The sequence below is a fragment of the Podarcis bocagei genome, assembly GCF_964188305.1.
Source record: "Podarcis bocagei genome assembly, chromosome: 6".
In the NCBI taxonomy this organism is placed as follows: Eukaryota; Metazoa; Chordata; class Lepidosauria; order Squamata; family Lacertidae; genus Podarcis; species Podarcis bocagei.
In genome coordinates, this window is record NC_138130.1 from 51,081,757 (window position 1) to 51,200,875 (window position 119,119).

General features: G+C 42.8%; 3 protein-coding genes across 10 annotated transcripts; 1 reads left to right on the forward strand and 2 right to left on the reverse strand.

Moving 5' to 3' along the window:
* Window positions 1–2,948: 2,948 nt before the first annotated feature.
* NDUFV3 (NADH:ubiquinone oxidoreductase subunit V3) lies at window positions 2,949–15,902 on the reverse strand. Its single transcript, XM_081197221.1, has 4 exons — window positions 15,746–15,902; window positions 10,253–10,346; window positions 5,883–6,749; window positions 2,949–3,194 (listed from the first exon to the last, which is right to left on the reverse strand). The coding sequence occupies exons 1-4, from the start codon at window positions 15,791–15,793 to the stop codon at window positions 3,028–3,030; spliced, it is 1,176 nt and encodes a 391-aa protein (XP_081053347.1). The 5' UTR covers window positions 15,794–15,902; the 3' UTR covers window positions 2,949–3,027.
* A 101-nt stretch (window positions 15,903–16,003) lies between these two features.
* Window positions 16,004–28,497, forward strand: WDR4 (WDR4 tRNA N7-guanosine methyltransferase non-catalytic subunit). Of its 2 annotated transcripts, none has more exons than XM_081197202.1 (11): window positions 16,004–16,173; window positions 17,594–17,656; window positions 18,896–19,042; window positions 20,430–20,586; window positions 21,481–21,593; window positions 22,414–22,474; window positions 23,217–23,315; window positions 24,751–24,815; window positions 25,671–25,854; window positions 26,446–26,515; window positions 28,131–28,497. In XM_081197202.1, exons 1-11 carry the CDS (start codon window positions 16,055–16,057, stop codon window positions 28,292–28,294), a joined length of 1,242 nt encoding a protein of 413 aa, XP_081053328.1. In that variant the 5' UTR covers window positions 16,004–16,054; the 3' UTR covers window positions 28,295–28,497. The 2 variants fall into 2 exon arrangements, with proteins under 2 accessions (XP_081053328.1, XP_081053329.1); XM_081197203.1 differs by having other exon boundaries at window positions 18,961–19,042.
* Window positions 28,498–38,060: 9,563 nt separating this feature from the next.
* Window positions 38,061–107,583, reverse strand: PDE9A (phosphodiesterase 9A). Of its 7 annotated transcripts, XM_081197191.1 has the most exons (19): window positions 106,930–107,583; window positions 94,281–94,351; window positions 89,018–89,095; window positions 87,910–87,953; window positions 69,606–69,660; window positions 68,561–68,631; window positions 64,172–64,256; window positions 57,547–57,628; window positions 56,269–56,343; window positions 53,050–53,136; window positions 51,685–51,789; window positions 49,625–49,707; window positions 48,812–48,968; window positions 47,078–47,191; window positions 46,635–46,739; window positions 45,388–45,516; window positions 45,098–45,193; window positions 43,318–43,392; window positions 38,061–42,119 (listed from the first exon to the last, which is right to left on the reverse strand). In XM_081197191.1, exons 1-18 carry the CDS (start codon window positions 106,996–106,998, stop codon window positions 43,342–43,344), a joined length of 1,557 nt encoding a protein of 518 aa, XP_081053317.1. In that variant the 5' UTR covers window positions 106,999–107,583; the 3' UTR covers window positions 38,061–42,119; window positions 43,318–43,341. The 7 variants fall into 7 exon arrangements, with proteins under 7 accessions (XP_081053317.1, XP_081053319.1, XP_081053318.1 ...); XM_081197193.1 differs by lacking the exon at window positions 94,281–94,351 and having other exon boundaries at window positions 106,930–107,582; XM_081197192.1 differs by lacking the exon at window positions 89,018–89,095 and having other exon boundaries at window positions 106,930–107,582.
* Window positions 107,584–119,119: the final 11,536 nt, after the last annotated feature.

The following is a 119,119-nucleotide window of genomic DNA, read 5'->3' on the forward strand; positions in this document are numbered from 1 at the left end:
CATAGTAGTGTCTTGTTCAGGCAGTAGTGCAGCAGACAGTAGTTTTGCTGAAACACACAAACGTTTAATATAAATGAATATTAATTCATGTTGGTAAACTGCTCTTACATAAAATAGATGAAGAAGGCTGAAAGCAAGTTTGGCCCAGGAGGATTAACAATCACCAGAGGCTACTTTAAATTTCATACACACATGAACTTAGTGAGGCATGTCAATTGGGGGAAGGTGGCAATGAAGCTGTGTGTGTTTTCCACTCTATTTTCTTCTTTAATAACATTCTGTTGTTTTACTTTTAATTAATTAGAACAACATTCATTTTATGTCAAGTTTTCCCCATCTGGTCAATCCTATTTATTTCCCACTGATTTTGATGGAAGATCCAGACACTTTCTTGCTGCTGGCAAGTTTGGATGGAAAATACCAATCTACACAACTTTTAAAGGTATTCATTCTACTGCCCTCCAAGGGAAAAGACCTGCCAAATTTCAGAGAGAGGAACAAAAAGTGTGCCTGTTTTATAGATAGTTTTAAAAGGCACAAAGATACCCAGCCAAACTTCTATTTAAAATGGCATCTATTTTTAGTATAAGTCCAGAACTCCAACAGGTGCTTACAGAGTGTAAATTAAAAAAACAAAAAACCAAGGGGATTTTTAAGACTTAAGGACCAATGGTCCAGGAACATTCCTGAGCCTTGGAAGGAAGAAGCTGTACAGCCCTCAGTTTGCTTAATCTTGCTCTTGGAAAACTTCTAATATGAGAAACAAAGGCCGTTACAGATCCCCCTTGTTATTAAGCTCCTCTTGTCCCTCTATGTCCTTGACCTCTTTAAGGTACAGTGAGATTTTTTAGGCAAAAGAAGGATAGAAATGTTAATAAATGACTTATTTTTGCCCGCTGTGTTGGAGGTTTTGTGGTTGCTTCATCAGACACAGTATTTTGGGCAATTCCCTCTTGCACTCCTTCTAAATCTGCTCTGGAGAGTCCCTCAACCCTCTTGAGCAGATTTGGGGGAGAGATTGCAAGGGGAAGAAGTCGTCTCTAATTAATTGTTTCAACCCAGTTCCAGTGACAAAAGCCTTAGTGTCATCTGATACAACCCACAGCAATAAAATTTGTTTTTAATTATATTTAACATTGGCATGGCTTGCACATCACACTAAACCATAATTTAATGTGTTGTGAACACGCATTAATGAGCTGCACAGATCTTTCAGTCTGGACTCTACTTCCTTTTTGTTCTTCTGTGTTTCTGGGAGGACTTCAGATGCTTTCATTTCTGCTTTTAATTAATCATAGCTTGCCACGTTATTCGGACAAAGTACTGCGGTTAATCTGAACTATGGGAAATTTAAAACAAACCAACGTAGTAACTATGGTTTGAAGTTGGCTGATTTGAAAAGAACTATTGTTAATGTTAACCACATTTTATTGGTCCAAATGAAGCAATAAACCAGTGTTAGACAAAACTGGAAGCTTCTGAACTCCTTCTCCCAAATGTGCAGAATTGGAGCATGCAAGCTAATTCCAGTTTTAACAATAGTTTGTACAACGTGGAACAATGAGACACAAACAAACATGTCCGTTGTTTAAGTTACCTCAGGCATTGGGGGGGGGCAGGAGAAAGGCAAAGTAGAGATATAAAATTTGAATGCTAAAGGAACACAGCTCTAAAATTATGTTCATCTCTCTCAACACATAATGCATCTTATTCACTTGCTGACACATGAACAGTTGTAGACATATGCAAGTTGGATCCAGAGTTAGCCATGCTTAATGTAGAACTGCTTTTTCATGCAGATGTGGTACATAGCTGTCAACTTTTCCCTTTTCTTGCGAGGAATCCTATTCAGAATAAGGGGATTTCCCTTAAAAAAGGGGGAAAGTTGACAGCTATGATGTGGTATATGTTGTTGCTGTTAACGTTGCTCTCTGGTCTTTGACTGCAATAAAGATTAATTGATTGATTGACCCTCTAAAATCAATTGGACTTCAGTTAGTCACAATCAACTTGTCCCACAAATTTCAACAGGTCTACTCTAAGCTTGAATAAAGCTGCAGTCCTAACCCCACTGAATTCTATGGGATGTATATCAGAGTATGCCTAGTTAGGATTGCAGCCTAAGCCTGGAGTCAGCTCACATATGGCATCTTGTTTGCTTTCAACTAGTAATGAAACACTTCAAATTTGTCCCACTAGGCCAGAGTTATAGCTACCTAAAGCTATATGTGGCTAGCAGAGTCAACTAGCTAACTTCATATTCATCTTGGTCTACATATTTCTAAACACAAGCAAAAGAAGTTTCATTATATTAATTTTTTTAAAAGAAAAAATGAAAGTGCAGTTTTAAAAGAGTTTTTTCAAGAGTTTCCAGAAGTTTAGAGGGTGTTTGCAGGCTTTTTAGATAGTGTTTCAAATATATGCATTTCACATAAATGCACAATTCCTCAGAACACAACTCCCTGCATAAACCGGGAGTTGCCTGTATTGAAAATGCAGTATTTTTTGCAGTGGTACCTCTGGATGCGAACGGGATCTGTTCCGGAGCCCCGTTCGCATCCTGAGCAGAACGCAACCTGCGTCTGCGTGTGCAAGGGTTGCGATTTGCCGCTTCTTCGCATGCGCGGGATGTCATTTTGAGCATCTGCACATGCGCGAGTGGCGAAACCCGGAAGTAACACGTTCTGTTACTTCCGGGTCGCCGCGGAGCGTAACCTGAAAACGCTCAACCTGAAGTGACTTTAACCCGAGGTATGACTGTATTTGAGTTTAGTCTCAATTGATAGGTGATCTGAATGGATTTCATAGGCAGGGATTTTTCCGATAATTTTAGCAATGCAAGTGTGCCACTGAGAATACACAGTGGGAGATTATTGTTAGAACTAGAACCTGATTTTGTAACTTCTCAAAGGGGCTCCATGTGTTTAAAAAACTGACAGCCAGCAAACTCATTTGCAGCACTTTAATTGTAGCATGGATATTCCTTCATTGTCAGAATTAATTTGTTTGTGCATTTCCGCATTTAATTCAATGTCGTGGAGATACTCTCCCAGAGGATGGCTGAGGCAGCCTGAATTTTGCAAGCTGAACGTCATAATCCACAAAGGTGTATGATGTATAATCATGGTGCTGCAGATTCTTGTAGGTAGACATGTCAAATGTTTCTGGAGCAGTTTCAGCTGGCGGCTCGGCCTCTATGAGGAGAAAATATACTTGTGAATTCAGAGATAAAATAAACACCAAGTTATTTCTGGCCGAGTCAGATTTCATGGAGATTTCTCTGTCACTGGAAACAGCAGCTAACCACTGATATTTTATGAGAAATCAAAAATATACTATATTAAACATAACTTGAATTTGAACATATAGCAATCAATGCCTTAAGTTACATAAAATAAAAGGTACACATCTAGCTGCAACTGATTTTGTGAAGGTTAGTTTGTTTCTTTTAATATTCTCAGTCAGGAAAACTAATGTCAAGATTCAAAACAGGAGCATGTGCATGTGAGACTATTCCACACGTGCAATTCAAGCTTTGTTGTTGATTTGTATCACAACCATTCTCACTGTTAGGGGCAAGAAACTGTCTTTCCCTGGCAGCAGAAGTGCTGCTGTGAAAAACAAGAAAGCACAGCTCAGACTAATAATAATAATAATAATAATAATAATAATAATAATACCCTGCCCATCTGGCTGGGTTTCCCCAGCCACTCTGGGCTCATAGCACTGATCTCCCCTGCACATGAATGTTCTGCTTTGGGATCAAGGGCTCAATGGTTGAATTTTTGCAGATTTTGAAACTACTCCACAGCTTTCAATGGAGTATTCAAAATCAAAGAGAGTTTGCTGTTGAATCTAAATCTAATTAAAACTTTATAAAATTTATATTAAAAAGATATTTGCATTTCGCCTCCCTCAGAGTATTTAGCTCCCTACTAAGTTCACAAAATCCAAAAGATGTTCATCCTTCAATAAACTTCTACAAAAACAGTGCAGTGCAATAAGAACCCTGTCAGTGCCATGAAACACAAGACTGGTGCTCCTTTGCCTGTAACATATAAAAATTCCTAAGGAAGCATCTCCCAAATTGAGAAATTGGAGACTATTATGACCACAACTAGTTTATATAACTCAATATTTTACTCAACATTGCATTCTCATTCACCTGCCTTTAACAATGAGCCGTGTATATTTTTAGATCATTATTTTTATTTTAAGATATACAGAGTCCCCTCTATGCTCTGTATTATGCCTTGGTCAGTAGGTGGAGGACATAGAAAATGGAAACAGCAGAAAAGCTTGCACCTAGTGTTAGAGAGGCAAAAGATTTTGTGCATAGCCAAGCACTTGATTGACAATGGGAAAACTCAGCATATGTTGCAGCCTTTTCCTCTGAAATCAATAGGACTTTAAAATGTTTATGCCCTGTACAGAAACCCACACCATATTTGGCTTTTAGTTAGACTGACATCAGCATCAAGTGGTTCCACTAACTTCCACTGAATTACAACTTGATAATTAAATACGGTCTGCTTTAAGGTTTCATGTTTCACCAACCTTCCCTTCCTCCACGCTTAATTGCCATTATCTCAATTTTTCCTGGGCTACAACCAAGTAGAAATGAAAGGCTCAAAGCATTCTCAGTATATAGTCTCAACAATGCTTCTTCTAGTCACCACTGCCCTCTGCTGGATACACAGAAGCCTGAACATTTGGGAAGCTTCATAGTAATGGTGTGTGTAAAATTAGCACTCAATTAAATAGTTTCTTCCAGTAGGCTTCCTTACTTTTCATGCCATGTAGAAGTCACCTTTCAACTGGCTTGAGTATTATTTTCTCTGCCTTACAGAGTGACAAATTATTGGGGAGAGAATGTTTTAGTAAGAAAAAAAAGAACAAGATGAGTGTACTACAAAATACAAGACACAGGAAGAGGAAGGACATAATGAAGAACATGGTTTGAATGGGTGAACTTATCCAGTCTTTGACATATTGGGATGGTGTGAGGGGAGAGAGAGACAAGAATTGATTTCTTGTGAGGTTTTGGTGTGTTTTGAGACCAAAGGACTCCCTCATAGTCTACAAACATTACAAGACCAAATGTGTATGGGAGTTCCAGTATCAGAGATATATTACTAGGGGAGAAGATATGAGAAAGGCATGTGCTGTGAATGTCCCTTGTTGCTAATGCTGGATTCCGAAGCGATATCTTTGCTAGCCTGAAGGCATAGCATCCCCATCATTCCTTTGGTGCCAAAGCTAACTTTGTTCCTTGTGATCGCATCAGCACAGCAGAGCCGGCTTATGCATCTGCAAGAGAACTGTGAAAGGAGGAAAAAGACAAGAGTCGAGAGTACTGGAGGAACAGACAGTCCCAGTAGAAAATCAGCTGTTAAGCCTGAGGGCAAGTGCTGGGCAGGAAGAGAAGGAGACTGCAAAATAGATTGCTCAATAGCCTCATTGTGCTTCTAGCAAAAGTGGAGCAAAATTCCAATTTTGATAAGGCAGCCTATTTGAACTCGGCTCAATTTGGCTTTGAAGGACCTCCCTTCCTTTTATCACCTTTCAGTATTTCAGATGGTTATAATCACTGGTACAGAAGAACGCTGTGAAAACACGTACTGCTTTCTCCCACCAACAGTCTAAAAGCCAAGCAGGAGAATCAAAGAAAAGATGACTGGAAGCGCAAAGAACTAGATAAAGAACTCATCAGCAAAGCAGAAAAGTCTGCAAAAACAACTGCATTAAGCTCTAGAAAAGAGCAGAAGAGATTCCAGAATGTTTTTAGCAATGCCAGTACTCAAGAGTACAAGATATTTGCTCATAAACAGCCCTCAGCCCCCGCAGCACATCAGTGTAGAACAAACAAGATAAAGTGATACCCTGTATAGTGCTTTGTTGTTCAGTCTGAACTCCTGCTTCCAGGGCAATCTCCTCCTTCACTGTGGTTTCTGCCACTGGCACTCTGCCACCCAAAACCTCTCCTTGTGGCACAGCAGCAGTTCTTCCTTGCATGTCAGTCTGTTGTGCCTCCATTGCCACACTTCCCCCCTGTCTTGGCAAAGTCAGATTTTGAGCTGCATTTTGTTGAGGCACTGACTGAGTTCTAGACAATGTACTTGAAGTTGCTCCAAGGGGTGACGCTTCAGGGAGAGATGCCTCCAGCTGCTTAGCTACGTCTGTTGGCCTCTGACTCTCTGCAACTTTTGTTCCAAAGTCGGTGCTCTTTAAACGAGCTTCTTCGTATCTTCGGTTTGTGGCAGACTTTGACAAATCTGACCATAACAATTTGTCACCGGCTGTGGTCTGATGCACCTCCTTTTGTTTCACGGGGCTTTCTGTGAATCCAGGACTAAAAGGGAGCTTCTCGGCTGCTTTGCCTTTGACCTGCTCTTGGGGAACGTGTTTTTCGCTTCTTATCTTTGCTTTCTTCGTTCTATCACCAGAAGAGGGGGGATCTCGACTTGGAAATGACACTTTGGTTTTTATGGTATCTTCGAAGGCAGAATCTTCCTCATCAGAATCAGAGCTAGAATCTGACTCAGAGCTTGAGGAAGAGGATGTCTCTTCATCTCCCTTCTTCTTCCCCAAGCCTGCTGTTGAGGAAACAACAGACTGTCCCTCAAGAGAAGGAAGCTTTGCTCTCTGAGGAAATTTTACCACAGTTTTCTTAGCCAAGTATTTCCTCAGATCTTCATCTTTTAATTTTACAGCAGCATCAGGTTTAGTGTTAATTATCTCACCTTTATCTGTAAATTGTGGAAAAGAGGAGACAGCTTTTAAACGACATTCAACTGTTGTTTTCACACACTCCTTTGGTGCCAATTACATCTACAAAATGGCAAAGAACAATATCATTTTGGAATAAACCGCTTCAAACACACCCATTAATATGGAATTCTACTTAATAGTTGTGAAGTTATCTGGTATAAACACCAGTCTGGAAGCTCAGTTTCCATTACACGCTGCATTTCATACAAAAATGTCAAAAAGTGTCCTTTGCTTGCAGAATTCTCTCACAGGAACATGAAGGTTATTTCCTCCTGTTTGTGCCACGCTGCCTGTGAACATCATTTCATCAGAAACACTCTGTTCCAATCTGTGAAATGTGGATGAAAACACTCTCCTATCTCCTCGAGTGCATTGTGAAGAGCACACTTAGCAGTGTGAAGAGTATATTTAGCACTGCAGTATCTAAGTACCTCAACTACATTCAACACATTTTGTGAGAAATTTATTCAAACAAACTTTCAACAGCAGCAATATAATCTGTTGGGAGTGCGATCCTCCTATGGTTTTACATGGAAAAGAAAACATTTGCCTTTTCCAGTATTTGTTTATCATGCAGAATAAATATTTTGCCTTTCAGTGGTGCTTCCTGGAGTAGGATCTTCCCTTGTATTTAACATTCAGAAGCATTCTGCCTTTATACACAACAAGTTTAGCCACCATTTATAGACCTATCCTACAGCAATTAATCTATTCTTGTTAAAAGCCACTATCAGTATTTCTTGTGGCAGTGAATTGCATACATTGATTATATGACAACCTCTTGTTCAATATTAGAAATACTCATCAATGAAAAAGATGTAGTGCTTATGCAAGACCTTAAGAGACAGAAGGAAGATTTACTGGCCAAGACTCCCCCCATATGTTTTGCAGACTTCATGATCTAGGAAGTGCACCCAATATTCCTTGAAGAAAAGGGGAGGACCACATTTTCTTTTGACTCCTCTGTAATGTGCTGGGTGCATTTCCTTGATTTGTTACCAATTGTCTGAGCACCAATTAATCACAGAAGGTTGTATTTCGGAATCAAGTATGTGAATCAATTAAGTATGTGATCATAATGCAGGGAATCAGTATGTTTGGATCTTAGGAACAATAAAATTAATCCTATTCTAAGTTGTTCTTGCACCAAGAGCACTTAACAGAAACCTTAGCAGAGAGTGCCAAAAGACATTAAATAAGCAAGACAGCATAAAACTAAGCCAGAGTAGTATACATGATATGAAGTTCAGACAGCTAAGAAAGAATGAAATCATCAGCATGGAAATGAGAACTGACCATCATTAAAGACTGGGGAAAAGAGAACAGTATTTGAAGCATGGTAGCAGAATTATTCATTTTCAGATTATTGATAAGTGAAGTTAGCGTTGAGAAAATTAATTAGGGACTGAACAAAACTTGTAACTTAAAAGTCAATGGCCACATTGCAGCTACTTTCTAAGTAGCAACACTGAGAGCACCACAGTTCTCCACACTTAATTCTTGCACCCACACATACTCCTCAAGTGCTACTGAATTTGCTCCAACTGAAGAATGATCATTGTCATTGATAACCAGACTGATATATTGTAAAGCGGTTTTCACAGAGCTTTTAAGGATGCAAAGAACAAGGATGGTATGAATAACAAAGGTGCTTACATTCCTGTCAGAGGAAAATACTAGATATCAAACTAGCATTTTCAATTCCATTAGCATCAGAAAAGCAACATCTGTGTAATCCATTTTTATTTTCCATGAATGACAGTCACAAGAAATTGTTTTCCTTCATCAGTGCAAAAGAACAAGTATACTGCACACTCTTCAATCTCTAGAATATGCAGACTACTCCACCACAGCATGAGGAGCCCCAGGGAAAAACCAGGATGTGTTTTCTTCCTGTGTCAGTTTTTACAGGTCACTCTAACGAATTTGAGGAGCCAGGAATAATAAAACGTATAATAATTCCTTTCAAGGAGGCAAGACAGGGAGTTTACAGCCCAAAGACATGTACATTTAACAGGACAAGAGTAAATTTTTAAGAGTGTTAAAAGAAGAAAGATACATGTCAATGGTTTGTTGCACTTTCCAAACTCTAAATACCCTTTGTATGTTAAGATACCCTAGTAATTACAAGTTAATAGTTATAACAGAGTCTGGAAGAACAGAAAGTTTAGCCAAGCACAGCTACTAAAAAAACCACAAAGATTACACAAACAAGCCTGGATTGTGTGTGGACCCTGCCGTTCGTATGCAATCAGTCTAAATTCAGTGCGCAGTAACATACAACAAGGAAAATGTATTAAAAAGCTTAAATATACTGTGTTAAAGAGAATCAAATTAAGGTATTGAATTTCCCTAAAGTAACATTTAAGAATGACAGATGAGACTACAGGAGTGGTACCAATACCCTTCTCAAACTGCAGACTAGAAAGTGATTTTGTTACTGCTGGTCAATTTGAGTTCACTATGCATGGAGAATTCTATCAGCAACTGCTAATAAACAATCAAGGAACCCAACAGTAGAGATTTTCCAACCAAATGTGTAAGTTTTATATGTATATATTCTGAAACCTATTTTAATGGAGATTGGAAGCTGCATGCAAAGGTTTCACATCTTAACGTGTTTAATAAAACAAGCCCACTCATGTATTTCACAAACAACCATGTATCATTATTCCCATACACTGTCTCTATCTTCCCTAAGAAAAACACTGCTGAGGGACTCCCAACATTCTGACCATAACCTTACATTTATTGGAGCTGGTAATGCTGTTAAATATTCCCCTGAAATGATTTTAGATACAGGCAAGGCATGTGATGTAAATTTACTGCAAATAAAGAAAAATAAAGAAAAACCCAATGAGCTGCTGGGAATGGCATTGATGTAGTGAGAAACGTAAACTTTATTGGGTTGGCTAATTTCCTTGTGCTCTGTTTTCCTGTCATCCATTTGTTAGAAATCATTAAACTCTACAACAGAGATGAACCTGGTCCTCCTGGAGCTGCTGGACTCCCAACTCCCATCAGTCTCAGATAGCATGGCCAATGATAAGGGATGATGGGACTTGTAGTCCAGTATTCCTGTTCTAAAGGCTAATTATAGAGAGCGTTTTCCTAAAATATCTGCCTTCTGTCTATTACACTGAAATTGTTAAATGGAGTTTAATAGGTTGACAGCTGCAAGTATTGATTCTTTGAATGTTTTAATCTCTTAAAAGATGTTAGAATAATCCAATTATTTTAGAAATAAACCTTGATATTTTAGGTGAACAACCTGTGGCATACAATCTTTAAAAGTTGCTATACAAGTCCTCTACAGAATACCTAGAATATGGTAACAACCACTAGATGTAATTTTAAAAGTCTGAATCTTAACATTCTGCAGACCATTAAAACTAACAAACCTTTGATCAATATTGTTACAAAATGTTATGCAAACCATCTTATAACTTGCATAATTAACAAATAAGAAAAGGTACCTTACTTTTTTTGGAGACTTTCTTATCACCCCCTGGTTTGGTGCAGAGAGAAACAGCAGGAGGTACACTTCGAAGGCCCCATGCTTGCAACTTAAAAGTCTGTAAAAGAATTAGAAATAAGTAGAAAATCTGTAATAATTAGAAAGACACTTGATTTAATAATGTCATTTATTACCCAGGCTACAAAAAGTATAAAGCACAATGTAGACAAATATGACTAAAAATCAGGCATATATGTACAGCAGTTGTGATAAAACAGACCACTCACTCCCTGCAATTCCTTCCAGAGCATAAACTGTGCAAATTAAGAAAACTATGAAATCTGAAATGTTGTCTTAGCTAACAAAAGCCTATGTTGCCACATGTATACCCATTTGTATCAACAAGTATTCACATAGAACATGTACAAACTTTTAGAAATATAAAAAGACACCCTTACTCTCAAACAAATATTCTTACTTCAGGTCCTAGGCATATATATCAAATGCTTATGCACCTGTACAACTATACCTAGTTTTTTCCAGCCTCATGTAAAGGGGCATAAGTTTGGTACAAGTAAATGGACTTTACATTCAAATAAGGATTTTGACACAGCTCTGTGCAGATGAAACCGGTACAGTGCATATAAATGCTTTTTTATTATTATATCTGGAAATGGTTACGGATGCCTTGCAATTAAGTGGAATGTTAAAACTTGGTGCTAGCACACTGAAGTGTGCTTCTTTCTCCTGCTCCAAATACAGAACTGATTGACAAGTGAATGTAATGTACAATTTGGGGTACGGGTGGGAGAGAATGAAGACAACAACAACATACACCTTCTGCATCATTGTACAATATTACATTACTGTAGGTTAACATCTAATAAAGTCACCATGTCTTTTACCTAGGCTGTAAGGAACTTTATTATTTTACCAGTGAAGAAATTACTGGTAGTCTAAAAGTGGCAAGAGACACTAAACATACCTGAAGAAATACTCACTGCAGAATTTATAGCCTTATACAACTATAAGGCTTTAAAGCCTGCACCACAACAACCTATAGTTTATAGCACCTGTTAAACAGGAATATGAACACAGACTAACCATGTCAGTACTTGCACTACTACTTCTATTACCGTATTTTGCGCCCCATAAGACGCTCCGGCCCATAAGACGCACCTAGTTTTTTTGGGGGGAAATAAAGAAAAAAATTTTTATTTCTCCCCCAGGTGCGGGGCTGGAAGAACCAGGTCGGGGAACAGTGGGAAGGCACGCTCTGCCTCCCCGCTGTCCCCCGAGCTTGTGGGGCTGGCGATGGGGAGAAGTGCACCAGTCCCGGGAGGGCAGGCAGCTCTGTGCCGCCATCCCGAGCGGGGCGGGACTTAGCGCCCCGCTCGGGATGGCGGCGTAGACCTGCCTGCAGTCCCGCGACGGCAGGCAGCTCTGTGCCACCATCCCGAGCGGGGCGGGACTTAGCGCCCCGCTCGGGATGGCGGCGCAGAGCTGCGGTGCTCCCAGGAGCGCAGGCAGCTCTGCTGGGCCACCGGGAGCGGAGCGGAGCTTCTCCCCCGGCTCCCGGTGGCCGGGCAGAGCTGCGCTGGTCCCAGGAGCGCAGGCAGCTCTGCATGGCCCCCGGGAGCGGGGCGGAGCTTCTCCCCCGGCTCCCGGTGGCCGGGCAGAGCTGCGCTGGTCCCAGGAGCGCAGGCAGCTCTGCAGGGCCACCGGGAGCGCGGCGGAGCTTCTCCCCCGGCTCCCGGTGGCCGGGCAGAGCTGCGCTGGTCCCAGGAGCGCAGGCAGCTCTGCAGGGCCACCGGGAGTGGGGCGGAGCTTCTCCCCCGGCTCCCGGTGGCCGGGCAGAGCTGCGCTGGTTCCAGGAGCGCAGGCAGCTCTGCAGGGCCACCGGGAGTGAGGCGGAGCTTCTCCCCCGGCTCCCGGTGGCCGGGCAGAGCTGCGCTGGTTCCAGGAGCGCAGGCAGCTCTGCAGGGCCACCGGGAGTGGGGCGGAGCTTCTCCCCCGGCTCCCGGTGGCCGGGCAGAGCTGCGCTGGTCCCAGGACCGCAGGCAGCTCTGCAGGGCCACCGGGAGCGGGGCGGAGCTTCTCCCCCGGCTCCCGGTGGCCAGGCAGAGCTGCGCTGGTCCCAGGAGCGCAGGCAGCTCTGCACGGCCCCCGGGAGCGGGGCGGAGCTTCTCCCCCGGCTCCCGGTGGCCGGGCAGAGCTGCGCTGGTGCCAGGACCTCAGGCAGCTCTGCAGGGCCACCGGGAGCGCGGCGGAGCTTCTCCCCCGGCTCCCGGTGGCCGGGCAGAGCTGCGCTGGTCCCAGGAGCGCAGGCAGCTCTGCAGGGCCACCGGGAGTGGGGCGGAGCTTCTCCCCCGGCTCCCGGTGGCCGGGCAGAGCTGCGCTGGTCCCAGGACCGCAGGCAGCTCTGCAGGGCCACCGGGAGCGGGGCGGAGCTTCTCCCCCGGCTCCCGGTGGCCGGGCAGAGCTGCGCTGGTCCCAGGAGCGCAGGCAGCTCTGCAGGGCCACCGGGAGTGGGGCGGAGCTTCTCCCCCGGCTCCCGGTGGCCGGGCAGAGCTGCGCGGGTCCCAGGAGCGCAGGCAGCTCTGCAGGGCCACCGGGAGCGGGGCGGAGCTTCTCCCCCGGCTCCCGGTGGCCAGGCAGCGCTGCGCTGGTGCCAGGACCACAGGCAGCTCTGCAGGGCCACCGGGAGCGCGGCGGAGCTTCTCCCCCGGCTCCCGGTGGCCGGGCAGAGCTGCGCTGGTCCCAGGAGCGCAGGCAGCTCTGCACGGCCCCCGGGAGCGGGGCGGAGCTTCTCCCCCGGCTCCCGGTGGCCGGGCAGAGCTGCGCTGGTCCCAGGAGCGCAGGCAGCTCTGCACGGCCCCCGGGAGCGGGGCGGAGCTTCTCCCCCGGCTCCCGGTGGCCGGGCAGAGCTGCGCTGGTCCCAGGAGCGCAGGCAGCTCTGCATGGCCCCCGGGAGCGGGGCGGAGCTTCTCCCCCGGCTCCCGGTGGCAGGGCAGAGCTGCGCTGGTCCCAGGAGCGCAGGCAGCTCTGCAGGGCCACCGGGAGCGGGGCGGAGCTTCTCCCCCGGCTCCCGGTGGCCGGGCAGAGCTGCGCTGGTCCCAGGAGCGCAGGCAGCTCTGCACGGCCCCCGGGAGCGGGGCGGAGCTTCTCCCCCGGCTCCCGGTGGCCGGGCAGAACTGCGCTGGTCCCAGGAGCGCAGGCAGCTCTGTGCAACCCTCGGAGCCGGTCTCCCGAGGGTTGCGCAGAGCTTCCTGAAGCCTGGAGAGCGAGAGGGGTCGGTACGCACCGACCCCCCTCGCTCTCCAGGCTTCAGCCAAAGCCTGCATTCGCCCCATAAGACGCAGGCACATTTCCCCTTCATTTTTGGAGGGGGAAAAGTGCGTCTTATGGGGCGAAAAATACGATATTTGGTTTGTTGACTGCTTGTTACTCGAAGGACTCCAAGTGACTTACAATTCTGCTAAAATCACAAAATATATTATACCATAAAACAGAGCAACCAACAACCCCATAATAGCCACAGGAAGCTTGGGCAGCATACTAACAACAAGCAATATCGTCTTAGTCTGTCAAAAGCCTGGGACAAAAGCTAAGCCTTTGCCTGGTGCCAAAAAGATGTCAATGAAGGCTTCGGTGGGGAGCAAATTCCACAGATACAAAGCCAAAACTGAAAAGGCCCTCTCCTTTGTCATTAGCCTCCCTCAGAAGGGGGCCAGGAGAAGAGCCTCAAAGAAAGATCTATGGATCTCTCATATAGGGAGAGGCATTCCAGAAGATACTGGAGCCCTGAGCAGGAAAGAGCTTTGTATGTCAAAACCATCACTTTGAATTGGGCTTGGAAGCATGCAGGCAGCTAGCGAAGTTGGAACAGACTAGGTGTTATATTATCTGTTCTTATAGACAAATTCATGGCTATGTTCTCTCTCTACTGTCAGAGGCATTATGCCTCTGAATAACATTTGCTGGGAATCACAGATGGGCAGAATGCTGTTGTGTTCATGTCCAACTTGCAGGCTTCCCTCAGGATGCTGGACTAGCTGCACCACTGGCCACTGGCTTGATCCAGCAGGCATGTCTTATGTTGCCTCAAATCCATCACCAGTTGGCCAGGCACATTCTGAACTAACTCAAGCTCTGAACATTTTCAAAGGCAGCCCCACATAAAACATATTGCAGCAATCCAGACTTGAGGTTACCAGAGCATAGATTGCTGTAGCCAAGTTATCCCTACTGGATAGGTTTGCAAGTAGGCCACTAGCCTAAGCTGATGGAAGGAACTCCATGCGGCGGGTGTGCGTGTGCGTGTCACAGTGTTGAGTTCATAGTTGGGGGTTCCCTTGAATCTACTGCTGAAGCACAGGTAGTGGTGGGTGGTGGTAAAGTGTCTGCATCTGGCATGAGTCCCAAGACAGAATGTAGGAGGAGGTAACAGGCACTCAAATAAGGCTCTTTTGGGTGCAGGTCCCACCAAGCCCCCTTGGGAAGTTTAAGGTTTAAGGTTATAAAAGCAACAGCACATAGTCAGATGATCTATACTAGTTAGGGCTGTTAAACAGCATTAGGTAATGTAGGATGCACTCTCTTACTTTAAAAAGTAAGAAATATATTGATTGGTCAAGTCAGGGTCCAGAAAATCCATCTAGACCTGCATTTATTGCAAAAAATCACAGTAGGCACTATGTGGCCCAGGAGCAATCAGGACTGGTTCATCCAATCCGTGTTCTAGAAATAAAATGCAAGCACTTGTCCCATGAGTGAGGGCTAGGGTGTCAGCAAAGCAGTCCTCAGTGAGGTAGAACAATACAGCAACAGCAATTACTGGTATGTGATTTTTCCATATCTCTCCCTAAATTAATGAAAATGTAATCTGCCAAGCACACTCTAGTCTGATTTACAGTGGTTCTCCTATTCTCCAAGGCCTCGGGAAAAGTTATTTCCCGGCTTTGCTACCAGAGATCCTTTACCTACACATGCCAGACTGAATTTGAGATCTTTTGGATGCAAATGTTGGGCGTTACCTCTGAGTGGCAGCCTCCTCCATTCAATATCAATAAAAATAAATAACAGCATGAGAAGCCAAAATCAAAGAGGCAGCTAAGAGTTTGCCCATTACCCTGCAGGCTTTGAAGTTTCAGGTAAAACCCTACTGCAGGCTTCCTCAACCTCATCCCTCCAGATGTTTTTGGGACTACAATTCCCATCATCCCTGACCACTGGTCCTGCTAGCTAGGGATCATGGGAGTTGTAGGCCAAAAACATCTGGAGGGCCGAGGCTGAGGAAGCCTGCCCTACTGCCATCTTCTAGGGAGTAAGTCCCACTGAAATCAGCAAAACTTATTGCCAAGGAATAATGCACTGACTCAAGCTGCACAACCCGGAAACGTCAGGTCGAATCCTGACGCACACAAGGTCTGTCCACGGGCACAAACATTATAAACAGCACTGTGGCGACGGAGCGGCCAGCCCGAAAGCGCCTCTCGGATCTGCACCCTCGGTTACCTTGAGCACGGCAGTACGGCCGCAGGAGATTAGCAGAGCCGTCGCCATTTCAGCGTCCCACCCAACCTCGTCCCTGCTGCAACCTCCGCCCAGGAGGAAAAGGTCCCTCCTCTGTCAAGGGTCTTGCTCCGCCCACATTCCCTGCAGTATCCAATGAGCAGCGCTCTCTTGCTGCTGAGTGACGGCGAGGGAGAGGTGGGGATTCCCGTTCCTCACCTGGGGAGGAGGGGCCCTTGCCAAGGAGTCCGCAGTGACGTCATTTGCCGGCGACGGCTGTGTGGTTTCCCGCACGCGGCTCTGTTGTCGGGCATGGAGGCGGCTGACCCCGCTGGGGTTGCGGGTTCTTCCCCGGAGCTGGCGGTCTGCGGGGACCTAATGGTGGTCACCGGCGGAGCCAAGCTCTTGGCGGCCCTTTACAAAGAGCCTGGGTGAGTGAAACCGGGCCGAGGAGCTCCTGTTCAGCCTCTTCTAGCCTCGCTCTCCCGTCGTCTTGTCTATATATCTGCTGAGACTGCAGCCCTAACCGCATTTACCATTGAACTTACTCTGAGTAGGCACGGTTAAGATTCCGCTGTAAGGCAGCGGCTGTGTGAGAAGGGTTGTGTGTTTCTTTAACGGAGTGTGTAAAACGGTAACCGGGTGACCCTTTAATTCTGATCAGTTGCTTCAAAGCTGCCCCCCTTTTATACTCACAGTGGAGCAGGATCAATAACCGGTGGCAGTGTGTACACAGTTTATCCAGACAGCTGGTCAGTGTGCATAATGCTGGTCAGCTTAGAAAAGTTGAGTGACAACGCTGATCTATATAATTAGAGGAAATAGGCTGCAGTGCTCTTCCGACAAATGAAATGCTGGTCGGATGGAGGGGGTGGACAGCCTTTCGCCAGCCTTATAGGTTTAGGATGATTGAATTTACATGTTTCTTCCTGCTAAAAAGGTTCCAAAATAGATAATGCTTTCAGGAGTAAAAGTAATCAGAGTACGCACGTCCTCTGTTTCTTATTTTCTGCACATTTTCTGCTTTGGAGAATGTATTACCCACTGCTTTTCTGAAAATATATGATCACTTGGGTTTCAAGATATTATATAATGAGCTGCTTTATTTTGAGTCAGCTACTCTAAGTACACAGTGCTGACAATAGGTCTCCACTCCTATTGTTTTCTAACTTCCCATGGTTACTACCTGATCCCTCTTAATAGAGGGATTCTGTAATTGAACCTTGAAATGGGTAAATCCCATTTAATTCAATGGGATATACTTCTGAGTGGACATGTATAAAACTGTGCTATAAGGAAGCTCTGTATCAGTCTCTGGCCAATAAATAACAGACCATTTAATTACATTTACTGTATAGAGGTGCTGACATCTGTGGTAATAATGCAGAAGTTTGAAAAAAAGAACCATGTAAAAGATACTTTTCATAAAAGATTCTAAAACTTCTCTGCATTTTCTGCCCTAGTATTTTCCACGTCTATACAGTGGTACCTTGGGTTAAGTACTTAATTTGTTCCAGAGGTCCGTTCTTAACCTGAAACTGTTCTTAACCTGAAGCACCAGTTTAGCTAATGGGACCTCCTGCTGCTGCTGCGCCGCCGCCGCATGATTTCTGTTCTCATCCTGAAGCAAAGTTCTTAACCCGAGGTACTATTTCTGGGTTAGCGGAGTCTGTAACCTGAAGCATATGTAACCCGAGGTACCACTGTATGTTCATCTGCAATAAAATGAAACAGAAAACCTCATTAATTTTGAAATTTTACTGTTTAAAAAGGCATGGTAAGTAAGATGAGACACAACTGATACTATGCTTATTGGAAAATACTGACCTGATGTAATTATATAATTTCCAGGAATGAAGATATTTTCATTTATGACTGTTCCACAGCAACAGAGAAACTTCAACAGAGTCAAGGGTAAGACTGTTTAAATTTTCCTTAATCTGAAGTAGGAAATCCACTGCATTCCTATTTATTCAGAAACTCTGTTGAATATGACATTTACATCTCTTAGAGTTGTTGTTTGTAGCTGAGAATAAATGTTGCCGCTATCACCAGTGTCACATAAAATACAAAAACAAATTGAGGAATACAAACTACTTATATGCAGTGATGCAGCTAAGTGATTCTAAACCTTGGACTCAATTGACAGGTATGGGATGGGGTTTTAAATGGTCGTGTGTGTTTTTTTCAGTTGTGAACTACATAATTTAATATTTCTCCCTTCCACCACCATTCCACACTTTACAAGTGCTTCCACATCCCTGATCAGTTAGAGAAATATACCAAGCAAAAAACTATTTGACTACCCTAATAATAAAAAGTGTGCTGGGCATATGCAGTTTGCCATTTTAAAAACTCGCTTAAATCATAGCACCTACACAGATAAAATGGTGCTTGCTTCTGCTGCCCTGATGCTCAGTGCATTTACTTGGGAATGAGTACTGAAGAAGAGGAGTTTGGATTTGATATCCCGCTTTATCACTACCCTAAGCATCTAACAATCTCCTTTCCCCTCCTCTCCCACAACAAACACTCTGTGAGGTGAGTGGGGCTGAGAGACTTCAGAGAAGTGTGACTAGCCCAAGGTCACCCAGCAGCTGCATGTGGAGGAGCGGGGACACGAACCTGGTTCACCAGATTACGAGTCTACCACTCTTAACCACTACACCACACTGGTACTGTTCAGCTGTTTTAAAGTAAAAATAGTACAGTAAATATCTGCAACCATGTATATTCCTGACTGGCTGCCTCCTAACCGTAAAATGTTTTTTTTAAAATAAGAAGGAAGGTCCCTTTGCTGCTACCTCATCACCTGCCACTCTCGTAAGTCGTCATTTGGGGGGTTGGCTATAGACATCTCTATTTCGACCATGAGCGCTGCCTTCACCATTGTTTATAAGAAAGGATTTGGTGTGTAAAGTTTTTTAAAAATCTGATCTTACTGCACACTAGTGGAAGGAAGGGTACCCTCTGAAATAACAGAAAACATAATTCCATAAGTTATCCATTGACTTAGTAGTACAGATACTCTAGTAAATAAATGAATGTTGTATTGATCAAACCTACTAAATAGCAATTCCTGTTCATAGCAGTCAGAGGTAACTGGGTGCAAAACCTCTAGGTCTTGAATATTTTTTTTCTTGTTGTTTTTAGAGATGATGGAAAGTCAGCGAGTGAAGCAAGTAACAATATCCTTGCCTGCACGTTTTCTTCATCAGGAACCTACTTTGCTCTGACTGATGACAACAAACGACTGATCCTTTTTCGTACGAAACCGTCTTGGGAATGTCTGAGTGTAAGGTATGGAAAGGAAGGCAAAATATTTGTACCCAAATATAAATAAGAGCTGTTTTAAGACAAACTTCTTTACATTTCTTGATCATTTTCTGTAACTGATCAGATATGTTTAACTTTACTGATAGAAAAGTTACCCCTTATTGGTGTCCTTCACTTCCTCTAGTGCAGGGATGGGCAACCTATGTTGTTTGGTCAAAGTCACTCAGATCTCCCTCACCCAAGTCTAAAACTCTGTCATTACAGCACACCTAGTTCTTTTTTCAGTTCACAAAAGGCTTAAGCTAAATTGGTGATTAAATTTTGGAATGTTTTGAAGAGATTATATACAGTTTGGTTTTAGCCTGCTGTGCTTTATCTTTATGCTGGTTTTAGCTGCCTGCTATTTGTTTGCTTGGTTGTATTATTTTATTTTATGTGTTTTTTCTAAGCCGCTCTGAGAATTACAGCTGAAGAGCAGGCTCGTAACATGAGTTATTAACTTTATTGCACTACATTGCAAGTTGTTTTTGAAACTCAGATGATTTCATAATCATTTTGTTCTTTGTCATGATAATCCTCACTAAAAAATGCAAGATTTCTCAGGTACCTGATCATGAACTCTCTATATTTTGACTTTATACATTCTAGCCATTCTGTAATTCAGATAAAAGGGCCCCCCACTTCCCAACCCAGTATGAAGAACAGAAATTTAATTGGTGTCATAAGTTTATTTATTTTTTAAAAATGTTTCTATACTTTCCTTTCAGCTCTAAAAAGAGACTACATTGTGTGTGAATGTGTCAAATTATATTCATTTAAAAGTTAGGAAAAATTAGGGACAAAGCAAAGGAGTCCTTTTTTTGCTAGTCCAGTGTGTGGTGATGGGATTAAGAGTAGGGTTAAAGTGGGATTAAGATTAAGGTCAGGTTAAGAGTGGTCATAAATGAATGAATGAATTTTATTCCTAGGATTTAGAACTGTGCTGCATGCATAACCTTTAAACTCCTTTGGTGCTGGATTCTGACTGGGATTATTATGCCCTTCTCTTTTGAGATCTTCTGTTACTACTTCCAGAAACACCAAAGGGCAGGCTTTCTAAAATTCTGTAGCTGCAATGCCTTATTTCCCCTGGCTACCAATAACCCCTTTCAGGTACTTATTAGTAAGGAGTCAATTCATATAGGTTTGTTCTGCTATAAAGTTTCTGACATGATCAAAACACATTGTTCATTTCTTTCAGTTTCTGCAGATCTTCATGCAAATAATGTGGCCATTAACTTCTTTGGGAAAATGCCTTCCTGCCCCCAAATTTAGCAATCAGAATGTGATGTGCAAACATAATTTAGCTATAAAGTCTAATCTTCCAAAGAGGAAGTTTTGGACCCTAATTAGTGTCAATTCTTCATTCCAGGTCTGTCATTAGAAGATGTACTTCCCTGATTATAACAGCGGCAGAAGATAAGATACTAGTTGCTGACAAATCAGGTGATGTCTATTCGTACTCAACAACAGAGCCTGAAAATGCAGGAACAATTGAACTTGGTCACTTGTCTCTTCTGTTGGATGTGGTATGTATGCAATTTCTGGCCCAATACCATCTTTGTTTATTTAAAGAAGAGCCCCAAGCAGAAATATACAGCCCAGTCCTAAGCATGTTCATTTTAAATTAATTTCCCCTGAATTCATTGGGTCTGCACAGTTACAGTGGAAAAAGCTCAGTGAACTCAACAAAACTATTTTCATCATAAACGTGTGTTCTGTGTTTGACTATTCCTTTATATTGTTTTCTGAACAATCTAGAAGACTTGGTTTGAATGGGTTTGAATAGTATAAAAATGTTTAAGATATCTAAAATAAGTTTGGGTTGTAAACCTATTGTTAAATATGAAGTTTCAGCTACCTCCTTTGAAAACAATGGCTGATAGTCAACTAAGTTTTACTCAGAGTAATGCCATTAAAATTAAGGGACCTAAGTTAGTTGTGTTCATTATTTTCAATGTGTCTGTTCTTGAGCAAAACCAGATAGATAGCCAGATTATTATTATCTTTGGTTATCGCTTATTTAAAACTTACCCAGCTTTTGCTTGCATCATAAATTTAACCAACCTTTTTATGTTTTGTGTGGCAGGATTGTCAAGAACCCCTAGTTTTGCTGCCTGCAGTGAGTAAGGGTCATCTCCAGGGGACTCTTACGCACTTCAGGAGAACTTGTAATTTGGAAGAAAATGTAGTTGTTTCTGTGTGTCACAGTGTGTTACAAATAAGCACAGACAAGTGTGACTAAACAGGCCAGCAAAATATTCAAGACTAGTAGCTTTTGTAGACTTTCCCCCCAAGTCTTGTCAATCTGAAACCAAAGAGATCTGAAACCAGACTAGTAGATGTGTACTTATTTCCCATATGTGTCTGCATGCTGCAAAGCCTCCTGGACTGTTTCATGGTGACCTGTGTTGTGTCATTAGGCGCTGAGTCCCGATGACCAGTATATCCTGACCGCTGACCGTGATGAGAAGATACGAGTTAGTTTGACTAGAGCACCACATAACATTGTGTCCTTCTGCCTGGGACACAGAGAGTAAGTGCAGTTGTAGAAAGTCTGCAACATGAGGAAAAGGGAAGAGCGGCCTGTTTATAAGGGGGGGCGGGGAGAGGGGAGGTAGGAAGACATATTTTAAGATCAGTGCTACACAGCAAGCTAGCCAGTGGGGTGCCCTGCCAATGTTGATGGACCGTGACTCCCACAATCCCTGTCTATTGACCATGCGTGCTGGGGTTCATGGAAATGGCTGAAGCTGTAGTCCAGCAACACTGAGAGGGCACCACAATGGCTACCCTTAAGCTGTCTGAGGAGATTGTAGATTCCCCCCAACCCACACTAGAGAGTTTTAAGAAGAGGTTGGATAGGCACCTGTCCAGGCTCTTCAGGAATTGCTCTCTAAGCCCAAAGAGCTGGTCTGGATGAGATGCTGCATCCCTTGTAGCTCCTGGTTCTTGTCAGGTAAGGACAACATTAGGAGTTGAGCTCCCACTTACACAAACTCACGCAGTGGAGCCTTTCCAACTCTCTATTAATCAAAATTCATGTCAGGTGGCTTTCATTATTGAGTACATTTGGATACTGCACTACAATCTTCCCCTGTCCCAGAAAACTCTTTATAATGTGCTGCTCTGGCACTTTTTCATCGTTTGGGTTTTGCTCTTTCTAATCTATTTTCTAAACAGTGATACTGGTAGTAAATTGGTTTGTGTGCCTTTTTCCTGACCTAAAAGATAACAGTGATCTAATCCAGTGTAGAGCCTTCTGTTGCTATGGTGATGTTTCACCTCACACTTTATTACTTTTTGCTTGCATTAGGAATGTACACAACAAACATTGACCTTTTTTTCTCTCCTAGATTTGTCAGCAAAATATTTGTAATACCAAACTATCCAGAACTTCTCTTATCAGCTTCTGGGGTATGTATGTTTTCTGAGGCATTTTATATCTGGAATTTTAGTAGGTTGCTTACACATTTTCCTCCCTTGCTGAGGGTAAAATACTGTAGTTGCTTTATGTTCCATCTCTAAACACTTTTCTCAGGAGCATCCTTTAGGGAGGTGAGGAGGAAGCTACCAACTTTTCTAAGTGCTTTCTTAGGATCATCTAATCCTGATTACCATAATAAGGAAATGTAAAACATAACTACAATGAATGTTCACAGAACACTGCTGCATTTTTGTGTTGGGTGGTTTTGCCATTTAAAGTTGAATGCATTTAAGAATAGGCCTTTTTAACTTCATAGAGTAGGACTGAGGAGCCTGTGATCTGTCACATGTTGCTCAACTACAACTCCCATTCTTTTATTTTTATTTTATTATCACTTGCATTTCTGTCCCATATTTTCCTCTAAGGAGCTCAAAGTGGCATAAATGGTTCTCTTCCAACTTTTATCTTTCCAACAATCCTGTGGCATTGACCTTGGACCAGTCATTGTCTCTCAGTCAGTGAGCTTCATGGCTGTGTGGGGATTTAAAGCTTGGCTCTTTGATCATCCCTGGCCATTGGCCGTGCTGATAGGAGCTGTGGCCCAACAACATCTTGAGGGGCCTCAGGTATCCGATTCTGTTGAGAGTGTGTGCATACATGTATGGCTGTTGTCTTCTTGACAGAAGCGGTGTTAATTAGCCTCTCTCTTTTGAACTGTACCCCCTTCCCCAGGACTGCACATTGAGGCTCTGGGAATACAAAAGTGGGAAGGAAGTGCACTGCTGTCATCTGAATAGTTTGAGTACATCTGAGGCTCCCCCAAATGAGAAGGTAATGCGTTTTTCTGTGAACATGTGAATCTCTCTCTCTCTCTCTCTCTCTCTCTCTCTCTCTCTGTCTGTCTTTCCAGGCAAACTTGCTTTCAGAATGGTATGTGTAGGTGAGGTGAGAGTAAATTTTAAACTACAGAAAATCTAATCCCAGAATGACAAGGAGGGCTTTTTGTAGTTCTGCAACACGATGTGCAAAGCACCACAAACCTTTTGGCCGCCTTTCTCTCCAAGATTACATTGAGAATAAAACCATTGCGCTGCTCTGAAAAGCTGTTGGTCTGGAGTGAAATAGCTTTGGGTGTTTGCAGATTTATTTATTTTTTAAAAAACACTTCAGAATCTATTTCATCCTTCATTTAATTTTCAACTTTTTTTTTTTTTTTTTACTTGAATTGGTGATATGAAGTGGGCGGTTTTTTGTCTACGTGCATACACATTGCAATCTGACATGCTAAAATTGCATACCTCTCTTCCTAAGGGGCATATGGGCTGGTGTTGTAAAGGCAGCAATTGCATCCAGAAGTTGAGTTATAATGTGAGAAGAAGGCAGGCACCCAACCCATTAGATCAAACTGTGGCTTGCTGTGGGTCATCATCCAGCATTAAGTGTCCAAGCAAAGAAGAGAACCAAACATGCAAACAAAAATCACGGGCAAAAATAATCTGAAAACTAAATTTGAGAATATTTCTGTTTTCTTTTTGTTAACCTCACACAAGTATAAAGCTAGATTATCCCAGCATAATAATATCTAGGAAAGCCGGGCCAACCCTGAATACCACCATGAGAGCTTCCAGTCTAGCTAAGGAAGGTAATTAAGGCTTCCCTTATTGGTTGCACTGGTGCTGGGTGTTAGACACAACTTTTTGTTGTGTCCCCCCCCCCACACTTTTGCATACTTGGGATCCACCATTTAAATATGGTCATGGGCACCTTCAGTCTTGCACATTTACTCTTCCCTTTCACCTGCCTGCCTGCCAAGAATGTGGAAGGGGGCTGTGCAGTTTGGCTGTGATGTGTGACTCTCGCTGCGAATAGTGTAAGACTTTAGTCCTCAGGCATTCAGAATAATTTTGGTGGACTCAAAAATTACCCCACTGGGGTGGGGAGCATGAATGCTGGCCTCACCTCCTCCTCTCCCAACCGTTATGCTATAGCAACTGTACATAGTTCCTAGTTGTGGGAAGGATTCTAACCACGTTCAACTAAATCCAGTTAGAATCCCCCCCCTCCGGATCTTCATGCTCAACTTGGAAAGGAGAGGAGAGGGCTGAGATACTCAAAACTCCCTATCCAGTTTGAGTATGGGCCTTTGAACACCTGAAGAGGGCTTTTGAATTTGACATGAAGGCTTTCCCTTTGTTACCATCTCTTCTTCCCCTACAAACTCTCTTGCCTGAGAGGTTTCTAATTGCATCTCCTTTTCCCTCCTCAGAAATATGTAGTCTCCAGGACAGCCTATTGTTGTGAAGGAAATTACATTGGCATTTTATATGACTGGTAAGAGGAAAAGAATATCTAAAATTACTGTGGAAGCAACAGCCAAATTACATAATTTCATTATTAGGCCTGTCAGATATCTGTTGCTTTAAAATTACTGTGGAAGCAGCGTAGTCATGGCCACCTAGAATGTGGATTTTTCTTTGTTCATGATAATGATATTTTGCTTCAGTAATATTAAGCCTGTCTGAGTTAATATAATATAATGAAGGTGATTTTGGTTGATGCTCGTATCGCTACATTAGCTTTGTTGTATCCACGGCATGTTTGGAAATCTCTTAGAACATGGGCAGTTCTCCTGCGTATATCTGAGATGTGTGCTACCATGAACTGGACATTCTTGTTGGTCAGGGAGAACCATAAGGGGACCTTATAAACAATCACTCACAGGGAGTGAGACCCAAAGTTGTTGAGATTTTTTTTGGGAGGAAACCCACAGTTGTTGAGCTTGTTCTGAGGAGGCATCAGCAAAGTTGTTGAGCTTCGACTGGTTGGACATCCCTGACTTACAGCAACCTCTACAACAGGGATGGGAAATTTTTGGCTCTCCAGATGTTGTTGGACTCCAACTCCCATCAGCCCCAGCCCTAGATCAGAGATGAAGGGAACTGTAGTCCAGCCCCACAGGTTCCCCATCCCTGCTCTACGAGGTGATCATATTGCATGCATTGGCCATGACCGGAAGGAATCTGTACATTTAAGCCTTATGTGAAATTCAGGGCAAATCAACCATCATTTTACATAAGGTCTCTAAGAGCTTTGATTGACGTGTTTTAACCTGCTAGGCAATCTTGGCGTGCAAAATTTGCTCTGTAAAAATGATAGCCCTAATCATTACTGATCATTTCTGAAAAGTCTTCCCACAGTTTCCATCTTCCAGCTTGACCCCGAGACTCAGAAACTCATTCACAAACAGAACATCCCCTTGATCTGCAAAGGCTGGGCCATTGCATTTGAGAAAACAGGGGGGCTCTGGATTCTGCAGGAGGACATGCAGACACCTCTTCTGTTCTACCAACTTGTGAAAGGCCAATGGCAGGTGAGAGGGAACCTTCTGGTTGCAGCTGACTGTGTGCTTCCCCTTCTATGGTGTCAGGCAAAGAACTTTGGGATACTCATACAGGAAAAGGGCACTGAACTGGAGCTGGCTTGGGAGTCAATTATTTACTATCTGCACATTAGGCTAGGTAGCACTGGCTGAATCCATTTGGCAACATCCTTTGACAGTGTTACCACTTTTTAATAAACACTCCCAAGCTTGAGAAGAACATGGTGTAGCTATGGTTGCCCAATCAAATAGCATGTTTCATTTTTATTTTTCATGCTGATCAATATACAGCAGCCTAAGGCACAGTGCCAGAGCTCAGGCTGGTGATCAAGATAACAGTGACATAGGGCTACTTTGGTTTCTTTATCTGAAAATATGAGTGGAATGCCTATTCCTTCTTTTGTTGTCAGTTTCTCTTTGTGAAAAGATTGAAACACACACACACACACACACACACACACACGGTTTGGGGCAAATCATGGAAGATTTTGGGAGGGCTGTGCCCAGCACATGGTTCCCTGTATGAGAATCGATGTGCTTAATATGGGGATTTCAAGAGTTGTCCTTCTTTCCTTTTTTCAGTCTTCTACTGAAGAGAGAGGGTTGATTAAAATGTCAAAGTGCATCCGTGACAACTGGACAGCGTTTGAAGGTAAGGCAGTTGAGACACCGTTTAAAGTGGGTGTCAAGGTAGGATTTGAGGAGAGTGCATCTCACAGCATTCATAAAAAGTAACTTTTTAGATTTAGATAAGAGCCTTGTCCCTTTGAGGAGGCTTGGTTCTGAGAGTGGAATTGCATGGAAGTTCACCCATCCCTGCTGTCAGCTGAGATTTGGTTATGTTGGGCAAGCCTTTGGAGTAATTATGTGAGGGAGAATGGGAGTGGAAAGGGTATTATAAAGCCAGGGTATTATTATTATTATTATTATTATTATTATTATTATTATTATTATTATTATTTATTTATTTATTTTCTGCACAAGGTGGTTTACAATATAGAAATACAAAAATACATATAACAGTAAAGAACAAAAAAGAACAAAAACAATAACCCCTCCCACAGTTTAAATGGCCATAGATTGTTTAATTGGCCAAAGGCTAATTGATGTTACATTTAACATAATTTGAAAGCTAATCAGGAATTCCCATGTTGAGAAAATCTGTAATGATGAGCAATCATCCCCCAACTTGTTATCCACTACACAACTTTGCAATTTATAGCCACAAGACTGTGATGGGTACACCTTTGTCTTGGTCCAATAGCCTAAGCACTTGGACTGAGTGTACATTCCCAGAATCCTTTGCAACAGGGTGGGGTCATGTAGCAAAGATGCTAAGGTTCCTCAGCATTGAGGAAAAGATTTCCCTGAAGGTAGAAAGTAATATACTTTGGTAGCTGGCTCTTTTTTGGTTTTTGTTACATGCTGCCTTGAGCTGCTGAGGTCAGGTGAGATCTAAAAAATCCTGCTAATCGATAGTACCCACAAAAGAACCATTGAATAATGTGAGAACACAGCAAAATAGTTTTCCTAGATCTCAAATTATAGTTCCATGCAGAGATCCTAAGTGTATCAGCAGCTGGGGGAAAGGGGCTATTAAGATTACAGTGATTATTGCAGCTAATTAGCACAAGGGAGCTTGATAGTTGAATCCTGTTCCAGATGCTTAATTAGTGTCTTTACCCCTATGGAAAAGGTAGTTATCTTTTTATTGTCAAAATGTTAATAGCTGTCTGCCCCCCTCCAGCTTTGATAGTTGTTCAGCAGACGATCACAATTTCTCTTCTGTTACGAGATGGGAGAGGAATATTTAAACCGTGAATGAATTGTTGCTGAAAAGAAAATCTAGCAAAGCCTTAACGTTGTCCAGTCAAGTGGAAAGGCTAATAGATATGTAGATTATTATTTTTTATTATCTTCTCTGAGCCAGATCAGCTTCTGTTAAAACGCATTCTGTGGGGTAACGGGGCAGCGTACTAATTAATGTCATTTTAAAAACCCAAAATCATGGTCACAGTTCAAGACAGAAAGCCAAGACCATGGTCTAATCTAACAAAGCAATTTTTACTTTCTTAGTATTTGTAGTTGCCTTTTTTCTCCTTCCCAAAGCACCCAGTGCCCCTTTAGTACTCACATTGGCTTATTATTGGTTGTGCAAATTCAGATTTTAAGGTTTTAAGTCTCTTTTCTTGACTTGCACAGAAAACAGACCCTCAGTGCGTGGAAAACACATGCCTATGAGCCTGTTCCAATTCTCTCTTCTACAGGCTCAGTTGGCAAAGAAAGTTGCTATCAAAATCTCTACAAGGCTTCTTTTGATAACATGGCTGTTTACCTCCAAAAGAAAGAAGAGAGACTTCAGCAGCGGAAGAGTAAGAGAAAGGACCCGCAGCATGAATCAAATGGGCAGACAAAGAAGCTCAAAACCTGAGCAGCATCCTTGCGCAGTGCAAAATTTGGTTGTGACTTGCAGTGCATTGGAAGAAGCTGGTTTGAGAACTACTGAATCACTTGGCACACTGAAGAACAAGCTGGCTTGATTTTTTCCACAAAGTGCAAATATTAACACGTCTAGCCTTATTATGGTGACACTTCCTTACCTTGTCAGTGATAAATATGTCCTCTGCAAACTCTTTCTAGCTGCTTGCCTTGACTGTCAGCGTAGATGTCATTGGGTGATGACATCGTGATGCATGGCGGGGAAGAAGAAACACTGCAAAACTTGCTCCTCCAAGCTGAAAGCCTTTCTTGGCTCTGCTTCCGCACATGTGCCACATAAGCCATAGTGAGAACCCTTTGTCAAGTACAGGCCCCTAAAGCTCACCCAACAATTCCTACCATACGTCCTTCAGTCCTCCTCTGTCCAGAAAGAAGGTGGAGAGCAGGAATGGATGGAGGAGGTTTCCAGTCACTTCACAAGTCAATGGTGGTTGCTCCTTGCTGTCCTCTGTCAACAGCAAGGAGGTTCAGGCAGGGAAAAGCCAGGATTTATGAGGCAAAAATCCTGGCAATGTTCCCCAGGGGTGTCTGGGGAGCTCACTGCATCCCGTTGTGCCACACAACCCTGGAGTTTAGCTTCCCCTTCCAGTTGGAAGCGATCCTTTTGACTGTTCTAGTTACTAGCTAAGGATGTACATGACCAAATCCAAAATATCCTTGGATAATTCTCAGAGCTCACCTTTCATAATGTGACTTCATTGTGCAACAAATCATAACTGTGGAGTCCCTGCATAACCACAGATCTCCAGTGCATTTAAACTGGTGGAAACACAATATCTTCACAGTGAAGGTAATGAGTTACTTTGTAGTGTTGGGACGTGGGTGGCGCTGTAGTCTAAACCAATGAGCCTAAACCACTGAGCCTCTTGGGCTTGCTGATCGGAAGGTTGGCGGTTCAAATCCCTGCGACAGGGTGAGCTCCTGTTGTCCCAGCTCCTGCCAACCTAGCAGTTCGAAAGCACGCCAGTGCAAGTAGATAAATAGGTACCATTGCGTCAGGAGGGTAAACGGCATTTCTAGGCACTCTGACACTCGTCACAGTCTTCCATGCACCAGTGGCAGTTTAGTCATGCTAGCCACATGACTCTGAAAACTGTCTGTGGACAAACACTGGCTCCCTTGACCTGAAAGCGAGATGAGCGCCACAACCCCATACTCGCTTTTGGCTGGACTTAATCATCCAGGGCTCCTTTACCTTTTACCCTACTTTGTAGTGTAGGATGAGTCTGGTGACCTACTGGACCAAAAATGGGATTCTGTTGCTGGAGTTGTCCTTTGACAATGGGACAATTTTCTCTAGAAGGAATCTCTGATTGATAGCTGGATGGGTTTTTGAATTAAGGCGACCTTTTTACTATGGGGAAAAGTATCCATACTTTTGAGATGTGATTTAGACTGCAACTTGCCATCTTGAGTGTCTTCTTAAAAAATAATAATACGAAGTTAAAGGATTTTATTTCATAGATTCTGTTTTAGAATGTGAGAGGCGCTGAAGTGTTCTGATACAGTATATACCATACTGGCATACAAGCGGCATATCACTGAATGAATGATATGCTGTAAATAAGCCTTAAAATGTGGTCACAGCATTCTGTCACTTAGAAGACTCTGCCTGTGCATCTCAGCTGTTTCAAGGTATTCAGAATTCCATTTCATAAGATTGAGACAGTTACAGGTAGTGATTGCCCCAGCTGCTTTTGAATGGTATTTCTCATCAGGAGGCCTGTTGAAAACGAACCTGGAAACTGCGCATAGTACAATCAAGGAAAAGACGAGAGAAAAGGCTATAGGTTTGATGAGGCTCCTGCTGGCAATGTCTAATGGACAGGGTTTCCAGACCTGGATCAAAACAATTGCACAAGCGGTTATGTGCATGCGGCATATCATTGCGGTGCCTTTTCTCGAGCAGTAAGTCATTGCCGTCCACACTGCTTCTGAAACCAAAGGGAATTTTGACGTTTGTAATGTTCAAAGTCTAAACCCCCATAGGACATGCGCAGCTCCTAGTTTGGAGCCATCCAAGTCCTTGAGGTAGATTCTGAACTCAACTTGCAATTGTTACACAAAGCTTGTCTACACACAGTGTTGAATCTCAGCCTGTTAAGTTTGCCCTGAGTTTCAAGCAGCATCTTAAGCAGTGGTGAACGTGAGCAGGAGTGGAGAGCTGTGGATTGCCAGCACCATTACTGAGCTGATTAATCATTGACCTCAATAGGATTATTTTCTGGTTTGTGAATATTCCTGGTAATTTAATGCAGTGTTTCTCAACCTGAAAGTTGACAGTGATGGAGACAGATGTGCCTCATAGGGAGGTCATTCTACAAATGGGAAACCATCACTGAAAAGGCCCAGTCATAGGTCACTGCCAGCTGGGTTGTCCTTGGTAACCAGGCCTTACCTGCAGATCATAGGATCTGAGATGGCTTTTGCGGTCTTAAGTTCAGTTCTCCACATTCCCACATCACTTTGTGATTTTCTTTACAAAGCCCTCATGATAGTCCAGCATTTTAGTGAATTTCTCCAAGTATTCACTGTTTGGGATGTGTATGTTTTGCCTAACATACATATTTTTGCAAAGCAATTTCCCCAAATATAGTGCATTTTGGTGTGTTATTTTCACTAATATATGCATGCTCCCTAAATTTGTTCTGTAGTTTTCCCCAACCCTCCGGAGGGTGTGTGGGAAGTGGACAAGTTGCATTACATAAATGGAAACCCGTGAGCTAACAGAACTACTTTGTTGGAGAACAGTGATTTAACCTGTGAACTTTTAAAGCAATAGCTGGGTATTGTCTTTCTGAAAACCATGGAAGATACTGCCAAGTAACCCAGTAGCAATCTGCAATTCCTTTTATTTGCTGTGCTCCTGGCAAAAAGTAGTCCATGTGGTATCACAATTAAATCTTGGAGTGTCCCAGACTCCTTTGTTGTCTTGTAAGAGTTTTCATCAAAACGCCTGGGTGTCCTGCTCCAGATAAAACCCATGCTCAGAACACTCACCCAAACAATTGTCACATTTTGTGCTGTGCAGATTGGTGCCTGTAATCAGAATGTTCAGTTATAAGTAGGTAAATCTTCCCTTTCCTTTGTCCAAACTATTCCAAATGAGATTGTCGTCGTGCGGAAGGCTGTGCTCTAAAGAAACTTCAAATTGCAACTTAAAAGGGTCTATTAAAGAGTCTGTGACCATGTTTTGGTACAGCACACACTCTCATTCTGACGGTTCTGTTTGTGTCAGAGCTGCTGCTTCCTAGTTAAGCACTCACTGCTTAGTTACACACCCGCATTCTGTGAGGCAAATAGGTGGATTCTTTGTTGGGAAGGATAAAGGAGAATATTTGCATGCTGGTGCTCTTTGTTCTTTTCATTGTTAGGTCAGTGCTTTGTGTGCTTAAATGAATATAAAGCACATGAAATATAGTAGATGTTGCATTTGTTATGAGCACATGAGTTGTATTTTTTTTTTTAAAAGATTCCAGAATGTATTCATTCTCTTTAAAAAGAGAGAGAGAGCCCCAGGTGCAATATGTCAGAAATATATTTCAGAAGCAGTACTAAGCCAGTTGCCTGGTTTTTCAGTGCAAGGGCTTGGTTACTGTCCTTTGGACAGAAAAAAGTAACGTGTGTGGAATACTCTGCCATGCAAGTTACAGCTTTTGTCCATGAAATAATAAGTTTTCGAAGCTGCCTGCCTTTTTGAACAGGCTGCACATACTGTAGCCCTAGTCAGGGATTCAGTTCACACTGTTACAATTCCATGGAGTTGGAAAACAAAGCTGCCGTCACAAGCGCCCCTCGTCCCAGTGGCCTTGCTGGCACCCCACCAACATGCCTTGTCTGGAAAGGGGAGTTTTATCTATGTACACAGGTTCTCCTCATTGTGTGAACAACCCTACATGTGTAGGACAGGCTTCCTTCTACAGGTGTGCCCCCACTGCATACCTGGTGGGGGTGAGACAGAAGTTCTACTCCTGCTCCATGGGAGCTGAGTGACCCAAGTAGGACTTATCCCCTCCTGGTGGAGAGAGGAGGAAGGTTGTTGTCCCTCAAGATGTTGCTGTTCACCATTGGGGGGAAAAGGGGAAGAGGTTGAATGAGTTCTCCAGTGCTACATATGCACAGACAGTATAAACACCCCCATACTGAATTTCTTTTTAAATGGAAAGCCAGCAGTACATGGCTGCTTTTAGATCTATGTTTTGAAAAAATACTCCTAGTAGGCAAGCAGTTCTCAATCAAATGTTCTAACCATTCACATAATGACGCAGCTTTGGGAAAGGAAGTTCACAGCCAGTGACGGCATAGGCACTGTCCAATAGGGGCCTGCATTTCTCACTTAACCATGTATGCTCCAACCGTCCCTATTTTTGGCGTCTGTTTCTGTCTGCTTTGTCTTAGGGGAAGATGCTGAGGAAGATGCTTTCTAAAATGCTCTTAGGTGGCTTGGGCCATGTCTTTGAGGAGCTCTGTGAAATGCTGAAGCAACAGGGATTTCTTTTTGCTGTTTTTTCCCCAGCTGTCGGATTTCTTTGAGAAAAACAAAAGGATTTCCTTGGGGAATTAGATTGGCTTGGAAACACTAAATAAATAAGTATTCATCCGGCACTGGAGTAGTGCAGTGCCAGAGTGTTCTACTCAGAGTTGTGCTCACATTTCTTCTAATCAATCCATTATTATTATTTTAAATTTCATCTCTAGGAGAATACAGGTGCTTCCAGACAGGGGCCTCATATCGTAAATGAGCTGTTGGGATCCGATTTTTCTGCATGCACATTTGGCACCTCAGCTTCCACACATTACCATTTTCCCGACCCTAAATATTCACTGGTATTCTGCTGCTTGCCATCAACACCCCTGCCTGGCTCCCTTTCAGCACTGGAAGTAGGCTGGGGAAAAACAGCTGAAAGCACAGTAGTGACTAAGGCAGGTGCGCTCCATTTTATATTAAAAGTTGACCTATCCCACCCTCTCTCTATAGCCCAGCTCATGTTTAACAAACTCGTACACATCTGATTGGGCTCCCAAAAAGACTTTTGAGATCTGGTGTGGCTCTTGCTGATTGTTCAGGTGACAAAGAACCCCTGAGAGTATCCTCAGCTTGAAAGACGGCTGAAGAAGTAGATTTGATATTAATTACCTTATAATAGGTTTGTAAAAGCCTGCGAAGCATAGAATTAAGTCTGATGTAGTTATGTGTGAGGCATATATTAGTCTGATCTTCAGCGGCATCTCAGTTACTGTCTCTGCTTCTGCAGCTGCAATTTAGCCCACAGTTAGAAGGATAAATGCCAGCAATTAATTGCAGGTGCAAAATTGTGCATGCTGTAATTGAACGGAAGGGAGCCGCTATCACAACAATAGCAGCAGTTGAAAAGAAAACTGCAGACCTAGTTTATTTTAACTACTTGTGTTGGTTCCATCACCTCAGTTGCTTTTCGAGCCCGGCGTGTATTTATCTCCCCAAGGGCTTTGGGAGATAAATACATTTCAGGTTAGAAAGGATGTGGAGGGAGAGAGGCAGCGCTGTTCACTTTCACTAGTGCAGGCACAAAACAGATAACAGGAAACAAAAACTATTTTCAAAGTACATACTGTGCAGGGTTCATCTAATACACCACACCAATGGAAGCGTTGCATAAGGACTTCGGCTTGCACAAGGGGGCCCTTGCCCCCCCCCGAAATTGGCTCTGGGGAGGATGAGAGGACCCCCAGAAAGAGCGTGGGGGAAGGAGAGGGGGGAATCATTGCATGTGGCAGATGGAACAGTTGTAATAGCATGATATTGACTTCTACCCAGTGTATTGTATTAAATGGCAATTTAATACGTAAGGGTAAAGGGACCCCTGACCATTAGGTCCAGTCGTGGCCAACTCTGGGGTTTCGGCGCTCATCTCACTTTATGGGCCGAGGGAGCTGGCGTACAGCTTGTGGGTCATGTGGCCAGCATGACTAAACCACTTCTGGCGAACCAGAGCAGCGCATGGAAACGCCGTTTACCTTCCCGCCGGAGTGGTACCTATTTATCTACTTGCACTTTGATATGCTTTCGAACTGCTAGGTAGGCAGGAGCAGGGACTGAGCAACAGGAGCTCACCCCGTCATGGGGATTCGAACCACCAACCTTCTGATCGGCAAGTCCTAGGCTCTGTAGTTTAACATTAAATAAATAATGTATTTAATACATTAATAAAATGTATTAAAGCACTAAAAAGCTTATGTATGTGTTGTGTGTAATGACGTGATTCATAGAAGTGGATCAGTCCCATAAACAAGCTTTGCCAATCTGGTGCCCTCCAGATTGCAACTCCTATCAGCCCAAGCCTTTAGCACATCCATGCTAGTATTATTTATTGATATTTATGATATATGTGGGTCACTTCTCATTAGACATCTCAAGGCAATGTGCATTAGTAAATCTGCACTCCCAAAAAATCTGGAGGGTGCCAAGTTGGAGAAGGCTTCCATGTAAGAACAGAAATGTCAGACCGGGAAGATCTAGAAACATCAGATTTCATAATAATATAGGAAATCCCTGCTGCAGCGTGGGCCAGAGCATCCATTGAATTAAGATGTGATCACAGAATGGAGCTTCCCCAAGCAGCAGCTGAAGTACATATAAAGCTTATTCAATGCACATTTAAAGCACATGGCACTCTGGGAACTGTAGTTTCCCCACCACAGAGCTGCAATTACCAGCACCTTTAACAAACTGCATTTCCCAGGATGCTTTGGGAATGTGCAGTGAATAAGCCTTAAATGCTTAGTGTGGTTCTGCCCTAGTGGGATCATGAATAAAGCTATTATAGCTGTGCCTTATAAGTCGGTTTTTATGTCAGTGTATTTTCATCTACTATTCAAAAATAGGTGAGTGACTTTCTCATTAAAAATCTGGTTCCTTTCCCTGATTACAAGCCCTTCTGCCACCATCAGGTATGGCAGCAGGTCAAATTAGTCCGGACTTTTTTAAATACAAGGACTGCTCATATTTGTTTATTCAATAGTATGAGTTATATCAATTCTCTTCGTCCATTGATTCTCTCTTTGATAGAAAATAAGCAAAGAAGAAGAAAAAAACAAGAAAAAAGAACAAGAAAAATTATATATGCCAAAGGAAAAAATAATCAAAAAAAAATATGGCTGAGCATTATCCTAGATTGCTGCAGTCTGGTGATTTCTAAATAGTCTCCATTTAAAAATGAATAAATTAAGTGCTCATCCTTCTTTGCTTCTTTTCATAATACATTAAGTTTTGTTAACAATTGCCTAGATTTGATTAGACCATCTGATTATTCCATTGTATAATAGTTTAGAAGACTGGTTGTTTTCAGAGCTTTGCAGTGCTTTATTGGCCATGATTCTACTCCAGTCTGAACTTTAATCACACAGGTGTTACTCCTTGCAAACAGTACTGGAAAATCCTCTAAAAAAACAGTCTTGAGGAAGTCCATTTTCACTTTGCTCCATGTGCTTCCTCAGCTGCACATTTCAAAGCTTTGGCTTCAGACTGATTGGGATACTCAGCCTCACAAAAGGAGCCCTTATCAAGAAGAACACATGTTACTGTTAGGTGGCTATCATTATACACCTCGAGCATTTTTCATTTTACAAGGAATCTCCTGTTACGTGTCACTTTCCAATAGCCACTTAAGGGGAAGCACAATGTTTCCATCTGGTTCTCCTTTCCCCCCTCTGCATTGCTTGTTGACGGATGGCTTAGCAGCTTCCTGTGTTATCGGCTTGGCATAGGAATGCAAAATCAGACCTCAGTGGTGTGAATAAAGCAGGGACCTCTCTGTCCATATTGAAAATGGGAATCTTGTACATGGAAATCTGTCATATTGCACAGGCCCCTTGATTGCCATTTTCTGCAGTTCGGATATGTAGGTGCTGGTGATTCCCTGTATGTATGTGAATTGTGGGGCTCGGGTGCATGTAGGATGTACATCAGATCCATTTGAGGAGGAACGGGAGTCTTTTTCATACATTCACTGGGCAGCTGAGAAAAGGACCAGGTCTACTGTTGCTAGTAATATGTTCCACACTTTCAGCAGAGTTCAGTGGTGAGGAACAGGTGGTCCTCCAGATGTTGTTGGACTTCAACTCCCATCAGACTCCCCCTGTATGCCAGTGGCCAGGGATGACTGTAGTTGTAGTTCAGCTGCATCTGCAAGGCCACAGGTTACCAATGCAGGAGAAGGGCCTATAAGGCACCCTGATTTTCCAGCTGTATGCAGCCTGGGGTCCGCCCCCGTCACTTAATGGATCCAAATGGTTTCCACGAGTGGTAGGGGATGCTTTATCCCATGTTGATGGCCTTTCAGCTGATCCCCTGGTGGCCAGCTGGAATGTGGAGTTAACCAGGGCTATTGACTGCTTGGCTCTGAAGTGCCCTCTCTGATTGCATGGAGCCTGGACAGCCCCATGGTTTTCCGTGGATCTGAGGGCAATGAAACAATCACTGAGATAGCTAGAGAGCCTGTGGAGGATAACTCATTCTGAAGCTGACTGGACACGGGTTAGAGCTCAATGTCGAGCCTATCAAGTGGGGATAGCAATGGTGAAGACGACTTTCTTCACCGCCTCTACTGCATCTACAGAAAACAGCAGCAGGAGACAGCTGACAGTAGTGATAGGCAAGAAATTAAATGTTAATAAGAAACTACAAAATTCACGCTTCTCTAATTTGGACCAATATGCAAGCCAAAATGCAACTATCCTTCAATTTTTTTATTTCTCTGAATTTTGTGATGTAATTCTCCTACCCATGTGTACAAAAATGCACATATAATTTAGAAATGCTTTGTATTAGGGGAAAACGATAGCAAAAATGTGTATATCAAACTTTGAAGCTTGCCTGTTGATAGCTTGTTGCACAACCCTTTTAAGATGCAGATATTTCAGTGAGGGGGAAAGCCATTATTAGTGCTCAGCTACAAACTATTCAACAGTTAAGATTATAAGAATCTGACGACAAGCTGACAGATTGACAGTTCTGTCTACACAAGTGCACTATAATATGATATAATCAGCTTATTCATTTGGGAAGCAAATCAACCTTCTTTAAGCAGAGCTGCATTATCCATTAAAAAACAAAGTGGGGGGGGTTAGAACTGAAATTATAGAAAGGAGAAAATATTGTTTGGCCTCTTCATGCTACTGTGACACTAAATTGTGTGAATATGTTTTACATGCCACCTTATGATTGCTAGGAGCACTATTGGGTCTGCTAAGGGCATTAATGGAAGAAATCCCAATTAAGCCACTTACGCAGCCTACAGCTGTCACTTCTCTCCACTTGACAGGTTCTAATGTTTCCCCATTAAGGAAAATGTCAACCAAATCCAACCAAGTCATACTGTAAACTGGGACCCAAGTGAATGAGCCCTGTTTGTAAGAGACTTCCATGGCTCCCTTGTGGGCACGCACACCTTTTCGCTAAGGGACAAGAGTAGTTGTACTTGTATTTTTTTCATGTATAACGTGCCCCCGTGTATAAGACAACCCCTATTTTGGGGGCCTCCAATTTAAGAAATGGGGGGAGATGGCCCAGAGTTGTTGAGCAAAAAGGTTGGGTTGGGAGTGTGGTGATCACACAGCATCCCCGGACGTTTCACCGTCTATTGATCCCTGTGCCACCACCTTATTTCTTGCTGCCACCACCCAGGCCCTACCTGGTACAATACTGAGTCCAGCCAGGGTTAAATTGGAACATAAACTTCTGTTTATTTATTGCAGTTTAACAAGCGTGTGGTTTCATAAACGGTATCGGTCCATTACAATCATGGGGTGCCTATCCAGACCTATAACTTCCGCTACCTGCTCCCACTCGCTAAACCACCTCTCAGATATTTACTTGTCTTCCTAGTTCCTGACTCAGCTTATTTCGCTACACTATCTCAACCTACCCACAGACTCTATCCCAATTCACTCCCACTCCAACCAACCTCCCAACGAACTCTCCCCTTCACCCCTCCCAGAGCTGGTTTTATAGTCCCTCTGACTCCACCCCCCTGGGTTCTGATTGGGTAACCTGTTTAACTATTTCACCTCCAGCACTTTCATATGTTAATGTCACAGGGAGTGCCCAGGTTTTTTCAGTTTGGGGGGGGGGGTTGCCCAATTGCCACAGCAGTAGTCAATCCACAGCAGCCCTTGCCAATCACACACACAATTGCTGCTGACAAGCTCCTGCTAGCGGCTGCAACCAATCGCTCATTCCCCATCTGAACTATCCATGTATAAAACGACCCCCCATTTTGAACATTATTTTACAGTAAAAAAACCCTTGTCTTATACATGGAAAAGTACGGTAATTTTATTTCTACTGTACTAGAAGCCCGTGGGAGCTACTGCCCACTGAACTGGTAGGGTGGAAGGCCACCTACTTCCTTGGAATAAGTGATATTTGTGCTTCAGCTTCTCTTTCCCTCCCTCCGTCTTTCCTTTTAGCTCTCATGCAGGTGCTCACAAGGCACTGCAGTATGTAGTATTTGCATTCCAACTCCCCTCTTTAATCAGCTCCATGCATGTCTGTCTGGCACCTTTTGTACTTCTCTCTCTCTCTCTTTATACTTGACATTAGATCCATCCAATCTCTACCACTTGGTAGATGTAATGCCAGAACTGCTTGTTCAACTGGATTAACAAACGTCTTATTTTTGTAACAACACAAACAGTAACCAATCTTTCTGTTTTGTAATAAACTGTGTTTTCTTTGATTCTCAGCTTTGGATTTTTGTTTGGATAGCTAATTCCCCACTGTGCACTAAGTCTGAGCTAATGATCTGAAGTCCCATGTTCCTCCTCTCCACATACATTGATTTGTATACAGGGTTGACAATAGCAGTAGTTCAGGGACATTTGACAAATGTCAGGAATACAACCATGCTGAAGACAATATCAGATTTATTCTACTTCTGTTTGAAAAAGAAATTACAACAGTTTGGAATAATAAATTTTGTTCACTCAATGAACAGGTGCCTTCAAACAGCATGAATAAACTAGAGATATTTCATCTGCGGCTTGCTTCTTCAGTTGCGTGACTCAGGAAGAAGAATGCTTAGAAAGTTACTAGCTCTGGTTAAGGATGCCTGTCCATATCCCATGTGGATTTCAGAGCAGGTCGAACAGTATTTCTGGTCAACAGAAATGGATCAAAATGCAGTAATGGACCATCTCCCAAAATACATATTGGAGAGCTATCATCACCAAGAAAAAAACATCTACACACAAACAATACAAGAGTAAAGGTTTGCTGTTCCAAAATGTTTTGTCACACTTAAAGGTGGCACGGTTATTATTCAGTGCTGGAGAGCCAGGTGTTAGTCACTGAGATCCTTTGGTAAGGGAAGCCTGAGTGTTAAGCAAGATATCTCCTGTTTTGCATGGAAGAAAGTCTGAGCACCCACCTACACAATTTCTTTTAAAATCCAAACTGAGACTCGGAAAGCAGCTCTGCAGCTCACAGGCATATGGCTTGGGTACATGTGCCCTTCAAACAGAGACACGAGCTTCCTTGGATGGCAACGCCTTCCTTATGCATTACTCTAGATTTATAAACTCACTTTAAAAGCAACCTAACAAAAGCCTATGTAGAAATTACAGTGCATACTCCATTTAAAATCTATACATACATGAATAGTACATAGAGGTGCAACGGGATTTCTTACATTTCTCCCAGAGCAAATCCAAGGCATCTTTCATAAGCCACACCTTTCATTTTGCGTCTTGTGCTTTACTTTCATGTACATTTCCAACAGGATGCTGTGGAAGGCATACAAGACCACAAGTTGCACCAAAGGATATCTCCCTTGGCTCATACTTGAATACTGATGTGTCTCTAGACTTTGGGAGAACTAAGAGAATAGAAGGGGAAATTTCACTAGATGTAGGATTCCCCAGTCCTCTCTTTTGCACAACAATCCTTCTGTGGGTCTGAATGTGAATGCTCAGGGCACCCTAGTTGCTGGCACCTAAGTCCTGTCCCTGTCATAGGCTTTCTAGGGGACCTTGCACAAACCAGATTACAGTGGTGCCTCAGTTTACGAACTTAATCCGTTCTGGAAGTCCGTTCTTAATCCGAAACCATTCATAAACTGAGGCACACTTCCCTAATGAGGCCTCCCACCGCTGGTGCCCTTCCACCATTCGTATTCCGTTCTTAGACTGAGGTAAAGCTCGCAAACCTGGACACTATTTCCGGTTTTGCAGAGTTCGTAAACCGAATCGTTTGTAAACAGGACAGTTCTTAAACTGAGGTACCACTGTAGTTTCTTCATGCCCAACGTTCCTTTCTGTAACTTGGGAGCAACAACCCATGCCCATTTCAGTTGGATACGTTGGTCCCAAACTCTCATTGTTCAGTATTAAAAGGGCACATTGTCAGCATTAACTTTAGCAATTCCCATCCAAGCAAAATGGCTGCCAGCTTTTGTCCAATAAAAGCTGCCATGTGAATTTAAGTGCTGTATTAATCTGCCCAAGTAGGTCTTGAAGGCCACATGCAAAAGTTTTTCCTAGCTCTACATCTCAAAACGCTTCTAATTGTGGAGGTTTCAGAGACTGAATCTCAAACTGTAAGCATGGAAAACACATGCCAGTAGTCCTTCACCATCACAGACCCTTCTCAGGCACTGGGTGTATGGTATATTCTCCACAGAAAAATATAATAAGTATAGAGCCATTAAACAAATCTCAGTTGTACATAGCATCTAGTCAAATCTAGACTAGATTCTTGCCAATGTATGTGTAGGCAAATATAATGTCAGTTTATCAGAGTTTTCGGTTAGCTGATTAGTTGAGATGCCCCATTCATTAAACCAGAACATGATGCAGGAAATGTAAATAAAGTAAAATAAAAAAACTTGTGAAAATATCACTCTACTCTTCCAAGAAGGAACACAGATTAGCTTAGTTCTGGTTCGTCTGAAATTTGAGTTCCTATCCAAGCAGTTTACAGTGCTAGACCTGTCAAGCTTTGGCAACAGGAACTGCTTCATGTTCATAACATACTTGGGGGCCTTTTCAATTCTCTCAGTGCTCAGGGATAAGGTAACTGGAAACCTGTAGGCCATATTTGTCTCTCTAAAGGACCATCATCTGTACTCCTCAGTTACTGATCCAAAAACAAAAGGGAGAACAGCATATGCAGAGAGGGACTAGGGCGGCAGGGCTGAGGGACTGGGCTATCATTTTGCCCTCCCTCCTGAAGGGTTTTCCTGGCCAATAGTTGCTGACCAGAGAAGAGAACATTAAGCTTCTCAGCTTGCTATTGGTTTTGTCAAATCCCTCGGCAAGGTGACACTTCTAAATCGTACACAGACATATTGAGATAAATTGTTGTTACTTTAACGCTACACAAAACTACATTTTAAAAGATTTCTAAAACAACTCGCTTAAAAAGTACAATTTTCCCCAATACATCTCCATATGACAACCAGAAGCAGTTTAAAAAAAGAAGAAGAAGACATATAAAATCTTAAAAAGAGAATAATTACAGCAGCCATTTTTTGGTATAAGAATATATTATTTAGAAGATTACTTTTTCTTTAAAAAAATGTACAACAGCAGAGATTCCTTATTGTCTGCATCCATAAGGATAAATACTAGGGTTCTTTTTTTATATAAAAAAGGAACTTGGAAAAAGTGCTTGTGGCAGTGTCAGCTGTTCAGTCTCATCCTCCGTCAGTGCTGTGTAATCCCATGATGCTTAGCTAGACTTGGCAAACCTCTAAAGGATCTTTGTGTCCATTATAATGCTGGAATTAAAATACAAACATTGTTAGGCCCAAAGAATGAGGTCTCATCCACTCAGAATAATTTTTGGCAGGGCTCAGACGTGCTGATTCAGCACATCTTTTAAGCCACACGCACAGCAACTGTGGTAATCCCTATTTGGCCACATTTACACCATACATTTAAAGCACTAAGAGACCACTTTAAAGAGCCATAGCTTCCCACAGGGAATTATGGAAGCTGTAGTTTGTTAAGGCTGCTGGAAGTTGTTGAGAGACCTTTATTTGCCTCACGGGGTTACAATTCTCAGAGTGCTTTAACAATCAATCCCTTTTCTTAGGGAACTCTGGAAATTGTAGTTCTGTAAGGGGACTAGGACTCTCCTAACAACTCGAGAGCGCGCTCTCTCTCTTTCTGCTTTTCATTACTGGTTTTATATTGTATAAATAGTTGGTCAAAAATGCATTACAATTCTATTTTATTTTGTTTTTCACAAGCATACGTTCAATATATTGCAGAGAAATTACCGTATTTTTCGCCCCATAAGACGCACCGGCCCATAAGACGCACCTAGATTTTAGGGGGGGAAATAAAGGAAAAAAAAATTATTTCCCCCCCAGGTGCGCTGCGCTAATCCAGAAGCTTGGGGCAAGCTGAGGTCAGCGCGCCCCAAGCTTCTGCGTGCCGGCAAGCAGTCCGCTGCCGCCCCAAGCCTCGCGCACCCAGCGGGACCTCCTGCCGGGTGCGGGAGGCTTGGGGCGGCAGCGGACTGCTTGCGCGCACCGAGAAGCTTGGGGCGGGCTGAGCTCAGCTGGCCCCAAGCTTCTCGGTGCGCGCAAGCAGTCCGCTGCCGCCCCAAGCCTCGCGCACCCGGTCGGACCTCCTGCCGGGGGCGCGAGGCTTGCAGGCATTCGCCCCATAAGACGCACCCCGATTTCCCCTTCATTTTTGGAGGGGAAAAAGTGCGTCTTATGGGGCGAAAAATACGGTAGCTGGATTTTATCAAAATTTTTGCTGAAAACACCTCATGCCACTGGCAATTTTCTATATAATGTTTTAAATGTTAAAATAAAAAAATTCCTTCCAGTAGCACCTTAAAGACCAACTAAGTTAGTTCTTGGTATGAGCTTTGGTGTGCATGCACACTTCTTCAGATACACAACATTTTAAATGCCACCATGTTTCTTAATGTGAAAGTATCCTTTAAAGAGGGATAATTACCCTGATGTGCCTTGCCTTTGCTTTTCACTTCTCCTTGCTTCCAATTGCCAAACTTTCGTTCTTCTTCTTCTGTAACTAGTTAAGAGTAGAATGGAATAATTAACAATGGCAGTCATGAGGCATCTGATTTGTCAATATAGCAGCCACCGAGTCATTGGCACAACCCCGCAAATATGATCATCAGTGCAAGAAATCTGTTCGTTTCAGTGGAGTTTCCTTACAATGTGCCCCATAGGATCTGCAGCATCAGTGGTGGGTGTACAGGAACCATTATTTTTCTCTCTGGTTGTTAGTTTCCTCTGGGAACCCAACACACGCAGGCACCAGTGGGGAATGCATGAGAGTGTGAGCTGCCTTTTGAGTAGGGGTGGCCCATCCCATTTTGCTACCCAAGAGAGCCAGTGTGCTGTAGTGGTTAAGAGCGGTAGACTCGTAATCTGGGGAACCGGGTTCCCATCTCCGCTCCTCCACATGCAGCTGCTGGGTAACCTTGGGCCAGTCACACTTCTTTGAAGTCTCTCAGCCCCACTCACCTCACAGAGTGTTTGTTGTGGGGGAGGAAGGGAAAAAGAGATTGTTAGCCGCTTTGAGACTCCTTAGGGTAGTGATAAAGCAGGATATCAAATCCAAACTCTTCTACCCGAGGCGAAACGGGAAGCTGCTGCCCCTGTCTCCTGCCCCACTGCTGAAGCCTTACTGGAGTTGTGTGGCAGTACCTTCTGGTAAGATCTCATGGAGCTCTCATGAGATGGGAATAAATGGAACATGATCGCTATAAAAATCTAACTTGGAATGAAGCCAGATCAATAAAGCTAGGAGAATGAAAAGCCCATAGTGAAAAGATTACAAGATGAAACACTGGGCATCATTTGGGGCCAACGCTGAAAAACTAAAAGCAGGCTTGTCTGCCAGTGGCTAGCTTACCCTCTGCCACTCAGAAGGACTACTCTGTCTTCATTCTTTGCCACTGCGAGCCAAAGGCCATTTGACTGCCTCAGCAGGAGCCACAAGCACTTGACAAAGGAGAGCTATAATTTGCTCCGCATGTGTTCTGCTTTACATGCATCATTTTCCTATTAGTTGCCTTATTACCAGAAGTGCTATGCTACTATGCTTAAATGAACCAATTAATTCATGAAATTTGTACATCCCTGTTTTATTGGCATCGAAGGGAACCTGTGGTGGCTTCCTTCCAGAGGGCATTATAGCATTACACATCAGAATGTAGGAATCTTTGCTTCAGCGTGAAAATAACAAAGCCTGTTTTATCAAGCACAGTTGTAAGTGAAGTTAGAAAAGCTTCTCGTGTTCTGTGGTGTATTCACAGCCAGAATCAGCTATACCCTTTGGTTCAAAAGTTCCCATTACATTAGACCTGTTCCTCAACTTACTATTAAGGCTGTACTCCTACATGCTTATTTGGACATAGGGATGGGAAGAAATTTGATTTGGTTAGGATTTAACACAAACCTACCAGTTTGCACAATATGTGACTGAAGCACAGCTATCCTTCAAAATTTGCACTTCTATAAAATTTGCACTTATATGAATTTTGTATAGCATTTTTTGAAACAAATAATGCACACAAAAATGCATATAGTTGGGCAAGTATGTGCAAAAATGCATATATTTGTGAAAATGGCATATAAAAATGTGTTGTATTAGGATAATTCTTGCAAGCAAAACCTCAAAATCCTGATTCATCTAAGGGAGTCTGGGTGTTGCCTTTTCAACCTCTGCAGTTGTCCTTGTTAATCCCACAAACAGAAGCTTGCCTTACCTCTTTCACAGCATCCTCTATTTGCTTCAGCTCCTCATAGCGATCCCTGGATTCCCAAAGTGGTTGGAGCAATACTTCTTCAACCTCTGGAAAAAGCTAAAACAAAGCAAGAAACGTAAACTAAAATTGGTTTCCAATAACTATGTGTTTTGAAATGAGAAAAATTCAGCATGCTAGCATTGTATAAATGAGTTATTAAAAGCCTGGAATATTAGTACCCCCCCCCCCACAGCTATGAGAAAATGCACTTGATCCAAGGGCTTTTGATCAATCAACTTCTTTGACCTTACCTTTGTTACAGTTTCAAACATTGGGATAAGAACAAACTTCAGGAAGCCTATCTGTGCTGTAGGTTTGGTCACTTTGTCTCGGTCCATGAAAGGGGCCACCGGAAGGCCTTCTGACTTTTCCCGGTCACTCTAGGACAAAGTGTAGCAATACATTAAGCAAATTCAAACCAACGGTCAATATTTATCCAATTTGGAATGATATAATTGGTTATTATGTGTGACCTGTTTATGCTGTATTATTTTAAAGATTTTTTATATTTAAAAGATGCAGCGGAAAGATTTTCAGACCTACAGAAATTTGGGGCATTAGAAAAAAAGTGGGAGGGTGGCAGAGACATCTTCTGGGGGTTCTCAGCAGGGAAGATTTTCTTCCCTTATCTGGAAATAAGGCCCACTGAACACAGTGTAGGATTGCTCTGCAAATGAATGAAGTGAACATTCTTTCATCTTTTCCTCTTTCTGATATTATTCAATGGCTTTTTTGGCTGTATTTTAAATTTTCCACACTGGGAACATGTTAAATCAAGAAATAATAGATCTGCCTTTTTGTGCTGCCTATCACGATCAAGCCTTACTTGGTGTGATGCCAACTGCCACAGCTTGTATATACACATCGTGTTGACGGATTTGAGAGGGCAAGTGGACTGCTACTTTTTTTGTTGTTACTTCCTGCAGTCATCTCCAAATGAAATCCGGTAAGAAATGATAACGATGTGGCACCATAAGGCGCTTTTTTCCCACACTAATGAGATTGTCCTTTTGAAATGATCACAGCGCTTTCTTTCTTTTTCTTTTCGCCTTTCTCTTAAAAAACACCCAACTTTTCAGTTCTAATAGGCTTAGTCATGAATGGTTCAAAGTCACAGATATAAATAATCCAAACTTAACCTACATGGTGCTGCTTATTTAGCTGACATTTTCTACAAAGTCCTTGTCCCTGTTTGGTTTCAAAATGGTTTACATGCTGAGTTAACTCCTAAAAACAGCCCTGTTAGAGAAAACAGGCAGCAATCTGCTAACATTTGCATTTCTGGGCTGTGATTGCCCTTTTAGGCTACAAATTACAGTCAATTACAGTCACTTTTATTCAAAGTACATCATCAGAATGACACACTTTCAAGACCCTGCTGAGAAAGGGTCTTTCATCTTGGTGGACCTAGAAAGTCAGGCCTTGTTACTGGATAACTTCCAGCTCTGTTGTATTGAAACATGAACTACTACGGCAGTTCCGCTGGGTGTACCCTTACCTGCATAAAATACTCCTCTAATAAGCAGTCTACCCATGGCTCTGCCACTTCCATTGGGCGAACTTCATTGGAGATATCACAGCATTTGATCAGGACCATCTTTAGCTGAAAGGAGGAGAACATTTTACAGTGTGGTAAGAAATCTGCCATGTTTACCTGCACTTATTACCGGGCAATGTTTCCTTCATTTCTCAGTGAGATGTCAGCACTGAAAATAAGGGCACCTCCAGCTGTGGTTGTACACAGCAATAAGCTGTTCTTGCTATTAAAGTGCATTTGTACTGTATTTGTGCTGAACTTTCAGCTTCTACTCCTGCTACATGACATGTCCTGTGACACCCCCACATTGGTGCCTCCACACTGGCATTGTTTGACTCAGGCTGTTGTTCCTGTCCCCCACTTTGCCCCCCTTTAACATCTGAAAACAGAGAATATTGTCTTACCTGGGTCACGTGCTCCTCATTTGAATAGTCAAACTTGTCCAGTATTTCTTTGAAAGCGTCCAAAATTTCAGCGTGCCTTGCCATGTCTGTTGCTAGGATTAATGTAATTATCCCCTATGGGAAACAAACCAACCCACAATATTGTAAGACGCTTATATTTCTTAAGGTAGAAATGCCACTACTTCGCCTATGCTTCCCCTCCACTCCAACAATTTACCCATTTAACAGTTTTGTACCAAGTTATCACACTTTTTTTTGGACTCTGGGAAGATGCTGGAGAGCAGGAGAAAACTCTAGAGATAAAAACCAAGCTGCACATTTGTTTTGTCTTTTCGAAAGGAGAGGCACACTGAGAAGCCTCAGTTCAGATGCTCCCTAGAACTGCTCTTAGCCACACGATGGGAAACCTGCGGGCTTAATTTGTCAAGCTTTTAAGCTTCCTTCCCCATAGCTAATAGCTACTGTGTGTGTTCTAGACTGGGGCCAAGGTGCAAGGAGGGAAAGATATGACCTTACTTACTATGCCCCTGATTCAGAATTGGGAGTCCCGAGGTTGCTTTTACAAAAATGAAAACATTTGGTGTTTAAAACCAAGAGCTGCAACACTGAAAAAACGTATCAGTGTTCTTAGGCAATTTGATCAAGGCACATGCGATATTCAAATTGGTGGGGAAAGATATTTATTTTATTTATAGATAAAAGGTAAAGGACCCCTGGACAGTTAAGTCCAGTCAAAGGCAATTATGGGGTGTGGCGCTCATCTCGCTTTGAGGCCGAGGGAGTTGGTGTTTGTCCACAGACAGCTTTCTGGGTCATGTGGCCAGCAAGACTAAACTGCTTCTACCGTAACAGGACACTGTGACAGAAACCAGAGTGCATGGAAACACTGTTTACCTTCCCGCTGCAGCAGTACTTTTTTATCTACTTGCACTGGTGTGCTTTCAAACACCTAGGTTGGTAGAAGCTGGGAGAAAGCAATGGGATCTCACCCTGTCACGCAAATTCGAACTGATGACCTTCCAATCGGCAAGCCAAAGAGGCTCAGTGATTTAGACCACAGTGCTACCCGCATCCTTTATTTTATTTATATCCTGCCATTCAACAGGTTCTCAGAGCTTTACAGAAAGTTATAAGCACATTTTTTTTAAAGAATCAAAACAAGAACACCAGAACACCACAATTTAAAAGAGCAGTTTGTGACCATGATATGGGAGGTGCTTATTTCACCAGGTTTGGCTTATTTTCTCAAACCACAACCAATGCTTAATTTCCAAAATAAGAGATGCTGAGGTTTAAGACTGCCTATCAATTTGATCTAATTATAGATTTTGGGGGTCTGGTTGTAAAGGTTTTGAATGGTGGCAATCACTCTGGACAAGCTCATAGGCACTCTATACAGTGCTACCTTGGGTTACAAACCTTCGGGTTACAAACTCTGCTAATCTGGAAGTAGTACCTTGGGTTACAAACTTTGCCCCAGGATGAGAACGGAAATCGTGCACTGGCGGCACGGCAGCAGCGGGAGGCCCCATTAGTGAAAGCGCGCCTCAGGTTAAGAACAGTTTCAGGTTGAGAATGGACCTCTGGATTGAATTAAGTTTGTAACCCGAGGTACCACTGTACTTTACGTTTTCTCCACATGTCTCATGACTGAGCCCAGGCATTTCATTAGCAGATGCTCTCTGACACTAATACACATTGACAGGAACTTTGCCACATCTTTCTGACCCATACCTGCCTAATCCGTTTGAACTGCTCCTTATCAACATGGGACAAAATGTTGCATTCTGGCTGCGCAAGGATCTGGAAAGCCACAGCACAGTGATGGTTCTCCAGCGGGGAAATGTCATTGTAGCGCACAGCAAGCTCCGTCCGTGCATTAATTTGGTACCTGGTGTGAAGGAAACACATAGAAAGAAATGCACAATCAGCCCAAAGGGAAGGCGCTCATCTGTAGTTTGAAGGCATTTTGAAATTTGTGGGATTCTGAACTCCTAGATGTGAGAGCCTCTCCCACATCCAAGTGAAGCCTTTTTAAAATGAGACAAATTCCAAAGGGATAGTCGTGTTAGTCTGTTCTTGTAACAAAACCTTGGAGGGTTTTGTGTGGTACCCTTAAAAACATAAGCAATGTGTTGCATAAGCTTTTCTGATCCAGAGCCCACCCTGTCAGGTGCATGTCAAAGGTAGCTCTACCTCAGGAAAGTTTATGCCAAAATAAATTTCTCAGGTTTTATTTTTGGTCTGCATTTGCCCGAATATCTACTATAAATTTTGGAAAGTGGTTTGTCTGTCTGTCCACCTGTTATTTATAGGTTCAGCCATCTCTTTATAACATCACTGTCAAATATGACATGAGAATTCATGAAGTGGGGGCAGCAGTCTTCATTGATGTTTTGATGTTGGGCAAAGATGGTGTGACTCTGCCAATTTTTGTGTGTGATGGGCCCAAACTCACAAATTACACTATCCTGGGCAGCACCAGACACTTCCTGCTAGTACTTTACATTCCTAATCATTCTTCTCACACACAAAAAGGATACATACGTGTTGTTATATCCTGGGTGATCCAGATCATGACACACTGATGCAGTCATTAGTATTAAGATATCCATTTGAGAAAGCTTTACCTAAGCAGGAAGAAGAAGAAAATACAGCTCATTAATTCAAACAGCTTTTATAATAAAGAAATCATATATAACATTTCAAAATGTGCGGTTCTAACTAGGGTTCAGCGCACAGTTTAATAACTTAGACTAAATCTATAATGACGACAACAGTGAAGTCGTCAACCCTGCCTCTGATGCATAATTAACAACAGGATGGAATAGAGAAATTGGAGTTTGCTCAACAGTGGATAAAATTAATTTAAAGTCAAAGGTTTCTCATCTTGTAAGAAATTATGCCAAGATTTGTGTAAATTATAAAAAGCTATTTATTTGGGCATTTCATGCACTACTTGAGCTTGGAAGAGAAGTGTGAAGAATAAAGGCTTAGGTTTTATTTTTTGCTTGGGATAACAACCAGGGCCTACTTGAGTAAATAATGCCAGTTGATTTTAGCCACAGACTGCTGTTGGCTGTCTTGATTATAGCCCACTTAATCTGTTTATGAAAATTTCACCTCCACCTAGCAGAGGTAAGAACCCAAATATTGCTTTTATTAGCAAGGGTCAGTTTCCTAATATTGTGTGTAACTAGGGAGGGAGGAGAAAAACCACCCACAGTCAAGCTGTTCAGGTTTGGATCGTCACTAGCTAGACACCATTGCCAGTTTTGCTGTACAGGGGAGGACAACATGAAGGCCAAAGTTCCTTGCCTTTACCTTCCTACCAACTTCAGCAAGGGCAGAAGTACCGCCTTGGTATCCCTTCCTCCGACTTAGGTGCAAGAAGAAGTTAAGGCACTTTGTCCACACTGAAGCTGGATGGAAGAGGAAGCCAAGATAGATAAGTTAAATATGCCATATAGTATTGTCATTTTAAAAAAAGCAGCTGCAGGAAGCCCTGATTCTGAGTTGGACAGTGTAATGGGATTGATTATGTTATTTGCCTTGGGAGTTAACAGCTATGGGCACAAGCAGTGGCTAGGGGGCGGTGTTCATTGGGGAAAATGGCACAGGGCAGGAGTTACCGTATTTTTTGCACCATAACACTCACTTTTTTCCTCCTAAAAAGTAAGGGGAAATGTCTGTGCGTGTTATGGAGGGAATGCCTACGGGTGGTATGCCTACGGATTTTCCTCCTCTAAAAACTACACGCGTGTTATGGTCGGGTGCGTGTTATAGAGCAAAAAATACGGTAATCCCCCTCTCCCATGCCATGGTTCTGTTCTGGATCAGGGTCCACTACTGCTGCCATTTTAAAAATCTCTCTCTCTCTCTCAACATACAATGCAATCATGTATTTGGGGTATCATCTAGTTAAATCCGTGGTTCCCAAGGTGGGGCACACCCCCCCACAGGGGGGCAATTTGAGAATGACAGTAAATGGCCTTTTAGGCTTCCCCCACCTGAATAGGAGTTCACAGGGGCTGGGCATCAGGATTTTAGAGATGCTTAGGTGGGGCATGGCCAAAAAAAAGGTTGGGAACCACTGAGTTAAATGTATTTCAAACTTGGTGGGGGCTTCAGTAAGGTGTGGAGCCCAATCAGAATTATGCTGTGGGCCTACAACCTCTCGTGGAGCATTCCAGGTTTACATATTCAGGAACTCCTGAACTTGCCAAGATTTCTATCTGTTTCAGTTCATAGAATTGTAGGGTGGAAGGGACCATGAAGGCCATCTGGTCCAATCCCCTGCAATGCAGGAATCTTTTGCCCAAAATGAGGCTCGAACCCATGACCCTGTAATTAAGAGTCCCATGCTCTACCTACTGAGCTATCCCAACTCATTTCATTCACCCTTTGGTTCTCCTCTCAAATGCCAACAGATTAAAAATGGTGGTTTCCCTGGCACAACTACATGTCTTTCAATAATCAACAACCATCACTTCTGGATAAAATACATTATTATAGGCAGAAGACTATTGATTTCACAATTTGTGTGTGTGTGTGTGGGGAGGAGGACTAGAGAGAGAGAAAGCCAGTGCAGCCAGAGAAAGACACACCTGGAGACTGCAGAGAGAGATCATGCTGTACATCATCTGGGTAACGCAGAAGCAATGTCGAAAATTATGGAATGGATTGTTTCTGTAATTGTCATGAATACACAGCTAAAAACAAAAAGGGAGACATTTATAAGGAAAACAAGCATTTGGCATTTACCGGTAATCCTCCCAACCAACACTATAGCCCCTTGGAATCTGTGCTTTACAAGCCCATACCATGCTAATAAGTTAACTGGGCACCGCAGAAATAAGGAGAGGGTTGACTCTTCCTCTTATTTTTTCTTCTCCCCTCTCCCCTGTTGCTGCTGTGCTCATTTTTTTGTTTTTCTCAGTTTTGGACACTCCCCCTTGGCACTGTGACCTCCACCATGTAGGTAAAGAGTTAAAATATTGCTGAAAAGACCAACTTGTGCACGCGTTTTGTTCCTTTCCATGACATTGTGTGTCAAGGCTCCGAGCCCTCCCCCATTTTCTGAATAATGAGACACATGGACAGCACCAGTATTTTAGGTGAATTAAGGCCACAATTTTGTTGGTTACAGAACAATGGGGGTGGAGACGCTCCTTCAGGTATACTGGACTGAGGCCATTTACTGCTTTAAAGGTCAGCACCAACACTTTGAACTGTGCTCGGAAACGTACTGGGAGCCAATGTAGGTCTTTCAGGACCAGCGTTATACGGTCTCAGCAGCCATTCCCAGTCACCAGTCTAGCTGCCGCATTCTGGATTAGTTGTAGTTTCTGAGTCACCTTCAAAGGTAGCCCCACGTAGAGTGCATTGCAGTAGTCCAAGCGAGAGAGAACCAGAGCATGCACCACTCTGGTGAGACAGGGCGCAGGCAGGTATTATTTTTTATCTTTATAAAGTTGCTCATTAGGTAGTATAATTGTTGAATGATTTTTCAGCTCATTTGGATGTTGTTGCGAATGCAAGCTAAGTTTAATTAATGGATACAGCTCAAAGCAAAAGTGATGCAAATTGATGGCATATGAGACATTTCAGATAAACAAGTCATACTTTTGATGATAAGCTTCTTCTTGTTGTTGTTATTGTTGATACTAATAATAAATGTTGCCACTTGATACCAGGCATTTTAATTTGGATACAACTGTTGATTGGGTTGCTTATTTAAGTTTTTTGTTTAAAGAAGGGATTGACTGATGTCAGTATTGGATGGTGTCAGAATGGCAATCCTTTTGTTCTAAGAATAATATGTATTCTATATACTTTATGTCTTGGACAAGTGTTCGTTATACTCTGCTTACACATTTCTTTTTAAATCTTTGAATATATGAGACTATATGCCCATTTTTAAAAAATCACAAATATTTTAAATCCCATACAAGTTGCTCTTTAAATCTTACCAGCCATCGCTTCAATGTGATAGGGTTGATGTTAAAGTCTTTCACTAATCCTAAATCATGATACATATGTTCTAAACAACTCAGCATCTGGAGGAGAAAAGAAAGAATTCTCCTATTATTACATAATTTTCACTAGTGTACATCAGTAACACATCAGACACTTAAGTCTGTGACTTAAAAGCACTGCTGAATTCATCTAGAATGCTGAATTTAGAAATTGGATGCTTAGTTTGTGAATTCATTGGGTAATCTAGATGAACAAGTCATTATCTCTGAGGCCAAAACCTGAGGTTTAAAAACATAACGATACATTGTTCACCCAAAGCCCTTAGGAATGAAATCTAACCATCACAGAGGATACAAACCCATATCTATAAAAAACTGAGGCATGACTACCGGTATTTCTTATTTTTAATGGAAGAGAATAATAGAATTGTACATATGGAAGGGACGCGGGTGGTGCTGTGGGTAAAACCTCAGTGCCTAGGACTTGCCGATCGTATGGTCAGTAGTTCGAATCCCCGTGGCAGGGTGAGCTCCTGTCTTTCGGTCCCAGCTCCTGCCCACCTAGCAGTTCGAAAGCACCCCTGGGTGCAAGTAGATAAATAGGTACCGCTTTATAGCGGGAAGGTAAACGGCGTTTCCGTGTGCTGCGCTGGTGCCGGCTCGCCAGAGCAGCTTCGTCACGCTGGCCATGTGACCCGGAAGTGTCTGCGGACAGCGCTGGCCCCCAGCCTCTTAAGTGAGATGAGCACACAACCCTAGAGTCGGACACGACTGGCCCGTACGGGCAGGGGTACCTTTACCTTTACCTTTTTACATATGGAAGGGACCATGAAAGTCAACTTGTCTAACCCCCTGCAATGCAGAAATCTTTTGCCCAACATGGCAAAACCCACAACCTTGAGATTAAGAGTCTCATGTTCTGCAGACTGAGCAATTCCTACTTTAGCTTCAGTTGTGACCAAAGGACCAAAATGTCCAACCCAATCACTTGCTGCACGAAATAAAAACCTATAATTCATTTTGCTCATTAATCCAGGGCAAATTCTATGAAGACTTTGAATCACACTCAGTAAGTCAGGGGAGGGGAACCTTTGGGCCTCCAGATATTGCTGAACTACAACTCCCACCATCCCGAGGCACTGCCCATGATTGCTAGGGCTGAGGAGAGTTGTAGTTCAGCAACGTCTGGAGGGCGAAAGGTTCTCTGCAACTGCTGTAAGTGCAAAGAAGAACAGCAGCAGTTGGCAACAAGCATTCTAAGGCAAGCCTTGCCTAAAACTTGGATGTCTTCCTGTAGCTTCTTTAACCTTGCATTCTCCATGCAGCAAACATAGCTGTGTAGCTGCACAGACCAGCACATACACAAGGAAAAAACTATATTAAGACAACAAACATAGGCCATGTCTTTCTTTTTTTCAGTGCTGAATTCTGGTGAGCCAGCATTTGAGCTGAAAGTACATCTCCTTCCCTGCAGTCCATCACAGGCAACACTACTATATTTTTGTCCTTTAACATGCCACATTAGGAGGGCCAGAGGGAGGTAGAATGCAAAGGGCTAATTCTAAAGACACTTTACGGAAGGCTGTTGTGTCCTTGCTATGCACTGTAATGATGCAACAGGGCTGTGATTTATAACACTATTAAAAATGCACCACAGAAACCTGGGAAAGTGGCAACGTGAATTGAAACACCTCATATAAACTGCAAATAAACAAAAAGGTGAACCTATCCAAATGAACCTGTGACACACTTCACATAATGGCTTATGCAATTGCTCCTGAGCATAAAGATGACATATGTTGTGTTACTAGCAACTTGTATCTAATCATGTGATTTGCTGTCTGTACCACCAATAAGACAATCTAGGAAAAAGTTTTTTTCTGTTTTCTCTTTGTATCTAAAAGTCCCCTCCCCCAACTATTTTGGAAAAGATGTCATTAAAAAAGAGAGACAGCTTTGTTTAACTAAAATTGTCACAGGAGAATTGTCATAGCAAACTGATCCTCGTGCAAACTCATGGCAATTATAAAGACATGAACAAATATGATGAAGCTGCTACATCGGTTTTGCAGATCTTAAAAATAAAAATATGTTGCACATTCCACTTTTCCATGAGTTGTTTGCATTCTGATGATTAGCCACAATAGCTCCTTTTGTAAATTCATTACAGAGTCATTCTGGTTAGAAACACAACGACAAATAAGGCAAACAACACTAATCTAGCTAGCCTTAAAAATAAAATACAGTGAAAATAATATACAGTGGTGCCTCGCAAGACGAAAAGAATCTGTTCTGTGATTCTCTTCGTCTAGCGGTTTTTTCGTGTTGCGAAGCAAGCCCATTGACGGACTAGCGGATTAGCGCTATTAGCGGCTTTTAGTGGCTTATCTGCTGATCGGATCAGCTGATAAGCGGCTTAGCGGCTTAGAAAAAGGGGGGGGGAGGAAAAAAACCCAGCAGGAACTCGCAAGACATTGTCGTCTTACGAAGCAAGCCCATAGGAAATTCGTTTTGCGAAGCACCTCCAAAACGGAAAACTATTTCATCTAGCGAGTTTTCCGTCTTGCAAGGCATTCGTCTTGCGGGGCACCACTGTACAGACTTTTCATTTTCATTGATTGCCTGAAGCCAACTTTTTATTCAAATTAGTACAAATCAGATTTCCCCTTTCATTTGCAAAGTGAGTCACTTTTTTGTAGTCCATAATTAGCTAAAGAAAGGCTTTTGGGTGAAAAGACATTCTCAAAACCAAGTATACTTCAAAGTACAAACGATAATGGGAAAGACCTCTGTTATAGAATTCTTAGTTGAGCCACATTAAGGTAAAAAACCTCTGATCCGATTAGTAAATTGTGCTTTTTGCTTATCTGCTGTCTGGAGAAATTCCTGCTTTACCTATTGTTTATTATGTGAATGGACCTGGTTTTGAGATACAGTAGGTGTCTACTCACATTATGGTACTTTTAACATGCTCCGCTGCTCTGATTAGTTCCAGTACTTAGCATTTTTTAGGTTGCATTTATTTATAGAATAAGCTTTCTTAGAGTTTTCATTTATTTGAAGAGCACTTTGTATTTATCTGTACATTTTCATTCTGGTTTCTGTAACACAACCATGTCTAGGTTCCAATTCTCAAATGCTCATAAGAGTCCCACAGAACAAACATTTACAGAAAGGAGGGACCAGGAATCTGTCTCCATGGGGCAGCATTACCTCATTGGGCTCCCATAGCCAGACGTCAAAGGTTGGTTTCCGAAGAGCTTCTATTGTCTCCTGAGAAAGCATGTACTGCAGAGAAAATGAGGCATTGTTATGAAATATGATTCTCAACAACACCCGCTTTTATATTTTCTCTTGTAGGTCACCCATCTTCATGACTCAGCTCAATTAATTCAATAAGTAAGTAACTAACTTCCCCTCTGTATAGGATTTCATTTGAACCAGAGCTAACTGAGGGTGTAGTTCAGGCAACAACCCCTAAATATATGAATTATAACAGTGTCTTCGAGGTTTTGCACTGTCTGTCCCAGGGGCTTAGTGTGTGGGGGGGTATAGGGGGGCTATGGTTCCAGGTGCACAATTTTTGTGGGGAAATGAACCAGATGTCCTAGCACAGCCTGGTCCAGGGCTCATCTCTGTCCACCAAGGGCTGCATCGACTGGGCATGCTCTCCCTCTGCACAGGCGACTCAGGATGACCCCACTTTGTTCCAGTGGGGGGTGGAGCTGCTCTGGTGGCAGCGAGGGTTGGGCTGCCCCCCCCCAGCACAGAAACCATACGCACCCGCACCCACCCTAGGAACTGACAACCGACACTGCACCCTTGGTCCTCCCCCTCACCATGAAGTAATTACAAGGAGCTTGAAAAATATAGAATTAGGGCCAAGCGAGATGTGATGCTAAATGTGTCTTTCAAGAGCCTCAGTTCTTAAAATAAAATAGCAAGTGTGTGTCTCCTTACCACTTCAAAGTATGGTGAAACATACCCCAATGAGCATCTATCAGCCCAAACATACTACTTGGAATAGGAACTCAACATATTTTTTTTAAAAATAAATAAATCAGGGAACCTTCTTTCATAGATATGTGATTTGTCCCTTTAAAAGTGTTTGTGGGAGGGGGTGATGGGAAAGTTATGTTTTTGTTATGTTTTAATTCTGCATTTGATGCTGCGAACGGCCCTAAAATCTTTGAATGGAAGGCAGTTTACAAATTTAAATAATAATAATAATAATAATAATAATAATAATAATAATAGAATAATAATTTGTTGATTTAAATATTTTACATCAGCATGGGAGCAATGGAATCTAAGAATCTCCTGTAGAAAAGTAAATGGAAACTTGAAGAAGAGATTTTATGGAGAAAATCTAGGTAGCATTTGAGTAGAAAATGTTCTCATAAAAAACAAGGGATGGAAAGGATATTTTTAACTAACGTGATTATCTGCTCTGTAAAACAGAATTTTGAACTCTTATGTGCTGCAGTGTACCTTGGGATAGGATGGAACATCCCTTCGGGGCACCAGCCTCTTGCTCTCATCCAGGAAGCTGTATTTACAGGGGCAGTTGGTCCTGTGTAAAAAAACAAAATCCAGCCCTCTTTACCTTTTGTATATACTTTTCCAAGTAAATATGAATAAACTAGTTCCTTTGATGTCTACTATCACATGATCACCGACCAAACGATTTTCACCTTTGGATCCACAAAGCAAAATCAGAAATGCTGCAGCCGTGCAAAATACTATTATACTGAATTTGAAACCATGGAACACAATCTAGAGAAAGCTGGCCATTTCCACACATTACACTGAAACTCTAAATCAACCGCGTCTTCTCCTGTAATGTCGTATTTGAAGGGAATTTGCACATCCATTCATAAGGGATCAAAGCTCTTGGGAGATGTTTCTACCAGGTATTTTCAGACATGAAAATGCCCTTTAAGCATCACAGGAAAAACATGGTCCACCCACGCTGAGCACTCAGGAACCCATTTTTTAATGTGAAAGAAAGCAAAACCCTAAAATACCACAAAAATCAAGAGATGTATACAGTGGTGGACCTTCAAGCTCTGGCGGGGGGGGCAGGGGTGGAGTGCAGGCGTGGGTGTGGCGTGCATACTGGCAGCGTGGCACGCTGCCCACTGCCCGCAGGAGCGTGACGCATGTCCTGGGGGCATGGTGTGCTGCCCACAGGGGCGTGACACGCATCCTGGGGGTGCGGCATGTTGCCTGCGGGGGGCACCCAGCACGGGGGGGGCAGCCACGATGGCACCCCACCAGGATCGTGCCACCGTGGGCACTTCCCCCCCCATTCGTCCGCCAGTGGATGTATACTTACATTATAGCGCATGCTGCACAAACCTATGCACTTCTACTCAAAAATAAGTTTGACTGAGTTCAGTAGGACTTATTCCCTAATATAACAATGAGGAGTCTCAGGTCAAGGGGCCAAATGTGACAGTACAGTCATACCTCGGGTTAAAGACGCTTCAGGTTAAATCTTTTCAGGTTGCATCCCACGGCAACATGGAAGTAACTGAATGGGTTACTCCGGGTTTCGCCACTCGCGCATGCACAGACGCTCAAAATGACATCACACGAATGCACAGAAGCGGTGAACCACGGCCCATGAATGCGCAGACAAGGGTTTCATTCCTCTCAGGTTGTGAACGGGGCTCCGGAATGGATCCCGTTCGCAACCAGAGGTACCACTGTACAGGTCTCTAGCCCTTTGAACTTTTCCCAGGCCACACCTCTTCCCCTTAGGCCACACCCCTCACCAGCCCTGCTCCAGGTCCTCATGGTGCTTTTGCCTGGCAGGAATGTACAGTATCTCTGAACTTTGATAATGCCTCTTGCAAGTCCAGATAGAGGACACAGAGATGTGTTGTGTGTGCAGAAACCTCTTTAACTTTTAAGTGGCTGAAATTTAGCCTACTGGAATGAAAAGTAAGAGTACTATCATTTGTTCTCTGGGTTTCCTGACTTTTTGCTGAATTGTGAGACTGGAATTCTATAAGGCACAGCTTTCCAAATCACCACATCTCAAACCTAAGGGAGAGGGAGATATACAGCTCAAATTTCTGCTTGTCATGTTCCCCTTGAAGGCATACTAGGCCTGTTGGTCAGATTAGAACCTAGTGGGCAGTTGGCAACTTTGTCATCTTCTGTTGGTTAGGGCTAGGCAAGGAGACAACTGTCAATTTCAGTTTCTCAAAGTTTCTCATTTTTCCACATCAGTTTCTTTTTTAAGTCCTCATGAGAATCTCAGGATTTCAGTGTGAATTTCTTCTAATATATGTTTTTGTGCACAATTTTGCATTAATATGCTCATGTATGCAAAACACTTTCCCCCAATGTAATGCATTTTGTATGCTATTTACACTAATATATGCCCTTTAAAGTAATCATTTTTTTAAAAAAAAAACCTTTACCTTAGTATATGCATATATGCATTTTTGGCTGGAGAACTGCAATGCAAAATTCAGAGAAGTATAGAATCCAAAGGATGGCTGTGTTTTGGTTTGAATATTGTTTCAAACATAGTGAATTAGGTTCACCTTCAAATGCAAACTGAATCATATTTCTCTTCCTTCCCCAATTAGAGCGCAGATGCATTAAAGAAAACAGAGATAGCATCGGAACAAGAGAATTCAAAATTGAAAAATGAATCCTCAGCATTGTGTATCGGAAGTCTTTCAGTCCAACTCGAGACGAGTATTTGCTTAGCAGCTCAAGGATCAAGACCCTTCTGCAGTAAGTCAACATTGGCTTATGCCGTCATTTCAAACAGCTGGAGCCACGTTGCCTAGGAAACTCAAAGCTACTTGTAATTTTAATCACTAAATTCTACGGAGGTCTTCCTTCAGGACAAATGCCACACACACAGAGGACATCCTTTTCCTTTCATGCAACGGAATAAATGAAAGGCCCCCAGCAATCTGGAGTATACTGACAAGGTTTGTTGCGATGTCTCAGGCCCAGCTGCTAATGCAAAAGCCATCTGCTTAGGCTGCAAATGGCAGTGGGTGGAATACAGTACAAACTTTAGAAGCTATGATGTTTTAAGAATGTGCTCTTAACTGTGAAGGTGGGGAGGTGAGAGGAGAATATGGCCAGTGTTTTACACTGATCTTTGTGAAATAGGAAGAAAAGATGGAGTGTGAAAGTGGGTGTACGGTGAATGCCGTTTAGAGGGACATAGGCTAACACCTTTTCCTGAAAGCAAAATTATACCTGCTGTCAGACGCAGCACCATTTTTTCTTTTCTTAAGCGAAAGGCCCAGTGGATTATAGAAATACTCAGAAGTGGCCAATTTGGGGGAGGCGTTGTGTGCTATCCATTGTCAGACCAGATCCCCAAGATGTGCCCATTTAAACACCACAGAACCAGACTTGAAATCTGGATTGCGAAAATGGAAACAGGTTTTATTGCTTCAATTGAGGAAGTGAACATACTGTATGACAAATGTGTGCACTTTGGCTTATTCATCCTCTCAAAGCTTCAAAAAAGTTGGTGGAGTGCAAGTTGAACCAGTAGACTCTGAGCTGAAATTACACTCCACTTGACAGGTAATAATTAGGGGTGAAGGAACATCAGCTGCAATCATGTGTATCTTTGCAGAGCAAGACTCTTTTTCTAGCTACTTAGAATAACCAGCTAGATTTAAGTTCTGGGTGAAATGCCAAACCTGTGGCTATTGATTCGGTGTTTTGAATGAAAGGGGAATGGATGGCCCTCAGTTTTAGGCTAGCAAAAGACTAATTTTCTGGATCAGTCTAGCAGCCCCTTGCTTTTTCCTGTGGTGCAGCCTCTATTATATCCCACGTTCACTTCTCAGTCACTTAGTGACCTCTTTTCTCCACGTATTGTCCAGTGTGGGGTCCAGATTCTGTGGGGTCCATGTACGAGATGCTCATACCTTCTGATGTTGCCCCTGTCCATCCACATCCCCTCTCCCGTTGAGTCCAACCTGCACCTAGACAGAGAAGGCAAGGCAAGGGGAGGCTGCTGCACTCTTTCATCCACCACTCGCCACTCACTTTCTCAGAGAAGGCAGGTGAAAAGGCAGTGACAACAAGGAGGAGCAGGAGAGAGTGGCAGAGAGCTCCAGGGGTTGCTAGAGTGAAGGCCTCAACAGATGCTCAATGATCCTGACACTCTTTTCTCATTACTAGGGGCAGCTCATCCCTTTTTGTCACCTGAAACCTCTCCTACTGGGATTGTGTGCCTTCTGCTTACAGATTCCAGCAAGATCTCATGAGACCCCAGCAAGAGCTTGTGGAGGCCTCTCACAATATCTCGCTGGAACCCAGAAGCCGCCACTGCAGCTTCTCCTCGCTTCATTGGCAGCAGTGGTATGGGTAGATGGGCAGGTGTTCCCACAGAGGGGCCCCTCAGACGTGGCTGCCTCAAGATGCCTCATGGATCTGCTTATTACATCTCTCTCGCTTCTCTCCCCTCCCCCCCCATCCTGCATCCTGTCAGTAATTTTCAGGAGGCACGCTGCTTGCACTTTGGGGCCTCTCAGAATTACAGGCTTTGTTATTTAATAAATACAAAATGTAAGTGACTCAACTGTGTAAGCCCTGGAAACATTGATGCAAATAAAAGAAGTTGTGGAGGAAGAAGGGTTAGGGGAACTTTGAGGTGGAATCATGAAGTAGCCAGGTTTTAGAATTCTAGAGAGTCGAGTTTAGCTTCTGCTAAAAGGAATTAGTAGACAATAGATGCATCTTCATTATTAGTTTCTTTCTTTCTGGGGAAAAAGCAACAAGGAGAAAACAGGTGGTGAGAAAAAGTCAGTGTCTAAAAGGGGAAAACTGAAGACTTCTTCTCCAGATCAAACACACGCATGTTGTACCTCTTTAGTAGGGATGAGAGAGAAATATAATTTTATTTGCATTTGAATGAGACAGTAGCTAATTTGCACTTCTCAAACCAATATGTGAACCAAAACACAGTTGCCCTTCAAAATTCACATTTCTCCAGATTTTATAACATAGTTCTCCAACCAAAATGTACAAACATGCATTTATTAGGGGAAAGTGCACATGAAAATGCATAAATTAGTGAAAGTAGCATACACAAATGCATTATATCTGTAAAAGCTGTTTGCAAAAATATTTATATTAAACGTGTTTATAAATAAATCTGCACCAAAATGCTGATGGATTTTTGTGAGGATTTTTTTTTTTAATGATAGAAAAAGGCATATTGCTGCAGAAATGTGGAGAACTCAAGATTGGAGAAGTAAGAAAGCGAAAGAAACTGAAATTGTCCATTCCAGCTCTATAGTGAGATATAAACAAGTAACACTTTAGCAAAGCTGCCTGCATCACTGATGACATGAAGAATTCCTTAAGCACCTTACGCACCCTCTGCATTGTGAGCATAGACCACGTCACAGCACTATAATTCCCAGGCTTTCCTAGGGGAAGATTGGACAGTTAAGTGGGCTGAAGTTTGCAAAGTTGCCATGCCTTTGCCCAGCAGTACCAGCCTTCTGAACTGCTTCTATCTTCTTTTCTTGAACAACTTTAATCATGTATTGGCTGCCGACATGCTTGCTCTGATGTGTCAGCGACAGCAAAGCCGAAATGTACCAGCTGCTGCAGCCTGCCATTACAAGCTATGATTGCTTCTGCTCCTGTTTTAATTGCAGCTCCAAACTTGGTAATGCATCAGATTAGCAGACTAGCTTCTTCCACTGAAAAGGAAATACCTCCTTTTGGGGTTAAAATATAGCATGCACATCCTTGCATAGTACAAGACCATAACAAGAGGAGTTGCTGTGTGTATATTGTGATATTTCCTCAGATTACATTTCATATCTGAGCAGGTCTGTTTAAAATAAGAGAGCCTCTTTACCAAACAAATGTTTTTCTTGGCAGAATAAGTTTTTGTTCGCATAAAACTAAGGCCAGAATTCTTTATTACCGGATGGGTAAACATAGGGAAACCAAGATGTTAATCTCTCTATGAGAGTTATTTTTCCAGTCATCTGGCATGAGCTCGTTTAACCATTAAGTCACCATGTCTGTTTAAATAAAACAAGTATCATTCATATATATGTATTGTTGCACACCACCATCAATCTCCGAGTTGTGCGAGATTCCAGGGGTTCCTGGTGCTTATCCAGGTCCCGTGGTTCCTTTTAGAAATGAGGCACAGCAGAGACTGCAGTGTCTCTTCAATAAGTGGTTTATTTAAACAACCTGAGCCGATGATGGAGGGGCTGACAGAATTAACACCCCAAGAAGGTCTTGCTTCTCCAATAGCCACAGCCTTGGATTCCAACACAAATCAGCCATGCCTCTCTTTCTCTGACTTCCCAGCCTGCAGCTTTTTCATCCAGCTTCTAGCTCACATCACTCAACTCTCCACTCTGGCTGTTTGTCTTTCTAACAAACAGACAGTTGAGAGAGGGAGGCCACCCATTTGTCCAGCAGCACAGAGACAATACCTTTGTTCCCTTAATGACTCATACTTAGCAGGCCATTACCAAGCTGGCCTGGCTATTCCAGCAATGGAATCCATGCTGGATCTAGGACTTAGAACAGGGGTCAGCAACCTTTTTCAGCTGTGGGCTGGTCCACCATCCCTCAGACCATGTGGTGGGCTGGACTGTATTTTGAAGAAAAAAATGAACGAATTCCTGTGCCCCACAAATAACCCAGAGATGCATTTTAAATAAAAGCACACATTCTACTCATGTAAAAACACGCTGATTCCCGGACCATCCACGGGCCGGATTGAGAAGGTGATTGGGCTGCATCCAGCCCATGGGCCTTAGGTTGCCTACCCCTGAATTAGAAGGATCTTGCATACAGCCTCCCTCCCCCCCCCCGCAACTCATAATACTACATGCTGTTGGATTATACAGCTTTTTAAAAACAACAACAACAACCCCAGACCATCAAGCATTACAAATTTGTTTATTAGGCTGCAATTCTATTCATACTTGCCTGGGAGAGTAAACCTCACTGAACTCAATGTGATTTACTTCCAAGTAAGCTTTCTTAGGATTACTGGAAGAGTCTCGATACAGGAATCTCTCTGAGGAGGCTGTTTTCCTCAAAGACGAAAGAAAAGGAAAAGAAAAGCAGAACTTACCTGGTGCTTCTCGCTGCCATTTCATCCCTCATCTTTTTAATATCACTCTTACACTTTTCAATCTCCGCTACTTTCAGTCCTTCCACTGTCAACAAAGTGAAACAACAGGGGGGTTACCATGGAGAAACCCGAAGGATCTCATTTCAGTAACTGTGCAGATTTTTCAAAAGGCACCGAGCGGTGGTGCTTGCCAGTGACTCAATGGTCCTTCTGTCCGAAACCTGTTCCTTTGCAGGCATGTACGGCAAACATCATAAATCATTAAAACTGACAAGATTTTAGGAGATCCCCCCCAAAAACTCACAGTCATGGTACCTATTGTGAGTAGTACACAGCAATATTTAGCTGTCTTGCTTCTTTTTCAGAGTCTCTCTCAGAACATGAATAGATGGAAGCGCCTGACAAAGCTATTGCAATGATATGTTAACAATAAGAAGAGCTGTAATTGTATTGTGACAAATGTGCTTTGCTGGGCTTAAAGCACCCTATTAAATGAGCAGGTGACATGAAAGAGGAAGCTGTGAGATTCATAACCTAATCTGGGAACTGGGAAGTAATTTCAGTTCTTGATAATTACTTGAAAATATGATGCTGTTCTTTAAATATCAAGCAGGGTTTGAAAACAGCACAGGAAATCCTGTTCCTGTATATGTATGGCATAGGGCAACAAGTTTGACTTGTTATGTGTCCAGGTGGCAAAATGCATTTCATGTAGCCTTGAAAGCTTAATACAATCTGAATAGATAAGTGGTTTTTTTCTGCTATCTGGTTGCTGAAGGACTTTTAAAAAATGGCACTGCATTAAGTGTACACCATACTCAGTAGGATAATTTCACAGCCTGCTTGCTTGCTGTGCTCAAGCTGGTACCTAGGAAGCTCAAGGAAACTTACAAGTGTTTAATTGGGATTCATTTGGTCATAATAAAATGGCCAATATCCTCCTACTCCCATGTGTTGTGGAACACAAGATGTCGGTTTTATATATGATTCTAGGTAGGTGTTATGCAGTATTTTATACTACTGGTTTTCGTACTGTACCCATCTACCTTATGTGTGAATGGCCTATGGCCCAAGCATTAATAAACTACTACTACTACTACTACTACTACTAATAATAATAATAATAATAAAAAGGCAAATATCCTCCTGAGCTCTTCCCATGTGTTGTGTAATGCAAGTCAAGTGGAACTGCTCCAGGGGTGACATTAAGCTTTCATATTTGTCTGAAAAGAAGAAGCTTCCATAATACATGCAAATGTGATTGCTGCATTTGAATAGGTGAATGAAGAAAGGAAATGAGAAATGGTAGTGTGTAAAAAGGAAAACATGTCTTAATGAGTCAGGCTTGATTGAAATCAAACTTGATTGCTATCAAGCCAAGTTTGCCATCAGTATGTCAATTCATTTTTCATAAATCCACTGCTTTCACAAATTATTATTACCTCTTTAATGAAGTGAAACTTATTTCACTCACCCCCACTTTTAAAGAGGAATACTAAAGAAGAGCAAGTTGTGAAAGACCGTGGAAGACATCAGCTCTGTTTGCCCTTATCTCTAGGTCAAACCATGGCTTTGCAGGGAAGTAGCAGAACCACCAAAGTACCCACAATCTCATTCTGGGGAGCTAAGCCATCATACCTTTCCACATGTAAATAACAGTAGCAGAGGACTGTATGTATGCAAAATTGTCTGCTGGATGTCCTTGCACTGGATTCTCCTATGCAAACTATATGGAAATGAACAGAGGTTATATATGAACCTATTCTTGGTACATTGGGTGGTATTCAACCAGGGTTTACACAGAGCAGATCCATTAAATTAATGGCAACAACTAAATTAGGTTCATTCATTTCAGTGGGATTACTCTCAGTAAAACTTAGCTGAATACCACCCAGTGGTCTCCACAAACAAAATGTTTTCAAAGGATTTTCCTTTTCATAGTGCTAAACTAATCTCTTCAATTACCTGCCTGCCTACCCTCAGGCATATATATATATACTGTGCGTGTACTAGACATTTGAGGAGAGGTTAGATTTTTTAAAGAAAGCTAGTTCATGGAACAGCAGATATTAATCTGATGCTGAGATGTTCTGATACCTCAGGGGGCTAAGATGTCTGGTGCAACTCCTAATAGAGACATAAACTTAGTGGGCGAAGACTCGGAAGACTGTGTGACTTGTTAATGTAAACTGCAATCCTATACATGGGTGGATCTAGACACTGGTTAAAAACGCTATAAATATGTCAGAAATCGTTATAAATCGTTACAAAAAAAAAAGCCTACGTAAAAATCCATATAAACTCCTTTTTTGCTCTCTGGCGCCATCTGGTGTTCTATGCTTATAACGCACTCAAAGTATTAATGTGACGAATGTATCTGAGTCCATGTCTACTCAGAGGTAAGTCCCACTGAGTGTAATAGGGCTTATTCCTGAGTAAACGCAGCAGTATCATCCTGGCTGTACATTCAGGTGGGCAGTGGCAGTGGTTGTGCTGTTTTAGGGTTGTTGTCTCCACCCTTGTCCATCTGCCAGGCTATGAACTATGCCACATTTAGCAACCAGGAGATTGTTGAGGAAGCTTTCTCCCTTTCCCCAATCTCCCTCTCTCTGTTCTGTCTGCTTATCTCATTGTGTACATATAATCATCTAGTCCCCCTACTTCCCACAATGACATTGGCAAGCAAGATGTATAAGGTTGCAAACCTGTCTCTGCTGTTTGCCTCTCTCTCTCCTCCTCCTGCATATTCAAGGTAATAGACTACCTAATAACTACCTGGAGTAAATTAAAAAATTGTCCAGTAGCACCTTAGAGACCAACTAAGTTTGTTCTGGGTACAGTGGTACCTTAGGTTACAAACGCTTTGGGTTACAAATGCTTCAGGTTACAGACTCCACTAACTCGGATGTAGTACCTCGGGTTAAGAACTTTACCTCAGGATGAGAACAGAAATCACGCAGCGGTGGCGCGGTGGCAGCGGGAGGCCCATGGTACCTCAGGTTAAGAACAATTTCAGGTTAAGAATGGACCTCCAGAATGAATTAAGTTCTTAACCAGAGGTACCACTGTATAAGCTTTCGTGTGCATGCCAATGGTTACCACCAGTTCACCGAGATCTTCAAAGGAAATAGTATATAGGTGTTTCAGCAGCACTTGTGGGGTGGAGTTGGGGGGAAGGCTTCAGAAAGTAGCCAGCCTATGAAAAGCAGGTAGGAATCAGGAGAATTATATCTTTGCCAAAAGCCATCAATCTTGATCTACTGCATTTTTTTATTTTTTATTTTCCCCTGAGAAGTGCTTCTTGAGAAACTGGTTTCATTCCAAAAATAAAAGGTCATTACAGATTGAATCTACATTATTACCCCCAGTGTGCCCAGTTGACAACAGGTGAAAACAGGTGTAAGAAGTCCCAGCAATAGGGGTGTTTGTGTGTATTCACACTTGACCGATGGCATTATGGCTGAGTGTATACCAAGATGGCAACCATCAGCATCTTATGCATTCATCTGGAGGAAAGTGCAGGGAGGAAACGATGAGGGTAACCTAACCAAGGGAAGGGTTTTCAAACACGTATCAAGTAGCTGCACCCACCATTGTGGATGGCAGTTTCTAGAATAAATCTAGATCAAAGGCAGCCTGTACAATAATAACACCTGCTCAACAATGTTGTAATCACCACTTCCTTCTGAATAGCCTAATGAAAGAGAGGATTTTCAAATGTGCATCAAGTAAACCTTCTGGGTGGCAGGATGTAGAGAATCAATCTGGACTGAAAGCAGTATGTTGAGGAGAAGCATGAGCAATTCTGGACTGAGCAAAATGCATTTTTGTGCTGCAAATGGGCAGTCTTAGGAGCACAGCTCCCATTCCCCTTTTTATATCTGGGAGAGCAGCAGCATGAGAATGGAGCCTGAGAGCATCACCCCCCCCCCCGGAAAAAAAAATAAGTAGGAAGAAGAAAGTAGAGGAGGCATAATTCAAGGAGGATGTATGGGTGTCGTAGGTTGCTACATTTGTCAAGCATGCGCAGGAGCCTAAACCTGGTCTGGGGACTTGAGTCTTTCCAGTTTAATGGATTGGATTGATTTACAAACTGGGTGCAATTACAGGAGGTGGGTCTCTATATAATTCTTTCCAGGTATTCCTTGTAACAGAATGAAGCAAAATGTAAATTGAGACTTTTACTTTAACGAGTAATTCTATATTTTGTAGCTTCACCCCCTCACTATTCAGTACACCGTAGTTTTGTACCTTACAAAAGATAAAAGGCAGGAGGAATGGTCCTAATGAGATATATCTGTACCTCTGGGGCTCAGCACCATCTCAAACTGACACAAAATTAATTCCAGGTTTCAGTTGCTTATGTTTGGTTTTTTTAAAAATACTCACATTCAACTCTTTTTTCCAGCATTGCCAAGTGATTATCTACGTCGGTTTTCAATTCATCAATTTTAAATACCCTGGAGGGAGAAAAAAATTAAACAGGAATGCATGCACATCTTTGATAGCTGTACAAATAAGTGACTTTATAACAAACCTGAATTCTGTTGATGGGGAAAATATTAATATAAAACTCAGACTTTGAATCCATTTAAATATACATTATTATTATTTTAAACCCAGTAAGTGCAGATACCCCATTAATAAGTTGTTGCTTTGGTCTAGTGATCAGCTATAGGCGAAATTATTCCAATATACAAATAGCAGAATTCCCACTGTGCTAACAAGCTGTTGCCATAAAGGGGAATCTTGATCTATGTGTAGTTGCTTACTTTAATGGGATGTAAAGCTTCCCTTCATGAAATAAATAAATGGAGTAGCTGACCTCCATTTTAGAAGCTCTGTTTTTCCTGGGTTTCACACACAGGGTGTGTGGGCTGGTGTGTCTATCTTTACATTTCTAAAGAGTCTGTATGTGTAAATTAATGTTTCCTTTCTTAATATAATAACCTGATCTTTATTTCAGCAGCATTAATTATATTTTCTCTGTGGGTTCATTTATGTTACTTTACAGTATTTTATTTTGCAATCATGTAAGTGGTTTATTAAGGAGCTAAGGAGTTGAACACTCTTATTTAGTTAGAACAATGCTAGGGATTTTGCATCCCTCTTACAAAATGCAGCATACGTAGATGAATTCTATTTCCTTTCAGTTACAAGATGGGGGGGGGGGGAGTCCAGTGAATTCATTGCATGTTTAGTCACTGGAAAATCCCATTGGGTTCTGGATTGCAGCCTTCAATTAATTCATCTTTCTCTGCTTGACTAGCCTGTATAAACTTTTAAATGACTCAGGCATACCCTATTCACTATGCAGAACAATGAGGGAAAAGCTGGCGCATTTATCTCAAAGCAAACTGTTTGGGGACTGCAGTGTTGAAATGAATGCAAGGAGAAATATAATTACACTAAAACTATTGCATAAAAATATTACCTGGAGAATTGCTCAATCACCTGCGCCAGCAAATTCTGGAACAGTTCCTCTTTTTCTATTAAAATATAAAGTAATGGGAGACGAATGAATGTAAGATGGAGGATAGCAGACCTATTTCAGCTTCCACACAGACAGAATTTTTTTAAAATGGCATATTTAGCAAAGAAAATAAGCTTGGCTATCCTCGTCCAATCAATACTTGCAAAAAGTTGCCATTGTCAGTCTAGTATCCCAGGTAAGTAGGTATAGGATTGCAGCCTAAATTGTGCTCTGAATTGTGAAGATGGATAGCCTTTATAAATGACATTCTCAACAATGTAACCAAACCAATGTAGACTCATAATAGTCACCTTGGGGGGGGGGGAAACCCCTTACTCCATATATGAATATTGAAGGTGTTCTTGGGGAGTGGGAACTGCATTTGCCTTTCTTTTTACCCCTAAAAGAAACAACTACATTAAAGCACAATCAGCAAACCTTTATTATGCCAATCTTCCAGTTAATCTGAATTCAGCATATATTCCCCCAAACCTCTCTATGCAGCAGCAGTCAAGCTTATCCAAACCTCTGATTAACCAAATATAAATGGCTTATAGGTAAAAGAGGAGGTGCTCTATCAGCATGCGATGAGAGCATTTCAGAAAGTAACAGCAATTTCCAATATGCAGTGGGGGGCATCAATTTTGCTTTTCCATTCAAAAACACCCTCGTAATGTGCTTTTAAGCACTGCAGTTTGATAGTCAGCGAATACATGGCCTTATTCATTAATACGTAGTTACACATGCTTAGATTTTTAAAAAGGGTGAAAGGAGGAAGGAAAGAGAAGAAAAATGCATAAAGTTCCTCCAATTATTCTCTCTCTCTCCCTCCCTCCCTCTCAGTAATGCATATGTAAGCACCTGTAGGAATAAAGGTATTTAGTACTAGGCAGAGTGGGAACAAAATCTGCTACACCTACCAGTTATTTGTCGAGATAAGAAAACTAGTTTAGCAGAAAAAAGAAATGCACACAGGGTTCTGTGAATACTATATTGGATTGGGACATGGGTTCAAATTATAGTACTATGTATATGATGGTTGAATCTGGTAAAGTCATTTTTCTCCTGCCCTCATTGAGTTGTTCTATAAAATGAAAACAACAACAGTCTACTTCAAATTATTGCTGTGAGGCTGAATTAGATGAATGTAAAGTATGGCCATATTATGTCTGCGCTTCATTCATTTCATGGACGTATAATGCCACCAAATTTTCCAAAGAACCTCAAAGCAGCTAACAGATCAAAATTTACGACGATATTAAAACCTGACAAATTCCTGGGCGGCCTCCAAACTGTTACTGTATTGCAGGAGGGGATCAGTCGCACGTTGGCAAATTTAGATTTGTGCAATTAGAGAAGATTAAAGTGGTCTGGGACTCTTTTTCAAAACTACTTTTTAGAAAATGACTTTTGAAGTAAGGAAAGTGATGCGAAAATACACTAGAAAGTGTGGAATAACAATTAATTTATGGGAAGTTGTATAACCTTCGTGCACACAAATTAGCATGGATGCTCAGTAAACAGTAGATACAGTGTGTCCCTTGTACAAGCTTTGTTCAAACAAATTGGAAGGCAAGTTCAATAAACAGGACCTGGTTACGAACTTTAAACCACTTCATGAATTGCTTATAGGTAAAAGAGAAGGTACTATATCACCATGCTATGAGGGCATTTTAGAAAGTAACTGCAGGGTACCCGAACAATCATCTGGTTTGTATTCGACCAAGTCCTATGCAGAGTAGACCCACTGAAATGAATGAACCTTACTCCTGTTTCTTAATTTCAACAGGCCTCCTCTGAGAAGGATTAGTGCTGAATATTACCCGCTACCTGTACTCAAAGGTCTTCAGCAGAGCTCTCCTCTGAGTGCCTCCACTGTCTGAATTAGTGGTGTGCCAAAACATGTCATCTGATTTCTCAAAAATGCCTTCCCCTACAAAAGAGGCTTCCATTTCTGTTTCCATTCTCAGGAAACTTTAGAATTCCTTTATAATTTTGGTCAGTGCAGGGTTAGACTTACTTTATCATTGTGAAGTGGTTGAGAATAGGACTTTCTATTAAACATTTTCCCAGTGTTCTGCGGCTTCCCCAACTTCTTGTACTTCCTGATCTGAAAAAAGCCCCATGGCAGAAGGTACTGGACAATGTTTTCCCCACCACATGCATTGGAGCATGGGAGGCTGGTGAAGCTGGCCACTGAGTACCTGAGATTTGTGCACTCATAGATTTTGCCTTTAAGGAATGCTCTTCCTTTTATCTTTAAAATATATCTTTCAACCCTTAAAGGTAAAAAGACTTCACCTAAAAAACAATGAGCAGTCAGATGCACAGTGAGTCACCTCCCCACCTTCCTAATAGGAAGCCAGGCTGAGGCTGTCATGGGGGTTTCAGGAAATACCCAGGTACTCAGACCAATGGAGAGATGATTTATAGAATGAAAGAAGGGGTCCTCACAAACAGCCCTTGGCAACATTGAAAGTATGGCAAGCACAAAACCATACCTCCCACCCAGGATGATTTCACCAGAATCTTCTTTCTGACACTTTCTTAATGCAGTTTCGAATTTTTTTTGGAGTATGGTAATTAACAAAAAGTGGGAGGGATATCTAACGCAGCGCCAGTTTGAAGTACAACAGATGGCTAACAGGAAATAAACCTCCTTGATTGTGGCAGCCTGCCCATGGAGTGCTCTCTGCAAGGAAACTTGTCTGACACTTACTTTGAAGCCATTTTCCTGCCAAGGTAAAGCCACACTTCATTTTTTCACAGACTTTTTGATTTGGTTTATTTTATCTCAGCTGATGATTTGATGCTTCCCATTCACAAACTGTGCTGCTTCTGTTTGGTCATTTATAGGATATTGTTCATTCATTTTCGCAGCTTTTGTTTTTGTTTTTAATTTTCTAGTGCATGCTACCTTTGTAATTCATTTTGAAGTTAATTTGTTTTGAAGTGTAGGGTAAAAGCAACAACCCTAAAATAAATAAACAAAATAATAAATTAAAGCACTCTGTACCAAGGCAGTGCAATTCTATGCATGTTTCTGATAAGTAAATTCCATTGTGTTCAAAGGTGTTTACTTGACTGCATTCAGGTTTACAGCTCATTTGGGATTTCAGTCCCAATCACTCTTGCTACACAGTAAGTTCCACTGGTGGAAAAAGAATGGGGGCTTGCTTCTGAATAAATCTGCTTAGTGTAGCACCGTTAGAGAACAAGATAATGTATAAGAGCCACTGGGTTCACTAAAAAAATGTATTTCAAAATGAAAATAAATAGGATCAGAATGGAGGTATCAGCTAGGAACATGGCAGCTCTTCAGATGCTGAACAGGACTTCAGATGTTTATATAATACTAATGCAGAAATGGACGAGGAGAGGGAAGGATAATTAAACCTACAGATTTCTGCACCCTATCCTCCAAACTCAGAAAGAAGAGACACAGAAGGAAACTTATAATGCCAACACATCAAACGTATGGCGACCAAGCAACAGCACTTTAGAGAATGATCTGGAGATTATTACAGATGAGAACTGAACATGTGCCAGCAGTGGTACTGCACTGATTTATCAATACAATGATATTACCTTGCTTCAGACAAACTAACAGCAGGTGCCTGTTTAAATGAAATTTAAGGGTTCCAAGGGGTACAAGTCACCCTCAACATTTGCTTTATCCTTTGAGGATTAATATGTAAATTACATTGCTGTTTCTCATCAGCACTGATCAGACTTGGGCTAAGTAATAATAATAATAATAATAATTTATTATTTATACCCCGCCCATCTGGCTGAGTTTCCCCAGCCACTCTGGGCGGCTCCCAATCAGTGTTAAAAACAGTACAGCGTTACATATTAAAAACTTCCCTGAACAGGGCTGCCTTAAGATGTCTTCTGAATGTCAGGTAATTATTTATCTTTTTGACATTCCACAGGGCGGGTACCACTACCGAGAAGGCCCTCTGCCTGGTTCCCTGTAGCCTCACTTCTCGCAATGAGGGAACTGCCAGAAGGCCCTCGGCGCTGGATCTCAGTGTCCGGGCTGAACGATGGGGGTGGAGACGCTCCTTCAGGTATACAGGACCGAGGCTGTTTAGGGCTTTAAAGGTCAGCATCAACACTTTGAATTGTGCTCGGAAACGTACTGGGAGCCAATGCAGATCTCTCAGAACCGGTGTTATGTGGTCCCGGCGGCCACTCCCAGTCACCAGTCTAGCTGCCGCATTCTGGATTAATTGCAGTTTCCGGGTCACCTTCAAAGGTAGCCCCACGTAGAGCACGTTGCAGTAGTCCAAGCGTGAGATAACCAGAGCATGCACCACTCTGGCGAGACAGTTTGCGGGCAGATAGGGTCTTAGCCTGTGTACCAGGTGGAGCTGGTAGACAGCTGCCCTGGACACAGAGTTAACCTGCGCCTCCATGGACAGCTGTGAGTCCAAAATGACTCCCAGGCTGCACACCTGGTCCTTCAGGGGCACAGTTACCCCATTCAAGACCAGGGAATCCCCCCCCCCCACAAGTTGCTGTTTAACAAAGTTTAGGGCAACTGCATTTGAAATACAGTGCTTTTTGTGGTGCTGAAGCAGAGGGTCAGGTTACCTATACTGCAGACTGGGCTCATGAATGTACCCAAACACATGGGAAGTTTTTCTGAAAACGGGTCGTATGAAAATTTTGCAGCTTTTAAATTTATTCTTATTATTTACTGCAGCCTTCAAGTGCTCCAAGATGATACTGCACGCTGCCCCAAATGGTCCCAAATAGTGCCCTCTGGTCCCTTATAGTGCCAACACTTGAATAATAATAAAAAAATCTTGCTGCAAATCTCAGCCACTATTTTCTTCCTCTGTCTATCTCCCCATCACAGTGCCCCAAAGCAGGTCACTTCATCCTGCTGTGGCAGCCCTGGCCTACTGACCCTAAATTCTCCCTGCACAGTTTTTTTGGGGGAAGTAATGGAAAAAACTTTGCATTTGCAAAAGAGGTACACAAAGGCCTAACTGTGTAACAATCATATTTAAACATAAAAAGACCTAATAAGGCCTCAGGATCAAAAGTGTTCGTGCAAGTTTCTTCAATGAGAGCTCTGTATTGTTGCACGTCGAAACCAATCTCTGACCACTACGAAAGCCCAGGAGTTCCAGGCACTTACCCAGGATTTGTGTTTGCCTTTGGAATGAGGCACAGCAGAGACTGTGTGGAGTCTTTATGATCTTGGGGTTATTTACGAATATATACAACCTGAGCCTACGATTGAGGGATTCATAGCATTAACACTCCCAAAGGGTTTTGTTTCTCCTGTAGCCACAGCCTTGGATTCAAAGGGACATCGAACATTTCTCTCAAACGTTGCTCCGACTCTCCTGCTTGTTGTTTTGTTTCTCCATCCCATTACACCCTACTCTCAGCTTCCAACTCACATTGCTCCCAGCTCTCTTCTCTAATCTCTGGCTGTCTTAAATAGCTTTTAACACTTGTTAGATCCAGGGATTACAGTGGTCTGGCACACATTTTAACACCCTAAACTTTGATTAAATTATTAAACTTACTGAATCCAGGGAAAGGTCTAGCAACCATAAACTCCTATCAGTATATTCATTGTTCAGTAGAACCCAAATTTCCCTTTGCTGTTCCTTGCTCATTGCATCCAGCTGGAGAAACACTCTCAGCCACTTTGTCTACCGCAGGGGATTAGGAAACAAAGGTGTGCTGCTACTCAGGTTCTCTCAGTTGTGTTTAGCAGTCCTGAAAGCCAGAGCGCTGGTGTTTTGTTTCCAATACCTGTGGTCTGAAAGTTATCTGTTAGATCTATTACCATGCCGTAGAAAAAGCTTGTACTGTTTTGGTTTGAAGTGCTTTTATTCACGTTTCAAACGCTTATTCTCGCTCAATTTTCCTCACCGCATTTGCAAAGCCTGCAAAGTTTAGTTCCCCATTGTATACCTATATTATCTTTGACTGCAAGACTGCAGGTAGGATTTCTTCTTTTTAACTCAATCATCAGACAGCACCTAGCTTTTGAGGTCCTTTATAAATAATGATTATTATTAATAATAAATATTATGATTTTAAAATATTACAGTTGCTTGCTTTCTCCTTTCTGGTCTTGCAGTTGTTATGAGAATTTATAAGATATAAAATAAATGTTCATAAATGTACCAGGCAAACACATACATAAATATATAAACCACATGCCTGAAGCAGTACAGGAAAACAGTCCTAAAGCCATTTTGACTCTTTCAGTGGCCTCAAATATTATGCTGCAGTTTGGAAGGAAACGGGAAAAGCCTCCCCATTGTCTCTGTGGTCACAAATCCCGCCTTAAGGGCACATTTGTGTATGAATAGGGTAAGCCTGTGACCTGGACTCAGGAATTATGTATTTATCATCACAAAAGAATGGCCAGGCTGTCCAGGTAAACAAGGCATGTCCAAAATCCGTTTCGGGGGCCTAATTTGGCCTTCTGGTTGGCCCTCACAGCCCTTCACTTCATCAAATCTTCAAAAAGTTTGGACACCACTGAGGTAAACCCATTAACTGGTTTCCTGCCAGACAGGATTCTGCTGTAGACTGCCTCTTCTGTGATGTATGTCTGATGTATTGGGGGGTAGTCTTAAGCTACTTGAGCTACAGGGTGGTAATTTCAAAAGTCTATATAAGGGCTTGCACACCATGGTTCTGGGTTCCTCCTCCCTCCTGCGTGGGGGGGGGGAGCAAGCACCCTGTTGCAACAGTTTAATAAAGATCAGGCTTACTAGCTGCCTTGCTTCTCAATATTCTCTGGTTGGCCTCTGTTATTTTCTCCTACCGATAGAAAACCTACATAAGGACTCTATAAGGGCTCTTGGGTACCCCATAAGGGAAAAGGAGCAAGTTTTTCTTATAACACAGTGCAATCTTGCTCTGTAATGTGCCTTATAGGACGGAGCAAGGGACATCCTTGGTTTGGCCTTTGCTCCAAGTGGGAAGGGTGGTGGTCTGGAAACAGGAGGGCTAGATGCTGCCCTATTGTCATGGTCAGACCACTTCCCGGTAAGGTTTGGTCTTGCATCCTGCAGGAGAAAGGGACCGCTTGGGGTGGTCCGCTCTTGGAGGTTGATAAATTCTAATGGATTTCTGATGGCTCTGGGGGACATTACAGTGGCTTGACCAAGTGATCCTCTCGGTGCTTCTATTTCACTGTGGAACAGTGAGATTCCTAGGGCCACTGACATAATTGGGACCATGGAGATTGCAATTCTCCTTGGTATTTTGAGGAGCTACGGTTGAAGGAGTGGGATGGATGAAGATTGAAACCTTGCTATGAAGCTGATCCAACACATAATAGGATACATAATTGTGCCCACTGTGCAGCAGTGAGGTCAGCAATGAAGTCATACTTTGCTGCATCCATCACATCCCTGAGGAGTCAGCCAGCAGAGTCGTTCCTTGTGGTCTAGTTACCCTTGTGGATAAACTACCCTGCACTTGGGGCAGATTCCTGGAGCACATCACGGCTGGCCATGAGGGGTTTGCCAGACACTTTGAGGAAATGTATATGGAAGATACATTCTGATACAACATTTTCATGTGCATGTATCTATTAGAAACAACCCCCCCACCCCCCCAAAAATTAGTTGCTATTTCAGAGAGGCAGGCTTTCCTAAGCTAGGAACAGGGTTGCATTTTTACAATAGCTTAGGTAATTTCTGACTGCATGGAAGGCATTGCAAGTTGGTCTTGGAAGAGATGTACCACCAGAAAGCGCTTCAAAATCATGCACAGACCACAGATATTTTTAAAGCAAGAAATGCTTATGCTGAATCAGAACAAGATTGTATCTCTAACAGTAGCCAACTCTGGGAAGCTTCATGCCTCCAGGATATGGTAATCAGAGGTATATAATATATCTTCCTAATATAAACCAAAGACAATAGATCAGCAGTTTCCAAATTGCGTTGCGTGGAGCACTTGGTGCTCTGCAAAGCATCTCCAAGTGCTCTATGAAGAAATTGGAAAGAAAATTAAATAAATATGTGCCTTTGGCATAAGGACGACGATAGTGCTCTATGACAAATTTCTCTTCCAAAAAGTGCTCTACGACTCAAAAAGTTTGGGAACTACTGCTATAGCTTATTGCAGCTACTTATTTTAGAAAATGTGATGTGTAATACAAAATTACTTGTTTTAATTTGCTTTTAAATATTAAAAGTCAGACTGCAGTGTTCTATGTAAGAGCAAAATAAACAGCTCAAGTAAAACTCAACCATATTTTGAATGCTACTAAGCCCGGATCATAATGCAAGGATAAAATTAAAGTAGCAATTTCCTGCATTTGTTCTCTCTAGTCTTAATGGGGGGAAATACTAAGAAGATATTCATGAGATTAATACACAGTTGAATGATCATATATCTGATGAATTATTGCATTCTAATATTTAAAAAATAATCCAGTTGGCTACAGCTCTTATTAAGGCATGCCTTCTCTCGTTGTCCTGATGCACATAATAAGGTATATCACTCTGTCCCCCACCCCTACTTTTTGCAAATATTCTATTTTAGCTACTACGAACCTCAAAATTGGAATAATCCAGCAAAGCTTCAAAAGCACAAAATCAAAGTAGATCCAAATACAACTAAAATACAAGACCCTCATTGTTTCACTTTGTTTCATTTTTGTTAAGCAATTCTAAAATGCAGCAATCAGAACAGTAAACAGAAAGACTGGTTCTAGATAAGTAAATAGCTTTCACTTTTTTTAAAAAAAGCAGCTTAAACCTCTGCTGGAAATCAAATGGCTGAACTCAAATAAATAATGTGTTCAACAAAACCACGAAACTTTCCTTTCTGCTTACCGTTCACAAACAGCAGAATGTTATACACAGGTCAAAGAAGAACAAACTCTGAACCCGGTATATCCTGGTTTCATTGCCTCTCAGAACTTTTGCGGCGGCTGAAGCTTACAAGAAAGTGACAAGCTCCTATAAAAAGAATCCACTTTAAAAAAAAGAAAAGAAAGGGAAAAAACCCACCCCTAGAAGTACTACTTTCCCTCCCTCTCGCTGTCAAAACTCACTTAAAGTGCTAGGACATTCTAATCCAGGGAACAGTCAACTGCAGCCTGATGTTTATAGATGTAATAAAAGAACGAAGACGTATGCTTTTATAACCCCACAACACAGTAAAGATATACGACTAGCAGTTCCTCTTGTCTTAAAGAGACAAAGGTGCCTTTCTCTTGCATCAACAGTAACTGTTTACTTAATTTCTAGACCTCATATCACTATCTGTGAAATGGGAACAATCTTCCAATGAATGCAGCTACTTATATAAAAATACAGTATCATTTTTTTATTTGCAGAATGCTCTACAATTTTTATTGGCATCACTCTCAAGCTTCTCTGGGAATTATAGGGGTTGTCAACTTTCATGACAGGGTCCCTCTTGTGTATTTCCCAAAGAAGGGAGGGGGGTCGTGATCTCGCTCATTAAGGTTGCCAACTTACAGCTATGTAAGAAGTGGAAATTCAGCAGGTGCAGCCTGAGGTAAGCTTTGCCACCTGAATTTCTACTTCTTTTCCTACGCCTGTTAAAAGACACAGGAACCCTGCCAGAAAAAGAGTTGGCAACCTTAATGAGCTAGATCACTATGTATTCCCCCTTCCCCACATATAAATATAGCTGGGAAGTGCACTTTGATTTGTCCAAAGAAGCATCACCAAATATAATTCTTTGTGTCTTTGTCCACATTAGGTCTCTTCAAGGTGGCTTTCAGATACGATACAATAAATCACAAATGACATTGAAATAACAAAACTAAAACTTATCACAAAAAGAGAAAGATCAGCAACAATAAGTCGCTTAACACACCCTCTAAAACACTCTTCGGCCTGCAGAAAAATTGCTATCAAGTCCAAGCCAATAGACTAAAACTGTAAAACCTAAAAAACAATCATGTATAAGCAAGAAGCATGATTAATAAAACTGCTCAAAGACAGCCCCAAAGAAATGGATCCTCAAGGGATGGAGCCAAGCACACATCACAATGGATGGGGACACCACTGAAAATAGGAGCCACCACTTAAAAGGCCCTGTCACTAGCACAAGCATAGGCAAATTCGGCCCTCCGGATGTTTTTGGCCTACAACTCCCATGATTCCTAGCTAGCAGGGCCAGTGGTCAGGGATGATGGGAATTGTAGTCCCAAAACATCTGGAGGGCCGAGTTTGCCTGACTTGTCTCAGTGAATAGTTAAAGTGCAGGCCTCTGATGGGCACAGACAGGTTCCTTCGCCGCAGCAAAGGTGCTCCATAAAATAAAACAAAAGGGCAGTTATTACGTGAAGTAACACACATGGTTGACTAAATCCCTCACCCTGACCATTAAGAACATAATACAGCCTGCTGTTTTTTGCTTTTTTAAAAAGTGGAATCCAATCACATACTGACAAATTCAGGTTGTGCAACTACAAGTGACTGGGAGGAGTTATATGACAAACTCACTTACTTTTTAAATTTTATTTATATCCCACCTTCCCTGCAAGGAGCTCAAGGTGCTCAGACACAGTACATGCAGAAGATTGGATTATTTTGTGATGAGGAAAGGGATGGAGAAACCACTGGAAAGTGCCGGGTAACACATGCTTTGGCACAACGTCATCTAACCTCTCTGGCAAAGGGTTCCAAATGGATGCTCCTTAAACAGCCAACGTGGTCTAACCTTCCTGCAAACGAATCAGGATGAATGTGCAATCAGCATGTCATCTGGAAGTGCCATCGGTCCAAGTTCTAAAATCACCATAGTATGTATCATTGCTGAGGCAAACAGCACTGTCCATAGACAGGAAACAATGTGTGGGAGATTTGCTCCTGCTTCCTACTTGGCAGGCAATTCAAATGGAGAGCACGTCTCAGAGGAGTCTGAAAGAAGGCCTAACTACATGTTACATAATAACATGATAAGCAATCATATTCTGGTTTACTTCTTTTTAAAAACAAATTATCAGAGGTCTCTCTCTCTCTCTGTGTGTGTGTGTGTGTGTAATAATCATCAGAGCACAGCATGCAGGTGAGGTGAGGTGAGGTTTCAATCTTCCCTGCAGTCTTGATAAAAATCCCTCCCTTGACAATTAGCATTCTGAACAAACCCTGAGTGGTGCAACCACGGACAAGGCCTTGTCTTGCATTCCAGTCACACATGCCTCAGATGATGATGATGATAATAATACCCTGCCCATTGGGTGACTCCCAACAGAATATTAAAAACACAATAAAACATCAAACATTAACCCCCCCCCTAAACAGGGCTGCCTTCAGATGTCCTCTAAAAGTCAGATAGCTGTTTATTTCCTTGACATCTGCTGGGAGGGCATTCCACAGGGAAGGCGCCACTACCGAGAAGGCCCTCTGCCTGGTTCCCTGTAACTTCACTTCTCGCAGGGAGAAGGCCTTTGCAGATGTTGGCAGAGCACGCAGAGAGCACCCCCCTGTTGAGCTTAATGAATGGTCATGCTTAGATGAGAGATGGTGCCCAAGGCTCTAAAGATCATAACCAGGACTTTGAATTGAAGCTGGAAATAGGCAGGAGGCCCATTAAGCTGCTGCAAAAAGGGTAGTCCAAGACTTCTGCCTGCCATGTTCTGAAGCTGCTGAGGTTTCTGGATACTTCTCCAAGATGACAGCACTACATGCAGTGCATTGCAGTAATGCGGTTTGGATGAAACTAAGGCACACATGCTCAAGACTGTGGCAGAAATTGTTATGGGAAAATTCCTCTTCTTTGCAACAGTCTGTGAGAGTTCATACTGCAACAATCCACTGGTAGCCGGCAGTAATTTTCCAGCATATAGTCCCGAGTAGTTGGTATCATCACCATCTGTAGCCCAGTAAGGCGGAAGATGGATGTTTTTATAACCCCAGAGTTCAGTAAATATTTATGACCAGCAAAGATAGTGTTCAAAGCTCTGCTCTGGAGGACAAGGAGTGATGCTGTTAGGACTTCTTGTGCATGTATGTCATGCAGTACAGAAATATTTCATTACAGAAAGGAGCCCCAGGTCAGTACTGAGATCTATCAGACCACTGCTGTAACCTACAGTGAAGTGCGGGTAAGAATTAGAGATAATCATCATCATCATCTGTCCTCAAAAGAAGGATAAGAAGGCTTCTGTGCCAACTTTTAAATACCTGCTGGAAAGTTTTCTGTTGTGACAGACCTGTGCAGGCAGCTTAGAGTTGAGTTCATCCCCCCAAAATGATTTTTCACTTTTAAATTGGTTTTTCAACTTTTTACACTTTGTAAACCACTTGGATACATCTTATGACTTAGCAGATAAATAATTTTTTTATAAACAAACAAACAAAGTAAAATTTTAGATGACTTACATTTAAAATGTTCCTATTTCAGCTCACTTCGATGGTGCACCTAAATTTTATTTCACCACTTTTTTGGACCACAGTTGTACAGTTTGCTTTCTCCAAAAGATCTTAGATATACACATGGAATATTTTCAAACGCTTCTTCTTCTCTTTTTCTTTTTGCAAATGCAACCCCACCCCCACCACTATGCAATATTCTTGAGTGAAATTTGGGTGCTTTGCAGGACTGCCTGCTAATAGGTTACAGCTGCAAAGGAAAACCCAGAATTTCCAGTGTGGGTGTCTTTTGCACAGTCACTCCCTATTGTGCATGTCGTACTCTCAGCAAGGTCTCTCTAGTCTGACGTCAATGGGAGCTCTTCCCAGAATGAGTGCATAACATTCAGCAGAGGCCCATGCTGTGGATGCAACACCTGCAGTGTGGGAACAAAGCATATTCTCTGACCTCCCTCTCTCAAAGGCCAACTTACGTTAGCCTTCAGATTCGGCCAGCAAACAGATGTATGCTAATTCTGCAAACAGAAACACGGCTCATAATAAAGATGCGCTCCAGAAAGTTCAACAGACAGTGCAGAATAGTGTGGGTCAGATTCTACCCTGTTTCAATAGTGCAAGGACTCTTGCTAGCACACAAGAGTTCTCCACCTCCCCCCCACATCTCCACCAAATTTGCTCATGGTCTTTGTCAGGGTAACCGTCAGAGCAGTGCATGGGGGGGGGGAGAGGGGAGGGGAGATTGTTCTGCAGGGCAAGCAGAGGTGCTTGAACTGACTGAACAATCTCCTTAATGCTACAATGAATATGAATTAGGGATGAAAGTTCAGTGGTAGAGCACATGCTTTGTATGCAGAAGGTCTTGGGTTTAACCCCCAGATTCTCCAGTTAAAAGGATCAGCTAGCATGTGATGGGACAGACCCTGGAAAATAGGCAAGAATGGACAAACAACCTGGTCTGTCATAAGGCAGCTTCCTATGTTCCTGTATAGTATAGTTCTATGCAGGTTTTCATTTTACATGCATTGTAATGAAGCAGCACATACCTCAAATGCTCTTGAAGGTCTTTCACAGCTACCTTTGCAAAGAACCACCTGGAATAGTTTTGTAGGGAACAGACTGTAGCTGCAGCTGGTCTGATTAAGGGACTGTGCAGAACTGCACTGTTCAAGAATACAAGAGAAAGAAGTATGACTCATGGGCAAACCTGTCTCCCTGCTTCTTATGTTATCCACCCTGTGTGGATGGTGTGGAATCAATGGCTTGTGCTCAGGGTAAGCAGTTGTAAAGGAGGACAATTTTTTTCCACCTTTAAAGAGTCCTGTGGGAGATGGGATTGTTGACAGAAGTGAAAAAACTAGTCCCTGTTGAAATGGCTTCTTCTATACAACACAAATTTGTCTTGACTTAATTCGGAATTGGATTTTCATTTACTAACTGTCTTGCAGAATATGGAGAAAAGCTCATTTGTTTCCTGAGAAACTCTCCCAGAGTATGATGTTGGCACATGCATGCTGCATGCATGCACATTTAATTATTTAAAATAATTAATTTCTAGACCGCTTACAAACTCTGAAGACGTTTCCAATGGTCTAGAAAAGGATTCTAGACTAGATGGGCCATTGGCCTCACCCAGCAAACTCTTCTTTTCATGCAAGTCTAAAAAACAGAGGGGGTCAACTCCCAAGAGACTTACGGAATTAAAAACTAGCAGTGATCTACCCCCATTTTGGGGGGGTTCAGGTCAAAGTTGTGTAGCTTTTTTTATGGAGGAGCCCCTTTTTTAAGGGTTTGGGGGGAAATTGCTGGGGAAACAAACAGCCTCACTGAGTAAACTCTGTCTTCTGTTCTGCAGATCATGCAGCAATGGAGGATGGGGCAAGGGTGTGGGGCCGGGTTTGATTTTACCAACGCTAAGGAAAGGGACCCAGCGATCGACCGCGATCTACCAAAACCCAGGAATCTATCAGTAGATCACAATCAACCTGTTGGACATCCCTGGTCTAAAACATACATTAAAACAATATATAGCCACAAATATACACAATATCAAATTACTGAGAATGAATGATCTATAAACTAAGCAAGCATCCAAAACACACTACAGTTGATGCCTCCCAATTAACCAGGTGGGGAGAGCATTCCAAAAGTAGGTGCCACTACAGAGAAGGCCCATTTCCACTTTGCTACTAGATGACACTCTCATGGTCACAGCATGACCAAAACACCCTTTCCTGAAGAGAGCCACTTGTTAATATAAACATCCACACTTTACACAAAACACACATGAAGGTTTTTGATCCAGATTTCAATTTCAATTATGCAGGAAACGACTGGGAAATTGGCTCACATGGAGATGTTAATCACCAAATGGCCGCTTAGTTTGGCAACACAATTTGGCCACACAGCTGTCTATGAGAGTTTCACCAAAGGTAAAAGAGTTAACACTAACGAATATATATATGTGCGCAACTGCCTTTGTATTTTGCATAGATTCACAGTGATCATCAAGATTAAGGGGCAAAAGCAAGGACGTTTGTGCATATATCTGCAAAGCAGCCTGGTCAAATAATAACTACTCAGGCAAATTATGCTTGACCTGTGACACAGCTGAGCATGATCAGCTGGACAAATTCATATTACAGATGCAGTGATTGTGAACAAACTTTGGCATGATCACCTGACAGATACAACTGGGCAGTAGACCAAGCACACAAAACAACACTCCATACCACTAATGCCCTACCCTTGACTTCCGGTTTTCATTTTTACCACTCCCTGGGAATAATTCATGTGGCTGGGTTGAGATTCAAAAAGCCTTACTCAAAAGAGCAATCAGGAGCCAGGCCAATGGAAGTGTTGCATACAGTCCTCCCACCCCCACCTCCAGCACTGTTGTGATAAATCTTAAGCCTTGTGAGTCAATACAAGAGAGAGAGATGTGTTCTGTATGGAGATGAAATTGCCAGCAAAACATTCTTGCTTAATCCAAATGTGTCATGATTTGACATAATTAGACAATTTAATCTTGGTGTCAGATTGCAAAACTGGCACAAGAGCAATAGGGCATATCTTTAATTTTTAAACAAACTCTGTGGGGTTTCCTTGAAGCTCTGTAAACACCATAAATTGGCTCATCTATCAAGAGCCATGTTCCCAGTGTCTTACACAAGCCTCCTACCAGAACAGCTGTATAAATCTCTACCGATCCAACATTCCTATTCCTATTGAGGTCCCTGGAGATAAACTGTTGTCGTCTTTGTTTTCTGTCAATTATTTGATAACTTTGCATGCTCACCGGAAGGGCATAGACATGACAACTGATAGCTGTAGACAAGGATGCTTCCACGTAAGATGAAGAGACTATGACATGCGCTGGCAATGTGTAAGAAGCTAATGCTCCACAGAGAAGCAGTGATGAATACTTCAGTCTCTGCCATCTCTTACCTCATAACCCATTAGGGAACAAAAAGGGTACAGCCATTTATTCTTGTTTCATTTCAAGGTTTTTTTTTGTTAGGTGCTGTTTCCTAAGCAGCAGCAGCAGCAGCATGTCCTGTTTTGCCTCTTGAGGAGAAATGGGAAGTGCCATTGGTGGAAAAATCGACACTGATTTCCAGTGAGATCACACCAATTTCCAGTGAGATCTCACTGAAATTTCGTGAGATCATCGTACCCCACAATATCTCATGAGATTTTGGTGAGAACTTGCTGGAAATCAGCACCAATGCTGCACTGCTTCTCTGCTAGTGGATGCAACAGGGTAGGAGTACCGTCTTAAGGGTTTTCACCACCTGAGGTGGCAGCTTCACTCCACCTCATGGGTGAGCCGGGCCTGTTCCTACAGATCTTTCCACTCCAGCAAGGCTGATGTTAAGGCAACTGTTGGGCACCTGCTGAAGGTCACAGTCCCACAGGGGGCACACCCCAAAAGCCCGCTGCCCCTGCTTGCTCTTGTTGTTGCTGCCTGTTCATCACCTGCTCACTTTCTGAAGAGGCACACAGTGACAAGGGTGAGAAGGTGGAGTAGCGCTCCTCACTTGAAAAAGGTTTTTAAGCAGACATCAAAAAGAAAATGTTTCAGTGGTCATGCTGCTGTGGCTGCTACTCTTCCCACTCAACCCCTTGCTTCACCATGACTAGATGTGGTCTCCCATCCAGAAATGGGAAAGAATGAGTGAAAATATAAAGGAATCAATAACTGACAGCACTAAGAAGAAATAAACGAAAGAGGCTCAATAAATGGTGAGGCATTACTATGGAGAATAGCATTGCTGCTGTTTGGAACTATTATTATTGTTTTAAAAACCATTCCACAAGTACTTCTGAAATTGGAATTGCCTCCATTTTAACTGAACATTTTCAGTCTTCTCCCCTTACATGTGTAGTTCTGGTGCAATTTAACTGCTTCTGAAATGATAACTCTGCTTATGAAACACTACCTCTTTGGCCTTCTCCTTTGCCATCTGTTTTCTTTCTTAGCTTGCTCCATGCCTGCCAGCTTTTGTGATTTTGTTAGGAGCCTTCAGCATGTAGGTTTCTTTCCCTTTCTCAGCTGAAATCCCCAGAGTCTCATATTTTCTCTTGAAGTGTGCCTTTTCAGCCCTTAAGTTTGAAAACACAAGTGGCAGCCGTCTATACCTCTGAACACCCAAAAGCAAATATAATGACCCTTATTTACAGAAAGTTAGTTCTGGTGGTCCCACTGAAGTTGGTGGGACTTAACTGTTTTTTTCCTCTGGATTGGGGACAAGGTACTGTAAAACACAATTTTTCTTACCAAACTCCCCTCAAATGTTTTAAAGATCATCATCACTATCATCAGATAATTGCTTTACCCACCCTTCAGTATGAAGGGCTGATCCACGCTTTACATTTTGAACTCATGTATGACCAACATTCAAGTTCAAGTGGCAAAAATAGCAACAACACCCTACAATGTGGTACTATGAATTGTGAATGGCACATGAGTATTTAAATGTCCGTTTACTAATGCACTTAACACTAATGGCTTTGGCCATGAGCAAAGGATTGGGCTAAAATTCTGTGCTTCTTGCATGTAAAACGCAGCCATTTAAATATGTGTGTGCCATTCACAAATGATGCAACTGGATGTGGTTTCTTTTGCCATTTGAACTTGGGCATTTTTGTACTTGAGTTCAAAACAGAAATGCTCCAGCAAGCTTCATCACTTCCAGATCACCTGTCTACTGACTATTTTCCCAGTTTTGTTTGCACAAAGTTTTCAGGAAGGATATGCAAAGTTGGCTACTTTTTGAGCACTTGTTCTGATTTTTTTCACATTACACTGAGCAATTGTTATCTCACACTTTCCATTATTTTCCACTCACTTTCCTGATTGGGAAAAGCCTGAATTTTGGAGGAAGTTGGTTCGTTGTGCAAGACAACCAAATCCACTTCAACTGTGCAATCTAAATTCCTGGATTGTGATTGAATACTATCTACAGAATAGCAACAGCCTGGACATGCCCTTAGTTGCAAACATTAACTCCAACAAAACTTAGGTGCCATTTACGAGTTGCAATAGTGCTGTGGGCACTGCTTTATCACAAGTTCATTCCATGGGTACCTGCTGTAAAATTTAAACACTGGCAACCAGATTTTGTGTTTATGTGTGTGCCAGTTCTGAGGGCCTTTCCCACCACTGTACTATAGAGCTTTAGAAGTTATAGCAGATTTATGGGCTGATACTATGAAAACATAGCTCCCACAGCTCTGATGAGCAGAGCTAAAACCAAGGAGATTTAAGTGAAGTCTTCTGTTGCTTTAAAGGCACCTAACTTATTCTGGATTAAATCCCGTGTAGGTGAAATATTATTCAACAGTCCATTTAAATATGGATTTACAAACTTGAGAAACATGCCAAAGTTGATTTTGGACAAAATAAAGTTTACCTGTTTGTTGCCCAGTGGTCACAGGTATTATTTTGTATGGAGTTCTGCAAGAGACAAAAGGGAAGTCAAAGCATGCATTTTCAAATGATGCAAGTGTCATGAAACATGGGAAGAAGGGCTGCTTGTAGAACTGGTTATGCTCAAAATTTAATTAGGGAAAAGAACATACATTTCACAAAGACCTTCCCGCTTGAGTGTCACAGGCTCTTGGCTGCGTTCAAGCAGCGTCGACAACACATGCGGCCACACAACATTAATTGATCACTGCAGCACATTCCCTGCTTGAGCACAAGGAATAGACTGGGAAGAAAACGGTGAATAAAACTCGCAGCACAAGCAACTGCAGTGGGGCAGGGGGCGGGGGAAGTAACACGACCAGAGCAGATTGTAAGAAGCCTGGGAAAATTATGAAGAGCTTTGGGAAAAGAAGAGCCTTGGGCTATGCATTAATGAGTACACACCTCCAAAAGTGTCTGTGTGCAGAATAATGTTTTGGTTTGCTTCTCCTAGTAGAAGGAGGATTAGGAAATGTGAGTCTCCAGAGGAAACTGAGTGGGACGGGAAAAAAGCATTTTCACATTAACTGTTTTGTTGCAGCATTTTGTTCCACAGATATATGCTCTAATAATCCAATCTAATCTAACCACACATGCTGTAATCATGCATATAATTTTAAGGGGAAAAATAAATAAAGGAACCTTAGAGCTGTATTAGTTTTAGGTCACTTACAGATAAATTGTTAACAACAAATGAGCATTTGTCCTGATTTGGTTGCACAGACTTTGTGGGGAGGTGAGATGGTATTGGCACTTGGTTGAGCATTCATTTTGATTTGTTAGCAGGGAGGTTACACAGCGTGGTATCAAGCAATTTTTATCCCACATTTTCCAGTGTATTTCCAGTGTAATCACTTTCCTTATTGCATGTGACTGTTGCTATTTTGGGACAAGATTTGATCTGGGGGAAAACTCTTAGTAAATGTTTGCTGTCTTCCATTGCATATTATCTATGCCTTACATACAAAAATAAAATAATAAAATAAAATACAACTGATAAGTAATACCATTATTCTTCTGGACTTGCTTTGGTTATAGGAAAACATACATACCTTTCTGAGTTTGCTGGCATGGTAGGATCAATGGATACCATGCAGTCATCTACTGTGAAAAGTGAAATGGTTGTATTCCTGGAAAACAATGTTTAAAGCTATGTTTATTTAACCAGTCTCTTGTGCCACCTCATCCACTTAATTGCAAGTTACTATCTTTGTTTTGACAAATCAAGCAAATGTTGCAACCTGGGAGAAAGAAAGAAAATGGCTAAGATTATTTAAGAGAAGAACAAAAACTAGTTTGGGAGTTCCCAAGTAAAGCTACGCCCTACAGGCCTCATCTACATAAACAAGAACCCTGACCATTCAAGAGTTCTTGATTGTGTGAAAGAGGCATATGCATGTACAGGCAGTTCCTCATTTAAGCACATTCAATATGTGCAACAAACCTGGAAGTGACCCGGAAATGTCATAAAGACATCACTGAAATGTCACTAAAAGAGGGCAGGGGCAGAACGGGGTGTTTGTGGGCTTTTTTAATGGGTTTCAATCATACGCGATTTCACCAAAGTGTGCGGTGCCTCGGAATGCAACCCCTGCATAAACTGGGGGCTACCTGTACACCTAGATGCACATAGCCTGCCTTCTGCACTAGCACTGAATGCATGGCTGCTGGGAGTGTGGCTACTCCACAAGCGGCACATGGCTTGTGAATGTGCTGCTATTACCCCTTCTTGCAGTTGTTGACTGTATCACGGTTCATCTGTATGCTTCTAGTGACATGGATAGAAATGAGAAGGTAGAATTAATATGTAGTGAGCAAATATATATATCCAATGAGATAGTCTGGTTCATTACATGGAGCATTCCTGCTGTAAAATTCTGAAATGGGCATATGCTGTCTCTTTGATACTTGTTATAAACAGTGATACCTTTTGCATTGTTTTGTTAATCTGAGCACTCTCTCTCTTATGATACAGGAAGTGGTGAAAGAGGAAACGCAGGTGACTCGTATCTTTTTTCACATTTCACTGTAATGTGCAGTGAGTAAGCTTGAAGCTTTTCCTTTCCTTGCTTCCTATAACAGTCAGAAGAGGTCTTCTCAGAGGGATAGGCAACTAAGGGTTAAAGTGGCCTCAGGTCACCCCAGCTGGCCTCAAAGAGAGCTCCAATCCTGACCCTCACTTATTATGAAACTTAGCTGCTTTCTCCTATGTGCATTCCTATTAGTAATAAACAAGGACAAAGGTTTCTTCAGCTTCTTTCAGTTTCACTGCATCTGCACTGGCTGTTCATGTGTAAGCCTGCTTCTAAAAGGCAAAACTTCATTTCTTATAAAAAATCTATACCACCAAGGTCAGACATTACTGCATTTGTTTTAGTATGGCTAATTTCCCAGTCCATGCTAGCACCTTTTCTAGCACATTCCAGAATGCTTCATCACGATGCATTTATTTACAAAATGCCAAAGGTATGTCTGACATTGCAGGGGAGCCCTGATCCCTGCCTGACATGTGAATACAAGAGAAGGAAGCAGAAAAATCAAAGGTGGCTCCTTGAGATTATTTGCTTCTCTATTTTCACACAGCATGAGTTTCCTTACATCAGACTTTCCGTGTTTTGCCTCTTGCATCTCTATGGGGTTTAATGTTCTGGATAGAGAGATACTGTGATCTGGAACAGATTCCACTTGCCCTATATAGCGGCTTTCATGTAGGGAGGGTGTTCTGGGATGCCAGTCAGATCTCTTTCACATTTAAAACAACAGATTGAGCATCTGCGCATTTGGGAATTGATGGCATTATGACTATTTTCTCTGGCATTTGCAGGGTCTCCAGAGAGGAGTGTATTTGAGCATACGCTGAGCATCTTTCTCTTGCTACATCCAGCCCATGCATATCTAGCCCAGGGGGACCTGTTTTCTGGGTCAAATATTGCTCACAATTGCCAGGCAGGTTAATCCTGGTATCTCTGAGTTGACGAACTGAAATAAAACATTGAATCCATGTTTGTGAGAAAAATGAATTTCTTCCTGAAAGGCTTAGATGGCTCACTAAAACCTCTAAGGCAACATAGCACAGGTTGGTGATGTGCTTTGACCTACATTGATGGAAGCAGAGAGCAGGCACACACAGCAGCAACAGTGAGGAACGTTGACTTGATTGCACTGCAGACTTGCAAAGCTTTATACAAGGCTCTACTTATTACTGCAAGGGCAATTTATGAATGGTTAACTTGGGTGACTGTGAACAGCACATGTCTTAAGACAGGGCCGGCTGTACCACGAGGCAGAACGAGACAGCTAATTCTGAGATGTGGAAAGTGGCTAGAAAGATGTGCCACATTGTCTGCCCTGCAGCCCTAGTGGAGTGTCTTGGACACTCACCCTAGAGTGTCTTGGACACTCACAAAAAAGCAGACATTCCTGCACAGTGGCTACACTGCCTTTCCTCCCTCCTCAGCGGTGGCACATCTTACCTCAGGCGCCAAAAGTTCTCTGGCCGGCCCTACCTTAAGGACATTAGAAGAGCACTGATAATCTAGTCACCTGCTTGATTCTATAACAACATTATTAGTCATTTAGAAAACCGTATGTTACTTATTAACATTTTACATACTGTTTATCAATGAGTCTTTAAGATAAAGTATGACGCATTTCTAACTGGATGATCCAACCCTCAAAAGGTTCTATCAGTGCATGTTCTGTTGAAGTGAACAGTAGCGGATGGCATGGGAGAGGCTAAATTGCTCACCCTTCAGCTGGGTTGCTGCTCCATACCAGGGTGGAAATGGGGAGGAATGGGGTGGTTCTGTCAACCTTGTCACCTCCTTGTCATCCCCAGTCTTGGTATCCAGCAGTAATTCGGCTGGGGAGTAAGCAGTGCAGCCCTACTGTGCCATCTGCTATTGCTTGTGCCACTCTAAATGCAGGGATGTGAGCCACATATGCTAGCATTGCTGTCCAAAGAGCATGATGGTGGCACAGGCCAGATCAGCAACCACATCTAAAGGAAGTCGATGGCTGACTTCTGTTGATGTCAGTAGTGATGGATGGCACTGTATCCCACTTCTGTGCACATTGTTGAGAAGATGGAGAGAGACAACAGAAGTATGTGATGGTGCTATGTCCTTGATATCCAAAATAAGGTCCAGGTTTAGTTCTCATTTCAGAAGATGAAAATAATGTTCCTGCTCTCAGAGAGGGAATTTTTTTGTCTCACCCCTGCTTTTGTGCTTGAGAGAGAGATTTAAATTTATTTACTTATTTCACAACTTTTATATAACACTTGATTATAATAAAAATTGCAATGTTGGTTTCTCTCAAGGGGAGTAGGCAGACACATGAGCAGGAACAAGACAGTCCAGACAGGACCAGCACAGCCATTAGGTGGGTTGCGGCCACTGCCTCAGATAGTGGAAGCCCACAAGGTGTCACCCATTTGCCCCACCTTCTCTGCCACCGGTGGTGAAGCGGCACTGAAAACATGTGAGATCTTGTGGAATGTGAGAGATCTTGCATGTTTTTAGTGAGATCTCATGAGAAATTAGCACCATCTCACCCCAAATCAGCGCTTATGCCACTGCCATTTCTCCACCGGTGGTGGAGCAGGCAGGGATGAATGAACTGGAGGAACCTGTAACAGCCGGGAGACGAGAGTTACAAGGCAGGAGAAGCTGCAGGATTGGATAGTGAATAAGAGGGAGAGAGGGCATTGTTCTAATTTTAAAGTTATTCCAAACCATAATACCAGAAGCTCAGATAGAATGCATATTACTGAACATGAAAGTTACAAACATGTCTAAGATCCAGAGTCAAGAGTTGCTTCCAGGATGTCAGTGTTTTGCGGGAGGGATTGAATCGCATTCTGGAAATGTAGATTTGTGCATAAACATGAATTAAAACACTCTGGTGCAACAGAGCCACTTAACTCCCCACCCAACTTTTTGTGGTTACAAAAGTGAGATGCAAATGTACTAAAAAGTGTGGGATAGACAACTGATTAGTGGGAAGACATATAACCTCCATAAAAGCAAATCAGAACAAATGCTCCATAAAGGTCAAACATTGCATAATCTCCATGTAAACTTTGTGCAGGCAAACAGGGTGAATGCTCAGTTAACAGGTCATCTGGAGGAGCTCAAGGAAGGTATAAAAGGCAGGAAGGGCTCCTTTGAAAAGCACCCATAATAGCACCCAAGTGGTGGAGCTGTCACTCCCGTCAGGTGCATTTGACTCCTTACCTCCTATCCTTTCAAGCATGCAGTAAAGGTGCTTCTGTTTTGCTTCTGGTTATTTGCAGTTATTTGTATATTCATTTAACATTTTGTAAGAGGATGATATACGGGACGCAGGTGGCGCTGTGGTCTAAACCACTGAGCCTAGGGCTTGCCTATCGGAAGGTTGGCGGTTTGAATCCCCGCGATGGGGTGAGCTCCCGTTGCTGGGTCCCTGCTCCTGCCAACCTAGCAGTTCGAAAGCACGTCAAAGTGCAAGTAGATAAATAGGTACCACTCTGGCGGGAAGCTAAACGGTGTTTCTGTGTGCTGCTCTGGTTTCACCAGAAGCGGCTCAGTCATGCTGGCCACATGACCCGGAAAAACTGTCTGCAGACAAACGTTGGCTCCCTCGGCCAGTAAAGCGAGATGAGTGCCACAACCCCAGAGTCGTTCGCGACTGGACTTAGCTGTCAGGGGTCCTTTACCTCTACCTTTAAGAGGATGGTATAAAAATGTTTTTATATAAATATAAATAAATGAATGTATTGGATTGCTGTATATTATATACTTGATTGTTTTATTCTGTTTTATCTTTCATGTTTGTGCTTGTAGACAATAGCAAGACACTTAAATTTAATGACAAATTTGATCTTTTTATCATATTTTCAGCATTTAGATGAACTTCTCTTCCTGCTTTTTGACATCATGCTATTATCCCAATGGACATTTGCTCAGAGCTGTATCAGGAGTTTGGTCTCATTGGAGTTTTATGCAGGTATGTTGTTCTATTTGTGGTTGTTACTTAGATGTTTTTTGCTTGTGGGTACCATTTTTGAGACCAAAAGGAGAAGATTACAGTGTTTTCAAATGAAACAAACAAAGCGAATATATTTACATTATATTTTCCATGCTGTAATTTCATTGTGAGATTCCTATTTTCTTCCTTATTATGAAAAGGCCATAGCTAGCAAGATACGCAACCAATTCACACTCATAGTAGTCCTCAGAATACTCATACTCAGTTGGGGTCACTTTAAGCCCTTTGGAAAAGTAACACAAGTAGCATTCATAAAAAATAGAACTGCGTTGGAAAAATATTTACCTTGGTAAACCAGTTGCAATACAGAAGAGTTCCATGATATCTCTTGAGTTACAGTATTTACTGAAGGCCACCTTCCAAAGGAAATAGAAGCAATTAAGAGAAAATGAAGAAAGAGAACTTCCAAAGGCAATCTTATTCTATACCCTGTAGATAAAGCATTAATTTACCTAACATTTTTTCATTTATTTGATTTTTCATAAGACTGAATATAATATGGTTCCTATTCTTTACTCTTGCAAGCCTTTCAAGTTCTTTTATATGGTTATGTCTGAGAAGAGAAGAAGTAAATATAGGGCAGTTTGATAATCCAAGCCAAACTTTAGAAATAACATTAATAGGAGAGTAAAGTTGATGAAATTGTCATTAAGTTGGTGCATTTGAGCCACACCAACTTGAATTGCATAATTTGCATGTGCACACAAGCTGGACACAGTAAACTGCTAGAGGACACAGAAGCAATCTGTAATTTTTGCAAGTTGGTTTTTATCTATACAATAAATAAACAAAATCATTTTATTTCATATGGGCTCACAAAAAAGCACCAGTGACAGACAAGGCAGTGTTTTTGTGATACAGATTAGCACCACCAGAGATATCAGGCCACTAACTCAGTCCTTTTGTTCCCAGAAGATTTGAAGCCTATGTGTAAAGTGAAGCCATGCTGAAGAGGGAAATTGCATGAAAGAGTTTGAAAGATCAGTCAATCCTGAGGCAGAAGTGTTTAGCCTGAGAAAAGGAGACGGATGGATCAGTCCAATGACCCATCTATTCCAACATATTGTTCTCATGGTAGCCAACCAGATGCCTGGGAGAAGCCGACAAGCAAGACCTGAGTGGAACAGAGATCTCCCCTCGTGTGATTCTCGGGAACTGGCAGTCAGAGGCTTAGTGGAGAAGATTGCCAATATAAAACTAGTTAAGCTTCTGAGGTAAAAAAAGTTGAGGGTTGTATGTGCTGCCAAGAAACAGCAGTGCTGCTATAGCTGCTATGAAAAGGGAAGTACCGTATTTTTCGTCCCATAGGACGCCCCGTCTCATAGGATGCACCTAGTTTTTTGGGGGGGAAATAAAGGAATTTTTTTCCCCTTTATTTCCCCCTCCCCAAGCAAGTCGGGGAAACCGAACCAGGTCGAGGAACAGCGGGATGGCAGCGCTGCGCCTCCCTGCTGTCCCCCGAGCTTGTGGGGCTGGCCGATGTCTGCCGGGCGCGGAAGCGCTCTGCTTCAGGGCGCCCCTCGCTCTGGGCGGCAGGCTGCTATCCGCAGCGTGGGGAGCCTTGCAGGGAACTCCTGCAGGGCTCCCCACGCTGCGGATGTGTTCCCGAAGCCTGGAGAGCGAGAGGGGTCAGTGCGCACCGACCCCTATCGCTCTCCAAGCTTCAGCAAAAGCCTGCATTCGCCCCATAGGACGCACCCAGATTTCCCCTTCATTTTTGGAGGGGAAAAAGTGCGTCCTATAGGGCGAAAAATACGGTACCTATAGCCTTGAAGGGGGTTTAGCAGTGCTATTTTTCTAGGGGGGAAAGTGCCATGAACACGTCCCTGTTTCTCTTATAATGGCAATGGCACTTACATGACAGGTGCCAGAACTCACCTGAGAGGTGCCGGAACTGAGTTCTGGTAAGTTCCCCCTGAAAAAAAGCCCTGGGTTTAACATTATAATACTTCTGTACTGGATTGGGCCTCAAAAGTGTGTGGAGTGGGTGGGTGGTGAGGAAGGTGAGTCACTGAGAAGTTCAGGAGAGAACATTATAATTAAAAATCAGTTTTTCTGAAGCTATCTACAGACATTTGCTCTGGAGCTTTTGTGACAGTCCAGTCCCCATTTTAGGCAGAATTTGCTATCCAGAGGTACTAAGCAGAGAAGCCTTAAAAATACAAAAACATTTCCCTTCCTGTCTCCTCATGCCTCTCAGAATGTCTTACCATTCTCTGTAATTTCTTCTCCCATTCTTCTTTCACCCTCAACTTGTAACTTATTCCTCCTTCCCCCTAAACAAACCATTCCTGCTCCCAGGTCCTTTTACATTCTTTTCTTTCTCCTTCCTGCAATAGCTTTCGCCTCTTATCCCCTTTTCTATTCCAAGTTTAATTATTATCAATATCATATTATAATTTAATATTAAACTTTTATCTCATGTTCCAATTTCCTTCAACACCTCCTTCCACCCTTCCCCCTCAGAGGAGAAACACTGGATAAACTTGTTAAGAAGCTAAACGAGAACAATAGCAGTGACATCTTGTGCGTGCCTGAACACATTCCTTTCATTCCCATTAAAACATTTCTGATGTAAAAATAAATAAATAAATAAAAGCTCACACGGGCTTCATTTTTAAAAATCAATTTATTCAGGACAGCCCATCTCTCAGGGGCCCATCTTTCTCAACAGAAGGTGGTTTTTAAAAAGCAAAATCCCATTTTAAAAAAATGGGCTGTTCTGGTTGTTACAGAGGCAGGTTTTTGATATTTCCTATCTAGCTACAGTCATAGAAATAAAGAAATGTTTTATTTTTCTTTAAATAACTCAAATACAAATCTTCCTGCAATCATAGCAGAAGGAAACATCCCAGCAGACAGTGGTCTGAGGGACTGACAGAGCAAATGAATAGACAGACCGAATGTTATCAATCTGCTAATGGCTGATGGATGCAATAAATTGGGATCTGATGTTATTGCTGTTGAACTTAGAATGAACTTCTGAAATGTGCTGGGCCACTGAGCCTTGAAATCAATTACCATTGAACAGAATTAATGCAATATAAGTGGGATATGGTAATATAATTGGGAACAAATGAAAGTCAGATAGTTATCCTGGTTAATTAAGACCAAAACTGAAGGACATAATAAACTTAGCATCTGTTTTTCTTTCCCCAAGCATTCAGAGGCGAGAGCTAAGCCAAATCAAGGCATGTAATAAATATATGTGATGCTACAGTGCAGTTTAATGAAAGTTCATTTGCCTTATCCTACCCTGGGGTTTTGCAAATGGCCCAGGTAAGCAGCATGATTCATAAAGCAATTGATAAGCATCTCAGGATATGAACTGCAGAATTATTATTATTATTTTTAAATAATAGCAATCTGCTGTAAAGGGGCTGTTATATTCCCAAAAAGGAAGCACCCACCTGGAAAGGTTGCTGTGCTACTTTCAGTACATAGCTGACCCCAAAGAAAAATAAAGCCTTGCAACTTCTTTTCAAAATGAGCATCTATACTGCAGACTGGTCTAGGAAGTGTGAACCACAATCAGAGGTGGACTTGGGTAATTTTTCATAACATGGCGCCCTAAGAACATGAAGTTATCAAGTGACCATTGGGAGGGGCACACAACTGGACACACACCCTGTCATTCAGCTGGGCTCTGCCCAATCCCCTAGTGTTTGCAATTAAGTGTAGGCATCTAATGAGCTGCCCCTACAAGCATAAGTGCTCCATACAACCAGGACCCATTAGCACACTCATCGTTGTCAGATGTCTACAACTCAGTGCATTGGGGCAGGACTAATCCAGATGGACAACACTGGAAGCTGGGCAGGTGACATGGTTCTTCTCCCTGTTCAGTGTAGACCCACTTTATATGTATAGGTCCCAATGCACCGTATTTTTCGCACTATAGGATGCACCCGACCATAGGACGCACCTTGTTTTAGAGGGGGAGAACAAGGGGGAAAAAAATCTCCCCCTCTCTGCTCAGCACCCCTTCAGCGAAGCGGCAGGAGAAACGGAACCCCTTCCATTTCTCCTCCCGCTTCGCTGAAGGGGTGCTGCGCAGCTCTCCCTCTCTGCTGAAGCCAGGAGAGTCTTGCTCTCCCGGCTTCAGCAAAAGGAACCCGAAGCCTTTGGAGCACAGCGCGAGGTCCCGCTGTGCTCCAAAGGCTTCAGGTGGCTATCCCTGAAGCCTGGAGAGTGAGAGCAACGCGTAGCCTCCGAAGCGCGGAGGGAGCGCTCCCTCTGCGCTTCGGAGGCTTCACGTTGCTATCGCTGAAGCCAAGGAGCCTGCATTCGCTCCATAGGACGCGCACACATTTCCCCTTAATTTTTGGAGGGGAAAAGGTGCGTCCTATAGTGTGAAATTTCGGTAGTTAAAAAGTTGTTCCTTGACCCTTTCAGAAGGGAATCTCAGAAATCCATCCCACTCTACAGTGGGCTTCCTCATGTTTCCTACTTAGAAACAGGATACACAGAACAGCTTTGTCATGCAAGCAGAAGAGAGACTGGCATGTCCTTTTGCATTCTGGGTTCACACGCAAGTAAGAAACTCTTGCATCTCTGCATCTTACAGCTGCAGACGTGTGGGGGCACTTACCAATTACTCACATAAGGATTTTTTAAATTATTATTTATACACTCATTGCCTCTTTAAGCTTGCAAATAGGCTGGAAATGGCAAGAGAGCGTGCTGCACATCTCCAGGCAACTTAAGAGCATTTTACTAGTTTGGAGAGACAATACATTTCAGTTTTTACTGGTTAAGATTATTCATGTGCCCAGCCTTGGAAACATTGCCTCCATTTTCACTGAGCTACATATGCCCTAAATTGTCGTTGCATTCCTTATGTGGTCCCTGATTGTTTAGGATCACTCTAGTCATAAAACTCTAATTAAATGTCACCAAACCCCAAATCTGTTTTGCAGATGGAAAACTGATATTTCCATTTCAAACACTCCAAAACAGTTAATGAAAACTTGTGCTGATTTTGACTGAGATAATACATAATTCTGATCAGAAGTCTAATTCTGAACTTCAACTGAGCCTAGGTCAGGATTTGAACCTGTAGCTTCTGTCTGCCCATTTTTAATTTTTAGAAATAGGAACCACTTCTATATTGATAATATATTTTCTGTTTTTCTATCTTTTCTAGAAGAGGGTTTATCTAATTCAAGATATCCAGACTGGAAACTATTGAACAGTATGGCTCTAATAGGTGCTTGACAAGATGAGATGAGCATCATTATCATCACATCCTGCTTCCAAACATTTTTGAGGCATCTGCAGCTACTTGTAGTTGTGATGTAGAGCTACAACAAGTGTTGACCTGAACTACTTCAGCAATTCTATCACTAGCCAACATGCTACAGCGTAGATAAGTTGGCCCAAAACTGTGTTGAAAAATAATTATTTTGAACTAACATTTTGTCCTTTGCTCATCTCCCCCAGCTACCTCCAGTTGCATTCAATATTTACCATAGCCTTTCGAAATAGCCATGCTGCTATCACTTGTTATTCCTTGAAAACATCAAATACCTAAAGCATCACATTGTTTAATTCAGTTTTAATCACACCAAAAATATGCCTTTGAAGCAGGGCTGGCTCAATGCACCGGAGGCAAACCACAAAATGACAAACGCACCCTGCCGCCCACCAGGGAAGAATCTACATCAGAAACAGAGGCAGAGTGAAGATCAACACTGCGGATCAAATCAACCTTACTTGATGGCTGAACTGGGAATCAAAGGCTGTAGCAAGGGGAAAGGGGTTTTCTTTTAATCGCGATAGGTGGGTGCAGAACCCTGGAGGTCCCAGGGGGCAGCCCTCACCATCTCCTCCCTAGGGATGGGAGGAGACTAATGGCACCTCCTATTTGCTGAGAGGATGCTGTGGAGATGGGATGGGGGGAGGCTGCTGAAGAAGCAGCAGATCTGGCCTCCTAGGAATGCATGGTGGCAGCAGGCAATACTTTCCTTGGAGGCCGGATCTGCAGCCCCTGGGGATTCGGCCACCCGAGGCAGTCACCTCACCTTGCCTCATTGGCAGGCCAGCTCTGCTTTGAAAGAATGCTGCTAGCCTTTTAGAGCCTAGTTAAACTCAGTTTATATTTTTTATAGTCAAGTGGTATTTATGAAATAAATAAATTTATGAAAGTATTTATATACTGCTGTATCATAAAAAAGGGACGTGGGTGGTGCTGTGGGTTAAACCACTGTGCCACTTGGGCTTGCCTATTGGAAGGTCAGCAGTTCGAATCCCCGCGACGGGATGAGCTCCCGTTGTTCAAAGCATGAAGTGCAAGTAGATAAATAGATACCACTCCGGTGGGAAGGTAAGTGGCATTTCTGGCTTTGCCAGAAGCGGCTTAGTCATGCTGGCCACATGACCCGGAAAAACTGTTTGCGGAAGCAAACGCTGGCTCCCTCGGCCTTTAAAGTGAGATGAGTGCCGCAACCTCGGAGTCATTTGCGACTGGACTTAACTGTCAGGGGTACCTTTACCTTTACCTTTATATCATAAAAAATACCAAAGTGGTTTATAAGAAGAATAGGCATATACAATAAAAAAACACACCAAAATTTAAAAACAGAGCCCACCAACTAACTAACTGTTTCGGAAATATGTTTTCTTAATTGATAGCATAAGCATAAGAATCATTTTCATCAGGCTCTTAAAGGTTAAAACAAAAGGCGCCTGCTGAATGGTACCATAGACCCTTTTGGTCTCCCTCTTTGGATAATCACTTAATGAATGCATGTCTGCATTCCTAATTCCACTCCTGGTATTTATGTTCTGTTTTGACAAGTGGCTATTGAGGACTATTCAGCACACTTTTCCCCCGCCTTCCCACCAGTCTTGCCTTCTTACTGGTATTTGTAATGTACCTATTTTTCCCTTCTAATGGCAGAAGGAAGGCAACCCCTCTGCTTATTTGCTTCTAGAGGTTACTGCTTTCTTTCTTTTTTAACATCTTATCATGCAGGCTTTCTTCTCTGCCATCTAACCCATACTCCCCTATTTTGGGGGCAGAGGGGGAATATTTTTCTCACGTTTTGCACCCCATATTGATAGGAGGTAGATACAATTTGTCTGGTCAACTCTCAAAGATGTATCACTGAAGAGTCAGTCAATACACCCAGTTACATTCTCATCTTCCACTGTTGGTTCCCAAAAATCTACTTCTTAAATACCTATCCAGAGTTCCCAACACCCCCATTTATTGTTTTTTAAATGAAGGCTAGCAGTGGGGCCAATAAGCAGGGCCTTCTGATGGAAAAGGGGAACACCCCTACTCCTATTAGAATGCCACATTCCCTTTGTAAATACCGTATGTAATTTAACAACACCATTTTAATTGGTCCGTGAGTAATGCCAACAGTGCTCTCTATATTGGACAAACAGGCCAAACCCTACGCCAAAGGATAAATGGACATAAATCTGATATCAGGAATCACAAGACAAAGAAACCAGTAGGAGAAGCTATTTTTTAGCCATCTCACCCCTTGTTTTTTCCTGTAGGACCAATTGCAGTCATTAACAGTCATCAACAGGTTTACCACACCTATCAGCCAATCACCCATTCCCACCACCCTTCTGAGTAATACCCCTCCCCACCCTCTCACTATATTATAAGGGTCTGGTGACTTCTATTTCAGTGTATCTGAAGAAGTGTGCATGCACACAAAAGCTCATACCAATAACTAGCCTAGTTGGTCTCTAAGGTGCTACTGGAAGGAATTATTTTATTTTATTTATTTTATTTTGTTTCCTCTAATTGGATCCATGCATTCATAGGGGTTTTATATATGGTATTACTCATCTGTAGCCCTCTCACACGCTCCTATGCCCATGTCTTTTGTAATGTATGAAGTGCTGTGATTTGCAGTTTGCAGTGAAATCCTTTCAAATATATGGGACAATGGCACAAGGAGGACTTTGTCTCCCTGTGGGGTCAAGTCGAAGGATAGCTTAGAATTCATTTAATGAGCTCCCACCAGCAACCACATTCTTTGGGAGATGAAAGTTCAAGTTATTTTAATTATATCTTTATGCAGGGAGAAAAATAATCTCCAGCATTACCTCTAACTGAACCCTGACTAAATGAGATAGAATCTGCCTCTCCTGACTTCCCAGATTCTGCTCCCCCCCCCCAAGCATCATACAGATAGAATTTCACCACTGATAAATGAAACGGATAACATCTAGACAGCAAGTTTTTGTATTAGAATTTCAGGCAGCTGTCTATCTTCCAAGTCCTTCAATAATATAAGTGCTCTTCAGAGAGTAGTCTTGGGATAAAGCCAGATGCTTGTGTGTGTTTTCACTCCAAATTATTATTATTTTCTTTTGTGGGGTGGGGAGACAATTTAGAAAGTGTTGCATGAAGGGTTTTCAAAGTATATGACATTTTGTACCTGGTAGGAGGCATAGAATCAAGATTTTGGAATAAGCCGGCAATAAGTTGTTTTAATGCTCCAGGGTCGTTCTTTTTAATTGAATTCAGATACCTCTCCCTGCTCATGATAAGGAGCTGATAGTCACAGAGAAATCACTATAGATACAAAGACCAAACATTAGAGAGGGACTGACATTTTGCTTTTTGGAAGCCTTGTACATATTAGTCAAAAAGAATGATTAAGAAATTTATATGCATCAACATATATTATACATGCTTGGAATGAAGGATGATCCAAGGGCAAAGGACAAGCAGTACTTCTGCCCTCACATAGACCTGGCTATGGCTTGCAAGCCATAGCCATAAAATCAAGCTAACCATTCCAGATTTTTATTTTTATTTAAAAAAATTGCACTTAGGGGACACTATCTCGGTCCCACTACAGTGGTACCTCGCTGTAATAATAATAGGGGTTGCTCGTGCGTAAGTTGCCGCCACTCCTGGCTAGGTTGCCTGGTTAAACCTTTCTGTCTGGACAGCCCTTCACTTCGTGGCTGTTTCAGTCGCTAGCAGAATCCGTCAGTGGGCGTTTCTTAAACCTTTTCCAGCACAAAAGCTGTTTGACGCCAAGTCTCCTCCTACTCTCCCTGCGCGGAAGTCTTCTGTGCAGGGAGGGTGTGGGTAGCGGAGGACCCGTGCTCTCCCCACTGGTGTCCGACGAAGAGTCCTGGAGCCCTCTCGCCGATTCCCCCATCTGCCTCCCTTTATCCCTGGTGTTGCACTGATTTCCTTCCCCAGCTGATGAGCTGCCTCTCTCTCTGCTGGGTCCCTCTCCAGCATCACTTGGGAGCCTTCCCTCCGCCTCTGGCTCCGATGTCAGTTCCGTGACACTCACGTTAAGTACTTAATTCGTTCCGGACTATTTCTGGTTTAGCGGAGTCTGTAACCTGAAGCGTATGTAACCTGAGGTACCACTGTATCATGTTTGTGGGATGCTTAAAATGTATTGATGAGGGCAACTAGGGCCAAATCACATGACCAGCATGCTAATAATTGGCTGCTTAAGTTCGTTTCTAGATCCAAATATGCTTGAGGCAAATGGGCCATCTGAATTGTTTCTCATGAGCAGAACCTACAATTTTGCATCTTCTCATCCTGCTTTGGAAGGTTTAAATGAGCATGCAAAATTGCTGCATCTCTCTGTGTATGATCAGAATCTGCCAGATACAGGTACCGTACTAATTCAGAGAAAGGCGTGAAAGCATCTCCAGTCCCCAGTGGACACAGATACCATGTTGCCTCTGCAGCCCAGTGAAACAGGAAGAAGCACTGTTGGAAAGGGACCAAGGAGCCAGCAGCCCTGACCATACAATCAGGCACCTGCCATCTCATCTACCTCACCAAATGTCCAGGGCCTCACAGTTCTTTTCTGAGATGCCAGAGGGACCTCAACAAACCACAGAGCACCAAATAAGTTTTTGCTCCTTTTGACCAGGGCATAGGCTGTTTAAGGACTCCTTCCTTACCAAGGAGGGCTGGAGCTTAATTCAGATACCATGGTCTGTATCAACATACAGGAAATCAGTTCAATTCTGGCATGTGATGGAGCAAGTTGTCTACTTTGATCCACAGTTCAGCAAATTCATTATCCTGATAACCTAGATACTCCTCTTAGCTGTTCTTCACCAGATTTCCTGCTACCACCCAGCTGTTGGTTTCTGCTACCTGCTGCTGTCTGCTTATCTTTGCAGTTCCAGCCTATCCTCAGCAGACTTCATTTGGATTCGGTAGGCCTCAAGCAGACAAGCCAAGACACAAACAGCTGAGACAACCCATTATAATGACCGTTGGTGAAACTGAAGCAGGAAAGAGAAAGTTGATACTAGTGGGATATAGTAATGCTGTCAAACACCCTTAGGATCTTTCCAGATTGTTTCTTCCCTTCATCTGAGAAATGTGTTATTTGTGGAGAATCCAGACGATATCCCCTAACAGTGAGAAATTGCATTTCCTCTTCAGTCAAAACCATGCCGAGTTGTTTGGGGAAAATGAAACCTCCCTGCTTACTGCAGATATTGTAATTAATAGGGTTTGTGATTATTAATCAAAATACTTCTGCCCTCTCGTTTGGGCCAAAGGGTCCCCGAAGTGACTCACAAGACACCAAAAGAATAAAGGAAAACATCATTTGAAAACACCCACAAACTGCAAAGCAGCAATCACACAACACTATAGCACCGCAGGAGTAGTGGTTGTGATTAAACCAAACCAAAAGTAAAAGCAAAAATGCTGTTGATGATATGCTAGCATGTCAACAAAAAACAGGCCAACTGGTCTTCCTGGAAAAAGTGAAAAGTCTGTCCCTGCATCTCCACCAACTGAAACTATGATGGTGATGGGTTGAGGAGAGGGGGGCTTCTTCTGATGACCACAGTGAGTAGGCAGAATCATGTGGGGGAGGTGCTTTCCTGGGTACCACAGCCACTTATAGCTTTCAAGGTAATTTCCAGCACTTCTTGTCCTTGGAAATGGACTGGAAGCCCATGAAAATCAGAGTCTCATGTTCTGTAGGATGGGCCCTGCTAGGTGTATTTTGCTTCAGCTGAAGTCTCCAACACCTTTTAAGAATGTGGATCACCATGGTTGTGCGAGTGTCCTGTGCTTGGAACCTGTGACATCATAACACCTTATTTGGTATAAACCGCTTGAGAAGTATGAATATGCACTGCATCACTGCCAGGGTTGCTAAAAGTCATTCTTCACCTATTCTCTGCAATTTTAAAAGGCAAGGCATTATTATTAGTATACCTGAAGGAGTGTCTCCACCCCCATCGTTCTGCTCAGATGCTGAGGTCCAGCGCAGAGGGCCTTCTGGCGGTTCCCTCACTGCAAGAAGCAAAGCTACAGGGAACCAGGCAGAGGGCCTTCTCAGTAGTGGTGCCCGCCCTGTGGAACGCCCTCCCATCAGATGTCAAAGAGATAAACCTGGCATTTAGAAGATATCTGAAGGCAGCCCTGTTCAGGGAAGTTTTTAATGTGTGACATTTTAATGTATTTTTAATCTTTGTTGGAAGCAGCCTAGAGTGGCTGGGGAAACCCAGCCAGATGGGCGGGGTGCAAATAATAAATTATTATTATTAAATTGTTATTATTATTCACTTTTTGTTATTTTTCCATGATCCCTTGCCACTAGCACCCTTGCTATTCCCCCCACTATAGAACCAGCAGCAAGGCTTTCTCCTGAGAGCAAAGCTGCCCCAAACCCATTTAATTACATGGCAAGGGTTCTATAAAACTATAGAAAAGGGCTAGTCTGATGAACAAAGCTATCTCTGTAACCCCCCCCCCCCGAGTGGCATAGCTGTAGACCATGGGTAGGCAAGGCCCGGGGGCCAGATCTGGCCGAATCGCCTTCTAAATCCAGTCCACGGACAGTCCGGGAATCAGAGTGTTTTTACATGAGTAGAACGTGCCCTTTTATTTAAAATGCATCTCTGGGTTATTTGTGGGGCATAGGAATTTATTCATTTCCCCCCAAAAAATATAGTCCGGCCCCCCACAAGGTCTGAGGGATAGTGGACCGGCCTCCTGCTGAAAAAGTTTGCTGACTCCTGCTGTAGACTATATTAAGGCAGAATAGAAGAGAAGATGCTTATCCTAAAATTAGTCCTCATAGCTAATTAGATATTCAGAGGAAAGCGGCGAACAATCCATCTGCAATTCCCTCTTTCCATAATGACTTGGAGTACACAGCTAAAAAAATAAGACATTTTGGCTTTTTCAAATCATTGCTTCTTGTAAAGAATTTGGGGTCCCTCTGGCATCTCAGGTAAGGCAGACCATGGACTGTAATTTTGCCCCAGTTAGCTTGCAAATTCAGCTCCTTTGTTAACTTTGACACATTGCTAATGCCACCACAACTAAATCAATATTTGAAGTTATGATAGGAGATTATTGCTGTGCATGTGCGTGCGCACACACATGCACGTGCATGAATATGCATACAAGTCACCTTGAGAGTATTAAAGGACATGAAAAGCAGACCTTATTTTCAGAAAGGAACTCAGTATAATTTTAATACACTTTCCTCTGCTCTAAACTACTTAAATCACTCGAATGCTTGGATCTGTGTATTTACATTGTGAACTGCTGGCACAAGAACTGGCGCTGGATCTCCAAACTCCTCTGTAACTTTGCATTCACATCTCTAGTAGAGCACACAGAAAGTGTACGAACAAGTAAGAATACACACAGGCACCCCAAATCTCTGCTATCCTGAAACCAGAAGACTGCTCTCAGAGTTCTCGTGCCATTTACCATAGTCATTTGCAAAATGAAAGACTGTGCGGAAATGGACTCATTCATATTTCAAGGCTGCTTCACAAAAGAGAGGTGACAGATTTTCAGCTGAATGAGGATGCAATCAAAGCTCACAGCATAGAAAAGGAAAGCAGCAGCAGCAGCAGCAGCAGCAGCAGCTAAACAGTGATTCCAGTTTAATGCAAATGTGATCCTAGCGACAAAGAAACAATGAGTGAAAAGTACCTTCTGAATTCTTCCACCGATATCCAAATACACATACTTGGGCCGGTATGTAGATGAGCTGGATCCCATCTTTTTGAAGACTTGCTACCGTCAAGACTTTTCCTGTAGTTCTGCTAGGTTAACTCTACGGCAGGAATCAGGTCCAACCAAGCCAAGCAGAGCCACTACTGCCGGATGCATTCGTGTCTTTGCTTTACTCCATTCCAGTGTCTCCACCTACAGCAGTCCCTCCTCTTAACATGCATGCATTTCCTTGTGCCTCTCTGCCACCTCCTTTCCGTTTTGTTCATTCCTGTGACTCCCGCAGCAGCCATGGACGGGAGAGAGCCAAGCCCCAGATCCCGTCTCCAAGTGCCCTCTTGATTCCCATAGCAACTCTCTTTGGCTGCAGAAGCTTCTGGGCAATCAGTGTGTGTGATGCTGTACTGCAAAGTAGGCTTTGATTAGCTGCTTTTGACACAGAAGACAAAGCACCACTTAGGATGGGGGGAAATTATCTTCATTTATCCCACAGTTAGCGTCAGTAATTTCCATGCTGAAATTTCAACATCCATCCTTTTAGCAAACCTGTCTAAACACTGTTTTGAATGTACAACTAGCTCCCAGCTGCATTAGTCGTTGAAATCATAAGGACACAATGTAGCAGGAGCTGGCATTACACTTCCTCCAATTAAAACAGATTCTTGTATGCATACTTCTGCTAAAATAGTTCTGTGTCCTAAAATAATTCTGCCTACTGGGAGGAAAGGGGGCCCTGGGAATTAATGACACAGTGATATCTAAGTGTATTATCTTTAATTTCAAGGTTGGAACAAACAGGATAGAATACTCTGTCTCCCCTTCCATTCCAAATTCATTCCAAATGCCATCTGCTGAATGTCACTAATGATCTAGATTACAGTGACTGTGGGCTGCAAGATGCTCAGCTGTAGGGCAAACTGTAGGCTGGTTTTCTTGGCTTCTACATGAACAAAACAACACACCCTAGTCAGGCAAGCTTGCAGCAAGGACTTGGGGAATCAGTACATTTATTGACTTGAAGATCTCAAAGTCTAATTGACGATCCCTATATGCCATACGTCTGGAATAGGGCTGCCATACACCTGGAATTTCCCAGACATAGCCGGGAGTCAGCCCTCATAAACAGCATCCAGGAGGAAATTGCTGGAATGTTTAGGAAAATCTGGACGTATGGCAGCCCCGTCGGTAGTGTAGATTTTGATGAATTTCATTAAAAATTGCTGAAAAACTCAATTTTTCTTTTTGAGGTTTCACAAAAAATGCTTAACAGCTCAACAACTTTGGCAAAAAAAACCCCAACCACTACCACTCAACAACTTATTTGTCCAGATGTTCACTTTTTGAAATATAGCAACCCTACTATATAGTTGACAATCCCTATATAGCAGCCGCCTCCAACTAGGCAGCCTCTAGATCTTTGCGGCTGTAACTTGTATGGTTCCTAGCCAGCACAGCCATGCTGGCTGTGGCTGATAGGAGTTGTGCAAAACAACTGGAAAACAAGGTTGTAGGAAGGCTCCTATTAAACTTCTGTTTGATGTTTAAAATATTGATTTCTTAATTTTGGGTTCAAAACATAGGATCTTATACATGGGGGTGTCTTATACACATAAAAATACAGTAATTGGAAGAGACAGCAAGCTGAAGAAATTAATCCTGAGCCTTCAGAGTAGGTAGCTGCACTGAGGGCCTGATCCTGTTAGCCATAAGGGTTGTTTGTCAGAACCATTCATTACTAACAACAACAAACAACCCTGTAACATTCTTCACCCTTGGATTTGTGAACATGAAGTAAATCTTGAGTAGGGAGTGACAACATCTGGAGAAAGATACCTTATGCAATGATTTAATGAAGACTATTTTCTCATCTCCCTGTCCCCTTAAATCATTATGTAAAGCATAGCTGATACTTCAGGGAAGCAAAAATTTAATGGCATTCACAGGGCCGGATTTAGGTTTGATGAGGCCCTAAGCTGCTGAAAGTAATGGGGCTCTTTATATGTCCAGCTGTCCTTTGTCAACAACAAATTGTCAGGTTTTTGTGTTGAATATATGCTATATGGTGATTTATGGACCTAATAGGTATCTAAAGCCATTTGCACATAACAAAATATATATTTTATCAAAGTAATTGATATAGAAATGAGCAAACCAGTGATTTTAGGGAGCAGGTTGGCAGGTGGGGCCCATTACTTACATCATAGGAGCCTACAACACAAAACACTGTTGCTGTATGTAGGTTTTATTTTATTTTTATTTTATATTTAGGAAATGTACATCCAGTTGTTGTTTTTCTTTAAAAAAAATTGGGGCCCCAAGAGAGTGGGGTCTTAAGCTATAGCTTGTTTCGCTTATACATAAATCCGGCGCTGGGCATACATGATTCATAACCATTGGCAAAGTTGTTGTTTCCGTTATACTTATCTATTCTCTCCCCCCTGCCCTGTCCCAGGTTCAGAGCAGCACCACATTTAATCAGACTGCAGAGGACACTCTATCCGTAGGTGTGAAGTGAAGAAGGAGCAGTTTTAAGATCAATGGCCAGCTGAGAGGGCATTTTGGAGATCAGGGCTGAGTTGGAGGGAGGAGGTGCGTGACTTCTGGAGTCAGAATTTATATTTTACCAAATAGCTTGCCTTACTCCTGAGCCAGTTCAATTCAGACCAGGGCAGCTCACCTATCTCTACCCCTCACACACACATACCCCAGCCACAAACAATCTTCCTATCAGATTCTTTTCCCCGCAAACAAAAGTTTGACTGTGGCCCTCATCTTGTTATTTCTTGCTTGAGCACTTGTCTCCCTGTATTCTTTTCACTGAACAGCCACATGTCAGCTGGGACATTCATTAAAGTGCTGTTTCCACACCTCTTTTCTAGATTTGGATTTGCTGCATGTTTGCACCTTAAAGCACAATGTCTCAGGAGTGTTTCAAGTCAAGTCAACTGGAGTCTTTGGCAGAAAACATGAAGTGGAAGGCTTGTTGTTATTTTTAAGTCTGTACTGGAGCTGCAGCTTCCAGGAATGAGCCAAACACGCCAAGTATCTGAAATGCAAGCATGCATGCCTCTTTCAGAAAGATGAAGGGCTCAGCATCCTTTGAGCACATGATTCCAGGAAGCTCAGATGCGTCATCGCATACAGCCACCTTCTGGCTAAAGTACACACTAAATTATAAAAAATAAATCAAACCTATTTTCTCCCTGCTGAAATGGTGTCTTTGTCTGTCATCTAGCTTCCTCTGTCGCTTACAGTTCTCCATTCCCAGTTTCCTTTTTTCATTATACCTCATGCTCCTGTCCTTCTTTTCTCAATCTCTCCTCAAGGTGCTGTCTTACTGCCACTTTGGCTTTCCCTTATTTAAACCCTAAATAATTCTTGGGCTTCATTTCCTTTGCTCTTGTAGTTTAAATTAAACTCTCTCAGACTAGAGTCAAACAGCATTTGTCTGAGACAAAAACAAGGTTACAACACATCTTGCTCTTTCCATTAAAAAAAGTCAAGCCAAGTGTTTAGTTACAGAAATTTATGCACATCATCTTAGGGCACAGCTGCACTCAGGGTTCAGATGGTGTTGATGTTGGTTTTCAGTCTTCATGAAATGTAAATACATTCTAATTTGAAAGGACAAAGCTGCTTTTTATCAGCTCAAATTTATTTCTGTAGACAATTTCTTAAAACATAATCCCTAGCTGGTCAATAACATCATCTGGTGGCAATCGTGACTTCCAAAATCTGACTTCTGCCCTTCAACTTTGCTGGTTGTGCTATTATTATTTTATTTGGGAATAATAAGGTAATAGTCTCTCATCTTGTATAGTATACCTTTACAGAATTTGCTCATCATTCCCCCAATTGATTCTGGTGGGACTCTGGTTGCCTTTTATGGAGAATCCAGATAGTATTGTTGCCAAATTGGTACATCCGAATCTTTTTAAGTAGCTGGTTCACACAACACTGTAAGTCAAACTATGGCTTAGCAACATCACACAAATGTGTGATGTTTTACTACTGCATTAGGGTGGAATCTACACACATATTAAAAATGCTGTGAAAATGCTTTTTTAGAAAACATTTTGAAAAATACACCGAATTTTGCATAGCTCACCATCGCCATCTAGTGTCACATTTGTATATTGCACTTTACAACACTTTAAAAACGTTTTATTTGCAGCTGTACAAGATTTGGCTTAGGGTGCTTCCAAACTGAGAGTTGTGGTTAAGCTGCATATTTTTTTTTAAAAAATGTAAATCTCTGCTGGGATTCTCTCACCAAAGAGTACTTAACCCAAACCTGCATCTTGACATCCAGGAATTCTCCTTTTATACACCTATTTCCCTTTACAACTAGCATGAAGAGTTTTGTAAGTAAACCATTTTATGACCTACCGAATCTATGTTCTATGGAAGTGGAATAGATTGGCAATAGCCTTTAAAAGGTGACATTTTGGGACTCACTGGAAGGACACATTCTGAAGGTTTTATAGTCCATATTTCCACACTCTTCTTTGCTGCAAATTTTGCACTGTTAAATCTCTGCCGGGTTCTCTCACCAGGGGGTACTTGCCCCAAACTTGGGTCTTGGCTTCCAGGATTCCAACAGAGAGGTAGTGCTGGATGTTATAGGCAGTGTATAGGCAATGGGAAGAGACACCGTATATTAAGAGAATGGGGTGTGTGGAGGAACTGCCTGCACCACCCTGAATCCTGTGCTGCTGATGGCAGAGATTTCCTTATTACTAATCTTTGCAAGCTTGTCTGGGAGCTCTTTATTATTTGGCTGAAGAGCCAAAGAGTACTTTAATTAAATGGCTACATGGTGCTCTTTCTGCAACACAAATCAGACATGTTTGAAGAGAAATACATCCTGACCAGCTCTGGGAACACGGTCAGGATTTTGGCACACTAGCCTCGTGTTTCTGGGAAATCCCAGCTATAAAGATTGTCTGGACTCATTTTATAAAAGCAGTGGAAGACTTAACAGACAATTGGAACTTTCTACAGGCTGCTGGCAAGGAACATTCTAAATTGAAGGGGGGCTGCTGGATTGCTCTGAGATGACAGCCAAGAAATGGAGAAACTCAAGTTCCTCCATTAACCAAAGGTTGATTGACCCTGTCTGGCAGGAAATTTGGAACTGATGGCGACACTTTGTGCCTCAAAAAGGGGAGAACAGTTTTCTTTTCAGAGAAAATTGTGCATTTTCTTCTGTGCTCCAGGAAAAACGAGGCAATTTCGTATCAAAATGTAAGGTAACATTTCAGAATCACAGCTATTTTGTTCTAAGCAGTTGCCAAGCGCAATGACAATAAGGTTCTGTCATTTCTTTTTAGAAAAAATAAAATTACTGGAAACTTAAAGGAAGAAATAAACCATTTCACAATAAAACAGACAGCAGCTGTCCAATGTTGATGCTTCATTGACACACAGTATTAACCTGTGGAAAGTACTACAGTACTTTGGAAAACTATGGTGCTGTTAGCAGGTGAGCTCATTGCCCACAACTAGGAAAGTAAGTGTCAGTAGCTTAAACAATTTGAAGCTCTGGATGGTTGATTCACTTCTATGGGACTTGTCCCTGTCCATGACTAGCAGAAGGAGAATAAAGTATGCCCTCTTTGCATAGTTCATATTGTTCATTGATTTCAGTTCTTCTTGGTGCAGAATCAGGATTACCGGTACTTATGAGCAGAGGAACATGTTGTATATATTGCAACTTATTCAGCACCCTCCTGACATTTCTAGTTCAAACATCCATCCCCTTCATTGTCACCCAGTAAGGTAGAGCAGGGGCAGGGAAGCGCACAGCCAAACGATGCCAGTGTGCAAGGCATGTTGCACTTACAGAGAGGAAAGGCAATGTGGTGCTTCCACTTTCGCCAAAGTACACACAGCCTTTCTGCAGATGAGATACTCACTCATTTCTTCAGTGACTAGTCAAATAGAAGTGAACCAAAAGTTGTAGGGGACAAATAAGGCATAGTGGGATGAGCACCCGCTGTTCTTTTCCTGTACCCCTACACCCCTCAAGCTCATGTAATTTCACCCATCCCAGTATACCTGAAGGAGCATCTCCACCCCCATCATTCAGCCTGGACACTGGGATTTGGCACCAAGGGCCTTCTGGCGGTTCCCTCCCTGCGAGAAGTGAAGTTACAAGAAACCAGGCACAGGGCCTTCTCAGTGGTGGCGCCTGCCCTGTGGAATGCCCTCCCATCAGATGTCAAGGAAATAAAGAACTATCTGACTTTCAGAAGACATCTGAAGGCAGCCCTGTTTAGGGAAGTTTTTAATGTCTGATGTTTTAACACTTTTTATTATTATCATCAATTCTGTTGGGAGCCGCCCAGAGTGGCTGGGCAAACCCAGCCAGATGGGCAGGGTATAAATATTATTATTAATTATTATTATTACTACTACACAGCTCTAGTGGAGACCCTCTCCTGCCTTGCCTAATTTCAGAGTTTGCAAAACATGGACACTGCAGGTTACAAGGATATATGTGCCTCTATTTCATACATCTTAAAAAATGTAGATGATTACATCATCTGGGGAGAGGAAACTTTTATGGCCTAAGGGCCACATTCCTTTATGGGGAACCTTCTGGGGGCCACATGCCAGTGAAGGGCAGGGGGAGAGGTGAAAGTATATAGAAGACTATTCCAGTCACACGCCCAGCCATCCCTTCATCCAGGCGAGTGAGAAGCACTATTTCCGTTCAATGTCACATAGCAGCCAGATAGAACTACCTGAGGACGAAGCTTGGCCTGGGGAGAGTCGCAAGGACCAGGCAGAGAGACCTGAAGGGCCCCATTTGGCCCTGAGCCTGAACTTCCCCAGTCTAGCTGTAAAAGGTGTTCCCTGCTAACTTTTCAAAAGCTATTTTCAAAAGTGACTAAAGAACAGATGAGGATTCTAATACCACATTCAGAAAGAGGCTGCCAGCTTTTTTGCCACTGTCCCAGATCCTTAAAAGGAGAATTGCCTGAATACAATTTATGATCATAGGCTTTCTGTGAAAAAAACACCAAACCCATTTACCTTACAAGTACGCAGCTGGACTCTATCAACCAAAGCATAACCTATTAAGAATAGCATTTGCAGCATGCAGGCAGACAGCATTGGAGTGGTAATGGAAATAAGCACCATGCAGTTCTGGGGTGAGATGTCACTTTAGTCTATTAAAACCATCATCCTCAAGGTCTTGAGTTGATCCTGGAGTTATTACCAATTGCCTGAAAAATGTAGTTTTTCCAAGACTAAGAACAGGAGGAATTGTTCAAGGTGCAGCAAACTGCCTGTGAAATATATCAGCAAATGGATCTGGGGAGTGAGGGGAGAAATATCAGTTTGGAAAGGAATTTCTGAATTCCTTTCTGAGATCTGAAGCATCATTCATCCATTTTAAGGGGAAATCACCACGAATATGAGCTGCATTTACCCCATTGCCCCAAATGTTGTTAAGTGTTAAAAAGGATATACACGCAGACACCACACTTCTCTCTGTTATTGGGATGATCTCATGTTAGACCACATGGAACTGCCAGTCATCTTCAGTTTGCCTTGACATCTGTATGTGAAAAGTATGGGACGGGGAGGACAACCAGTTCTTCACCCCTAATTTGATCATACCTTTGGGCTCTCGTCAATGAGGATGTTTAATGACAAGGGATATAACTGTTGCAGAAGAACAGTTGTTCACTGGTGTCTGAAGAACAAGCTTTAGACATGGTTGCATCGTATAGGTAATTGTTACTGCTGTGCAAGATTTACATTCACTCATGAGCTCACTGACAAGGCTACAGAGGATGTTAGCTGTAAACATGACAAGCATTATTTCAAACCACTTTATTCTATGGAGGCATTTATCATGAGAAAGCTATCCAATGTGTATGCTATTAAGTTGTGCAGAAATTTGGCAGGTTGAATGGCTGGCTTGACATTTTATGCTTTTTATGCTACAAGTGATTGAAATAAGTGGGACTTCGCTGACTCTGCAGTCGAGGCCAATTAAAGGGTCTTCACACATAAGGCTAATATAAAAACAGGCTTAGTTTAAAGCATTTACAATTATCCCAGTATGACTAATTATGAGTGAGAGAGGCAGCACCATTCAAAATTGAACCATCACAAAGAGATGAATATTCAAATGAGAGTTAGCTTGTATGGATAAATTCAAAGAGCAGGAATCAGATTGTTCCCTAGAGATATTAAAGAATACAGTGGTACCCCGCAAGACGAATGCCTCGCAAGACGGAAAACCCGCAAGACGAAAGGGTTTTCTGTTTTGGAGGCGCTTCGCAAGACGAATTTCCCTATGGGCTTGCATCGCAAGACGAAAGCCCATAGGGAAATGCTGGCGGTCGGGAGCAAAGACTTTCGCCCACAGCCGGCCTTCAGAAGAGGACCTCTTCTGAAGGCCGGCGGGGGGCAAAAGTCTTTGCTCCCCCCCCCTGCCTTCCCCCCACCTGCCCCGGGCGATCTTAAAATGCTGGCGGGCGGGAGCAAAGCGTTCGCTGCCGACCCCCAGCATTTTAAAATCTCCAAGGGACAGCAGAGAAGTCTCTGTCCCGGGGAGGTTTTAAAATGCTGGGGGTCGGGAGCGTTCGCTGCCGACCCCCAGCATTTTAAAACGATGTTCCGAAGGGGGGAGGTGGGGCGGGAACAGCTGCCCCATCCGCCCCACTTCCGAACGCTGTTCCGAAGTGGGGAGGTGGGGCGGGAACAGCTGCCCCAGCCGCCCCACTTCGGAACGATGTTCCGAAGGGGGGAGGTGGGGCGGGAACAGCTGCCCCAGCCGCCCCACTTCGGAACGATGTTCCGAAGGGGGGAGGTGGGGCGGGAACAGCTGCACCATCCGCCCCACTTCGGAACGCTGTTCCGAAGTGGGGAGGTGGGGCGGGAACAGCTGCCCCATCCGCCCCACTTCGGAACGATGTTCCGAAGGGGGGAGGGGGGGCGGGAACAGCTGCCCCATCCGCCCCACTTCGGAACGCTGTTCCGAAGGGGGGAGGTGGGGCGGGAACAGCTGCCCCAGCCGCCCCACTTCGGAACGATGTTCCGAAGGGGGGAGGTGGGGCGGGAACAGCTGCCCCAGCCGCCCCACTTCGGAACGATGTTCCGAAGGGGGGCGGGGGGGCGGGAACAGCTGCACCATCCGCCCCACTTCGGAACGCTGTTCCGAAGTGGGGAGGTGGGGCGGGAACAGCTGCCCCATCCGCCCCACTTCGGAACGATGTTCCGAAGGGGGGAGGGGGGGCGGGAACAGCTGCCCCATCCGCCCCTCCTTCGGAACGCTGTTCCGAAGGGGGGAGGTGGGGCGGGAACAGCTGCCCCAGCCGCCCCACTTCGGAACGATGTTCCGAAGGGGGGAGGGGGGGCGGGAACAGCTGCCCCAGCCGCCCCACTTCGGAACGATGTTCCGAAGGGGGGAGGTGGGGCGGGAACAGCTGCCCCATCCGCCCCACTTCCGAACGCTGTTCCGAAGTGGGGAGGTGGGGCGGGAACAGCTGCCCCAGCCGCCCCACTTCGGAACGATGTTCCGAAGGGGGGAGGGGGGCGGGAACAGCTGCCCCAGCTGCCGGGCTTCGTAGCGCTGCTGCGAAGCCGGGCGGGGGGTGGGAACACCTTCTGAAGGCGGGCAGGGGGCGAAAGTCTTTGCTCCCCCCTGCCTGCCTTCCCAGGGGCTTTTAAATCGCCCCGGACAGCGGAGAAGTCCTCCGCTGTCCGGGGCGATTTTAAAATGCCGCCCGCCAGCATTTTAAGATCGCCCGGACAGCGGAGAAGTCCTCCGCTGTCCCAGGGTTTTAAAAAATGCTGGGGGTGGGAAGAAAAGCCCTTGTCCCCCCCCCCCAGCCTTCAGAAGAGGTCCGGGGACAGACTGTCCCCGGACCTGGTCTGAAGGCGGTTTCCCTAGGAACGCATTAATTGATTTTCAATGCATTCCTATGGGAAACCGTGCATCGCAAGACGAAAAACCCGCAAGACGAAGAGAATTGCGGAACGAATTAATTTCGTCTTGCGAGGCACCACTGTAATATTGGGGGCAAATTGGATAGATTTAAAAAAGGAAAAGAAAAGCAGTGATTGGTACCACAAGAACATATTTTCAGCTTGTCGGTTGTCACTTACCATCCACTGTTTCCCTTTGTGCTGGACAATAAGTTTGAAAGTAAAGCTTCAGAGGTAGGCAATGCCAACCTCCTTCAAGGCAGCTGTATAAGGGCAAAAATCACATTGTTGGGCAGGAGTGGCTGGACTGATGGCCTGAAATATGTTGATGCTGGATCCTTTATATTTTAAGTCCCTGATGTTACAGAGTGCTTTAAATATGGCATCTTTATAAAGCTCGAAGCAGATGATGATATCACACGGGGCTTCACCACTTCTGCTTTGGCCTCCAGGGACTCTATGTGTCCTCTCCACATCTGCTATTGACAGGGGGGGGGTATTTATATTCAAGGTAAGTATCCAATCCACCATGAATTGGGCCATCTCTCCCCCGCTTTCTGATTTTCTGGTAGGCCTCCAATTCAAATTTTTTTTTACATCTGTTTCTGTCTGAGTGTTCCTCAAACTTCAGGGCAAGATCTCCCATGGCCTTGTGCAATAACTGTATTTCAGATTGATTAGTGCTGGCAAGATTCAGTGCTTCATTTGCAGTTTGAGAATGCCTTTCAGTTGATTAGAAAGGCCATCAAATTTCTGTGCAAGTGATGCCAAAGCAGTGGTCCAGTCACACTTTAGGGCTTGGAGAATTTTTTCTATGTAGGCATCTGAGTCGGCCTCCATAGCTGCTGCCGCTTTCAGAGCCATCGTTCCCATTGGGTTTACTGGTGTGTTGCACCAGGGTGCTGGCCTCTCAGGGGCGCCCCAGCGAGTGGGGGAGCTGTGCAGCTTTGCTGGCGGCCTCCCCTTTCCCTCCTGCACACCTGCCAGCTGTGCCCCATCAACTATATAGCTGGTGGACGTGCAGCTTCCTTCCCAAGCCTCCGCGGGAGGAGAGCGATCCCTGAAGAGGCTTGGGAAAAGGTCGACAACTCTGGGAAATGGGGTGGGGTGGGGGGCGCTGGAGGGATCTTTGCACCACAGCGCCGGATATGCTTAAAACGGCCCTGGCCGCTTTCTTGCCTTTTTGCAAGAGACTGTTGCCTTTAGGCATATCAGTGTCTGAGGCCTCAGATATTGAGCCTTCAATTTGCTCTTTTAAATCAAAATGTGCAAACGTACTTCTAGGTCCTTTAAATCCTTGAAGCATTACTGTTCCTGGTGTGTAAAATTTTTGCTAGTTCCAAAGCCTGTGGTTGTCCCTCAATGCGATTTTCACTGCGTTGTGTTCAGAGACATAAGATTATGCCGACATTTATGTAGCTTTGCAGCTAGCCATCCCCCCCCCCCCGTAGCACAAGAATAGTGTGTTGATTGGGGGGCAGGGAGGAGAGGAAGGAGGGTTTCTTTTGTAATTCCTTCACTTTTCTGCCATTTTTCTACTCAAAATCATTCTCACCCCCACTGTGACACTGGGTAGAATATATAGGGTGCACCTATATTTTCCTTTGCAGGGAGAAAAAGCCGTTCAGGAAGGGAAATTTAGAATAAACAGCGGGACAGGAAAGAATTGAGCAGCCCCATCACATATCATTTCTCCACTCAAGCTGGCAGCCTTTTATGGCTGCTACTCAGCAAAAGAAAAATAATAATTGGGAGACTGCTCATGTAACTTCTATATAACATCTGATTTGGTCACAAATTTAGGCAAAAAATTCTATACAGTACATGCTTACTATTTAATGAGTTCAATGGGACAAATCAGAAGTGAGTAGACTGTGTAGTTTGTCAGGTATGGCAAGGTAACGAAGATGCACACAGCATGAAAACAAATATTTAAAGGTGACCTTTTAACTCCAGTAAATGTTCTTACTGCAAGCCCTGCATTTGGAAGGGTTTGTTGTGGAAGCAAAGCTCCTGAGCAGAACCAATACCAGCAGGGCCTGCATTTAAAAGCTGCTCTGAGGCTGTTTCTTTGCAGCTATGTATCTACTGCTCAACCACAGGCATCTTATGACATCTTATGATGTCAGATGTGAGGGAGGGCCTCCACCAGGCCAAATTTGGCTTACATGTCTGAGATTTCCCATGGCTATGCTTACTCAAGTTGTACACATAACTA

Bases quoted from the DNA above. Each gene is read 5' to 3' on its own strand.
- NDUFV3 (XM_081197221.1), bottom strand. From the start codon at position 15,793: ATGGCGACGGCTCTGCTAATCTCCTGCGGCCGTACTGCCGTGCTCAAG. The intron at 10,347-15,745 runs GTAACCGAGGGT...ATTCTTTTACAG, and splicing joins GCCGTACTGCCGTGCTCAAG to ACTTTTAAGTTGCAAGCATG. The intron at 6,750-10,252 runs GTAAGGTACCTT...CACAATTTACAG, and splicing joins TAAGAAAGTCTCCAAAAAAA to ATAAAGGTGAGATAATTAAC.
- WDR4 (XM_081197202.1), top strand. From the start codon at position 16,055: ATGGAGGCGGCTGACCCCGCTGGGGTTGCGGGTTCTTCCCCGGAGCTG. The intron at 19,043-20,429 runs GTATGGAAAGGA...TCTTCATTCCAG, and splicing joins TGGGAATGTCTGAGTGTAAG to GTCTGTCATTAGAAGATGTA. The intron at 24,816-25,670 runs GTAAGAGGAAAA...ATTTCTGAAAAG, and splicing joins ATTGGCATTTTATATGACTG to TCTTCCCACAGTTTCCATCT.
- PDE9A (XM_081197191.1), bottom strand. From the start codon at position 106,998: ATGGGATCCAGCTCATCTACATACCGGCCCAAGTATGTGTATTTGGAT. The intron at 68,632-69,605 runs GTAATATTTTTA...TTCTCCCTCCAG, and splicing joins GTGATTGAGCAATTCTCCAG to GGTATTTAAAATTGATGAAT. The intron at 53,137-56,268 runs GTAATGCTGCCC...TTTCTCCTCCAG, and splicing joins GGCTATGGGAGCCCAATGAG to ATGCTGAGTTGTTTAGAACA.